The following is a 144179-nucleotide window of genomic DNA, read 5'->3' on the forward strand; positions in this document are numbered from 1 at the left end:
CTTTGATAGTACTTGCACCAATCTACTCTTTCTACCCTCAGAATTGTGTGGATGATATGTTTATGAAAGTCTGATAGTACACTACCAGTCACACACATTTTACATGCCAACTTCAATAGTTATTTGGTTGCCACTTCTGCTAATGATTTTAGAAATTCTGATGGAATGTTATCTATTCCTTCTTGATCCCAAGTCCTCCAGAGCTCTCTTAATTTCTGATTCTAATACTGGATCCCCTATCTCTTCCATACCAACTCCAAATTATTCTTCTAACACATCAGACAAGTCCTCTCCCTCATAGATGCCTTCACTGTACTCTTTCCATCCATACACACTCTCATCTAAACAGCAGAATTCCCATCACATACTTAATGTTGTCACCCTTACTTTTAAATTCACAAAGATTGTTTTGGCTTTTCTATATGCTTAGACAGTCCTCCAGACACTCTTTTTTTTTTTTTTTTTACCTTTCCTGCAGCCATTTCACATTGGCTGCTCTGCACTTGTTTTTTATTTCATTGCAAAGGGATTTTTGTTGCTGTATTCATCTTTCCCTGAACATTTTTATATTTCCTTCTTTCGTCGATGACTTGAAGTATTTTTTATGTTACCCACAGTCTATTCACAATTATCTATGTCTGCTTGTCCAGCACTGTGCTTGCCCAATAAACCTCAGTCTATTCTTCATCATTACCAAATTGTGATCAGAGTCTCTATCTGCACAGGTGTGCCTTACACTCCAGTATCTGATTTCAGAATCTATCTCTGATCATGATGTAATTGAGCTTGAATCTACCCTTGTCTTCGGGTCTTTTCAATTATACCTACTCCTCTTGTGATTCTTAAGCAGGGTACTCATTATTACCATCTGTAACTTATTGCAGACTTCAGTTAGTCCTATGTCTTTCCTATTCTTGGTGCAAAGCCCATATTCTTATGTAACATTTTCTTTTATTCTTTCCCTACAACTGCATTCCATTCACCAAAGATTATCAGATTTTCATATCCCTTCACATACTGAATCACCCATTCAGTATTCTGATATACTTTCTCTATCTCTTCACCTTCTGCTTTTGAAGTTGGTGTGTGTACCTGAACTATCATTGTCGATGTTGGTTTGCTGTTGAATCTGATGAGAACAACCTTATCACTGAACTGTTGCCACCTTCTGTCTCACCTTCCTAATCATAATGAATCCCACTTCAGTTATACCATTTTCTGCGGCTGTTATACCCTGTACTTTTCTGACCAGAAATCCTTAACTTCTTTCCATTTATTTTCTCTGGTCTCCACTATATCTGTCTTGAACATTTTTATTTCCCTTTTCAGATTTTCTAGCTTTTCTACTATGTTCTCACTTCTGATGTTCCATGCTCTAACTCGTAGACTGTTATTTCTTTGTTTGTTATTCCATCTTTTCCTTGTCGTCACCTCCCCCTTGTCAGTTCCCTCCAGGAGATCAGAATGGGGGACTAATCAGGAATCTTTTGCCAATGGAGATATCATCATGACATTTTTTCAATTACAGGCCATGTGTCCTGTTGAACCATATTCTGCATCTTTCATGCAGAGGTTTCCATTGCCTTCTGCATCTTCATGCCGTTGATCACTGCTGATTCTTCCACCTCATAGGGTATTTCCCATCCCAAGGACAAGTGACTGCCCTGAACCTTTGCCCTCTCCTCAATCCTCTTTGCCAAGGCCGTTGATATAATGAAGGTGACTTCTTATGCAGGAAGTCTTTGGGCACATATTCTGATGATTTTTATTTGAAATTTTAGCAGTGGCTGAGTTTGAATTGGGGCCCAGGATGTTTTGATTACTGCCTGAAGATGCCACCCCTAGATCAAGAGGGCCCTAATATGCGTCAGCCACCTAAGCAAGCACCATCACTGGACACTGCTAACCACCAATCGGGACACTGCTGGACATAGGCCTAGACTATCACCACACTGCATACAAGATTAATAAATTAATCTGTCTGCAACAGAAGCATTGCTGAAATTGCTTCTGTTCCCCAGTAGTGAACCTGCACTTTTGAGGTGAAGAGGTCAAAACGGCCACCCTGGCAAGCCCACAACTGCTCCTCCACCCAACAACCAGGACAATGCGGCACAAAACTGCCATTACAACTCACTACATTGGTAACTTGAATCTTTGTATCACGTGTTTCAAGTCAGCTTCATTCTTCTATGAGAGCACTCTACTCATTTCATTTCATCGATGATAACTCTCTTCCATTTTGACAGTGTAGAGCTAAAAGAAGGGAATTCATGCCTCGTGATTTCAAAATGGTTCAAATGGCTCTGAGCACTATGGGACTTAACATCTGAGGTCATCAGTCCCCTAGAACTTAGAACTACTTAAACCTAGTCAACCTAAGGATATCACACACATCCATGCCCGAGGCAGGATTCAAACCTGCGCTGTAGTGGTCGCGCGGTTCCAGACTGAAGCACCTAGAACTGCTCGGCCACACCGGCCAGCTCTCATGACTTCCTTATGCTTTAATGAGCATACCCCAATCTATTCTTATATTGCACTACTGTATTTGGAATTTATGAAAAATGTAGGACACAATCAGTAATCATCCAGCTTTCTTCACTGTCTGCCCTCACCTTTGGTCTTTTACATTCTTCATGTGTGATGTCCAATGGAATAAATGCACTGCTTGCTCAAGTTGATTTTATGTCCACCTTCCCCTTCTGATTTTGCCATAAAAAGTCTTATATGAAAAAATAAAACATATTTTAGAATGACATACTGAATGTACTTTCATTGGGATCTGAATACAGATGGCAAGTATTTTGTACTAAATATCGTTTGTTTAAGCTCTATGATCTCCCTTCTTTAAATGGACATAGTTCACATCACCCACAGATTTGTCTGTACCACCATCTTTTGAAAAACCAAAGTCACTGCCATCAAACTCATGAGATACCTCCAAGCAATGTAGACATTGATCAAACTGTCTCTCGTAAATGTAGATGCACATGGCAAAGAGATACTGATGTGAAGATCCAGTTAGAGAAAAAAATATACAAGCATCCTCAGCATGCACAGACATCTAGTGAACAATACTTGAACTACAGTTTCTATCGAGATGTGCAATTTCACAGGAAACACATGCAGGAATGAAGGGAAACATCATCAACAATATGTGCACATATTTTTAAAAGTCATCAGCCCCCAAACCTTAAGCGATGTAGGAAACTACAGAAAAACTAAATCTGGGTAGTCAGAAGAAGATTTTAGCTTGGATCTCCTGATTATGGGACTATGGCCCAGTGCATTAACCATAATGCCATCTTACTTGGTTGTGGGACAAGTCAGTATTTGCTAACATCAGTCAAGATGCCTCCAGTCAATATATTATGCTAGTAAGAAAACTGCTCTCCACTTTTTCAACAATATACACGCACACATTCTTGTTTATGTGCTGTCTACTACCCAGTACTTCGTCTGTGCGATAAGTGCCTTTCAAAACACATGGTGTGATTGAATTAATTAACTAATAAAAAAGGTAGGTGAAGAAACAGTTAGGTCCAGAAGCTAGTGATTCTGTGACAATCTGTTCTATTTTGTCTCTGCTGCTGTTTGCTTGGCAGACATTTGATCTGACATCATATATCCGTAGTTACATTTCACAGATTTTTCTCTAGACATACTTAATAAAATTGTATGGAAGTATTTAGGTAGTTATTTGCGATGCTCCATGGACCATTAATGCAACCTGACAAGAGTCGGTTTCACATTCGTAGTACTTATCAGTGGAAAATACAACAATATGCTGACCATTTGTATGATTTCACATTGTGTTTCAATTTAATATAATTACCCACCAAATTCTTCAGATAATTTGGCATGTAGCTAATGATTTCTATGGCTCAATCCCACTTCTTTCCGTGCTACACTGAGTCCAAGTGGTAGATGTGTAAGCTATTTCCGCTTTTAGTATTGTATTTATGAATGTTACTGTTGTTTTTAAACCGTAATTGATTTTTCTCAACAAACTTTATAAGAGAGTAAATGTACGGCATGACTTTTGTCACTAAGACCAACTGTTTAAAGAACTGTCTACAAGAGTTTCTAGAGCATACTGTGGCATCAACACTGTACTGCACTGAATGCCACACATATTGCTGCAAAAGACAAGATTTTAAATGCCCCACCAGGGTGCCGCAGTCAGGCCACACACTCTCCACAGCTTACCGTCTTCCGAAGGGTGGTACCACATTTGCCATGAGAGGACACCATCATCGCTTTGACTCACTGCAAGCAAATGTAGCCCCTGCATGTCTTTTTAAGATACCACACACCAAGCTGCATTCAAATCTCAGAAGAGTCACACAGAGAACAAAAGCATCTAGCATTACACTATTAATCTGATGATAATCATCAAGTTATTGAATAGTGTACTGACAGACAGTGATTCATATTACGATAGAATTGTGACATTGTGGAACAGTTACGTCCAAGGACAAAAATATCATGTATAAATTTAAGAATGTTGTAAGTGGTGTAAGTAAATATGTTGATGTTTTAGCTGTTAAATAAATGTTGAAGTGTCTGTGCCACCTCATTCACCTACAGACACAACCGGGATGGCTACTCAGACTTGGAAGAGCGGGGGCGGTGGCGGGGGCAGGGGAGGGGGGGGGGGGGGGGAATCCCTGAGAATTCCAGGTGTGAGGAGGGAGATGGTATCAAGATGCTCTTGATAAATTAATGGTGAGCGAAGAGGCAGCATACCACAGTAATGACTTTTCTTCCTCTCAGCTGAACTATATACCAACCATAAGTAGTAGTTATAACTGCAGTGTAAGGGTCTACGGGTTGTACGCAGCCGTACGGTATGTAACACGCGCTTGCCAGCCGGCCTATCTGGAACGCTGACAATTTGCTTGGTCAGTACATGTGTGTCCGGCCACAGTGCAACACAGAGCGAGTACGACACTGGCCGCTGTCCGCAGCGCGCATTATTAACTAGCGCGGCCTTGGGCACGAATATGTCTCTTTTCTTAGCTCACCATGGAGCCTTTCGATACAACCGTAATTAGCTGGTGTTAGGACGTCAGACACAGTGATGATGGGTGCACGTAGCGTGCATGTTTTATTATCAGCCTTTGTTAATAAAACTGTTTAAACTTACTTCTCGGTGTTTGTGTATTGCCATACCTCGAGGACCCATCGCTTACAAATCCTGACAAAATATTCATGTAATCATCATTTGTGGCAACAACACAAACAAACCCCCTTACAGAAATGGTGTCAGAATGGGGATAATTATGGAAAATCTACAGACCTGAAGAGATGCACCACAACGTGAACTTCGAGCAGCAGCAGCAGCATCAACATCTTCCAACCACGCGGGGACTTCCAACACTGGAATTCAGGTTGGTCTACTCCAGTTTGGCTACCACACGAAAGGCAGTGATGGATTTTTATTTTACATTCGAGTGACTCATTGGCGTTAAATTAGATGAAATGTCACAATCCAGTGAGAGTAATGTTGTCAATCTACAAAGTGTTATTAATGAACTGCAAGAAGAGATTTGGCAGTTAAAAGCAGAAAGAAGCAAGCGTAACATTCCGAAAGACTTGGCAAATGATAGTTCATCCAGTACAAGTACAACTACAATTAAGAATTTTTCATTATTGCCATCAGTACCAGTGTTTAGTGGGAAACCTGAAAATGATGTGAAGGTGTTTTTTCGTAAACTTGAAGGTGCCACCCTGTTAGGATTATGGACAGATTCCAATAAGCTAGTGGTTGCCAAATTAAGCATTCAGGGAGCTGCACAAGATTTCATTAGTGCAGAGCCTACTTGCGTGAAAACAGAAGATTACAATGAGTTTAGAACGATTGTTGTTCAGAGAATTTAAATGTAAAAATGCGATCAGATTTTACAGAGAGCAGCTTCACAGTTTGCAAATGCGACGAGACAAATCTATCGAGCAGTTTGCCAACAGAATTCGAAACATCAACGCTCAAACGTACGAGTTAGTAGAAGATGAAAATGAAAATAGCTTTCAGTTGTTCGAAGCTGACCAGAGAGCCTTGGACACATTCATTCACGGGTTGCACTGAGAGGAAGTAAGCAAAGCTGTTCGACTGGAGCGATGTAAAACATTTCAGGAAGCAGTAGAATCAGCTGTTGGTTTTGTTGAAGCACTAATACGACCGAATGAGATGCAGAAACAAGAACGCAGAGTTTTCAACACAACAGTACAATGCTACAGATGCAATAATCTGGGTCAGAAGCTTAAGGATTGTAAAGAGAACTGAATCTGCTATCATTGCGGGATGCAGGTTCATGTTTCGAGAAATTGTCGCAACTGGAAGAAAGGTAATGCGAACAACAGACAACCTGCCAGATCTTTAAACGAGTACGGGGACGTACGGGCCACCACTCCATCCGCCCCTTGCCAGATACAGTGATTCCTGTTAGTTCTAGTGAAAATCAGACCGAAAATGACTTCGTGATAGGTGCTGTATATCGTGGGAGAAACATCAAACTACTTATTGACACAGGAGCACAGACCTCATTAATGTGGTGTTGCATAGATAAACAGGATAAATTGAAACCGCCGCTATTAAAATTGCGAGGGTGAAACCACAGTTACTATGGAGAAGTTGACTTATAATTAATTCTTGGCCAAGGCCAAGATGAAGGTGAAAATAAAGATAAACACACAGAAAGGGTGCAAGTGGTTTCAAATAACAAAACGCATTATGACGGTGTACTTGGATTTGATTTCTTGTCCACTAATGAGGCAGAGATATTTGTCGCAGAAAGAAAGATCAAATGGGTTGTTGGTTTAGAGGTGGGAGAAGGGACCAAACTACGAGGTCATCGGTCCCTTGGTCCTAATAAAACAATGCCACAAGTGTGAGAATAAAATGGACGAAACATATAAAACAAAATGGAAAGAAAGGAAAAGCCACAAGAACAAAGGGAAGGAAACGAACACTAAAAGGAACAAAAGAGGACAAGAAAACAACGGAGAGATGCTAGAAACAGAAGAGAGTAAAACATGAAAGCAGATTACAGTGGCTGGTCAACCATGAGAATAAAAACGGAAAGCCAGCCACTCTGCAATACATTAAAACCTCCACCCTAAAAGCACTAGGGTGAAGGACACAGAGGGACATAGGACATGCACTAAAACCTACATAGAAGTATACTACTCTCATGGATAAAACGTAAAACTAAAGCTGCTGTGGAGGCATTGTCGCCCAACATCGAAGACAGGGTGCTGGAAAAATTAAAAGTCTGGCACAGAGAGGCTAAAAGAGGGCAGTCCAGCAAGAGGTGGACAACTGTCACTTGGGAGCCAAAGCGACACTGAGGTGGGTCCTCGCGATGGAGTAGGTAACCATGCATTATCCACGTATGGCCAATGCAGAGCCAGCAGAGGACAACTGATTCCCTGTGAGAATCCTGCATGGAAGACTTCCACACATTCATAGTCCTCTCAATGACACACAGTTTGTTGTGTGTGCTGTTATGCCATTCTGTCTCACAAAGCTGGAAAACCCTGTGGTGCAAGACAGAACGCAGGTCAGCTTCAGAGATGCCTATCTCCAGAAGCGGTTTCCGCATCGCATGTTTTGCCAGCCTGTCGCCAAGTTCGTTGCTGGGGATTCCGACATATCCTGGTTCCACACAAACACCACGGAACAGCGGGACTGTTGCAGGGCATAGATGGACTCCTGAATCGACGCTACCAGAGGGTGGCAAGGGTAGCACTGGTCGATAGCTTGTAGGTTGCTCAATGAGTCAGTAAACAGAAGAAATGACTCGCCAGAGCATAAGCGAATGTACTCAAGAGCACGAGATATGGCCGCCAGCTCTGCAGTGAAAACACTGCAGCCAACTGGCAAGGAGTGCTGCTCAATATGTCCTCCATGAACATATGCGAAGCCTATGTGACCATCAGCCATTGAGCTGACAGTGTAAACCTCCTCAGAGCCCTGGAACATGTCAAGAATCAAGAGGAAGTGACAGTGCAGAGTGGCAGGGTTAACGGGGTCCTTTGGGCCATGCAACAGATCCAGACAAAGTTACAGCCGAGGTGTACACAATGGAGGCATACGTGAATGGACCGCAAGTAGAGGCGGTAAAGGGAAGGATTCCAGTTCGGAGAGAAGGGACCCCACACGAACCGCAATCATTAGCCTCGATCTGGGCTGCCGATGCGGGAGATGGACTGCCACAAGCGGGAAAAGGAGACGGTAATTCGGATGCTCAGGGTTACTATGAATGTGTGCTGCATAACTGGAGAGTAGTTGCGCACATCTGATCTCCAATGGAGGGACACCAGCCTCCACCGTACGATGGTCACCGGACTCGTCCTAAAAGCTCCTGTCGCTAATTGAACCACACAGTGGTGCACAGGGCCGAGCAAATGCAATGCTGGAGGTGCTGCCGAACCATAAACCACACTCCCATAGTCAGTTTGATACTGGACAAGGGCTCTGTAGAGCTGTATCAGCGTAGAGCGATCTGCACCCCAATTGGTGTTGCTCAGGCAACGGAGAGCATTGAGGTGCTGCCAGCACTTCTGATTAAGCTAACAAAGATGAGGGAGCCAAGTCAATCAAGCATCGAAAACCTAGGAATTGATATGTCTCCACTACAGTGTGTGGATCATCATCAAAGTAAAGTGCGGGTTCCGGATGAACGGTATGACGCCGACAGAAGTGCATGACACACAACTTTGCGGCTGAAAACTGGAAGCTGTGGGCTAGAGCCTATGACTGCACCTTGTGGATGGTCCCCGGAGGCACCGCTCAGCAACCACAGTACTGGAGCAGCAGTACGAAATACAGAAGTCGTCTGCACACAGAGAAGGTGAGGCAGAGGGCCCGATAGCTGCTGCTAGACCGTTAATGGCCACTAAAAATAGAGACACTCAATACAGAGCCCTGTGGGACTCCATTCTCCTGGTTATGGATAGAACTATGGGAGTTACCAACTTGGACGCGGAAAGTACGGAGCAACAGGAAGTTTTGGATAAAAATCGGGAGTGGTCCCCAGAGACTCCACTCATACAATGTGGCAAGGATATGATGTAGCCAAGTCGTGTCGTATGCTTTATGTAAGTCAAGAAAGACAGCAACCAGGTGTTGCCATCTGGAAAAGACTGTTCGGATGGCAGACTCAATGGACACAAGATTATCAGTGGTAGAGCGAGCGTGGAAGAAGCTGCCCTGACATGGAGCCAGCAAGCCACGTGAGTCCAGGACCCAACGCAACCACCGACATACCATACGTTCCAGCAGCTTACAAAGGACATTGGTGAGGCTGATATGCCAATAGCTATCCTCATCAAGCGGGTTTTTACAGGGTTTGAGCACCGGAATGATGGTGCTCTCCCGCCATTGCGATGGAAAGATGCCATCGCACCAGATCCAGTTGAAGATGATGAGAAGATGTGACTTGTAGTCAGATGACAGATGTTGAATCATCTGGCTATGGAAGTGATCAGGCCCAGGAGCTGGGTTGGTTGGTTGGTTTTGGGGAAGGAGACCAGACAGCGTGGTCATCGGTCTCATCGGATTAGGGAAGGATGGGGAAGGAAGTCAGCCGTGCCCTTTCAGAGGAACCATCCCGGCATTTGTCTGGAGCGGTTTAGGGAAATCACGGAAAACCTAAATCAAGATGGCCGGACGCGGGATTGAACCGTCGTCCTCCCGAATGCGAGTCCAGTGTCTAACCACTGCGCCAGCCCGCTCGGTAGGCCCAGGAGCTGTATCAGGGCAATGTGCAAGGGCACTGAGGAGGTCCCACTCTGTAAATGGGGCGTTATAGGATTAACTACAGTGTGTAGTGAATGAGAGGATGTTCCCTTCCAGCTGCCGTTTGAGGGTGCAAAAGGCTGGGGGGTAATTCTCTGACACAGAGGCTTGAGCATAGTGCTCAGCAATCACTTTTGCATCGGTACATAACTTGCAATTTATGGTAACACTGGGGACAGCTGTTGGGGCCTGGTACCCGAAAAGACATTTCATCTTTGCCCAGACTTGGGAAGGTGCCGTGTGGCATTCAATGGTGGAGACGTATCTCTCCCGATACTCCTTTATCTGTTGTTTGATAAGGTAGCGAACACGGGCACGGAGCCATTTAAAGGCTATGAGGTGCTCCAGGGAAGGGCACTGCTTATGCCGCTGTAGAGCTCACCGACATTCCTCAAATGCTTCAGCGACTTCCAGCCACCTCCAAGGGACTGCCTTACGCCTCGGGCAACCTAAAGAGCGAGGGATCATGTTTTCTGCCACAGAAATAATTGTGCTAGTCACCTGCTCAACCATCACATTATGTTACCGTGTGGGGGGGATTCAGTGGTGACAGCAGAGGTGACAGTTCCCCAGCCCGCCTTTTTCAAAGCCCATCTGGGCAGGTGTACATGTGCCTGATGCTGGGGCAGTGACAGGAAGATGGGGAAGAGGTCACTGCCGCACAGGTCATCATGGGCTCTCCAGTGGATAGATGGGAGAAACCCGGGGCTGCAAATCGATAAATCAATGGCCGAGTAACTACCATGAGCCACAATGAAATGTGTGGCGGCCCCAGTATTTAAGAGGCAGAGGTCAAATTGTGACAGTAAAGTTTCGACATCTCTGCCTCAGCCAGTAAGCATGGTACCACCCCACAAGGGGTTATGGGCATTAAAATCTCCCAGAAGTAGGAAAGGTTTAGGGAGTTGATCAATCAGTGCAGCTAATAAATTCAGGGGTACTGCACCTTCTTTGGTAAGATATACATTGCAGACAGTTATTTCCTTTGTCATCCTTATTCTGACAGCCACAGCTTCAAGAGGGGTTTCAAGGGGCACATGTTCACTACAGACCGAGTTTAGGACAAACGCAAACTCCACCTGACACTCGATTATAGTCACTACGGTTCCTGTAATATCCCTTATAGCTGCGGAGGGCAGGGGTCCACATTGCTGGGAACCAGGTTTCCTGGAGGGCAATGCAGATAGCAGGTGTAAAGCTTAACAGTTGTCATAGCTCAGTCAGGTGGTGGAAAAAACCACCGCAATTCCACCAGAGGATGACATCGTGAGACTGGGAAGGCATGGAACATAAAATGAGGCAGTTTGCACCTCAGAGTCACCTTCTGCCACCGATTTATTGCCTGAGCAGACTATATCCTTTGTGTCTGAGGGTCTGGTGAGATCTAGGTCCGCAGTGGATGCCAAAATCTCCATCCCATCCTCAGCCGCAGAGCTTGTAGGTGGTGGTGCTGTGGGTTCCACTGCAATTTCCTTGGTCTTAGGGGTTTTCTTTTTGGATTTCTCTCGCCACTCCTTGGGTTTCCCTGGTTGGGAGGACTTTACTGGCTCAGTCTCCGGGACTGAGGATGAGCGTGAAGCCCTACGACCAGCTGCTATTTGGCTCTTCAGCCGCTGGCGGGTGTCATCTTTCCCACTAGAAGAAACCTGGGAAGAGAGTGACCCAAGGGACCCCTTCCTAGCAAGAGAAGTCAAAGAAGACTTACGCTTCTCCGGCTTAGAAGTGGGGATGGACATCCCTGAAGATTGGTGGGGTGTTGTTCCTGAAGTAGGTGGTGCAGGAGCAACAGGGAGGAAAATGCTCCCCACCATCATGGAGGCAGGTGTAGTCTTTCGGCTCTGATAGGTGACCTGGGTTGGTGGAGCTGATGATGCCAGAACTGTTGTAGCAGCAGCAGCGTAATACAATGCCATTTGCACAGAATGCAGGTGTTCAAATTTTCTCTTACCCTCAGTGTAGGTCATTCTGCCCAGGGTCTTGTACTCCATGATTTTCCTTTCTTTCTGGAGAATCCTGCAGTCAGGCGAGCAAGGCGAATGGTGCTCTCCGCAGTTGACAGAGATGGGAGGTGGGGCACATGGAATATTGGGATGTGATGGGTGTCCGCAATCTCGGCATGTGACGCTGGAAGTACAGTGGGAAGACATATGGCCAAACTTCCAGCACTTAAAGCACCGCATTGGGGGAGGGATATAGGGCTTTACATCACAGTGGTAGACCATCACCTTGACCTTCTTGGGCAATGTATCACCCTCAAAGGCCAAGATGAAGGCACCAGTGGCAACCTCATTATCCTTTGGACCCCAGTGGACACACCAGACAAAATGTACACCTCAGCGCTCTAAATTGGCACACAACTCATCATCGGACTGCAAAAGAAGGTCTCTGTGAAATATGATACCCTGGACCCTATTTAAGCTCTTATGGGCCGTGATGGTTACAGAAACATCCCCCAGCTTGTCACAAGCAAATAACTCCCATGACAGGGCAAAGGATGCTGTTTTGATCAAGACTGACCCAGATCTCATTTTGGACAAGCCCTCCGCCTCGACGAACTTATCCTCTAAATGCTCAACAAAAAACTGAGGCTTCATCGTCATGAAAGATTCCCCATCAGCTTTGAACATACAAGGTACCGGGGCAAAGAAGATCCACTGCCATCCTTAGCCTGACATTCCTCCCATGGTGTGGCCAGGGATGGGAACGATTTGGGGTCGTACTCTTCTGTGCATTGAATTGAGCTCGTGATCACTTAGAGACTGCTGGTGTTTCACCACCAGCAAGAGATGATGGACTACGCTTCATCGTGTGTCATCCAGCCTGATGCCACTACTCTGACCAGGGGCCCTCCCCACGGACGCCACCCAGCTGCAGCAAAGGCTACCTGGCAGGATGGCCACTGCCAGGAGTCCTGATGCCCCAGGGGGATGGCCATCTACCCCTTGGCATACGTGGAGTTAACAGCGCAGGCGTTAGCAGAGCGATCCCTGTGTGGTCAAGGGGCTACAAACAACAGGGTACATGGCGGCCCCACCATAACGGACTGGCTACCATGCTGGATATCAGGTGCAAAGAAGTCCATGGTCATTGTAGACGCAGAAATCGAAACTGCATAGTGCATGGTGGAAAACGCACCCAAGAAGGTGTCCTCTTTCAAGAGATGGAGAATGGGCAGGACTGCAATGCAATGACGAGAAAGTGGACTAAAGATATCAATGCACGATGGACACAATGCACCTTGTAAGGAGCCCTTCCCCAGATGGCTCGCTCTTTGGGAAAATTTTGAAGAATGGAGGTTAAATCATACACGAGACCATCACATAAAGGATAAAGGCCGAAACGTATGAAACTCCATTTAGTCGCCTCGTATGACAGGCAGGAATATCTCAGGCCCATTCTAACCCCCGGAAGTGCAGGAGGGGGGGAAAGGGGGGGGGGGGGGGAATCAGACTAGGCCGTAGCAACTACAACCTAGGAAATCATTCTTCAGATCATACTGAAAGGAGCAGCAATGCTGACATTGTGGGAATGGACCGCCCAAACGATGCATCAGTTCAAACTGTCTGAATCGATGTTAAAATTGATCAGCCTCAACAAATTCCCAAGGGAGCAGGAAAGACAATCTACGTTGAAGTTAAGTCACCCTGATGCAAGGAAGGAACTTTGTTATTAATTGAGCGATCCGAGAAAAGTGAGTTACTGGATACAATGCATTGTTATGTTGCTAGAAGTGTAGGTGTCGCTACAATGGTGAGACAGAATGTCACAAAAGCCCCGGTTACAATAGCAAATAAGAGCAATGAGGATGTTGTTTCGCTATGAGGAACGAAAGTTGCTGAAATGTCGAGCGTAATTAACAGTGACGTAATACAGATTCCAGATGAGGTAACAAATGCTGCAGTTATGAACAAACATTTTTATAACAGTACCGCAACTTTGTGGCCGAGCCACAAAGTTGACGTTTTCGAGTTTGTTTCACAATGTGATTGCTGTAACAGATGGAACAATGTAGGAAAAAGTAGAGCACCATTACAAGAACTGCCACAGACAAGCAAAGACATTTGAACAAGTATGACTAGATGTCGTAGGACTGTTGCCTAAGACTAAAGATGGAAACAAATACATATTGACAGTGTTAGATCATTTCTCTAGATACCTTCTCATGATACCAATACATGATCAAAGCACTGAGACTATAGCTAAAGTTTTTGTAAAAGAATGGATTCTTAAGTTTGGATCACCATTAAGTATAATTAGTGATCAAGGAACAAATTTTATGAATGAATTGCTTAAACAGACTTGTAATCTCTTGCAAATAACTCAGTTAAGGACTACACCAGCACACCCTGAAAGAAATGGAAGAGCTGAGCGAGTACACAGAACAATTATTAAAATGGTTAGCCATTATGTGAGCAGCAAACACGACAACTGGGACGTCTGTTTACCATACTTTGTAAGTTGTTACAATGGCAAAATGCACAGCTCTACTGGCCTAAGTCCATATGAGATCGTCTATGGAAGAATAACGCATTCACCCTTGGACTTTGCACAATCGACTGCCTGAATCAGTAATGAACACGTAAGGGATCAAGCACGCAAGCTAAAGGAAGCATGGAGGGGAGTGAAACAGTGAAATCATCAATCCTTTCTTCAGCAAGCAAGACAACACAACTGCCAAGCAGCATGGCCACAATATCGAGTTGGAGATCTTGTGTATCTGAGCAACGTGATGTTAAAGAAGAGTCATGTGAAAAAGTTTAAGAAGTTTTGGAAAGGACCATATCCAATCCTGGAGGTGTTGTCGCCAGTCACTCTTAAGCTCCAACTGCCCTTTCATTCCATTGTCGTTCATGTCAATCATGTAAAGCCATTTCTGGGTAGATTTCCTGTAGCATCGCAAGACGATGAGGACCGACTGAGAGGCATGCCTGCTGTTCTCAAACCCAGGAAGCGAGAATCGCGAGGTCACAGTCCAGACTTTGAGGCCAAGGCATCGCCACATTCCGAGCAATCCTGTTCCAGACACCCCTACAATCTGTGTAAACGTGTGTAGTGTGTGAGAGTGCTGTGTGTGTGTTTATTTCAGCCATGTGCTTATGTCAATGTGTTGTGAAAATTTAGTGTTGAAGCTATTGCACGAGTGCTCAAGTGAAACTAAACCTTTTATTCCATAGGTTACCACGAGAAACTCATTTATTTTATGTTCATTGTTAACTCTAGTATTTAGAACTAATTAACCATGTTCATTTTTATTCTAATGTTTGCTATGATAGTGTATTATACTAATGCTGTAGTAATAGTACCACAGAGTACAGATGTTTTATTTGAACCATGGTCAGACATGGTAGTTTCAACACTAATGCAAAACTTGTCCTCAAGTACAATCTGAGTGAAATCCAGCAACAGTTTAATTCTGTAAAGAAGCAAATTGATCTAATTCATTCTGTTAAGGGTAATGACACTATTTCGGAAGTGGGTACATCTTGGTATAATAACTGGATCACAGCCAAAATGCAGGTAGAGTCTACAATTGCTAATTATGAACAAGAGATTTTCTGTTTTTTAAAGCTTTTGCCACGCGAAACTTTAATTAGGAATAAACGTGCCTGGTTTAATTTTGGAGGGAGTATCCTTCGTACTGTATTTGGTACTTTAACTAGTCGTGGTCTACTGGAAGTTAAAGGCAAAATATTAGCTCTTGAACAACAGTCCAGTACAGATTCAACTAACCTCTCTAATGAAATTATCATTTTAAATAATATGCAAAGAACCTATTTAAAGACAAAGAGTTGGCCCAAACTTGTCTTTAAATTTGTCTTTAAATATGTCTGCTTGTGTGGATGGATATGTGTGTGTGTGTGTGCGAGTGTATACCTGTCCTTTTTTCCCCCTAAGGTAAGTCTTTCCGCTCCCGGGATTGGAATGACTCCTTACCCTCTCCCTTAAAACCCACATCCTTTCATCTTTCCCTCTCCTTCCCTCTTTCCTGATGAAGCAACCGTTGGTGGCGAAAGCTTGAATTTTGTATGTATGTTTGTGTGTCTATCGACCTGCCAACGCTTTCGTTTGGTAAGTCACATCATCTTTGTTTTTAGATATATATATATAAAAACAAAGATGCTGTGGAGCGGAAAGACTTACCTTAGGGGGAACCTTGTAACTGTCCCCGGTGTAAGACCTGTCCCATGCACCCTCCCACTACCAGCTACTCCAGTCCTGTAACCCGGAAGGTGTACACGATCAAAGGCAGAGCCACATGCGAAAGCACCCACGTGATTTACCAACTGACATGCCTACACTGTGAAGCCTTCTATGTGGGAATGACCAGCAGCAAACCGTCCATTCGCATGAACGGACACAGGCAGACAGTGTTTGTTGGTAATGAGGATCACCCTGTGGCTAAACATGCCTTGGTGCATGGCCAGCACATCTTGGCACAGTGTTACACCGTCCAGGTTATCTGGATACTTCCCACTGACACCAACGTATCAGAACTCAGGAGCTGGGAACTTGCCCTTCAATATATTCTCTCTTCCCGTTACCCCCCAGGCCTCAACCTCCGCTAATTTCAGGTTGCTGCCGCTCATACCTCACCTGTCATTCAACATCATCTTTGCCTCTGTACTTCTGCCTTGACTGACATCTCTGCCCAACCTCTTTATTTGCATTTACATATGTCTACTTGTGTCTGTATATGTACGGATGGATATGTGTGTGTGTGTGTGTGTGTGTGTGTGTGTGTGTGTGTGTGTTTACCCCTAAGGTAAGTCTTTCCACTCCTGGGACTGGAATAACTCCCTACCCTCTCCCTTAAAACTCACAACCTTTCATCTGTTCCTCTCCTTCCCTCTTTCCTGATGAAGCAACCTTGGGTTGTGAAAGCTTGAAATTTGTGTGTGTGTTTTTTATTGTCTCTATCAACATACCAACACTTTCTCGCTTGGTAAGTTACAGCATCTTTGTTTTTATATACATATTTTTCCCATTTGGAATGTTTCCCTCTATAACTTCTGCACAATTTCAGTGCAGTAATGTGTTCATTGTAAATAAGTTTGTGTGTGTGTGTGTGTGTGTGTGTGTGTGTGTGTGTGTGTGTGTGTGTTTATGTGTGTAAGTACAATCTAACTTCTGCACCATTTCAGTGCAGTAATGTGTTCATTGTAAATAAGTATTATAATAGTTGTATTACACGTTTATTACCTTATAAATAAATAAATAAAACTTTTTTTATTTTAAATTCAGTGCATTAGTATTTGTAAAATGACCTTTTCATAAAGTGTTCATTAAAAAATGACGATCATTCCACTTGGGACCCGTGGAATGGTACATTAGCTTATTTGTTTGAGTTATAAATATTTGTCATGTATTGTAGTTTTTCTGACATGTTCTACATCCTGGAGGACCTCTCACTACGGATCAATTGGAATGAAAGTAAATATAATCTAATCTAAACAGCTGTGAGAACGAACTGTTTATGAATCATCTCCCAAGAGATGATTGCCCAAGAATTTTAACGCTTCTTTATAATCCATTTCTTTAATGATGTTCTGAAGGTATAATTTTCTCATATAACTCCACCCTTGATGTCTCATTTACATGTAAAAATTATGATACACCTGAGCTATCCTTTACACTCAAATTGAATAACAGTGGATTAATCTTGAATGTTGCACATTGTGATTTATCATGTGAACTATTTGATATGTCTAGTGTATTGCCAACTACATTTCATGCAACTGGACATTTGCCATTAACGAGGATATTATCTGTTTATTACAATGATTCATACATATTAACATATGGAAAGCATTCCTTATCAAGTTTTTCTGAAGACAATAATTTAATTAAGGACATCCATGAAAATGTAATCTCTTCCAATAATGAGTTAAACTTCACTGAAGCAGCAAATAGAGTTAAGTCCTTCGATTCATCCAGTAATATTAATGCATACATGATTGTCAGTATTGTGTTTTTATTGCTTTTAGTAATTTGCCTTCTGTCAACAGCATTTGTCATGTATGAAATTGTCATCTTGAAGGCACGCTTCTCTGTACCGAACATTACTGCATCTGCAAATGAAATACATGTTGCAATGCCTTCTGATGCCACAAATGGCGAAATAGATTCATAACACCCAGGAGGTCATTTTGAGCCACCTATGGTTGCTCTTTTTCTCTGGTGAGAGTGATGTAAGGGTCTACAGGTTGTACGCAGCCATACGGTGTGTAACATGTACTCACCAGGCGGCCTATCTGGAATGCTGACAATTTGCTTGGTCAGTAAAAGTGGGTCTGACCGCAGTGCAACGCTGAGTGAGTACGCCACTGGCCGCCGTCTGCAGCGCGCAGTATTAACTAGCGTGGCCTTGGGCACGAATGTCTCTCTTCTTAGCACACCATGGAGCCTTTCGATACGACCGTAATTAGCCAGTGTTAGGATGTCAGACACAGTGATGATGGGTGCACGTAGCGTGCGTGTTTTATAATCAGCCTTTTTTAGTAAAACTGTTTAAACTTACTTTTTGGTGTTCGCGTATTGCCGTACCACAAGGACCCACTGCTTACAAATCCTTACAAAATCTTCGTATAATCTCATCTGGGGCAACAACACAAACCCCCTTATAGCAGTTTTTAATCGTAAGTAATTTATATGGAATAATATTCACACAATTAACACACTTTGAAATATTATGTAGCTATTTTAAAATCTGTGATTTATAAAACTCAATAAAATTAATTTTCAATGGTAGGTTAAGAACACAAGATTCTCTGAGATTTTATGAGATTTCTGAAATACCTTGAATTTCACTGATTTTTCCAGGTAAAATGTAATTCCCCAAAAGCTCCAGGTTTTCCAGAATTACCAACCTAAAAGCACACATGTTACATATTATCCTTATTATATGCTTCTGCACCACAAATACTCTTTCTTCAATGACTAGTTACCCCAGAATCTGCTCTCTTTATATATCAGTGACTGAAAATAAGAAAATTAGTAAACCTTTTGACATTTTCACCTACAGTATCTGATGCTATCAGTAATGCCAAAATTGCAGAGCTTAGATGTTCAACCCTAGCAGTACTAATTGAAAAGGGGAAGGTACTTTATGCTCATTTTTTATATGCATTATAATCTAGTTAAACACTATGAACAAAAAAACTGTTTATTGTTTTCAATGAATTCTTCTACCAGATTCCATAGTTGTTCTAAATGTTTAAAATCAAACTTAATCCAGAAATTTAAGTCTAACTGAGGGGGTCATTAAGTCACCTGCACCCCCCACCTCCTTCCCGGTAGTAGATACCACCTTTCACAATGGATGTATTTAAATTTTCAGTTGTTATTTACAAAAAAAAAACTATACAATGTCTGAACTAAAAGTTGTTTAGGATAGTTGGCTGACTGGAGGAACACTGAAGCTAACTGCAATGCTATGGTGTCTGAGATCTTATGAAGGCAAACAATCTCTAATCACTTTGCTTATATCTTTCTATAGCAATGTTTGACACCAGACAATTCATATGGTAATAACTAGAAGAAACCTGTTTGGTTTTATATAGCTTGTTTTATTAACAGAAAAAATGTACAACTGAATGTATAATGTACTCTTTTGTTTTTTAATACACTGACACTTTTGTCAAGAAAATTTATCTGTGAAATTGTAACTTGATATAACAAAGATCAGAACTTAATTCAGGAAAAAATGATATTATTTATGGCTTTGCGTGAATATTTAAAATGCAGTAAGCTGTCAACTGCTGTATTGTTATAAAAGAAACAAAATGCACTTATATTAGCTGAAACTCTGAACAAGAGAGTACCCCTTATGTCAGTTTTATCTTTTTCTTCTTGCCTTTCAATGGCAAGGGACCAGGACTCTTGAATACAGTGCTAAAAAAAAGCAGAATAAATTAGTGGCATGTCAACAAAATAAGTAGCTTGTATAATTCTGCTGCTGTTTTACTTACTGGCATGTTGTGCAAATGGGACTGAATTTGCAGAATACTGTAAAAAACAAAACACAATGCAGTTACCTTATTATACAAAGTTACAATTTCAACAAATTATTAATTTAACAATGATATTATGAAAATGACATATTGGTACTCACCACATAGAGCAGGAAACAAATTATGGACACGCAAAATGAAAAAACTGTTAATCTTTTGGCAAAATATGTTTTTTGGAAATAGCAAAAACACACACACTTTCTCACAAGCACAACTCATACAGCTACCAGGGATAGTTGTTGCGTGTGTATGAGTTGTGCTTGTGTGAACGTGTGTGTGTTTTCTACTTCAGAATACAGCCTTCTGGCTGAAAGCTTACATGTTTAGCAGTTTTTTTGTTGTGCCCATCTGTGGTTCAAGCACTCTTCTGCATGGTGAGTAGCAATCTATCCTTTTCATAATATTGTTTTTGGCCCACCCTGGACTTTCCATTGTTTGTTATTACTAATTTAAGACACTACCATGGCTTTTTTTAGTCAGTGAAAATCTAATACAAAACATTATCTGCAAAGAGAAAAATGCAGAGTGGCCAGTACTTACCTTTGTGTATGCTGGTACAAGTACAGGTAATTTTGATACTTAAGATAGGCCTAGAGTCTGGAACTACATGTTCTTATCTTCAGAACAAGAGTAATGAAACATAATGGAGGAGATACGAAATGTGCATTAGTCATTCAGGAGGGGGCTTGTAAGGAGACATGGGGCAAGCAGGAGGTGCAGGATGAGAGCTGCAGGTAGTTGAATAACTAAGTATGGGTAGAAAAGAACCGAAAGAAAGGTAAAGAGGTAGTGTGGGGCTTGGAAAACACATGGAATAAAAGATCAATGGAGACTGAGTGGAAAATTAAGCAGAAAGAGAACAGATGTAAACACTGATCTCAACAGAAGAAAAGAAGGAATAACGACCACTACAATTCATTTTGTTAAACATGGCGTGTCATGTGCACACTATGAAAGCAGGCATGAACCAACTCTTGAAGTGGTTACATAGGATGCTGAAGGGTACAAAATGCTCTCATCAGTGACAAAATATTTCACCTCTGAAGCTGAGTGCAAATTTGGTATCAGTACTAGAAGTGTGGTAGAGGAACCATCTCATACTGTACTCCCCCTCCCCTCACACACACAGACTTAGGGCAGTAACAGTACTGTGTGTGTGTGTGTGTGTGTGTGTGTGCGTGTGTGTGTGTGTTTTAGCTGTGAAGAAAACTCTTGTCTGAGAGCTTAGAAGTTTATCTTTTTCTATCTATCAGTCTGTATGTTGTTCAGCCTCCTCTACTTGGTGAATAGTGATCTATCTTCATATGTTGTTGTTGTTGTGGTCTTCAGTCCTGAGACTGGTTTGATGCAGCTCTCCATGCTACTCTATCCTGTGCAAGCTTTTTCATCTCCCAGTACCTACTGCAACCTACATCCTTCTGAATCTGCTTAGTGTATTCATCTCTTGGTCTCCCTCTACGATTTTTACCCTCCACGCTGCCCTCCAATACTAAATTGGTGATCCCTTGATGCCTCAGAACATGTCCTACCAACCGATCCCTTCTTCTGGTCAAGTTGTGCCACAAACTTCTCTTCTCCCCAATCCTATTCAATACTTCCTCATTAGTTATGTGATCTACCCATCTAATCTTTAGCATTCTTCTGTAGCACCACATTTCGAAAGCTTCTATTCTCTTCTTGTCCAAACTATTTATCGTCCATGTTTCACTTCCATACATGGCTACACTCCATACGAATACTTTCAGAAATGACTTCCTGACACTTAAATCAATACTGGATGTTAACAAATTTCTCTTCTTCAGAAACGCTTTCCTTGCCATTCTTCATATATCTTCATATATGCAATGAATATGACTCATTTACCAGTGATCCACAATACGATGCAAAATTAAACTATAGTAGAATATCAACTTACTGGAGAGACAAACAGAACACACAAAACCAATATCTATGAGTTCCCGGTGGCAGAAACATGCTGCACGATAATCCACTTTGACAGGTGGAGGGAGGACCAGCTTTCCTCGGATTGGAGGCTCAGGAAGGAACACCCACTACAACAGAAGGAAAACTGTGATTCAGTAATACTGCCATGACTTAAAATACCTACAGCTTCACATCCATATAGCACCAGGCACAAAGCAGCTGCTGAAATCAACTCTGTTGTCTTGATTTGGATGGTCTATAACTGAGAAATCTATGTTACTTTTGGTAGGGACCATTAATTCGAATGGACAGGGTATTCCCTTACAGAATTCTGTGCACAGTTATTAGTGCAGAATTCATATATTACATGTCTGCTCTCACAAATTCCTCAATCTACACTAGAGTAAGTGGTTCCAGTCGTGGTAGTGGTCAAAAAATTGATGCACAGGATAGGCCTTACAACAAAATCAATCACATGTGTGTGACATATGGATTGGATTTAGAACAGGAGCAGTATAAGATTAGATTCTTCAGTTTCTCCTAGCGTATTTCTTGCACAGACAGCCCATGGATCTACTGCCGGTCCGAGGGGAAGGGATTTAATACGGCCGCACACCCTCAGGAGCTCAGTTCATCAGCGCACCTGACGATGGCGACATGTCTGATCGCCGAAATATTGTGCCCGTTGGACACTATGGACCGGCAGTACACCCATGGACTGTTTGAGCAAGTATAAGATTAAATCAAACTTGGATGCACAACAGAATATGACTTTAGCAAACACAGGAATAATCACAAGAATAAAATAATTGTTGTTAGGAAAGAGAAATTTTTTTCTTATCTAACACTGTAGTAAAAAATTGGTACCATAAAAAGAGCCTTCTGTGACAGACTCAAATATGAACGTTAAATATCTGACGAAGTCTGAAAAAAGAGACAGTTAAAACTAATGCCCACCTTAATTTAAGACTGCCCATAGAACTCACTATACAACACTCATTCACCAGTAAAACTGAAATCTTTATTGAAGAAATTCAAACATCACTTTTTGTAGCAGCTGTTACCATGGAAGATAAAGCACAAGACACAAGGGTCAGGAAAAAGTAATGCCTCTGTGTCATACCAAAATTTTATAATGAACATATTACAGTGGAATCGGTACACATCATAGCCTGAACTGTCCTCTACATGGCACTATGGTTCAACATAGTCACCATGCACTTGTACACATTTGCACCATTGTTAAATCCAAGCTTCAAAATCAGTTTGGAAAATTTCAGAGTTCTGCTTCATGATCCCCAATTTTAAAGCCGTTTAACCTCATTCATGAGGAAAGTGTATGGAGATACTGTAATGGACATCAACAATGTGCAGTATTGGGTGAAGTAGTTTGGTAATCAAGGAACAGTCATTGCAGATAAGCTGCGCAATGGCTGACCGACAACTTCTGTCCCAGGTACTAATCGAGGAGATGCTGATGAAGTGATTCAAGGAGACAGACCCATTATTACACATCAGAATTTTGAATACACCAGTGCACAGATCTTTAGCTTAGGGGAAAAAAAGACTGAATTGCACTTCCTTTGGCATCAGAGTGGCACACGTTAATTTATAGGTGGTGTGTACTTGCAGCACTCACAGCAATTCATATCCAGCACACACTGCAGCACAACCTAGAATTAGGGATAGTCCCCTGGAAAGTGTTTATCTCTCCTGTGCATGGTCAGTGTCCAACATATGGAAGCTTCAATTTAAGAATTAAATATGTGAGCCAAATATATGCAAAGTCAGTTCTAGGGCTCAAAAATATTACACTACAAAAAACAATGCAGGAAAAGACAGATTACTATTCACAGTAAAGAAGACACGTCAAGTTGCAGGCAGGCACAATTAAAAGACACTCACATATAGCTTTCGATCACAGCCTTCATTATTAAAGACACACACACACACACACACACACACACACACACACACACACAAGCAAACATGCACATCTCCTGCACACATGACCACTATCTCCAGCACCTCGGGCCAGAATGCAATGTCACATGGAGCAACAGTAATCTCGAGGGGTTCGGGAAGGGGAGGGGGTAGTAGTGTAAGGGTGGGGAGAGAGACAAATGCTGCCTGGTGGAGTGTGCAGGGACTGGACTGCCAACAGGCACTACGTCAGGAGGCTGTGGGGGTAGGGAGGTGGGGAAAAAAGGAACAAACAAGAAGAGGAGTGGGGAAAGACAGGCAGATGCATTGTCAGAGGTCTGTAAATAAACAGGATGGGAGACGAAAATGGGGAGGAGATGACAGGACAGATGGATTGGAAACTGTTGGGTGGAGGGTGTGGAGACAGTATGTTACTGTAGGTTGAGGCCGGGATAATTACGGGAGCAGAGAATGTATTGTAAGGATAACTCCTATCTGCACAGTTCGGAAAATCTGGTGTTGGAGGGAAGGATCCAGATGGCTCGGGTGGCAAAGCAGCCTTTGAAATCAAGTGTGTGATGGTCAGCTGCATGTTGTGCCACAGGTGCGTGAGGAGTGCTTGATTGTTTGTGTGTGTGAATGTTGTGTGCGTCTCTCTTTACTGATGAAGGCTGTGGACAAAAGCTATATGTGAGTGTCTTTTAATCATGCCTGTCTGCAACTTGACGTATATCCTTTACGACAAGCAATGTGTCTTTTCCTACATTGTTGATATTCCTACTTGGAGTTTCCATTGTTTGAAATATTACACTACTACTGAATTCTGTAAATACTACCTTCTGTGTAATAATACATTGATCTTCTAAGCTGTTAGACTGCATAATATTCCGTTTCAAAATTCTAAAATACTCGATATTTCAATCCCTCTGCTGGCATCTTCTCCAGCATTATCCTGGTGACCTCAGATGGCTGAAAGCAATTGAAAAAGCCTTGTCATGTCCCCTTATAATAGACTTTTTCCTGCAATTTTTCAGGGAAGTGTGAAGATCTTCAGGCTGCCACTGGTGGGTCATTGCCGTTGTGTCAATACTACCACAGTAGATAGTGAAGGACAAGGAAGCACTAACCGTGAGTGACATTTATTTAAGAAGAAGTGTAAAGTCTGTGATAGTGAGTCATCATGAAGAATGTGACTGGGTAATTGACTTTAATAAAATACAAGTGCTAGCCAAAGAAAGTAATATTTATAGAAGGAAAGTTCAGGAAGCTGTTGCACTCTTGAAGAATCAGTGCTATTTAAATGGAGATGATGGCTACAGGCTCTAAGCACTGTGGCTATCTGCCATCAAGGAATTAATACTAAGCATGGTGCATGAGGAACATAAAAATTATCATGAAGCCACCACGACAGCATGACAAAAATAATATTTTGTAATAAATTAAGGACGGCTCCATCTTTTTGCAAGTACACAAATTATTGCTTTATCACCCAAACATGTTTCACCACAGTTGTGGCATCCTGAAATATTTTCATACAGGTTATTTTTAGATTAAGGAATATGATATATCAGATTTTGTTTCCACTTAAATTTTATGTCCACTTTCCTTCTATTTAACATGTGTGTGTCCTGTGGCTGCCATAAAAATTCTGCCACAGGTCTAAATTAGTATACCATGTCATCAGTTAAATGTTAGAAAATTGTCTGCATTTAATTTTTTGTTTATCAACCAACCTTTAAAATGTATGTTCTGGTAAAATTCATGGCGTATGCCTGATTTTAGTCTTAACATAATAGTATTTTGGTAGTTCTCAGCTGTGACAAGTTTGTTTTTATGTATGAAACATGTTTTTGGTTAGCTGAGCTGAACCTGTGGACATCAACAAAAGTTTTGTGAAAATTAGGTAAGGTGAACAATTTCATGTGGTTTGTTATTTATAAATTATGTTTTGTAGTTTGACAGTGTTTACTCATGTTTTCTCCTGCTTGTTTGTAAATACTGCATCCTGTTATGTTGCTGTGGCTTGGATACACATTTCACTGCATAAATTTGCGTCTCTGATAAACACAAGCTAAGTAAGGAGGCAATGCCATAGAGTACTCTCCGTATAAGTGAATTGGGATTACGTCTAGACTTGGCACTTATTTGTGTTCAACTTTTTCAGTTGCTCCTCAATACAAGAGTCAGTGAGTGTGATGGTCAAACAATGGTATGTCAGTACGATCTTCCTACGTGAATGATTTTTTAAACACAAAATTTAAAATTTAAGCTTTTGTTTTGCTGTCTTCTATTGCAACATCAGACTTGTCAATGAGAGACTGAACTGAATCATTTGACCGAGTCAGTGATTTTATGTAGGACCAGAAGTTTCTTGGGTTCTCAAACTGATACTTCACTAAGGTATAATGGTGAAAGTAGTTGTGAGATTTGTACATCATCTTTTTATAGACACATGAATTTCCGCTAACTTTTGTCTGTCAACATTTCCATGTTCTTTTCGGCTTAATCCACTTACATTGCACACATTTCTCCAGAGTACGATTTACAATTGGTTTGAACATTACTCACATTTCCTGTATGTCCATCACATTAGGACTAAATGATGTCCATTCATTCTCTTAGCAGGATGCTAAAGACTGCTTATCTGTTCTTTACAGCATAAAATCCTCCTTACTTTCTTGATGGATTTATTAACTTTAGTAATCCTCTCTGCTGTGATGACATTGTGATCACTAATCCCTGTCTCTACACTGACACTGTTGGTATGATCAGGTCTGTTTGCAGCTACAAGGTCTAAAGTATTTCCATTGTGTGTGGGTTGTTGAAGTAATTGCTCAAGACAGTTTCTGGAAAATTTGTCAGTACTACTCACAATTCTGTCTGTCGAACCACTGCAATGAATCTATAGATGTCCCAAACTATACTTGGTAGGTTAAAGTCACTTCCAACTAATAGTGTACGTTGGGGTACTTATGAACTACTGAACTTAGACTTCCTGTGAACAATTCTACAAATATTACAGTGAAATGAAGTGGCCAACAGAAACATCTGATGATTAACTTGAGTTTACTTGGATGCAATTGCTCGTGTCCTAATAACTTCACAGTTAGACTCAGTTTCAGCATCAACAGGTATAATCTTTTTGTAAACTGCAATGAACACTCCCCCTTCTATGGTGTCAAACCTGTCTTTTCATGACTTTTTAAATATTTTGGAGCTTTCTACTTCAGGTTTCATCTAGCTTTCAGTGTTGAGAATAATCTGAGTGTGACAACTTTCCCGGAGGGCAGTAAATTCAGGAAATCTGTTACAAATGCTTCGGCAATTTACTGCTAAAATTTTGACTGCCAAAGTTCCTTTATTTTGTATCAATCTGATTTTGTTCTCTGCATACTGACTGTTGATCTCAAACTAGCGCCTAGCCTAAACAGCCCCCATGTGCACTTCACAAGTACTCTGCCACCCAAGTAGCTGCTTCCTGTGTGCACCAAACCCCTGACCTATCAAGGGAAATCTACAATTCTCCAACCCATAATGCATGTCCAGAGATCTGCAGCTAAGAGTGTCACACAATCAGCAAAGCCTCTGGCTTAGTCCCTCAAAAAAAATGGCTCTGAGAACTATGGGACTTTACATCTGTGGTCATCAGTCCCCTAGAACTTAGAACTACTTAAACCTAACTAACCTAAGGACATCACACACATCCATGCCCGAGGCAGGATTCGAACCTGCGACCGTAGCAGTCGCGCGGCTCCGGACTGAGCGCCTAGAACCGCGAGACCACCACGGCCGGCGTTTAGTCCCTCCATTTAGCTTCAAATCAAAGGACCCATATCAATTCTGGGCAGGATTCTGTAAATTGCGGGCTCTGCTTGCACTCTGTGAGTGAGGATAGCAGCCACATCACTTCCAGCAGCTGCCCATACAAACTGAGAATGGCCTTAGAACCCAAGCAACCTGTTTCATTGGTGTCAACATGAGTCACAACCTGCAGATGACTGCACACTGCACCCGCAATAGCAACAGGCAGGGTCTCCCCCACATCTCAGATGATGCCTCCTGGTAGACATACCAAGTGCATATTGGATTCCTTTCCAGCCCTGGATACTATTTTCTTAAGGGGCTCCATAACTTGCCTACCACTGGAGCTCCCAATGACCACTGAAGGAGCAGCTACCTGCCCACTCACAGGGTAAACAAACAAGGTCAGATGGCCAGTCCCCACATTGACTCTCTGCCTCAAGCAACATGAAGGCATTACAGTCAATCACCGCACTGCAGTGAGGGTGGATCCCACATATACGGTGCACTTTAAGTTGCCTTGGTAGCAGAGGCAGAGGACAAAACAAGCGACATCTGAGGTGTTCCATATGAAGCGACAGATTCTCCACGACTACACGCTGAGGCAGCAGCCTGCAGATGGCTGATTGCAGCCAACACCGTCTTCAGATGTTCACGAATTGTGGCCAGCTTCTTCTGTGTATCTGCACGGCACGCACACATCTTATCCGTCCTACTTCTACTAATTTGCAAATTAAATGGCAAACACATATGGAACAAGCTAACTAAGTAATTTGATACTCCCCTGATGTATCACAACTGGCAGGTGCCGATTCGCCATTGTGTACTATTTAGCAACCATTTTTTGGCCTTCGACTGGGTCCTTGTGCTACCACAAGTTTTATCACTCAGTGGAAGTCAAAACACAGTTTATTACAAATACATCTTGTGCTCGACTGGAAAATGCCAAGTTGCAAATATGACACAAAAGAAATGAGACCAATAGTGCAATTCTGTGTATTTACGAGGACTACTCAGAAAATAACTTACATTTTGCCGCTCAGTGGTGAGAGATGGCTGTAGCGTCCTCATTTGGTGTCGGATCATCAGCTGAATCATTACTCAGATTGTGTTTATTTGCTGTGTGGTTTGCCTCTGCTGTTTTCACTGTTAATGTTTAAAACGTGAGTTGCAATAGAAAATTCTGCGAGTCGTGAAGTGCAGTTAGTGATTATGTTTCGTCTGCCAAAAAACTGAGACCAAATGAAGTTTATTAGGGACTTTTTCTTGTGTATGAAACAATGAAATGAGTGAAGCTGGAGTGAGACCACAGTGCATCATGTTTAACAGTGGCTGCACTAATGTTGACGAGGAAGGGCAAAGTTACCAGCCAAGCACTCAGTGCTGAACTGATGAAGAAAACTGATGAAAACTTTCATGAACTTGCTTGCTTCATGTTGTGATATAAAATCTAGGCTATCACAAGTTTTGTCCCAGACGAGTACCGAGGTTCTTGTCAGAAGACCATAAAAAGTACTGTATGGCAGTGTCTTTGACATTTCTCAAGGCCTAACAATGAGCATTGTGAATCACTTCTCACTCATTTCTCATTAGAAGAAGAGACATGGCTGCAGTTTGTGACTTGTGAGACAGAACAGAAGTCTTCAGAGCGTCTAAAAAAGCTGTTCATTAAAACTTGACAGAATGTGGATGATTTCAGATGGGAGCACACAGGGCTTTGACGATGACGAGCAATTGCGCACTGGTGTCCAAGCACGATTGAGGCCTCGGGCAGCAATATTCTATGACAATGGAATTAACATGCTGATGTACCACTGGGGTAAATGTCTTAATTTATATGGAGACTATGCTGAACAGTAGCCGAACAACATGCCCTTCAAATGAAGATAGTAAAAATGTTACCTTCCTTTTCTTATTTTTGTTATTGTACAACATATGTTACTTTCTGAATAGCTCTCATATTAAAAATTACTGGTGGGTGCCTTCAAAATAGAACCCATCTGATACTTTGCATTCCTCAGATGCTCTAAATATTTCTATGCATCATTTCAGTGAGGCCCTGCAGATGCTCTATCATTTTTGCCATTTGATGGATCCCAAAAACACGTATGTATTACACTGTTGTTTTCTTTACTGAGTTGGTAGATTTTTATATAAGTTGTCACAGTGTAAGGACATCGTACAAGCACACATCTTTGTAGTGGCATCACTTATACTGAAAATGAACATTCACAATTTGACCATCATCACACTCCTTCCTCAGTAATATCTCAAACAGAACACTAACAAAGAATGAGAAGAGATCAATACAAAATAATTTATTGACAAACCACTGTAAGTGTAATTGCATATCTCAAAACAAAAACAAAAAGCTCTTAAACTGAACATCTTTACATAATCTAGCAAAATCTCTTCCAACCCACCATCTTCAATTTGCTCAGCAGCCATGTTTAGTTTGAGACTAAGGAGCATGTTACATACGTAGTAGTTTTGAGAAACAATAACATTACGTTTGAGGTTGGCATTCCTGAACAATTGTTGTGAGTGGACCACACCTTCTATCAGCACATTGTGGGTAGCGAGTGTAGGCCGGAAAACTACTTTAACCTGTGTTGTTATCATAATGGTGCATTATTTCAATTTGCTTATTTAGTCTGCAGTTATCTAGTGGAATGATCTGAACAAAGGTGGATGATCGGGAATGATTGAAGAGGGTTGGATGGGTGGTGGGGACCCAAATGCATGGGTCACATGTATGTTATGTCTACCTGACTATGTACTGTGGGACTATACTACTTATTATTTCTACTTTTAGTCAAAATCATAAAAAGGATAGATTCTACTCACCATATAACTGAGATGCATAGTCACAGACAGGCAAAACAAGAAGACAGTCCTTTTATTGTGCCTATCCGCGACTCAGCATCTCTGCTATATGGCAAATAACAATCTATCCTTTTCATCATATTGTCATTATTCCATCCTTGATTTTCCAGTTTGATTTTACTTGTAGTCAAAAAAAGACTAACTTGTGTAGATTATGGCTGTGGCATGTTGGTTTATCAGCATCTGGCAAACGTGTACTGAAATACACCAAGATTTACCACATGTAATGTATTCACAGATGGGTTTCTTCTTTTTAATAACAATGAAGCAGAAAAGGGAATATATTGTTGTCATAGGTAAATTTTAGTAATTTTATTCAAACTAGAGCTCTGCTATATATATTAGCTGTTTAAGTCTTGTCAGATAACATTGTGATTGTTGCATATTGTGAAATATAGTAGTTGTAGTGCAAATTTTGTTTTCATTATTGTTCTTATGTTCTATAAATTATTACTGCTAAGATTAACCAAATTGAAATTCATTTATGTTTACTGTATCTGGAGTGACAGTTATCAAAAAATGGCAAAATACAGTTCTATAACTGTGTAATATTGGTTACTTTTCCTTTTGTGATTTACATGATATTAAAAATTATTGTTGCTGAAGCACAGAAACATACATTATCTGTAAAACTAAATAACTACCAAAGTAGAACATTCTGCCACTAACCTATAGGATACGCCGACATTTGCAGTTTTGATTTTTTTCAATTTCTTTATGTCACAATAGAGAGTTAAAATTTTTGTGTTGTGGTAGGTGATAGTCTCACCATGCATTTTTGTGAACTGAACATGAAACCAAGGGAACAAACCCTGTATTCAGATCTCTGACACAGATATAGAGAAAACAACTGTTGTTGTGTGTCATTCATAGAGCCGCATTTACACAGAGTATGAAAACATGCATCTGTGTACAACATTGCTTCAGCAAAGTCTGCAGCATGTTCGCAACAATGTGCATTGTTCGCATCCCCACTTGCATTAAGCAGGCAAAATTTCACACACACAATATTATGAAAAGGATAAATTGCCACACTCACCATGTAAAGGAGATGTTGAGTCACATCCAGGCACATCAAAAAGGCTGCTAAACGTGAGCTTTTGGCCAAAAGGACTTCTTCTAGAGTAGACAAAAAAACACACACACACACACACACACACACACACACACACACACACTCTCTCTCTCTCTCTCTCTCTCTCTCTCTCTCTCTCTCTCTCTCTCTCTCTGACCACAGTAGCCAGAGACAGTGGTCGTGGATTTTTTTAAGGCAAGGAACCAAGTACATAAGTGTTCAGAATATATATTTGAGGTTACTGATTCTCCCATTATTATGAAGTGACCCAAAAGAGTCCAAGAAGAACACTAGCAAATGAGCAAGAGACTCCAAGAAGAGCATCAGCAAATGAGAATATTAACATTTTCCCGGTGTATTGAGTACTCAATGATATTTGGGATTGCAGCTGGTCATTATTTTCGCCATGCCAATATCTCATTGACAGCCCACCTGAAGATTGGGGTGTATTTTTCCTTCTTTTCCTGCTGTTTATTTTGTAAGATTTGTGGTGGGTCTTATACCAGCACTAGCGGGAAGTTGGATCCCTGGCTGAAATAATGAGGCAGTACTTTGCCGACCCCAATACACCGCCACATGAAAGTAGTGTTACCTTTATCCTTTCTTCTCAAGGTAGCTTTTTGGTGGTCCGGATCCTTCCATGTGACCTCCCTGTCAATCCAACTGTGGTGAAGATTCCTGGTATGCTTCCGTAAGTTCACTCTACTGTGCTACTAAATAAATAGCCACATTTCTCACAAACAGGGGTATATTTTGCCCAACATTTTCACTATTACTTTTAACAACACAACTAACAATTTCTACAGTAATACCACTCTCTTGAGTACATTCAAAATGTCCGTACATGCGTACTGTAGGATCTGAGGGAGGGGGGGGGGGGGGGACAGCTAAACAACTACCACTTTTCAACTGTTCATTATACCATTGTTGGTGCATCGTTTACTCCATGGCTCTTGGATTCAGGTACTTGCTGCACCATGGCACAAATGACTCCCGGACAACCAGTGGTTGTTAAACCATTTTTACTGGTGCCCTTCTTGCCGGCTGCACGACTGCATACAAGAAAGGAAAAACACACAGTTTCCATTTCCCACTACATTTATCCTTATTCAACTTACTCACGAGCATCACTTCTCAACGGCTTTCCAATGGTGTGTTGGGATGTTTACAAATATCCCAAAACACTACAAGATTTGCGGCAGGTGTCCAGATGAAACATTGTGCATGATAGGAAACAACAACAACTGACTGCACTTCTGAAAGATCACTGAGTAACAATGCTTGCATGATGTACTACCTAGTGTAACTGAACAGTTAAACATGCCCATCCAGCTTATACAGTCAGATCTGAAAACTCAAGCCCTTTCAGTGATGTTTTTGTTCACCTTTACAACACATGGCAAAAATTTTACAGCACTGCAAACCACGATATGGTCATTCCACAATGGGTGGACAAACAGTCCCTACCTGATCATTTCCAATCTGAATAAAATTTTGCAATTAAGTTAAGCGAAAGAACATAACGGCCTTCAGAAGGGGGCTGCGAAGTGTCATGTGAGCTCTACAAAGGAATTTGGTCAAATTTAAGATTGATTAATACTGGCATCATCAATACTCTACACCTACTAATTTGCAAGCTACCTTGTGGTTTGGGTACCCATGTCAGTTTTCCCTTTTTCTTTTCCAGTCATGAATAGGTCACAGGAATCAGTCATGAATAGGTCACAGGAACTGCATACAACTTTCCATGTGAGATCCAATCTCTCAAATTTTACCTTCATCGTCTTTTCATGGGATGTACAGAGGAGGAAGCAACGTGCTCTTCCAGGAATGTATACCCTTGGAATTTTAACAGTAAAGCACACTGTGATGTAGAATAGCTCTCTTGCAGCATCTGCCACTGGTGTTGGTTGAACACCTCTGTGACACTTCTTCACTTATTAAATGAACCTTCTTTGGATCATCTCTATTGCCTCTATCAATCCTATCTTGTATGGATTCTAGACTAATGAGCAACATCCAAATATTGCTCAAACAAGAGCTTTGTAAGCTACCTCCTTTGTGGGTGGACTATGTTTCCAGTACATCTCAGTCTGTTAGGTGCTGTACCTTCAGTTAGTTTCATGTGGTCATTCTACTGTAAATCACTTTTTATGCATACTCCTGTATAGTTTATAGATGTGACTGCTTCCACTGATTGTTCTGCAATCATGTAGTCTTACAATAATGAGTATTTCTGCCTATTAATAGGCAGTATGTTATATTTGGTTATGTTCGATTGTCAATCCCTGCACCAAGCATTGAACCTCTGCAGTTCTTCTTGCATTTCTCTACAAATTTCTACAGTTGCGACATCTCTGCACATAATTAAAGAAGATGTCTGGGTCAGCTGCACAATGTTTTGTACACTTTAAACTATTAAAATTTCAAAGCAGTTTCATTCATTATTTTCATGTTGCACCAGATCAAAGTTGGAGAAAAATCAGTCATAAGCATTTTGTGGTATCTGGCTTCAACCACCAAGAAACTGCAACTTGCTTACAAATATGCCCATGACTTGACAAACTTGAGCTGACCCTGTCTATAATTTCCATTTGTACATCAGCATCGGAAGCTTTTGAGAAAGATAACATATTAGGAAGTTCCTTGCGAACAGGAAGATAACATAGTAGGAAGTTGCTTGCGAATCTAGTTTCTCACAAATTGGGTATGGTTTTTAGCATGGTAAAAATCCACATCTTGTGGGCTTTCTCAATACAAATGCTACTGCTTTATAAAGAGTATTTACATCAATTTAATGACGTTAGTTTTGGAAACCAAAATAGCATATGATCAAAAATATTTCTTTTATCTAGTGACCTGTTTCGATCATTATAATCATCAAGGATTCATTTAAAAAAGAATGTGCATAGATTATGAGTATTACAATAAGTTAATATTATAAGTAGTAGCATTAATTCACATTATCTGGAGAGTACCTTACAAAAAACATGCTTGTCTGCTTGAAGTTAGTTTTTTAAGAGGCAATTAAATTTATAGCCTAGTTGGCATCGTCATGTAGTATAAAAACATGATAGAATCATAGTAAAATAGAATTGTAGTAAACACTTGCAGTCCATTATAAATGGCTTTAGTTGACACACTGTGCTTCCACATACAGTACAAACAGTTGAGGGGGTGTGGTGGTTGCTAGGTGACACTGACCATAAGCAATGTTTACAATGGCATGTTAATAAGGTAGAGATTGATGTTTAACATTCTACACAAACCAAAACAGGATGAGTTAAAAACAAAAGTAACAAAAGTGCTAGAGATCAAAAATTGGTCCACAGCACAAAGTTAGTTAAAATTATAAATGCTAGCTTTCAAACAGACGTATGCACTGTATATATATAGTACATAATGAACTTAACTGAAAGCAGCATCTAAACACACAGGAAATTGTCACAGGCACAATGGGCTCGCAAAAACAGAGTCCTGTCGGCTAATCCTATTTCGGGTCATGTATAATGTTAAACTTCATATCCCTGGCTTTGTAACATGCCACTGTAAACAGCGCATATGATCAGCAACACATACCAGCCCCATCAGCTGTTTGTAATGCAGCTGTAAGCACAGTGTGTCAACAATGGCCCTATATCAGGGCTCATGAGTGCTTATTACAATTTTATCATGTTCCTATACTATGTGGCAATCCCAACCAGGACTATAAATTTTATTTGCCTCTTTTATTAACTTCAAAGAAGCAGGAATGTTGTTAGATACTTTTCAGCTAATGTGAATCAATGCTACAATTTATAATGTTGTTAACTTATCATTAGGCATTTATTCATAAATATGTATATTCCTTTTTCGATCAATCTGGCGACAATCAGATCAATCAAAACTAGTTACTGAATAAAACAAATATTTGCAACTGTGGGCTGTTCTGGTTTCCACAAATTGTCACACATTGGTTCACTGTCATCTTCGAGGTGACTGTGGCACTCCTCATCATTATTAGTTCTTTCAAAAAGGTCACAGCACTGCTTTTGCAAGAAGTCAATGTGAGTGAGTTCCAGACTTCATCACAGAAACATATCAAAGAATCTGCTTCAAGGTCATAATCAGAGTGTAGTTTCAACAGTCTTTGTCAATCAGGCAGGGATTTTTATGAAGTGTTATTCAGTGATTCAAGTCTTTTTTACAATTATTAAAAACAACCTGATGGTACTCTAAACTGTCCAAACCACCAATTGTATAAAAATCAGGCACAAAATATGGATTCATCTGTCCAACTAGACAAAATAATTTTAATGAGATATGTTGTGCTACAAGGCACATTTAGAAAGTAAGTTTTCCAATGTTGTTTCCTTTATAGTAGATATATTTAGCTGGGAAAAATGTGCATGCACAACATATCTATGACATGACAATCAAATGCCGGTCAGACAGGCCTCGCCAGATGTCATTGATGCGACAGCATGCCCCGAAATGGCGTCTCTTACTCATTCTTCCACAGCCTGCGAGGTTCAGTCAGTGATAACGTTCTTGAATGCACAAAACATAGCGCCCGTCAAAATTAACTGTCAAGTCTATGGGCAAAACATCATAAGCAAACAGGTGGTGCATCACTGGTGCAGGCTTTTTCCCAAAGGTCATCAAAGTGTCTGTAATGAAGAGCGCAGTGGCGACCATCCCTCATCAATGATCACCTGATTGAGCTGGTGCTGCAGCACATCCTGAAGAATTGTTGCTTCACAATTATGGAGCTCAGCAGCCATTTTCTGCACATATTATGATCCTTGTTACCTGAAACTGTCACTAAGCAAATGCCATTCAAGAAATTGTGTGCCAGGTGAGTGCCAGAAAACATGACACCCGAGCATAAAATTAAATGCTTTCGAGTAGTACTGACATTTCTACAGTGGTATCATTATGATGGCGAAGAGCTCCTTGACAGGATCATTACAGGTGATGAGACATGGATTTCCCACTTAACCCTGGAAACCCAATGGCAGTCAATGCATTGGCATTAAAACTGGGTAACTGGTCAAGACAAAATTCAAGCAGACTGTATTGGTGCAGAAAATGATGTGCACAGTGTTCTGGGACAGGAAGGGCTTTCTGCTCATTGACTTCCTGACCATAGGTGAAACAGTGAATGCTGATCGTTATTGTGAAACATTGTGGAAACTGCACTGTGCCATTCAGAACAATACAGAGGAGGAAGCAACATGCCCCCTGCAGTTGTTGTGCTGCTCCATGACAATGCTCATCCCCATACGGCTCGGCACACAGCAACCTTTTTGCAGAAGTTCGGCTGGAAGCTGTTTGATCATCCAGCATATAGTCCTGACCTTGCTCCTAGCGATTTCATCTTTTTTGCACCTCAAGAAATTCTTGTCCTCTGGGCAGCATTTTGACAAGGACAAAGAGATGGTAGACTTCTACGACACAAGAATAGAAAAGTTGGTCCCGTGATACGAAAAGTGTCTCAATTCTTTTGGTGACTATGTCAAAAAATAGCTCAAACACTGCTGTACCTGTTGCCAATAAAGTTTTTCATGTAACTGTGTTGTTTTTGTTTTTTTTTTTTTTAAATGGTAAAACTTACTTTCTGGATGCCTCTTGTGTAACACCTTTGAAACACCTGCTTGACAACTAGCTAACAACAGATTCCTCAATGTGTCCTTGGACTAATTTCTTGATTATAATTTAAAAGGAACAGGCTACCTATTTGTGATTGTACAAATGTACTTTCAAGTATTAGAGGCATCCACACATTTATTTCCACGCACATTCACAAATGGGTGCTGCTGTTTCAATGATGGTGTCAGCCACCAACAATTATAATGAGCAGGCTGCCAACAACAATTAAAATTCAGTACACATTAGCCATTGTGTACCTGCCAATGACTATGTATCAGTGTATAAAGTACTTTAACGACTATTATTTGCACAATCATAAATAGGGGAGTGGCAGCCTGTTTTTAGTTTTGAACAATTTCCATACTTCTGGCAGAAGTGAAGCTGTGAGACCGGGCGTGAGTCGTGCTTCGGTAGCTCAGATGGTAGAGCACTTGCCCGCAAAAGGCAAAGGTCCCGAGTTCGAGTCTCGGTCGGGCACACAGTTTTAATCTGCCAGGAAGTTTCAATTTCCATACTGGTTTCCGCTGTTGTAAAAAACTGAAGAGTAAGAGAGACCACTCACCAAATAGTGGAAGCATTTAGTCTTCAACAGGTGCACACATAAAAGAAAAGAAAAACTTAATAGTTTTTACTCCAAAAGCTAGCAAGTTCTCCTTTTCTTTTGTATGTGCTTGTCGACAACTCAATGCTTCTGGTATTCAGTGAGTAATTTTTATTAAATACAAATAAAAAAAATTATTAGCAAACCACACAAAACTGCAGCATCTAAAAACAATCATCAAAACATATCACCATTAAACATAACAAGTTTGCAAAACGAGAGTGTCTCCAAAATAAACAAAACTACTTCTTATGAAACAAAAATAAAGAAAATAGAATGTGGTAATACTTAGCAATAGGACATTAAAGTAAACACAAATAAGCTGAAAAGATTTTGATGATATGTTTACACATTAATAACTTCTGGCACTGCTGCTTGGTAGAACTGATAACAAGGAACCTCTCTGCAGAAATATTAAAGGATGACTAGCAAAATTTGTTTGCTCAAATTTATTGCAGCCACAAAAGACTGAAAAATTGTCACAACCTCTTTACGCCCAACTGAGGTTGAACTAGCACAAAAACTGTGAATGACACAGCACAGAAATTTTAACCACTGTGAAGAGCACAAAAAGTTGTGCATCCAACCCAGGTCTCTCCTTTGGATCATAACTAGTTTCAATTATACGCTATCTTAATTTTGGCCAAAACTGCTGAAGAGCTAGCACAACATTTGGCAACCATGCAGAGAGAGCCTCCCAAAACCTTGAATGTTTTGCTTCTTGCGCTCCAATTTTACAAAGCTTAGTTTTATTCTATAGGGAACATCAGTGCAAAATTTCATTCAAACATTCTGTCCAGGTATGTCTGTATGACGCAATATTTTCTTCATTGACAACAGTACAGGTCATCATCCAATGATGTTCACCCTTGTTGGAATCACTTTGTCCATTCATATGCACATGGAGTTATCCATCTACATGGCAGCAGGTGAAATACACTTGAACTGCAAGCAGCATTATATTACAACGCAATAACATGGGGAGTGACAGTCACAGTGAATACAATCTTTGCCTTACAGCTATGTATCACCCCTACACATGATCTTTAATTAGTCACATCTACCGTAGCTTACAGTGTAACAGGTGGAGGTTCATCATTTGTAGTATACAATATGTCTCTTTAATAAACATCCTGATACACTGTAATTTTGTTACATGAACATACAACCTCTGATAATAAAGTTCGATGAATGAAGTCAGAACTGTTGATTGGACAAAACGGGCGACTCACAACACTGCATTTGCGTAGCGGCCAGTATTGACAACCTGCACCCACTATAGTTCAGTTGAGTATTGTGTGCGTTCTGTGTTAGACCTGTTGGTGCGTTGTTTCTAAACTGAGAACAGGACAATGAACGAGCAAAGGATCAATTTAAAGTTTTGTTTTAAGCTTGACAAGATATCGAAATAAACGCATCCAATGCTGGTACGTGTTTATGGGGATCAAGCACTGTCCGTGAAGTGTGTGTATGAATGGTACACCCCTTTTCAAGGAGACTGGGAAAGTGTTTCTGACAATGCCCATAGCGGACAACCGACGACTGCTGTCAGTGTCGAAAACATTGAGAAAGTGAGGACATAAATCACGAATGACTGTCAATTAACTGTCTGCATTACAGCGGATGAACTGCAGATGAACCATGAATCTGTGCAACAAATCTTTACCCAGAAGTCACGGAAGAGGAAAATGTGTTGTCACCTTGTGCCACATTACTTGACTGATGACCAGAAGCAGGAACGTTTAGAGGCTTCACAGGATTTTGTTGAAATGGTGGATTCGACACCTGATTTCTTGAGCCGTATTGTCACTGAGGGTGAAACATGGTGTCTCTGGTACAACCCTGAAACGAAACGGCAAAGCACAGAATGACATTCTCCGACATCACCTCATCGGAAAATGGTCAGAGCTGAAAAATCCCACATCAAAATGATGATCATCACCTTTTTCAATAGTCAAGGCATTATCCTAAAGGAATTTCTACCTGAAGGAACCGTGTTGAATGCTGCACGGTATGTTCAAATTTCGACCCATTTCATGCAACGTCTACACAGGGTACGACCCCAGGATACACAACAAGGTTCCTGGTTTTTTGTTCACGACAACGCTTGCCCACACACAGCCAATATTTATCAAACAGTTCCTGGAAAAAAAAGGGGATGATGCAACTTGAACATCCACCATACTCGCTGGATCTCAATCCACCAGACTTCTTCCTATTCCATCGACTTGAACTCGCTTTGAAATGAAGGAGATTTGACAACATTCAATGAAATGTGACACACTTTTTGAAAACCATCCCAAAGGAAGGCTTTGTGCAAAGTTTCCAGGACATGTATTCCAGTGCATAGTTATGGGAGGTGACTATTTCGAAGGACAGTAAGGTAACTGTAGTCCCTAGTTCACCTACATTAATGTTACAGTACTATTCACCGAACTTTATTGTCAGAGGTTATATAATTATGTGTGGTCATGTCTTAATTTTCAGCTTATATCATTCACTGTGCAAGACAACTATGAATGATAATCAGTCCATGAAAGAAAGTAACTTAATAGAATCTTATATAATGACACAGTTGACTGTTCATAATTTTAAAAAAAATTTAATTTGCTAGAATGATAAAGATTTGGCATTAGAGTTGTGCTATTATGGGGAGGTGAAGTACGAATATATTTTAATGAAAACTTATACTTAAATATTAATAGTTAAATGAATTTACTGTACAAAATTTAGCATTGAAAAGCTTTGCAGCTGACAAACAGGTTAACTGAAAAAATGTTTATATTTTTTCCATGACCTTGATTGTCATATGTGAAATTATTTGTATTACGTTTTCCATTGTAATTTTTCATTGTAACAGAAATAATAAATTTTTAAAATCATAATATGACTGGATAGATAAATCTACTCGCCAGATCTCGGCAGGAGAAAACACATATAACAGTTCAGAAAATATGCAAGCTTTCAGAGCCACTGGGTCTTTCTTCTGGCAGAAGGGTTAAAGGAGCAGGAAGAGGATGAAGAAAAAGGACTGGGAAGGTTCAGGGAATGGAGAAAGTTACAGGAAAGTTGCCCAGAACCCTCGGTCAGGGTAGACTTACACGATGGGTTCAGAAGGAAAGTGATTGTTGGGTACTGCACCAGATGAAATTTGAAAACCTGAGAGATTAAAGGTGGAAGATAGGGTAATAAGCAAGGCAGAAATTACTGACAAAACATGCAACAGAGTTAATGAGAGTGGAAAGCTAAGTGCATTATATGCGGTACACACGCAAGATTGGGGGCGGGAATAGACAAGTCAGGAAATAAAAGATATAGAAGACTAAGAAGTAGCGAAGACAGGAGTAGTTAGTAAAAAGAAATGCTGAGACCAAATAAATTAACATACATTAAGGCCAAGTGGGTGCTGAGAACCAAGGATATGTGACACCAGTTCCCACCAGCAAAGTTCCGAGAAACTTGTGTCAAGGGAGAAAGCAAATGGCATGTTTGGTGAAACAGGCACTGAGACCATGACTGTCGTGTTGAAGATCATACTCTGCAACAGGATATTGTGTGTGCCAGTATGTCCCCTCTGTCTATACCCATTCACCCTAACTGATACCTTGATGTAACTGGCATAGACAGAAGATGTATACTGGCAACACACAGTATACTGTTGTATAGTGTGATCTACAACATGGCAATCATGATCTCAGTGTCTGCTACACCACACATGCCTTCTGTGCTCTCCCCCCAAAACAAGCTTCTCAGAACTCTGTCCTTTGTTCTTGCCATCCACCTAGCCTTAATTTACATAATTTCTTTGGTCTCAGCATTTGTTTTCAGTAACTACACCCTTCTTCACTCTCGCTTGGTTTTCTATATCTTTATCTTTTATTTTCTGACCCCCCACCCTCCACCACATATGTCCATCATGTATAATGCATTTAGCTTTCCGCACTTTTGCAATATGTATTGTCAGTAATCTCTGTCTTGCTTTTATTACCCTATCTTCCACCTTTAAGCTCCCAGGTTTTCTAATCTCATCTGGTGCAATCCCCAGCAATCTCTTTCCCTCTCAACCAATTCTGTAAGTCTCCTCAGGCCAAGGATTCTGGGCAACTTTTCTGTAACTTTTCCCATTTCCTAAACCTTGTCAGTCCTTTTCCTTCATCCCTCTTCCTTCTGCAGAAGAAGGAGCCTCTGGCTCTGAAAGCTTGCACATTTCCTAAACTTATATATGTTTTCTACTGCCATTACTTGGTGAGCAGATCTTTTATCTATTCAATTATATTTTTTCATTGTAATTTACATAAAACATTAATTTTAATGATATTAAAAATTATAGGATTCTATATAATGGCTGATTTTAGGCCACAGCAGTTAGTTCTCAGTCAGTTGTTGTTATCAAGAATATGTAAGTCAGTTCTATTTAGTTAGTTGTTATGATCTATTGATTGTCAATGGCAGAATTATAAAATCATCCAATGAAAAAGATGAATGTATAAGACCTACAAATAAATGAAAAATATTGCAGGATTATGGTTATGAGAAGTTCATTTACTACCACGTAAGAATGCAAAATGTTCCATACAGCACCCAAGGACATCTGCAGCAAATGAGAATGATTTTATGGTTCTGAGAAGTTCATTTACTACCACGTACGAGTGCAAAATGTTCCATACGGCACCCATGGACAACTGCCAGCAAATGAGAACAATTTTTAACTCCATCGACAAACATGGACATTCTCAGTTCATCAAGTTGTGTGTTAATATGTTATTTCCTTCTACAAAACTTTTTCTTGTCACCTGTAAGAAACTTATTACGGTAATAGAGTACAGTTCAATGTGTAAACCAAAGTACATAATTAATTTACATCATAAATAAAAAAAAGGAACATTTCAAGCTATTAGTCAGTAATAAATCAATTTACACTATATCCAATAACATGACTTTTGGCAACTAGATTCTCATTGCATTTATTACTCTTTGTACGTGTTTTACATCTCCAACTTCTCTGGAAATACACAAACATACCTGCCTGTATGTATTATTTATAGCTGGTCCAAGGAAAACAATTTAATTTACATAAATAGATGACTACATCTCTGAGTCAATGTCTGTGGTAAAGTTGACTGTCAATATATGAAGGGAAAAAGGCACACATAATAGTTTTGAGGGGTTAAAAATCAATTCAAGTTCTGCCAAAAGACTATCAAATACACTGACAGTACTGTGCTATGACCTGTGGTTTCCATGTCATGTAACCAGTACATACAGGACGACATATATTTTAGACTTTTATATAATGTAACAAACCTTATCTTTCTCGGGATGTATTTTCCTTTTCATTTCAGGGGTCACAGATATGTGTCTTCTCCTTTAAACTATTTTTTTACAACACTGTCTTTCTCAGTGATGTTATTTCTACAGAATATCAGAGAGGCCTCTGTGGGCAGCAAATTTATTTAAGATAAACATTGCAGATGAATTTTGTTCCATCACTAGTGAGTCAATCTGATTCTTACCAGTAAGTATTGCAGCAACCCTTGTAGCTGAGGAACTCTAAGATAAAGTCCACCAGTGATGTCACAGCCCTGCTGAAGGAGTCCAAGCTCCTTGTCCAAACTGCACACATCTAAGACAACATTCTGAAAGAGAGTCAGCAACATTAACATTTACTCACATTTAAAAGTGAGGAAAGAGCAAACATACCCCTGAGCAGCTTGTGGTACTGCGGAATTACAGTTACTGTTCTAAATAGGTTACCCACAAGTAAGAGGGAATGACTGAGCTACTAATTGCTTCAAATGGATTATTTGTTCCGTCAAAATAAGAAATTATTAAAAGACTAATCTAACTTAAGTATCAGATGTCCTATTAACTTCAGTCTTAGTGAGTCATATAGATAAACAATAATGGAGCCAATTCTACCTGTTTCTGAGCTGTAAAGAATACATTCATGAAGTTCATATACTGCGAGGCACTGTCACCACTACCGGTTACAACTAGGATACGAGAATTCATCTTCGTTCCTGTAGCTTTCTCTTGATCCAATCTAAAATAAAAGAACAAAAGAAGAACTTAGCTCTCTTTACACTTGAAGCATTGCTCTACAATCCCTGTAATAGGCAAAACAGCTCACCGATGGATATAGCAAAGTGCCATTGCAATAGCACCAGCAATGAGGGAATCTCCAGAGAGCTCTGCATTTCCAGCTTTTATTTTTTCAACATCACGGACCACCATCTGTTGCAGATTCTGCCGTAACGTTTTCTCAACATAAGTAAAGAGCTCATACTGCCCATCTAACTGACGAAGTGTTGGGACTTGCTGACCAGAGCTTCCATCAACTGGTGGGAACAGAAACTGCCTAAAAATACAATAAAATTCTGTAGAAAAAGAAAAATCATATTTTCCAGAACACGGCAGCTACACTACCCCATGTAACTTTTTTAACTTGAAGAGGTATCTCTAATCAAGTCTGACTGTGAAGCAGAAATATAATACACCTGAAAGAACATGGAACTTGGCCCTATCAGTTCTGGGGACTATACTGAAGACTATGAGCTTCAAAGGAACTCTTTAAGCAAGGCTGTTACGTCTACCCTCTCTGGCAGTCACCAAAAGATCCAAGTATGATCTTTAAGCTAATATGACATGTACTGTTTGTTTCAACATGCACCACAGTCTTAAGTTGATGGAACTTTGTTTCCTCAATAACATCCAAAGTAGTGTCTTCAACATGGATGAAACATCCATGCATAACACAGAGTACACATAGTGACCCTTCCCACCCTTTGCCGCAAATTCCTTAAGGGGTATCATTATTCACTGTATATATTAAAATGCTGCAGCCATACTTACAAGATCAAACACAATCAGTTACTCCCCTTTCATCTGTGAATAGCTAGTTATTGCTACAGTAATAATAATAATAATAATAATAATAATAATAATAATAATAATAATAATAAACTGCAATCCACTTAAAGTGCACATCAAGGGAATTTTTTAAAAATAGGTAGACATGATAAAATTAATGACTGCACAACAGATGGCTACAAGACTTACTGTGACTCACCATCTCCACTTTACTGTGAGTAGCATCCATCCTTTTCATTATACACTGAAAAGCCAAAGAAACTGCCATGCCTGCCCAATATTGTATAGACCCTGCAAGCACGCAGAAGTGCCGCAACAGGATGTGGCATGGACTTGATTAATGTCTGAAGTAGTGCTGGAGGGAACTGACACCATGAATCCTACAGGGCTGTCCATAAATCTGTAAGAGTTCAAGGGTATGAAGATCTCTTCTGAACAGTATGTTGCAACCCATCCCCAAATATGCACAATAATGTTCATGTGTGTGGAGTTTGGTGGCCAGCGGAAGTGTTTAGGCTCAGAAGAATGTTGCTGGAGCCACTCTGTAGCAATTATGGACGTGTGGGGTGTCACATTTTCCTGCTGGTATTGCCCAAGTGTTGGAATGCATAATAGACATGAATGGATGCAGGTGATCAGAAAGAATGTTCACATATGTGTCGCCTGTCAGCGGCATATCTAGATGTATCAGGTGCCCCGCATCACTCCAATTGCACATGTCCCACACCATTACAGAGCCTCCACCAGCTTGTACAGAACCCTGCTGACATGCAGGGTCCATGGATGCACGAGTTTGCTTCCATACTCGTACACGTCCATCCGCTCGATACAATTTGAAACGAGGCTCGTCCAACCAGACAACACATTTCCAGTCATCAACCGTCCAATGTCGATGTTGAGAGATCCAGGCGAGGTGTAAAGTTTTGTGTCGTGCCGTCATCAAGGGTACACGAGTGGGCCTTCAGTTCCAAAAGCCCATACCAATGATGTTTCATTGAAAGGTTCGCACAGTGACAATTGTTGATGGCCCAGCACTGAAATCTGCAGCAATTTGTGGAAGGGTTGCACTTTTGAAACATGAACGATTCTCTTCAGTCGTTGTTGGTCCCATTCTCGCAAAAGATTTTTCCAGCCGCAGCGATGTCTCAGATTTGATGTTTTACCAGACTGCTGATATTCACGGTACAATCATGAAATGATCGTACTGGAAAATCCCCACTTCATCACTACCTTGGAGATGCTGTTTCCTATTGCTCATGAGTTGACTACAGCAGCACACTCAAATTCACTTAAATCTTGATAGCTTGCCAGTGTAGCAGCAGTAACCAATCTAACAACTGTGCCAGACACTTGTCTTATACAGGTGCTGCCAGCTGCAGCACCATATTCTGCCAGTTTCCATATCTCTGTATTTGAATAAGCATTCCTGTACCAGTTTCTTTAGCGGCTCAATGTATTATTAATGACATACGGTAGTACAAGTATCCAACAATGTATATTGGTTGTTCTTTATTGAAGTCATATTCTATCATGGCTGCCACTTCCACCTTAGCAAAAGGGTTGTCTTTTCCTAGAATGGCCTAGGAAATAATTAACATAATATATATATTTCAAACAATAATTTTGGAAACCTAGAAAATAAAATTGCATCAGAGGTGATACAATGTGATGACTATCAGCTTCATGGGTAAATAAAATGAGTGTCCCTCCTCCCCAAACCCAAATTATACAAAGGAGTGTGTACATAAGAATAATCCTATTCTCACACACACACACACACACACACACACACACACACACACACAATTTTCTTCTCACTCCATATTTAATATTCTATTATTATGGAGCCTGTGATCTAGGGGTAACAAGTAACAAGGTGGCTTACTCTGAGCCATGCATCTACAAAAACATTAGCATGCTAAGCATAGAACAAGTTCCACTGTCATAAAATAGTGAAAGATCTTCTCGGAAATAGAAAATTCTGGTTCTCGAGAATCTAGAAAATTCTAGTGCTCAATAAAATTGCAAAGCATGTCAAAGACTCCAGTTCATTCACTCATTGAACAGTCTGCTGTAGCAATAGAAGATAATAAAAGAAAAGCTGACAATTTAAATTTCACATTTAAAATAATCAATTGTGCAGGACACACAAATTACAGTTACTTAAAACTTTTAAATATGTGGCATCGTGATGTGTTCTTTGACATCAATAAATGAAGTTGATGTGATTTTGAAAAAAAAAAAAAAAAAAACACAAGAAATGAGTTTTGCATACTTCCTATTTCATACAGGAAGGATACGCATCTTTATGACGGTTTGACCCATAGAATCCATATATTGAAAGAAGTATTTATACTGTGTACAGTATAAAAAGGAAACAAAACAATGATATTCTTGTTTTTGAAATAGATTTATGAGATTATTTAAACTGAATGATAATTGTTTCTCAGAGCAAGGCATGCTACTATTGGAACAAGAATTAAAACTACTTAACTTCATTTAAGTGAAAATAACTACAAAATTCATTAAAGTTGAAAATTTATCTCGGAATGAGAACAAATTCTAGAGATTCAATGTATTTAGATAAGTGCTATAATAAACACAATTGCTGGTAACTGAAGCAACACAGCAGTCAACAACTATGCAATGATAACTTTAATCCACAATTTTTTTAACATGAAGTTACCATTCTTCCTTGCCCCTATTCTATCTCAAGATAGATGAACCTGCAAACTAGTAAATATAAATAAGTGGTTACTACACCCAGCAGTAGATACCCAACAAAAAATTATAAAGCATAATCATTCACAACTAAGTACCATCCACTACGTGTAATATCACTACGAGTCATACCGCCACCCGATCTTCACACAGACTCTCATATGGAGGACTTCAAAATAGGCATCCCTAGTGTTAAGAAACTGAGAGAGCTGAAAACAAGTCACTCATCAAGTCCGGATGGAATCCATATTAGGTTTTAGAGAAAATACTCTTCAGCATTGGCCCCTTACTTAGCTTGCATTTATTGTAAAATCTCTTGCCCAAAGCAAATCCCAAACAACTGGAGAAAATGCATGCAACTCCTGTACATATATGAGGTGCTATCCAAAATTTTCAGGACTGGTACTGCCATCTGTTGAAAACCTTGCCTTTTGACTAATGGTCACCATCACCCGTGAAGTAGTTCCCATCCCCATGTACACACTGGTCCCAGTGCTTCTGCCACTGGTCAAACATTTTCTGGAAATCCTGTTCTTCAAGGGTGTTTATCACCACCAGTGATGCTTCTTGAATCCTCACTATAGATTGTCGAACCGACAGCCTTTCAACTTGAGTTTCAGTTTTGGGGACAGCATGATGTCGCAAGGTGCCAAATCTGGCGAGTATGGTGGGTCAGGTACAACCGCCACGTTGTTTTTTGCCAAAAAGGTCCTGGTGAGCAAGGACGTGTGACAGGGCGCATTGTCATGATGCAGCGGCCAGTTCCCTTGACGCCAAAGTTCGGGCCGTCGTGAGCTGTCACAAAATGTCACAGTAGTACACGGAATTCACTGTTTGGTTGAGTGGGACGAATTCTTTGTGCACAATTCCCTTGGTATCAAAAGAAATGATGATCATGCTCTTCACTTTTCTCTTCACCTGTCTCGCTTTTTTGGGTCTTGGAGAGTTCGGGCTCTTCCACTGGGACGATTGCCGGCCTTCTGATCGGCAGTCAAGACCATTGGCACAAATTTTGTGGCGACACAACGCATGCCTAATTCATCAGTCAACATACATTGACATGTCCCATAATCAATACCCACTTCATCCACAAGGTCTTGAATGGTTCGACATCGACCCGCACGAACCAATTGTTGAAGTTCAACAACAATGTCTGGTGTTGTGCGGCTATGCTCTGTCCCCCAAACACTCGTTGAATCCTTGCAAGGGTCTCTGTAGCACTTTTCCCAAGATTCGCAAAGAATTTGATACACATGCGCTGTTCTGTTCACGGATCCATCGTAAAATCACCATACACCAAACACAGAGTATAATGGAAATCACTGTGGACACGCAACAAGTCCTCCCAGCTGAATGCCACTCTGCACACTGACTAATCAGATACGCAGTTCTTGCCACCTAGCTGTGCAAAGGTCTACTACTCCTACTTTCCAGATGGCAGCACCAGTTCCGAAAATTTTGGATTCCACCTCGAATTAAGAGGAAAAGAATGGACCTGCAAAATTACATGTCAATATCCTTGACATTGGTTTGCTGCTGACTTCTTGAGCAGGAGACAGAAAAGCTTCTGTCCACAAATCAAAGAAAGCATAACTAAAAAAAAAGTGAGTTTGTCCTTTACTCACATGATATCCTGTGAACCATCTATGATGGGCAACAGGCAGATTCCTTATTCTTAGATTTCCGGAAAGCATTTGACATAGCGTCCCAATGCAGGGTGCTAATGATAATCAGAATATACGGAATAAGTTATCAGACATGCAAGTGTATAGGGGACTTCTTAAGTAATAAAATCCAGTATGCTGTCCAGGATGGCAAGTGTTCATAAAAGGTAGGGGTATTGTCAGGTGAACTCCAGGGGAGTGTGATAGGACTGCTCTTATTCTCTATATACATAAATGATCTGTTGGACAATGAGAGCAGCAATCTGCAATTCTTTGCTGATGATGCTGTTGTGTATGAGAAAGTGTCATGAGTGAGTGACTGCAGGATGACACAGAATGACTTACTCAGAATTTCTATTTCATTTGATGAATGACAGCTTGCTCTCAATGTGAGAAATTGTAAGTTAATGCATATGAGTAAGAAAACATTACTGTAATGTTCAAATAGAGTATAAGTGGTGTGCTGCTTGACATGGTCACATCAGCTAAATATCTAGATTCAATGTGGCAAAGCGATAAGAAATGGAATAGGCATGTGAGAGCAGCCAGAGGGTAGGTTAATGGTCAACTTCAGTTAATTGGGAAGATTTTAGGAAAATGTAGCTCATATATAAAGGAGACAGAATACAGAACCATTGGGTGATCTATTCTTGAATACTGAATTACCTTCGAGAGAACGGTCTCTTGACACACACAGTCACTACAGATTTAGAAAACATCATTTTTGTGAAACACAACTAGCTCTGTACACACGTGAAATGTTGAGTGTTATTGACAAGGGATTTCAAACTGACCCCATATTTCTACATTTCCAAAAGGCTTTTGACACTGTACCACACATGCAGCTTGTAGTGAAATTACATGCTTATGGGATATTGCATCAGTTACGTGACTGGATTTGTGATTTGCAGTCAGAGAGGTTACAGTTCGTAGTAATTGATGGAAATTCATCGAGTAAAACAGGTAGTGTTACAGGCCCTCTGCTGCTCCTTATCTAGATAAACAATTTAGGAAACAATCTGAGCAGCCACCTTAGGTTGTTTGCAGATCATACTGTCATTTATTGTCCAGTAAACTCATCAGAAGATCAAAACAAATTACGAAATGATTCAGAAAAGATATTTAAATGGTGCAAAAATTGGAAATTGACCATAAATAATGAAAAATGTAAGTTCATATACATCCATTAAACTTCGGTTACACAATAAATCAGTCTAATTTAAAGGCCGTAAACTCAACAAAACACAGAATAATTACAATGTAAATTGGAAAGAACACACAAGAAATGTTGTGGGGAAGGTAAACCAAAGACTGCGTTTTATTGGCAAAACACTTAGAAAATGTAACAGCTCTACTAAAGATACAGCCTACACTATGCTCGTCTGTTCTCCTTTGGAGCACCACTGGAATTCTTACCAGATAGGATTAACAGAGTACATAGAGAAGATTCGAAGAAGAGCAGCATGTTAGCATGTTTTGTATTATCACAAAACAGGGGAGAGACTCTCTCCTCTGCAAGCGAAGATATTTTATTGACATCGACCTATATAGGGAGAAACGATCATCATAATAAAATAAGGAAAATCAGAGCTTGCATGGGAAGATATAGGTGTTTGTTTTTTCCATGCACTGTTCAAGAGTGGAATAACAGAGAATTGTTGTAAAGGTGGTTCGATGAACCCTCTGCCAAGCACTTAAGTGTGATTTGCAGAGTATCCATGTAGATGTACTGCTCGAGTGTTTGGAATGCCCACCAGATCAGAGTAAAAAAGACATTGAAGTAATTCAGAGGCAGGCTGCTAGATTAATTATTGGTATGATCATTCAACAAGCAAATATTACAGAAATGTTTTCACGAAGGGAACACGATGTTCTTTGCATAGCACTATTGAGAAAGGCTAGAGAACTGGCATTTGTGACTGACTGCAAAATTATTCTACTGCCACCACTGTAAATCCTGTGGAAATACCATATCAGCCAATAGAAATTGGGGCTCAGTAGGAGGCACATACATACACTTTTTTCCTCTCACATGGAATATGAAAGGGAATGACTAGCAGCTGTACAAGGTGCCCTCTGCCGCGTATCATATAGTGGCTTGTGGAGTATTAATGTGAGTTGTTTTCAGCCACATCTGCAGTTTGAATCACTGCAAATTATCTTTTTTCCACAGTTTAAATTCTCATTAATATGGATACCTAAAATTTTTGCAGGTTTCACTCTGGTTATTATTTCATCATCACCAGCTACATTTATCATTGGTCTAGTGCCTCAAGATGTGCAGCATTGAACAAGCTGTGTCTTTTAGAAATTTAGAGTGACACCATTTGCAGAAAACCACTCAATAATAATTTGAAGAACATTATTTACCATTTCTTCCGTTGCTCTATGTATGTTGGGATTGATTACAATATTATTGTCATCTGCAAAAAGAACTGATTCTGCTTGTTGTACATTAGAGAGAACATCATTAATGTATATGGGAAATTACAGCTTTCTTTGCATAGTTACAGGAAGGGGAAACAAGCTAAACTGGAGAGGATCAGGGAACCTTATAAAAATATTTAGAAAGATACGATTGTAAGAAGAGTTGACACAGCACACAAGAAAGTTAAATGAAAGTTTGGAGAAGTGAAATGTAAGGTGCAGATGTAAAATCTCTGTAAAAACTGGAGAAAAGGCATACGGACGACAGGAATAACTTGAAGGCCTGTACAATAGACCAGAACTGTCCCAAAGTGCGACAGAAGAGGAGGAGGAAGCTGATCTAAAAAAAATAGCTGATCCAGTATTGGAGTCAAAATATGATAGAGCATGAGGTAGCAAGAGCTGATGATATACCTTAGGGGTTACTGAAACCTGTGGGTGGGTAGGAACTAGAAGGTTATTTGTTTTTGTGTCAATGCTCTATGAAATGTGTGATTTACTTGCAATCAGATTTCCAGGAAACCACTGTTATCGCTTTACCAAAGAAGACATTCATGGATAAATGTGGGAACTATTGAATGAATTGTGTAACAAATCAAGCTTATAAACTGCTGATTAGAATATACAAAAGAATGGACAGAAAACTTTAAGATAAAATAGAGGAAAATCAGTCTGGTTGCAGGAAGGGAATGCATTTCTGACACTATACTTGGTAATGAAAGGCACACCTTGACAGCATTTGTGCATCCGGAGAACATCTTTGACAATGTAATGTGGAATAAGATATTCGCAATCCTTAGAAGATTGTTGTTAAAGTAGAAACAGATGAAAACTCAACATAACCTAGAACAAACAAATGTCAGCAATACAACTGAACGGTCAGAAAAGGAAGGTTTACATCAGGAAGAGTAAAAAGTAGAGTTCCAGCTTATCACGACTGTTGTTTAACTTCTACACTGAGGAAGCAATAAAGAGGCAAAAGAAAATTTTATAAGAGGAATAAAAGTTGAAAGGAAGCAAAAATCAATGTTAAGATTTCGAACACAGCAAAACTGGAAATGACACAGTGGCAAAAGAGATCATATTTCAGAAGTAAGATTACACAGAAATGCTAAAGCAATGAAGACAGAAGAAGTAGGTTGTTTTAGGCAACAAAAGCTTTCTTCAATAAGAGAGCCCTCTTCTGGTATCACATATTCTGATGGAAATGAGAGATAAAGTTCCCAAAATTTTAATGAAATCCTTTTGGATTACTAGGCCACGAGATTATGAAACACTTAAACAACCACAAAACTGACATTTTGACTGTCACTGCAGCAGTCCACTTCAGGGTGTCCAAACTGCTCGGTTTTGAGGCTGGTCTTCTCTACATGTACCACCATATTTCAGTTGTTACAAGACAAATGACATCACAGTCTGGTATATACAAGCCAATTTTAAGTAAAGTAGGAAGAAACATTTCATCAGCAATTTAGGTCACCCTGAAGAGGACCACAGCAAAGGTGATCAAAACATGAGCTTTGTAGTTTCTTTGAGTGAGAGCTCAGTGTTGTATCAAAGTGAAACATAGACCATCTGAAATCAAGAGAAGAAGAAAATTGAGACATTTGCAATGTGGTGCTGTTAAAGAATATTAAAAATTATGTGGTCAAGAAGTATGAAGTGAAGAAGGTCGATAGTACTACAAAGAGTAGGAGAGAATGGAAGTCTACTGAAAACACTTAGCCTACCTAAAGCAGTGATAGAGCACTGGAATGTCTGCTACCATCCAATAATAGTTAATTCAGTGCTAGAAGAAACATCAGAGGCAAAAAATAGGAGAGACAGAACATGACTACAATATTCAAAACATATTACAGGGGATCTTGAGTATAATAGTGACTCAGAAATGAAATAATTAGCACAAGATAGGGAAAGGTGGAGGATAACTGCAATACAGTCAAAGACTTCTCATTATAAACACCCCTTTCATGAGGGTCTTACTATAGTCATAGGATGTTCATTCAAATTCTTGGTCTCATTGTTTTTTATATGAATTTATACAAATGTAAATTTCTTGTTATGTTCCTAAAAATAAAATGTCACCGACTATTTCAAAATGAAAGTGTGATGTGCAATCCCTTAAGAAATCTTGATGTAAAAGATTTACTCTCACAGATCAGTATGGCCGAATGCATGACTGTTTTACCACCTTCGACATTAGTTCTCGTTATAATCACACACTGACGTGTAGAGCAATTTATTTGATATATGTCCACATGTCCCGAGGGCATGCAGCTTTACTGTATGATTACATGATGATGGCGTCCTCTTGGGTAAAATATTCCGGAGGTAAAATAGTCCCCCATTCGGATCTCCGGGCGGGGACTACTCAAGAGGATGTCGTTATCAGGAGAAAGAAAACTGGCGTTCTATGGATCGGAGCGTGGAATGTCAGATCCCTTAATCGGGCAGGTAGGTTAGAAAATTTAAAAAGGGAAATGGATAGGTTGAAGTTAGATATAGTGGGAATTAGTGAAGTTCGGTGGCAGGAGGAACAAGACTTCTAGTCAGGTGACTACAGGGTTATAAACACAAAATCAAATAGGGGTAATGCAGGAGTAGGTTTAATAATGAATAGGAAAATAGGAATGCGGGTAAGCTACTACAAACAGCATAGTGAACGCATTATTGTGGCCAAGATAGATACGAAGCCCACGCCTACTACAGTAGTACAAGTTTATATGCCAACTAGCTCTGCAGATGACGAAGAAATTGAAGAAATGTATGATGAAATAAAAGAAATTATTCAGATTGTGAAGGGAGACGAAAATTTAATAGTCATGGGTGACTGGAATTCGAGTGTAGGAAAAGGGAGAGAAGGAAACATAGTAGGTGAATATGGATTGGGGGACAGAAATGAAAGAGGAAGCCGCCTGGTAGAATTTTGCACAGAGCACAACATAATCATAACTAACACTTGGTTTAAGAATCATGAAAGAAGGTTGTATACATGGAAGAACCCTGGAGATACTAAAAGGTATCAGATAGATTATATAATGGTAAGACAGAGATTTAGGAACCAGGTTTTAAATTGTAAGACATTTCCAGGGGCAGATGTGGACTCTGACCACAATCTATTGGTTATGACCTGTAGATTAAAACTGAAGAAACTGCAAAAAGGTGGGAATTTAAGGAGATGGGACCTGGATAAACTAAAAGAACCAAAGGTTGTACAGAGATTCAGGGAGAGCATAAGGGAGCAATTGACAGGAATGGGGGAAAGAAATACAGTAGAAGAAGAATGGGTAGCTTTGAGGGATGAAGTAGTGAAGGCAGCAGAGGATCAAGTAGGTAAAAAGACGAGGGCTAGTAGAAATCCTTGGGTAACAGAAGAAATATTGAATTTAATTGATGAAAGGAGAAAATATAAAAATGCAGTAAGTGAAGCAGGCAAAAAGGAATACAAACGTCTCAAAAATGAGATCGACAGGAAGTGCAAAATGGCTCAGCAGGGATGGCTAGAGGACAAATGTAAGGATGTAGAGGCTTATCTCACTAGGGGTAAGATAGATACCGCCTACAGGAAAATTAAAGAGACCTTTGGAGATAAGAGAACGACTTGTATGAATATCAAGAGCTCAGATGGAAACCCAGTTTTAAGCAAAGAAGGGAAAGCAGAAAGGTGGAAGGAGTATATAGAGGGTCTATACAAGGGTGATGTACTTGAGGACAATATTATGGAAATGGAAGAGGATGTAGATGCAATGGGAGATATGATACTGCATGAAGAGTTTGACAGAGCACTGAAAGACCTGAGTCGAAACAAGGCCCCCGGAGTAGACAATATTCCATTGGAACTACTGACGGCCGTGGGAGAGCCAGTCCTGACAAAACTCTATCATCTGGTGAGCAAGATGTATGAAACAGGCGAAATACCCTCAGACTTCAAGAAGAATATAATAATTCCAATCCCAAAGAAAGCAGGTGTTGACAGATGAGAAAATTACCGAACTATCAGCTTAATAAGTCACAGCTGCAAAATACTAACACGAATTCTTTACAGACGAATGGAAAAACTAGTAGAAGCCAACCTCGGGGAAGATCAGTTTGGATTCCGTAGAAACACTGGAACACGTGAGGCAATACTGACCTTACGACTTATCTTAGAAGAAAGACTAAGGAAAGGCAAACCTACGTTTTTAGCATTTGTAGACTTAGAGAAAGCTTTTGACAATGTTGACTGGAATACTCTCTTTCAAATTCTAAAGGTGGCAGGGGTAAAATACAGGGAGCGAAAGGCTATTTACAATTTGTACAGAAACCAGATGGCAGTTATAAGAGTCGAGGGGCATGAAAGGGAAGCAGTGGTTGGGAAGGGAGTAAGACAGGGTTGTAGCCTCTCCCCGATGTTGTTCAATCTGTATATTGAGCAAGCAGTAAAGGAAACAAAAGAAAAATTCGGAGTAGGTATTAAAATTCATGGAGAAGAAATAAAAACTTTGAGGTTCGCCGATGACATTGTAATTCTGTCAGAGACAGCAAAGGACTTGGAAGAGCAGTTGAATGGAATGGACAGTGTCTTGAAAGGAGGATATAAGATGAACATCAACAAAAGCAAAACAAGGATAATGGAATGTAGTCTAATTAAGTCGGGTGATGCTGAGGGAATTAGATTAGGAAATGAGGCACTTAAAGTAGTAAAGGAGTTTTGCTATTTGGGGAGCAAAATAACTGATGATGGTCGAAGTAGAGAGGATATAAAATGTAGGCTGGCAATGGCAAGGAAAGCGTTTCTGAAGAAGAGAAATTTGTTAACATCCAGTATTGATTTAAGTGTCAGGAAGTCATTTCTGAAAGTATTCGTATGGAGTGTAGCTATGTATGGAAGTGAAACATGGACGATAAATAGTTTGGACAAGAAGAGAATAGAAGCTTTCGAAATGTGGTGCTACAGAAGAATGCTGAAGATTAGATGGGTAGATCACATAACTAATGAGGAAGTATTGAATAGGATTGGGGAGAAGAGAAGTTTGTGGCACAACTTGACCAGAAGAAGGGATCGGTTGGTAGGACATGTTCTGAGGCATCAAGGGATCACCAATTTAGTATTGGAGGGCAGCGTGGAGGGTAAAAATCGTAGAGGGAGACCAAGAGATGAATACACTAAGCAGATTCAGAAGGATGTAGGTTGCAGTAGGTACTGGGAGATGAAAAAGCTTGCACAGGATAGAGTAGCATGGAGAGCTGCATCAAACCAGTCTCAGGACTGAAGACCACAACAACAACATGTCCACATGTACTGCTAAAGTACTATGAGTACTTTATTGTTACACAATAACTGCAAACATTAAAATCGCCAAGAATAATAGTTACTGTCATACTCGCTTTATGTTGTGGAAGCAAATGCAAATGACACTCACAAATTCTGTTGGTGGAAATTCTTTATACCAAATGGCGACAATTTGTTAACCAGACAATGGTCAATATGTAATTACAGAAAAGCAGATGGATAGATGACAAAGATGTGATGACTTCTGGAACTAAAAGCTCACAGCTAAACAGTAATAGCTGTGGTCACGGGAATCATAGAATAGAAATGCAAACATTGTCCTTTTACAGATAAAGTCTACAGTTATGAGAAATACCGTTATCAAGATCTACACAGGAAAATTTGATATGTTGTTCCTTTCTGATGCCTACCGATCTTCTGATGAAAATTTTATCATAGAAAAAAATACTGGAACAGCCTATATCTAGGGCTGCCACATCACTCAGAAATTATCCAAAGTTCCAGTGGATTTTCAATTTTGAGAATCGATCTGTACTGGTGTGCTCAAAAACTGTCAATAAACTCAGGAGCTCTTACAAAGAGAAACAATCTATAAGTACATCACATATGGTATTCAAACAATACATTCCTAGAAACAAATTTGGATCCTTTCATGGTACGATATCTTACATTTACTGAAAACACAAATAATTGTAGCAGCACAGAAGAAAAGAATAACAGAGGTGTATGAACTTATTACTGCACAACCTATAACCTTGTACTTAAAAAATATGCAGCACCAGCCCTTAAAAAAAAAAAAAAAACAAGAGACTGAATTTTAATAGAGACAGAAAACATATTAAAATTTCCAAACCCCAGTGTGATAATGAAATTTCACTCTGCAGCAGTGTGTGCACTGATTCCTGGCAGATTAAAACTCTGTGTTAGACCAGGTCTCTAAGCCTTTCATACGCAAGTGCTCTACCAGCTGAGCTACCGAACTATGACTCATGAAACCCTTCTCAGCTTTACTTCTGCCAGTACCTCATCTTATGTCTACCAGACTTCACAGAAGTTCTCCTCCAGGAGTACTACAATAGCTTGTTTCAATTACTTCCAGTCCCTCATAGCTTATCGAATAGTTTTATTACAGAAAAAAGCTATTCAAATCTTGTCACATAGATATATTTAGGACACACTGCAAACCCCTATTTAAAAAGTTGTGTTTGCCTACTGTACTCTCCTTTTACATATACAAGTGCAGGTTGACGAGAAGAGCTAGACATGCTGACCTGTGAACTAACTCCAATTAACACAGTTATAATACCTGCAACAGTGGGTCCCTCCATGTAAAACTACTCTCACACAAAAGACATGTGAGCCACATTGCTGTCATTTTTTACAGTACAATGCCATCATACATAAAGAGTTTTGGGGTGGAAATGGCTTTCAGGGGAGAATTAAAATAATATCTTGTTGAGAAGTGTTTGTACAATGGAAGTTCATATGTTAGGTTAAAGAATTACTAGGCCCTCATTTATTGCCGAGTTATTTTGATTCTGTTAACTGATGTACTATCAACACTGTGTGCATCTCTACAAAAGAATGTTGCTGTTTCCGCTGTTTCAGATGCTGTGCAATACATCTCCTCTCAGAAGGGATCTGGCGCATCCCTAGTTGTGATGAATACAAGTATTTGCATCTTATAGTTTTCAGCAGTGTTACATCATTTGCCAAATTTTTTTTCATTTTTTATTTACATCAGAATGTCCTGATTTCGTTATATCATTCATTTACTTACTGTGCATGTTGTACCTTCCAGCAATGCTATGTAATGCTTTCATGTGTTTACACTTTTCTGTGATGTTTTCGTTTTCATACTTTCATATTCTTGTTATACAACTGATTTACTTACTATGCATGTTGCAGTCAAGACTGTGCATTAGTGATTCCCCTTCCAATCATGTATCGAGTGAGAGGGCTATGCCAGGTTTAATGCACTCGACTCGCATTCAGGGTTTATTCCCTGTCCAGCCATCCTGACTTGATTTGGCCACGATTTCGCCAAGGTGCATTAGTGATTCCCCTTCCAATCATGTATCGAGTGAGAGGGCTATGCCAGGTTTAATGCACTCGACTCGCATTCAGGGTTTATTCCCTGTCCAGCCATCCTGACTTGATTTGGCCACGATTTCGCCAAGGTGCTAAGGCGAATGTTGGGATGATTCCTCTGATTAGGCCCTGGCAGACTTCCCACCCTATCCTCGCCTAATTCTAGGGCTCAAATGGCTCTAAGCACTATGGGACTTAACATCTATGGTCATCAGTCCCATAGAACTTAGAACTACTTAAACCTAACTAACCTAAGGACATCATACAACACCCAGTCATCACGATGCAGAGAAAATCCCTGACCCCGCCGGGAATCGAACCCGGGAACCCGGGCGCGGGAAGCGAGAACCTAATTCTATGTTAAATTATTGTTTCATGTATAAATATATTATTTCTACAATGTATGTGACATGTCCGATGATGTTAAACTAACGGCCTATAGACGAATAAATGAAAACGTAAAATAAAAAATAAATAAAGTAGCAGAAACTTGCCAACACTCAAAAGAAAACAAACGATCTGAAAGGTCACAACAGTGAAAAACAAAATTTTTTCAGAGCCCATCTACTATAACATATTCCGTGCAATCAGGACAGACTAGCACCTTCAAACTAAAGTAACAGAACCATACTATTACTCACCGGAATAATTAGCTTCTATCTGTAATTATTTTTCTAAAAAAAACAAAGGTGAAAAATACAGTGTGCCCAAATCGAGACGATAAAATATTTCTGACAACATATCACACTGTCTGCAACTTGAAATAAATTATACTCACGTGCTTCTCGCGTGGCACGCCAATACAGCCAGTCTGTTGGTCGATTTGAGCATCAAATGTGAATTTGCAAAGGCGATTACTGATTCCATACCCTGCGTCAAAACATGAACATCTTCCCTAATAATCCGCTGACTTGGATTAGTATCCAGGATAACTACCAGGAGACTCACTTCAATTTCTGAAATGAACGGTGAAGTAAACACATAGTTGGCTAAGTATTATTTTATATAGGCGCCACAAGACCTATTCTCCAAAAAAGACAATTAGAAAAGCATCAGTACCGTCACTCATGGTGTCGACGTTTCTTGCGCACAGCCTCTTATTTTATTCTTTTACGAATACATGACCCACCATACTCGCAACTGGCGCTGCAATTTAGTAAAAACTTACAAAAAAAATGTAGAATAAACAAGCACAACTTCTTTCCATTTTTCACCTTCCTTCAGAATGCTCACCACACCATAACATTATTGCTATTGCCCATATCTCTGTCACATGAATTCCTATCTACCTAACATAACAAAACCCGGTGTTTATTTACAATTTTGCACAGCACGCGGCTTTCAAATACATTCAAAGATAAGAAGCACAAAGATCTTACATAGCTCAACCGGTGTCCAAAGGTGTTATAAAGATAACTAGACACTCTACCACAGTCTAACATAACAGTCGCGACACTCACTGCTGTAAAAGCCATAAAAGTTGTTGCCGTTTGACAGATGGAGCGACACTAGCGCTTCAAGCGGCAGGTAAGGTGAACGTCAGACGCGTCGTAGCATAATGTGTGTTTGCATCCATTTCCTACGTAATTTCAGAACTATTCGAGTTAGTTTCTTGCCTCCAAGAGTTTGTGTAGTATCAGAAAGCATATATGTTTCTAAAAATGATTCTAAAATAAGCGCAAGTATGGACAAAAACCATGAATAGAGTGGCAAGCTACAACACATTCGTGAAGAAACACTTGCGACATTGGACAGAATTGCGGCTTACCACGTTGATATCAAAAGAATATAAACACAGAGATTCACATGTAAGAAGCACGGACATGTACCTCTACAAGCAAAAGCGATGGACAGCTCGTTTATCGTTCTGTAGGCCTACTGTGTTTGTCACTGTCGCCTGTCGCCACAAGTACGACCTTCATCTTTATATTATTCTAAGTGGGACTAGCAACTGAAAAATAGTGGGAGAAATATGCTGAAAACATTATAATGAGCTGATTACATTACATTTCACGAAAAACCAAATATTTGAATAATTTTCAAACAATCTGTCTGTAGGCACTTTCCTTGTCCCATAATAGTTTCGCTCGAAGTCTAGCAATCTGCACGTTCTGACACTTCACACGCTTTTGTAAGACACGAACAGCTGCATTTAATCTAACCACTTCATCGTCAAAGCAGGTCTGTGTTGATAATTCTCACGAATCTGGCACTAACACATGGAGAGTTGAACTGGCTGCTTCTGTGTCATAGGACTGTTTTACAGCTTTAGATTGACTGTCGAATCTTTGTGGCAGTTTCCTCTTCGTCAGTTGAGGTGGCTTATTTGGAATGTCAAACAGTGTGGGTACTGCATTCCACACGAGTTTTTATTGTCTGTTCAGAATGTAACAAACAAAACCTAATATTATTATACAGGTAAACCGGATCTTTCTTCATAAGGTCTTCTCGTCTGCTATTAACTAGCCATTGTTTTGCTCCTAAAACGAAACATTCATCATTTTTACACATACATTTGCAAATGAATCCTGACGATACAGTTTAGTAACATGATGATATATACCTCTCAGGATCCTTAGGAAACCTAAAAAAGACAGCTGTGGTGTCTTCTTCCTACTGCTGCTGCAATTTATTGCGCTACAAACGCTCCCGATGGTAAAAACCATTGTATAAATCAAAATAAACAATCACTATTCGCTTTCACGATCGCGCCGAACTCACAGTTCAACCTACCGGCCGCTTGGAGCGGTGTTGGCGCTGAAGGCAACAAAATCGAGGCGAAGTGTCGCGACTGTTATGTTAGACTGTGCTCTCTACAGTCGCGGGATACATTTGAATCATGGGCTGGACACTATTGTGGTGTTAAGAGTTTGTTAACCTATTCGTGGGCCGTGGGGAGATATACTTCCCACCAGATGTATTTTTGTAACGCGTTTAATGAAACGTGTTGCGACTTCTGTACGCTCCTGGCATGTTGTGGCTGTGCGCTGTACAGGCAGTGGTTTCTGTTTGTTGTGAAATATAGTCTGCAGCACTGTAGAAAGTATATATCTCACCAAACAACAGTGCTTTAAGCGTTATTGGGAAGTATGGCTACGACCAAAGTAGTTTCTGGAAGGGGCTTGGGAAGTATACTTAGCATAAAGTTAAATTGTCATTTGTGGTCCATAGGAACCATACATACCACCAACTTAGGGTTATCTAAAAGCTTTTGGGAATACGTCTTACCACCACTGTCTATGCCTGACATCTTATGGCAGTACACTGCACCAGATGTATGAAAACTGCTATAGCAAATCAGTTTCTGTTTGTTGTGGGATCACTACTGTTGTTGGAACACATCGCTTCTGTAACTTGCATTATTATGACTTGTATCAGCTCATACCTTTACTGTGTGATAAAGTTTCAAGGACTGTTTTCACATTGTGGTAAGTAAACTTTAATACCAGTAACAAATACACCCAACAACATAAGTTTTTCATCACCTTGGTTCCGAGAGTTCCGGAATCTGTACAGAAAATTGGAATAGAGATCAACATAAACATCATTTTCTCCCTTTTTATTGCCCAAGAAAACCACAAACTGCATGTTCTACCACCATACAGCGAGACCTTCAGAGATCTCTAATTCCCTGTAACACGTCCTCTTGCATTGATGCTTGCCTGTATTCGTCGTCGCATACTATCCACAAGTTCATCAAGGCTCTGTTGGTCCATATTGTCCTACTCCTCAACGACAATTCGGCGTAGATCTCTCAGAGTGTTTGGTGGGTCACACCGTCCATAAACAGCCCTTTTCAGACTGTCCCAGGCATGTTCGACAGGGTTCATGTCTGGATAATGTGCTAGCCACTCTAGTCTAGCGATGTCGTTATCCTGAAGGAGGTCATTCACAAGATGTGCACGATAGGGGCGCGAATTGCTGTCCATGAAGACGAATGCACCGCCAATATGCTGCCGATACGGCTGCACTATCGGTCGGAGGATGGCATTCACGTATCGTACAGCCGCTATGGTGCCTTCCATGATCACCATCGGCGTATGTCGGCCCTACATAATGCCACCCCAAACAGCAGGGAACCTCCACCTTGCTGGACTCGCTGGACAGTGTGTCTAAGGCGTTCAGCCTGACCGGGTTATCTACAAACACGTCTCCAACGATTGTCTGGTTGAAAGCATATGCAACACTCACTGGTGAAGAGAAAGTGATGCCAATCCTGAGCAGTCCATTCAGCATGTTGTTGGGCCCATGCTACATGGTGTCGTGGTTGCAAAGATGAACCTCGCCATGGAAGTCGGGAGTGAAGTTGCACATCATGCAGCTTATTGCACACAGTTTGAGCCGTAACACGACGTGCTGTGCCTACACGAAACGCATTATTCAACATGGTGGCGTTGCTGTTAGGGTTCTTTCGAGCCATAATCCGTAGGTAGCGGTCATTCACCGTAGTAGTAGCCCTTGGGCTACCTGAGCGAGGCATGCCAACAATAGTTCCTGTCTCTCTGTATCTCCTCCATGTCCGATCAACATCACTGTGGTTCACTCCGAGATGCCTGGACACTTTCCTTGTTGAGAGCCCTTCCTGGTATAAAGTAACAATGCAGACGCGATCGAACGGCGGTATTGACCGTCTAGGCACAGTTGAATTACAGGCAACATGAGCCATATACCTCCTTCCTGGTGGAATGACTGGAACTGATCGGCTGTCAGACCCCCTCCGTCTAATAGGCGCTGCTCATGCATGGTTGTTTACATCTTTGGGTGGGTTTAGTGACATCTCTGAACAGTTACAGGGACTGTGTCTCCCTCCATCCAATAGGTGCTGCTCGTGCATGGTTGTTTACATCTTTGGGTGGGTTTAGTGACATCTATGAACAGTTAAAGGGACTGTGTCTGTGACACAATATCCACAGTCGACGTCTATATTCAGCAGTTCTGGGAACTGGGGTGAAGCAAAACTTTTTTTGATGTGTGTATTTTTTAAATAAAGTAAAAGAAAAAATAAAATAAAAGCAGAAACACAGCTTATTATTTTTTTACATGTAATGACAACACATAACAGAACCAAAAGGGAAGTGGCAAATTCATTTACCACTGCAGTTGTAATACCCCACAAAGGTGCCATGATGGTATATGTATCACCATAGCTTTTGGTCCTAAATCACAAAAACAAAATTATCAAAAAATAAATATAGTCAGTTGATAACAGATCTAATAGGATAGCAAAAAATTATCTCCGCTGAGTTGCCACAAAAATTCACCCGGGAAAGGGTTAAGTGGAAGTGTATCGTGACTTTTAAGTGGACAGATCGAAAATTATGTGTTTATTGGGGGATATATGCAGTATTTGTAAGCAGCATTTGCGCTGTCTACATATTCCAGTTTATACGAGAGTAGTGGTGAAGAGTTGTGCAGCATTTAATTACACAAATAAATTGTATAAAGGAGTCAATATTAAATTTCATACTTACATGATTATTTTGAGATGTTTTGTATGTAAAAGCATTTGTTTGATAAATGTGTTTACAACATGATAATATAGTGAAAATGCATTAACATGCAGGTTTCTTTTTTCAAAACCACAGTTTTAGAAAAATGGTTGTATGCTGTCAGAAGGCAAGGTTTCTGAACGACAGAAAATCTTTTTTTTTCTCAGAACATTCCGAGGGAAGTTGTTTCTTGCGAACTAACAAAATTGTAGAAGGCTGATGCTACTCCATCTGTCTTTCGTTTTCCTAACCATATACTGCAGACTGTAAATTATTTTTGTAAATCATATGGCCTATCATATTTTATTTTAACTATAGAACTTTAATCGAGAGATTTCACATGTAAGTTTACCACAAAAGTGGCCACTACTCACTGTGTCTGCTGATCACTGTAGACCACTTATGGGATTGTGGGATGTAGACTATCACTCAACTTGCACTTTAAATTGGCTGGTTAATACCTACACACAACGAAACGTCTGCGCAGACCTGTCTGTGAATGCAATACATCGCTGCAAACCTCATGTGTCCATGCGATACAATTTCACTCTACGGCTGGCCAGTCATTTGTCGCCCAAGAAAAAAACTTTCAGCGGCAGGTGGCTACCCTCTAGCAAAGGACGTTTCAGAATAGAACAATAACCTGTAATTCAGGAAATTCTATTGTCATCTGTGTTCGCAAGTGCCCATGGGAAGTGTTAAAGGTCCTTAAATTTTTATGTAATGATTTACTTGGCAAGTTACCTGAAGACTGGCGAAATTACTTGCGAATGGACATGAAGGTATATGAATATCTATTGAAGCTCGTAATTCCTCATATAACACGGCAAAATGGTGCTAAGAGGAGACAATTGCATGACATAAACGGCTAAAGAACAATTCACACTGGCCATCATGTGAAATCACGTGACTATCATTCCATAATTCGTTTCAAAATCACAGCATTCACATCGCTCTTCAGTAGACCATCACCTCCTTCACATTAAGTCAAGGTTTCACGGGAAGAAAGGTTTTAACGGCGGCGTTGTATGCTAACATCGGAAATTAATCAATTTTCGCCGCGATCACACACAATTAAAATAGTCGATTTTGTGCCTTTTGGCTTCGTAATTTTTATTTTACAATTGTGTTTTATTTTGTGGCAAATTGCGAATGTTCTATGATCACTTGATTTTTTTCCATTGAGTGTTCTTCCACAAACAAGTTCAGATATCTGAAATCGAAAAATTATTTAGGTTTTTTTATGATAACAAAACAGGATTGATATCCACACTGTATATTAAACAAGAAGATGTGGTAATAAACTAATTTTAATTGACTGAAAACGGCAGCTCTAATGACAGAGAAGAATATAGTTGTGTGAGATGTTATTAGTTATATAAAGGAAAAATTTATAAGACAAAAACGCTCTTTTCACATGTAAATATTGTTTGATGTGTTTGTATGTACATATTTTCGCTATCAAATATATGTCGATGTTCTGAGATGTTGTTTCACTTCTCAGGACTTTACCACACAAAATTGCTTTCGCAGTTAATAAACTTTATTATTGTTAGTAGACTGGAAAGTTCCACAGGTCACATCAATATTCAAGAATGGTAGTAGGAGTAATATAGGCTCATATCACTAATGTCAGTATGCGGCAGGATTTTGGAACATATATTGTGTTCGAACATTATGAATTACCTCCAAGAGAACAGTCTATCGACACCCAATCAACACGGATTTAGAAAACATCGTTCTTGCGAACACAACCAAAACTTTACACACACGAAGTGTTGAGTGCTATTCACAAGGGATTTCAAATTAGTTCCATATTTCTAGATTTCCAAAAGGCTTTGACGCTGTAGCACACATACGGCTTGTAGTCAAATTGCATGATTATGGAATATCGTCTCACCTATGTGACTGCATTCGTGATTTCCTGTCAGAGAGGTCACAATTTGTAGTAATTGGCTGAAAGTCAACAAGTAAAACAAAGTTATTTCTGTCATTCCCCAAGGTGGCGTTGTAGGTCCTCTGCTGTTCATTATTTATATAAACGATTTAGGGGACCATATGAACAGCTGCATCACGTTGTTTGCAGATGAAGCAGTCGCTTATCGTCTAGTAAACTCATCAGAAGATCAAAACAAATTACAAAACGATTTAGAAAACATATCTGAATGGTGCATAAATTGGCAGTTGACCATAAGTAATGAAAAGTGTGAGGTCATCCACTTGAGTGCAAAGAGGAATCTATTCAACTTCCGTTATGCGATAAATCAGGCTCTAAATCTAATCTAATCTAAATCTAATCTAAAGGCTCTAAATCCCAATAAATACCTAGGAATTACAATTATAAACAATTTAAATTGGAAAGAACACATAGAAAATGTTTGGGGAAGGCAAATCATAGACTGCATTTTATTGTCAGAACATTTAGAAAATATAACAGGTGTATTAAATAGACTGCCTGCACTGTATTTGTCCATCCTGTTTTGGAGTGCTGCTGTACAGTCTGGGTTCTTTACCAGATTGGGTTAACAGAGTACATCGAGAAAGTTCAGAGAACAGCAACACATTTTGTATTATTGCGAAATAGGTGAGAGAGTGTCATGGACATGATAGAGGATTTGGGATGGACACCATTAAAACAAAAGCGTTTTTCGATGTAGCAGAATCTTCTCACGAAATTTCAATCTCGAACTTTCTCCTTCAAATGAGAAAATATTTTGTTGGCGCTGACCTATGTAGAGAGCACCCATCATCATAATAAAATAAAGGAAGAAGTGAGCTTGCATGGAAATATATAGGCGTTCGGTTTCTCTGTACACTGTTCAAAAGTGGAATAATAGAGAATTATTGTGAAGGTGGTTCGGTGAACCAGCCATTTTAATGTGATTTGCAGTGTATCCACGTAGATGTATGTAATCAAACAACTATATTTTCAGCAAATCTGCTAGCAGTTCACATGAAGAAAACAGAAACCTTGTTCAATAGATACATCTACATTTGAGTGAGTATTTCATATATTTCGGAAATCGGTAGGTATGATTTTCACTATAACATCATGAAACTAAAATATGGAGAGAAAGTAGATCTTTGCTTTATGGACAGTGGTTCCTTTATATATGATGTAAGAACTAAAGATTTCTATGACGTATATGAAGGCAATGTTGACCGAGTTCGATATAAGAAATTATCCCAAAAGTAATGAATATAATATTCCTCAAATTAAAAAGAAATTTCTACGAAAAATGAAAGATGAAAACTGTGGCAAGATTATGTGAGGATATTTTACTTTGAGATCAAAAATATATTAATATAGAGAAGATAATAAAGAATATAAGAAATCTCAATTGGTAAAGAAATCTGTAGTTAAGAATGAAGTTACTTTTGATCATTATGAAGAAATGTTTGGATGATAAAGTGAATCAATATAGAACACTGAATTTGATCATATACAAACATGAGTACAATAAAACTGTTTTAAGTGGAGATTATGATAAAAGATATATACTAAAAAAAGGAATTCACACATTAGCTTGAGGACACTACACTTTCATAAAACAAAAAATATTATAAACTTGTAGAATTTTTCATGACACTGTCATTATAGATGATCTCTTAAATTAACTCTATAAATGATCCTACCAAAAAAACATTCTACTTTTTTCCTAAATATTTTGATTTATATTTTCATAATAAATTTTGGAACATTTTTTTTACAAATATATTTTTAGCACATTCTGAACCTTTTGTTTCTTTTGTATACTGTCTTTCTTTTGGAGGCTTATAACCACATTTGTGATTTTGTAAATTATTGCACTTAACTACCTTTTAACAAACTGGGCAAACAAATGGCCTTTTCCTCCACTCATCAATGAGTTTCTTTAGGCATTTTAAATTATTTTCTCTATCCACTCTTTTCACTCGTTTTTTCGTTTCTTTTCGAAGGTAAATTCTTTTTTTGTAATGTTCATCTCTATGTGAATTTCTTTCTCTTGTTCACACACTGGGCATATAACTGCAGAAATTTTATCTAGTTATACAGAATAAAAATTTAGTAAAGAAAGACAAATTTTACCTAATTAAAAATTTGTACTAATTAGAGACATTATCAACAATAAATATTATTTAGATTTACAATGGAATCTCTAAAGTAGTTACAACTGGTAAGAAAAAATCCAAGCAAATATAAATTAAGACCACATCATTATATTATTGAAGAAAGATAAACCAGAAAACGATTTGAGAAGGAAATTGGAAAAATTGAGGAGGTTATGTATTAATTAATCATTAAGACAAAATTAAGTTACACAAAAAAGACATTAAATTTTGAGATAAAGAGAATCAGAATTATCTTTGTTATGATAAAACTGATTGTTCTTTAGCAGGATATTTTCTAACTGGAGCAATTTTGAGTGAAATGCAAGAAAGATTAAATGATTTATATAACTCTCAATGTTAACTTACTCTCACGACCCATCCTCTCAGGTTTACTTCCACCAGTACCTCATCTCCTACCTTCAAAGTTTACAGAAGTTTTCCTGTGAAATTTGCAGCGTTAGCACTACTGGAAGAAAGTATATTGTTGTAGAGTGAGAATTTTATTCTGAATACATTCTCCACACTGTGGATGAGCCATGTCTCTGCAATCTTCTTTCTTCCAGGAGTGCTAGTCTTGCAAGATCTGCAGGAGAAATTCTGTGAAATTTGGAAGGTAGGAGACAAGGAACTGGTGGGAATAGAGCTTTGAGGACAGGTCCTGCATCATACTTTTGTAGTTCCGTTGGTAGAACACTGGTCTGCAAAAGGTAAAAGTTCCGAGTTCAAGACTCGATATGACACACAGATTTAGTCTGGCAGGAAGTTTCATACAGTTTCCTTGTTTGCCAAAGGGTCAAGTGTTTTTTCAATAAACTCAACAATGAATCCCCCAATGTACCCAAACTTATCGACCCTTTTAGAATTCAATGTTTATGCAGAGATGAGAAACACTAGGCTGAACGAACCACTGACCGAAATACATTGTGACACAAAGCACAGTTTTTCTGCGCAGATTTGATTTGCTCCCACAGATCTGAGCAAGTTTGCTCAAACCTCCGAATCCAACTTTCCTCACTGCTCTTATCTGCATGAATCTCCAATCCAAATGATTTGTAATGGTACAAGAGAATCACCACCATGCATGTAATGCTTGCTTATGGAATATACATGTAGATGTAGTGAATTGAAGATTAACTGTGCAGTTCATTACCACAGTACTAAAACTAAAACTTACATATAAACTATGAACCCCTATCTAATGTTCAGACTGGAGTTTTATACACACACACAAAAATCTATAAGAGCAACCTACAGGGTTGATTTGAGAACATTTTTCCTCTACAAGCTACTTATCATCTCCTCCATCCCCACCCCCCGCCATTTACATATGTAGATGCTCATCCTTGTCAGTTTTCACTACTAATTCTAATACACAATGTATACGAATCCTGCAGCTGGCAATCCCTGGCGACATTCTCAGTTTTTACCACAAGTGGCCATTATTAATTGTGATAGTTCCTGTAAAAAAATCTAATAATATTTGGGGTGCCCTAAGTAGCAGCTTGTGTCACTTGAGTTTACAGGTAGACACAGCAGTGGTAGTTCTATTCATACATAGATTATTTTTAGAAGGACGCTGGACATGTTGTGGTACTACAGTTTGAAAACAATAAAAGTAACATATTACACACACACACATGTGTACTTCCTTATATGTCTTTTCTTACAAGTGTTGTACATTTAGTTTGCCATGTCCTTGAAGTGGGTATTATCCTGACATTTACCTAAGTAATTTACAGAAACATAAGAAAACCTAAATCAAACAAAGGAATTGAAAATCATCAGCTACTCAGTTAAAAAGAAAGAGATGTCTTACTTCTTTGTTTTTACAATTTTTTTAGAGTGTATAGAGTTCAAAACATGTATAAGATTTTGTGAAAATATTATCCGTAATTTCTTGCACACAATTGATACAGTACATGTCTGAGGTACTTTACTTGCCAACATGAAATTATTCTTCATGTCAGTGTACATATCTTCAGACATGTCAGATATAATTTCTTTCAGTTCATGTTTGGACATTGCTGTCGACAATTCTAAGTGGATGTAGCTTCTTCTTGTTGTCAGGTATTGCAACACTGGTATTAAGGTCAGTTCATACAGACTGCCAAATCACACAATGTCATAGTACCATCACATCTAGGAGTATGCACACTGTTCGTCATGTCATGACATGTCAATTTGTGTAGCACAGTACCAAACGGTGAAAGTAAGGTTATGAGTTACAGCCATCACACAAAAGTCTTCTGGATATAAAGCTGATTTTGTTACATAGAGAAAGCATTTTTGATCATCACTTTTAGCGTTTATTACAGCGTTCTTATCCTTGATTTTTATATAGATCAATATATGAAGATCCAAAAATAGGGTCATGCTTATTAACATTCATTTCCAAATTGTTTATTGCAATAAAGACCACCCAGATTGTTTCTCTGAAAATTTTGCATTTCAGTTTGTATTTTTCTTTGGAATTGCGGTAATATTCTTCTAAATTTGTTGATCCTAATATCACTAAGTCCTCTGTTTTAAAATTAAATTCTTGTGTTTATTCTTGTCTTATGAAAAAGAAGTAAAATGTGATATTGACTTTCACTGATCTTTAGGTATCAGAAGAGTTTTGATTTTTTGAATTGCAGAATCTTTAACTTGATTGGCTGGTTCTACATTATTATCAATATTATTGATTTCAAATGTTTGGATTCTATTTTTGAACACTGTAGCTTTACTCTAAATATTTATAGTTTTGTAATGGAAACCATAATCCTCAAACATCTTTTATAAATTATTTATGCGCTGTTCTAGCTACTCTTGATTCTAATTTTTGAAGGTCATAATCTTTAAAAATCTTTATGAAAACATTTCCATCATATTTTATAAGTTGGATTAATTGAGATTTCATAAGTTTAGAATAACCTTTGATGCCTCTATTCTTACAAATATTTTTAAGTTCTTTTACATTAATGTGGTAGATGGTAGTTCTGGTAGCACATTATTATTGTTGCTGAGAATACCAATGAGCTGAGACTTATGAAGTTTGTAATATCATCGAATTCCCAAACTTTTTGCTCCAGCTCTGAGCTAGATTACTTTTAGAATTCTGAAGTTGTCCATTTATACAGAACAAAAATTGATGTGTGAAAAATGAATTTCAAGAGAAGATTTAAGAGGATTTTGTCATCTTCTTTCCTGACCTCACCGAGAAATTATTCACTTTAAGAGAATGAATTTATTTTTTATCTTATTAAAAAAATTCTAAACAAATGGACGTAGTACTTAAGAAGATTAATAATGGAAGCAACTAATTCGTGAGCTAAAAGTAAATGTTTTGTATAGTATAACTGGTTGTGGAAGAAAATTTATATTGAGCCCAATAAGTTTAAAATTATTTTGCCAGAGAGATTGTGGCAGTGATATTTTTCATGTCTGGTGCAAAGTGGTATCAAAAGTGCGCAAGAGTTTTTTTTTGGTCATGTGTTGCTTTTCATCTTTGCCATAAGACTATAGAATCTCCTAGTTTTTGTTCCTTCTCTGTTGTTTTTTTAGTTTCTTCTAATTGTGAGTTTTCACAAATAAATATTTTTTCGTTAACTCGTTATACTGGACGGCTATGCAATTATTTGTTGTATGCAAGTCGCCTACAAGATGTTTGAAACTGATCAATTTTTTGAAGATGGAAAGTGTAAATTGAGATACATGAGAATGAAGACGCTTCGAAATAACGATAATGAGTTTCATGATTTGGAGTTTTTAGTATGAATGCAATTGGTGGTGAATTCCATTAAAAATTTTACCTTAGTTACTTTGCTTACCCTATTTTTTATTACTAATAGTAATTCATGCTTTATTTATTATATCTCAGTGTGTTTGAGCATCCACTCTAGAATTATTAAATACATAATTTTATTAAATGTTTACAAAATTTCTTATGAAATCTTGAGGGATGGTCAAATTATTTTTTAAAAAACGAAAAATACGAAAAATTATGTATATACACAAATGATTTCATTTCTTAATTCACTCAGGAAAATCTTAGGGAAATAAAAGAAAAAAGTAAATGAATAAAAACTGCTCAAAAATGATCACTGTCATTTGGTTATTTTTATAGTCGGTACAATACAGTGATTAAGGGTAAGTTCTTCAAAAAAATTACGTTGTTTTTGTGTCCCTTATGATTAGTTTAGTGGCATAATTTTAGAAATGAATTTCGGTCTTGTGCCCAGATGACACCATCTGTGATCTACTCAATGCCAGACTTCTCACTGTTTACCTACTCTGGCACACAAGCCTCATAGGTTCACATCAGCACATACTACTCTGCAGAGCGAAAATTTAATTAAGGAAACTGTAATTCTAAAAAAAATAAGTCCAGACTAAACCAAAATTATTAGTCTTCATTACTTTGTTTAGAAATCTCTGTCATTTTGACCTGAATAAGGTACTGTTGTTATACCATCTCACAATAATAGACATAGGATTTCTCATACCCATGTGTCAATTCATTTACTTACTTTGGAATATGTGATTCATCATAAAATTCAAGAATTCAGTATCACAACAATGTTAAAACTTGTCGTATAGACTAAGAATCCCTATCTACAGTTCAAATAGAGTCTTATACTCAGGTGAAAATGTGTACCACATGTTGGTTTTAGAGTTCAGGCAGGGAATTAAAAATCCCCAGATCTTCAGAAACAAAGTAAAAGATACCTCATTAACTGCTCCTACAATCTATTAAAATTTATGGCACTCAAAATTGTCTAAAAGTGTAAGAATATTATCCATAACTTTTCACAGTTGCTATAATACATGATTGAGATGCTTCACTTGAATTCATGAACCCCTTCATCAGGACAGTTATATAGCATCACATATGTCAGTAATTGATTTCCTCAATGTTTGTTTTTCCATTTCTGTCGAAAATTCTAAATCTTTGTAACTTATTCCTGTTTCCACATACTTAAATGTCACAATCAGTCCTTCATGTGTTGAAGTTACTCTTGAAGTATTTTACTGACTTATTGGATTTATAGTTATTATATATCCCACATCCTTTCACAAGCAATTTCATCAGTGATCATCAGTAAGTTGACATATTTTCATTCAATAATGCCACATGGAATAATATTCTGGAGTAACGTATCTTTAAGAAAGAAAGTCTGCATTGCTCAAAAACATGCTGTAAGAACAATATGTGTTTCACAGCAGTGATAATCTTATAGACATCTGTTTAAGGAGTTGGGCATTCTGACGACTGCTTCACAGTATATTCATTCCCTCAGTTAGTTTGTTGTAAATAATTCACTACAGTTCAAGAGGAACAATGGTGTATGTAATTATAATATTGGAAGGAGCAATGACATTCATTACTGCATATTTAGGCTGCCTTTGGCACACAAAGAGAAGCACAGTGCTTAAACAAACATTTTTGATCACTTACCCATTTATATAAAATGTCTGACAAACAACAAAGTACAATTTTAATACATCCTGAAGAATCTTCTCCTTGATAAGTCTTTCCATCTCATAGAAAAATTTCTTTTAATGTAGTGTACAAAAGGGGGTGGACGGGTATTACTATCTCATAGCTGCATAAATGTAAAAAAACTTACAGATGTACAGTGTGTGTCCATATTTAAAAATTAATATGCAGTGTGGATGCAAAATGACTCATTCCACATTATTGCGTTTATCATGCAAAATTATCCATGGGCCATCTGTTTAACTAAATCACTAACTGTGTGTCTTGTGAAGTAAATTAATATGTACTATATGTGAAGATTGCCATCAGTTATGGAGCCACTTATTAACTACTTAGCTCTTTTTCTGCGTCTGACACTTTATTAGTATTCTATCCTAGTAGCTTTACCTGCATTATCAATAGTGTCCTGAACTAATGACATATCTTTTCCATCTAGGTAAACTCTTGCCACTGAAAATTATTCCCTAATCTGACTGATTGTGTTGCAGCTGTATACTGAAACTGTGTAGAGTAAGTGCAAAAGATTTTTGGTGATTTATTGCATGGACGTAAATTTATGCAGATACCTGCATGGCCAGATAATTCTGTGTGGTCCAACCATTAAGCTACTGTGCCCTTTTTTATATTGTGTTTTATAATTAGTTGTGTTTAATCTCGTATATACTCACTTATTCACTCACTCTCTCACACATGCACATTATATTATTTAGACACTCAGAGATTCTTCTGTGTAGGAGAAATAGTATTCATGCAGATATTATTTCATTTTACATTTGAAGTTTATTTTATTATCTATTAGAGTCTTCGCATCACTGGGTAAATGGGCAAACGTGTCGACATGATAGCAGTTAGAAGTGAAATGTTTCTTAGATCACCCGATCTTAGGTGGTGAGAGGCAAGAAAATTGTGTGTAGGGAATGCAATAATCCATTTCATTTTAGATATGCAAAACTTGATTCGCCACTGAAAGAAACCAATGAATTTGTAATAAGCTAGAACAGTAGTTGATACTGCATTGAAAAGTCAGGATGAATAACAAATGGAAAAAACTTTCAGTTAAGAGTAAGTTATCAACATTAGTTGAGGCTTTAATAAGTTAAAATCTGTGTCTGAAGGCTGAAGATACTTTACTAAAAAATGACTGGAACTGATCAACATCGACTGCTGAATAACGTTAGACCTAAATCAGAAAACACAGAAAGATTTCTGGCTATTATTACTCAAGTCAGGTATCAGATTCTTGATGAGATATTGAAAGATATAGTGCTTAAATCTGTGCAGACCATAAACAACCTTTTCAAGTGCAAAAAAAACTGGCAGTGATGTGTTAAAAAAAAGCCAAATATTTATCTTGTTTGCTAAGCTAGTAAGTGAATCTACACAAAATTATCAAGAAAACGATAGTCAAATCTGTTAATTACATCATCAATGCCTGATTAAGAAATATATATATATATATATATATATATATATATATATATATATATATATATATATATATAGTTGAAGGTTGCAATTCAAATCTCTCACATTAAATGTCTCTGTTTATGTTGTAATTAGTCTGATCTTGTCCTTCTGATCTCCATGGGTGTGATGTGTAGGTGGTTGTAGTATATTTCTAGAGTCAGCAGTAAAAGCCAGTTCCTGAAAATTTGTAAGCAAGCTTTCTGAGGACAGTTTACATCATTCTTCAAGAACCTGCCAGTTCAGTACTTTCAACATCTCTGTAAAAATAATTATTTCCCCAGATGGCAACTCTGTGATATTATTTTTTATTCTGTTGTTGTGGTTGTCAAGTGTTACATTTGCTTGTGATTTTTCAGAAGTCAATATTATATCAGAAGTTCATCACATACATCATTATTGTTACAAGACTTATATTTTGTGTGCCTGAGGAATGCCCACAGCTCTCTTAATTTATCAGTTTATGGGCTCAGCACTGAGCTGATTTACAGGACACATAAGTTGCTCGCATAACACAATAGACATGATCTCACTATAGATAAAGTTGATGATGCAGAGAAATATGAAATTCCACTGTTTGATGAGAGCAATTTAAGTAATTCAAAATTTCTCACTGAAATTAGATGTTTGAATTTATTCAAATGAAACAATGTGAAATGGGTGTATTTGAAGAGAATGATACAGCAGTAGCAAACAAAAGTTACATGTGCAATTAGGAACTCTGAAGGAATGTGACATCAAATGTAGGTCTAAAATCATATACAAAATTGCTGATACTTATTTGGAGTATGCCAAAGGCAAAGCTGCCTTGTTTGAACTGCAGATGTCGCTGTTTTCGAGAAAAGGCGAGTGGTAAGTCAATTGTTAATTCAGAAAACTTTGCTAATAATGAAATTTAACTCAACAAATAATTTGCTTACTGATAAATTCGTGATTTCCGTACATCTGGAGCAAGATTAGAAGAATCCGATGTTGTTTGCCACCTGTTGTTGACGATGTCTCCAGATCATGAAAATCTAGCCACAGTGCTATGATAATTCCAGATTTCGAAAGAACTGACTTTTGGATGAAGAGGTAAATAGGAAAGATGTTGTCAAGAAAGAACACATTAAGTGATCTACAGTTGTTTTGTCAGAATCAGGGCAGAAACCAAATTCAGCTAAGAATATTAAATCAGAAAACAAAGGTACTAATCGTTTTACTTCTCAGCATTATAACTGTGAGTTGAAAGGACTCAAATACCAGAATGTTAGAAACAAAAAAAAGAAACATAGTAACCAAAACAAAATTTTGTAAGGGTACCCTCTAATGATCAAGATGGAAAAGAGAGTAACTATTGTCTCCCTGCAGCTAGTGATGAAAGATCGGCAACATTAACTGAAATGAAATGGTATTTCGATTCCGAAGCTACAGAGTATATAATAAATAGTAATTTATAGTTGAAAAACGTGAAAACCTTGCCAGAACCAATTATAATTAATGTTATTAAGTATTGAGCATTTTTATATGTTAAATATGTTGGTGAAATTCAGTTTATAACTTATGCGATTGGCAAGAAAATTCTGATTTTCATTACAGATGTTCTGTCAGTGCCAGAAATCATCTATAAACCTGTCAGTATGTTACAAGACTCAAAAGCAGTGCTAGTAGTTTTTGTGAACTTTAAAGGTGTTATGTAAAACGCCAATGCACCTCTGGATGTTGCACAGAGAAGTGAGTCATATATGTACATACTAAATTTTATACACAAGGAACTTCAGTGTTATGTAGGTTCACCAATAGAGACGATTGAATTACATAATGAAAGGCTGGCCCACCACAGTTACGATAGCGTCTGTAAGTTGCAGACGTAAGCTGATGGAATAAACCTCAAATATAGCAAGTCAGACTGCAATATCTGCCAGACGTATATTGAAGGGAAACAACTAGATCACTGCAATGTATTCATAGTGATCTAACTGGGCCAATTACTCCAGGTTCACATGATAATGAAAGGTATGTTAGACTGAAACAGCAAATGAAAATTTGTACAAAGGCTGGGATTCGAATGCTGGTCTTTTGCTCACTAGACGGATGGACTTATCACTATACCACCTTGGCACAGTGGCTTTTCACAGCTGTATGGACTACTGTAGCATTCCTCCCTCTGTATCCCAAATTTCCCTTCACACCTCAGCCCACTTGATCTTTCCCCTAATCTTGAACAGCATTACAGAGGCTCTTCAATGGTATTGAAATAGTACCTCAGTATCAAACGAAAGGGGCTATCTTGCCTTAAACCCAGGAAAACGTACTTCAATCAAATGAAACTATAATTCCAGAGACTTGTCAAGTCTCAAATACGTGTGATGTATATATGTAGACTGAAGGAATATATGAAAAATTGTGCAAAAGCCAGGATTCAAACCCAGATCTTTTGCTCACTAGGTAGATGTACTAACCACTTTGCCACCCTGGCCAAATGGCTTTGCACAACTGTGTGATCTACCATAGCATGCCTCCCTCCTCTGCCCAAATTCCCGTTCATTCCCTAGCTCACTTGGTATTTCCCCTAAACTCAAAGAGCATTGCAGAGGATCTGCAGTTGTACTGGAATAACACCTCAGCATCGTTCAAATGGGGGTCCAGCCTGAGCCACCTGTATGCATGCTATAATCCAATGAAACTTTATGTTTCCAGAGACCTTTTCAGTTCTCAAACATCTAAAAAAAACTAAACTCATCTCGAACAGGCAGTGTAGGCACAGCAGAACTGACCAGCCGCCGTGTAATCCTCAGCCCACAGGCGTCTCTGGATGTGGATATGGAGGGGCATGTGGCCAGCACACCGCTCTCCCAGCCATATTTCAGTTTCTGAGACCAAATCGCAAATACCTACAAGGTATATATGCAGACTGAAATGACGAATGACAGTTTGTACCAAGGTGAGCATTAGAACCCAGGTCTACTGCTTACTAGGCAAATGTGCTAACCACAGTGCCACCCTGGCACAGTGGCTTTGCACGACTTCACAGACTATCCTAGCACATCTCCCTCTCAATCGAAATTCCTAGTCATACAACATCCCACTTTAGAGGGAATACCAACTGGGCAGAGGTGTGAATGGGAGTTTGGATTAAGGAGCGAAGCATGCTGGGCTCGCATTAGTGCCAGGGTGGCTTTGTGGTTAACACATCTGCCTAGTGAGCAGGTGACCTAGGTCTGAATTGCAGCCTTGGCACAAATTTTCATTCGTTACTTCAGTCTGCAGATATATGTCCAATGTCAAGAGTGCCAAAGTTTTTCAAAATTTTAGAGCAATGTGTACAGTTCATTTAAATTTGGCAATAAGTAGTCTGCATTGTGATAATATGTAAGAGTATGTATCGAATTAACTGAAGAGTTTCTGTGGGAACGTGGGCATTAAAATGGAATTCACAATGCGATATAAACTGCAGCGGAGTGGGATTTCTGAACGTCAGAATAACACTGTTTTGGTTAAAGCACTTTGTTTGCATCTCAAAACAAAACTTGTCAAGAGTTGCTGGACAGAGGCAGTGTTGGCCATATTACAAATTGGAGTCTAGCTACAGCAATTGAAGGAAAAGTACAAGTGGCTCTATGGCATGGAAGAGAACCCACCTTAGAGAATTTTAACATTTTTGGTAATGTAGCTTTTTCAAAAATTCCAAAGGAACTTTTATTAAGAAACTTAGATTCTTGTTTAGTTACGTGCATTTTAATTGACTATTGTCCAAATAAAAACAGTTTTAGGTGCACAGGGCCGAAGAAAGTAATTTCTGGAAAGGATGCAATTTTTGTTGAAACGAAGTTCACTTTCGACGGGACAACTCGTGAACAGTGGCTTTCAGGAGAGGAAGAAAGCAGGACAGGTAGATGCAAGACAGGCATGTACAAGAAATACGAAAAGAAGACAGAAAATTCAAGTGCATTGGTCAAGACACCCGAGGAGGCGCAGACTCCACGGTGAACCAACAGGGAATGAAGGATGTCTGTGTGATCTGACGATTCTGGAGTACTGGCCTTGCATAGTGAATCATTTGTCGATGGTGTTCCTGAATGCTATGAAGATGCACAAGGGAGACATGATGAACACGAAAGAAGGCAAGTGATCGATGAAGAAATAAAGCCACTGGAATTAAATGAGACATGGGAGTTGACTGCGTGCTGCCCACAGAAGAAACAAATTGATAGATATTGGGTCTCCAAAATTAAATGTAATAAAGAAGGGGAAGGTGGGGTCTGTAATCGAAGACTGTGCTCAAATGAAAGGTTATGATTATGATGACACATACATACCTGTTGATCATTTGGCTATTTTGAGAACACTGGTGTCAGTCGTCAATGAGGAGGATCTATATATCTGCCAAATGGTGAACTACCTGAAGATGGCTACATGAAGATCTCTCAAGGTATCACAATCGAAAGAATCAAATCTTCAAATCGAAAAGGTTTTGGACAGATTGAAGAAGGTTCCTCATATGTGGAATGCTACATTTGATAGTCTTGTCAAAGGTATTGAACTATGACTGCCAGACACTGACACACAGTTGTATATGGTCAATTTGGATGATAGTTGCTATTGTATGTAGATGATATTACAATAGCTACAAATAATTCTGATATGATGAACAAGATTAAAAAGATTTCGGAAAATTAATTTTTTATTAGAAGTATGGGAGAACTTAAATAATTTCTGGCATTGATTTCAAAAGGCGATGGAATGATTATCAGTCAACCTGTATACTCGTGAAAACTACTAGAACACTTTGACATGTACAAATGTAACCTAGTTAAGACACCAGAGGAGATCAAACCCACAAAGGAAAGCAGGCCAGACCTGAATAATGATCAAGATCACACACACATGTTTCGTTGGTTAATGGGGTGTTTTACTTATGCTATGCTTATAACATGATTGGACCTGAGTATAGCAGTAAATTATTTCAGCAGATACCAAAGTCAACCAGTGGAGTGCCAAAAGAGACATTAAAGGAGAGCTGGATTTTCATTTGCACTATGGCAGACAAGCAGAGATGGTTCTCTTCTATGTGAATGCAGATTTTGGCAGAGGAGAAGACAGGGAGTCTACACAAGGATTCCTATTTTAATGATGTACTTCATGGTGTTGTGACGAATTACTGTTTCCATTTTATCTACAATATTTCGAAGACTGACCCAGCTATCTTCTTCAGGTGCCATGAGTTTTGCTGTTACGTGTACATGGAGCCTAGACCCCAACAGCACTTTCTGATTGGAGTCCAGGCAGAAAGTGCACATAACCGTATTGTCCGACTAGAGTCCACACTGAGAGGACACGTAACAGGAAAACCTCGCAGCATGTGAAGAAGATGGCTGGGCTGGTCTTCCAAATATAATGCATAAAAAGGAAACAACAACTTGTCACAATAATCCTACCAACACCAACACATTTTCAAAAATAAATAAATAAACAAAATTCTTTAACTGTTGTTAACTTGTATTAACAACATACATTTTAAAAAGGTACTGATGTATAACTAGGATAGAGAATTCGAAAATATCTTTTAGCACACTGTTATCAATATCAGCGCACTTGCAGTAATGTGTACTAATAATGGAGAGGATATGTTACACCTGACCTTAGAAAAATCTAAAAATTCAAATTTCGTTAAGTGTTGTTGACTTTTACTCATGACACAATCTTTAAAGGTATATTGATGTTTAATTAGGGTCCTGGACCTGAAAGTATTGAATATAACATTCACTGGGACAGTGACATCTACTAACAACAATAGTTTTCATGATGAAATTGAATTGTACATAGGCAATCAATTAGTAGAAAAAGGGTTTTGTGAAAAGTTCCTTGGCTTAACAATTTAAAGCAATCTAAAATGGGACACAGATGTTGACACTCTGGCATGTAAGCTGTCAAAGAATACATCTGCAGTTGATATGATTTGCAAGTTCTGCAAAGATATTGTTGTCCTAAAAGCTGCATACCATACTTTATTTTCCTCTCACCTGAATTATGGAATAGAAATTTGTGGAGCAACAACCAAAGCAAATCTAAATAAGCTATTGCTACTTCAAAAAAGGGCTACAAAAATCATCTGTGGAGCAAAATATAAGGAATCATGCTGTGGCTTGTTTCCAAAACATAGTATGTTAACTGCAGTAAACATGTACATTCTAAAAGCCATATTACTCTTTAAAAGACTGCAAGCCTGATTTGCATCAGGACAATACCAGAAATAAAGAAAAAATTTACGTCTGCAGCCACAGAACAGTACTCTGAGAAAAGGGTCAACGATATGCAGGTTTAAAGCTAGGCAATGCACTGCCCAGTAAAATTATGGCCTACCCACAATTAAGTTTAAATTTCAGCTAAGGAAATTCCTGTTACAAAATCCGTTTTACACATTAGACGAATACTATACTTACATGCAAAATAAGAAGTATTTTGAATAAATATATAAATAGGGTTAAGTAAATCATCTTACTTGTAATTTAATCATTTTTTAACCAATGACATATTCAGAGGACTTTGTTATCATGTTATGTATCAAGAATAGTAACCTGTTTTTATACATATGTAATGAATCATTTGATGTTGAATAAATTATTATTATTATTATTATTATTGTTACTACTACTACTACTACTACTACTACACTATTACTACTGCTAAGACTTAAATTTTTCTATTAAGCTTACCTGAAAAATTTAAAAAATGGAATCTGGTAGTAGATTTCATTAACAACAATAAACACTTTTTTTTAAATTGTTAAATATAGAGTGACTGTTCTAAATTACAAGATTTTCAAAAGGTGAACATAAAATACTGGCTACGGTGAGGGTTAACTAGTCATGCGTGAGACATCACAGCAAATACCTGTCTGGAGACGTTACAGTCTCCTATCTTCGAGGTCTCTGTGGCATAATGCTTCAGGAAGACAACATAAGACTGCTTGATGCCTGCACTGTTCTGACCAGCCGCAGTACAAAGGCTGTTATCGAAATAAGCACTTTTTCCATATGTCTCAGCCACTGAAAACAGCTGGTTATGGGTTGCCGAGATGAATGGTACTCCACCAGTTGTCAGTCACTACAACTGACGAGCTCTTGGAGAATCTGCATGACATTACGTGTCTGTGTCTATTATACAAGCTCAGTTCGATCGGTACACAGAGATGTTAGCGTCAGTGATGTTGCCAGAGGTGTCAGTTGTGTGCATTTAACATCACACTCGCCTATACTTCCAAAATCAACCACAATTTTAATTCGTATTAATCTGTAAAGTTAGGGGAAGTTTACAAGGGACTTCTGCAACCGATGTTTATGTATAGCTTGGCAGGGAAGGGGGAAGAAGGCTGTTAAATATGCCTCGTGGCGGCAGTGTGCAGGAGGTCGAGACGTCAGGATTTGATAGTGGGCATTCAGGACTGCCGTTAAATGACAAAACAGGAAATTAAGTACAATGAACAGGATATATTTCAGTATACAGAATACAAAGGGTGCGCCTAGGGTCGGAAGTTAGCAGGTTTAGGCCAGTCTAGGAGGTCGGATAATTAATTAAAATGGGCAACGGAGGGGGAAGCGGTTCATGTTAACTTATGTTTGTGGCCGGTCGCGAAAGGCAGAGCCGGAGGCTCTGCCTTCCAAGAACATGTCTATTCTGCTCGAGGTCTGGATTCCAAGAGAGAGAAACAAGTGCGTTCTGCTTCGCAGGACGCGCAGGCGTCCACACACGTGATCGGTATCCCGAGCACGCTATTGTCTAAAATCAAAGGCGTGGATTCGCTAGCAGTTGCAGCAGAGGGCTCAGGGCGTCTCCTGTCAGTCGCTTTAACTGGACAGAACCGCCTCGGTTTTGAACGGCAAGCAACTTGTGTCACGTAGACATGGGGTGAATTACTCTGGGAGAAAACTTGTAAAGATTTCACTGGGCCTTTGAAATAAATTTCTTAAACCAATTCCCTAAAATATTCCTTGACTGGCTGCCATCCTGTACATTCCTTCCCCCTTCCAGAGAAGTGGTGAAAAACATTGTTTACAAAAGGGCGTCCATCACTCCCCGGAAAGACGGTTTGCCGTAATAGGGGCCTTAATGCTAAGGGAGGGATCTGTTACAATATTTCGTTTAGTGTATGTAAATTGGAGGGGATTTACATGCAATCAAGTTTATCAAATTTCATGAGTACGAAAATAGTAAAATATTAACTTGTTCAAATTACAATACGATATCTCCTGTAATAGTTGAAATCTTCACTGTCCATATGATCAAGTCTTAAGACAAACAAAGTTAAATGCCATAACGCTTCACAAAATAGTTATGAATTATCATGGTTTCTGTTATTTGAGGAGAAAATCTGATGTTATAACAAAATACTTAATTCTATGGTAATCAAAATATTTGGGAAAAAAGATAATAAATTGACTTACTGCAGATCATTAACATCTAGCTTGGGTTACAACTGGGTTAAGTACATTTAAAGAAGAGTAATAACAAATGTAAAATCTTAGTACATCCTCCATGTATGGTAATCGTTATATAAAGTTCCACAGGCTACAACATATACTGACAAAACACTGAAATCAAGGATGAAATGAGGGGACTGTCACATGACATAAAATAAGCTTGTAAAACAAAGTTATAGGCGTGGAGAACACACAGGCAAAACTCTAGAAAAGGTAATTAAAAGTGTGTCCATAGTGACAAAACAGTTAACAATAAACTTCACATAAAGGAAGGGAAAGAATGCAATGAGTTTATAATCACTTCACAAAATACGGAAAGGTTCACATCTAGAGAATGGTTCTGAGTGACAGAAACGCACGCAATGTTTGTAAACAAACTTTGACTGACGGGAGATGAGCACGTGGCTTGGCCGGCTGGGAAGTGTGACGTCGACAGGCTTTAATGGCCGTTCTCTCTAGCAGTGGGACGGAGGGGGTATCATCTGTGGCGTAACGCACGTGTTGCAGGAGGGGAAAAAGCGGGGAGGTAAGCGCAAGGGATGAGCAGTTGTTATGAGGGGGCGAAGGGGAAGTGCCTGTCAGTGGCACTTTTAGCACGCAGCGTAACTGGCGGCACGTACCTGTGGAATTTAGTGGCTTCATTGAGTGATTCGCTCAATCGGAAGCTTTAGTACTGGATGTTGGGGCTTAGGAAGAAAAGGGATTTGACCAATGGGAAAAATCACGTTGTATATGACGCAGGGTTTGTTCTGAGTATAGTCGTGGACAGCCGTCTGCAATCGCAACGCCAGGGTAGCCCGACATATTGACCATTTATGCTGAGCGGCACACTCGTGGCGAACCGGAAGGGTGCTCACATTAAAGGATAAGGAATTGGGTATAATCGGGAACAAGTTCAGGTAGTCAAGCAACTCAGAGCAATGGTAGTAACCCAATGCGATGCATGGGCGAGGAAGACATACGGCGATTACATTTCGTGGGGGTTAACACTACGAAATTACCAAAATCCCTGAAGTAACAGGGTGAGCTACGAAAAACAGGGGGGCGCGAACTACTGCGACATTGTACAATGAAACTTTTTATTCATTTGGGTGTAAGTCTCTTGCTAACTAAATTATCAACAAAATAACGCGTTACTGCGCTTGGGCGATGACGTCACGTCATGGGTGCTAAACATCAACAAATTAGTGCTTATTTCAGCGGGAGCTTCAATCTTGTAACAACAGGGGTGTGATTGAATAAACAAAAGGGTGTCTCTCATTTCCTACACACACGGCACGGCACTGTAACCAAATGGTAGCAGTGTCAATTTCAGTGCTCGCTCGTAGCATCCTCACTTCATCAATAAATTGCTTTCTAAGAAGTAGGGTGAATAATAACGAAACTTGTGTTCGTCTGGGCGAACTCTCTATCTCGCTTACCGGTCTACAGCGAGAGGGTAGCGCACTTGTTCTCAGCTTCAGGGACACGTTCAACTCTTCTCTATTGAGTAGATAACTCGGGTGCTTCATTTAGCAAGGATTTCCACGAAAATGCATATCGTAGCGGGCATGTTAAGCCGAAAGGTAAAGGTCCCGAGTTCGAGTCTCGGTCGGGCACACAGTTTTAATCTGCCAGGAAGTTTCATATCAGCGCACACTCCGCTGCAGAGTGAAAATCTCATTCTGGAAACATCCCCCAGGCTGTGGCTAAGCCATGTCTCCGCAATATCTTTTCTTTCAGGAGTGCTAGTTCTGCTAGGTTCGCAGGAGAGCTTCTGTAAAGTTTGGAAGGTAGGAGACGAGATACTGGCAGAAGTAAAGCTGTGAGGACCGGGCGTGAGTCGTGCTTCGGTAGCTTAGATGGTAGAGCACTTGCCTGTGAAAGGCAAAGGTCCCGAGTTCGAGTCTCGGTCGGGCACACAGTTTAATCTGCCAGGAAGTTTCATACCAGCGCACACTCCGCTGCAGAGTGAAAATCTCATTTTGGAATTAGTCCATGCTATCTCCTCCCAAAACATGGAAACTAAAGAGTTCACAATACAAGAGATTTGTCTCGCTCTGTCGAAAATGAAGTGCTTATAGCTTTTAGCTTGTGTTCACCACACTTTTTTGCTTCGAATGATTGTACCTGTCATATCCCTGAATACTAGCCATTCCTCCTGGGATACCTGTAGACAAACCATACCAGTTCTTGCGTAAAATATACATTGTGGTGTGAAACAGTCTGAAAAACTTGTAAGGGTAGGTTGTGCTAGGAAATAACCGTTAAGGAAAAAGTTGAATACGTAGTGCTGTTTCCGAGTTAATTAGCATTGGAGTTGGACAATCAGACCGTTGTGCCCATAGTTTCAAGCGGGCCGGCAGATACAATTCAGTTGTTTCATAGCGTAAATGTTAGCGCACGGCACTGCTCAACCCTTGGCTCGGATTCGATCCTTACTACCCTTGGCTCGGATTCGATCTTTACTATCATTCCACGTCAATTTTTTGTATTACTCTCTTGTTCGGCTTTAGGAAAAAAAAGAGAACACCGTCTCTGTCGGGCCACTTGAATTTACGAGCAGAACGGCCTGTTGATTAACTTCAATGATAATTAACTCGGAAACGGCGCAACGTATCAGATTTTTTACTCAACAATTATTTATTAGCACAAGCTATCTTGTAACACCCTTACTAGCTTTTTAGTCTGTTTCTGACCGCTCTGTATTCCCTATATTGTATTTTTTCAAACATGTCTCACATACATTAAGATCTCCTTGCTTTGGTTATAAATCTAATCTAATTCAGCGCAGTCTGCTTGTCACACTCATGAGAGTACAAAGAGAGTCTAATAAGTACAGCCACGACACACTCTGGAGCGAAAATTGTTACCGTTTGACAGCTGGAGCAACACTAGCGCCCCAAGCGATGAGAAAGCACTCACGTGTGTCGTATGGATAATATTAATTTTTAAACATTTTGTAGTTAATTAACGGAACAGTTGTTATATTTTTGTGTTCCATGCGTTAGCAAGTTACCAAGAGACATGAATTATCGTGAAATAATATAAAAATAGACGAATCATACTGATTCAGTGATAAAAGCTACAGCTCATTCATGAATAAATACTTTCGAATATTTCTATATTTGTAGCTTATTCCGCTGAAAGCAAAAAAATATAACCACATTTCATGCATGAGAAGCATATGTTTCTGTTGTTGTCTGTTGTTATTATCATAGGGACTTTCCTTGACACTTTAAAATTTTTATGGACCCCAATGTTTTGCCATTTCTTACGTTTCACTCGACTTTCTAATACACGAATATTTTTGTAAATGTGATTACTTTTGCTTGATGACTCCTGCCGTTTGTGGCTCAGATTAAGCAACAACTGTGGAATTGGTTTCTCCTGTATTTGGGAACAGTTTTATTGCTTTTGACGCTTTATTAACAAGTGTGTGTGGTTTTCCCTTAAGCTACACTTGTGATGGCTTATTTAATGATGATTTTATGATTTATTTGATTTTATGATTTTTTATGATTTATTAAATAATATAGATATTACATTTCATATGTTTCCTATGTTCCACATTCAATGATTTGGCTGAAAGTGTAGTGAAAAAAACTCTACTTTGTGGGGAGAGAAGTACGACGTCTTTCTGTAAAAGGTCAACTCTACATCTACATCTACATGGTTACTCTGTAAATCAGACTTAAGTGCCTGGCAGAGGGTTCATTGAACCACCTTCACAATTCTCTATTATTCCAATCTCGTATAGCGCGGAAAGAACGAACACCTATATCTTTCCGTACGAGATCTGATTTCCCTTTTTTTCTTATCATGGTGATCGTTCCTCCGTATGTAGGTCAGTGTCAACAAAATATTTTCGCATTCGGAGGAGAAAGATGGTGATTGGAATTTTGGGAGAATACTCCGTCGCAACGAAAAACGCCTTTGTTTTAATGATGTCCACACCAAATCCTATATCATTTCACTTACACTCTCTCCCTTATTTCGCAATAATACAAAGCGTGCTGCCCTTCTTTGAACTTTTTCGATGTATTCCGTCAATCATATCTGGTAAGAATCCCACATTGCGCAGTAGTATTCTAAAAGAGCATGGACGAGCGTAGTGTAGGCAGTCTCCTAATTGTCCTACCAATAAAACGCCGTCTTTGGTTAGCATTCCCCACAACATTATCTATGTGTTCCTTCCAATTTAAGTTGTCCGTAATTGTAATTCCTAGGTATTTAGTTGAATTTAGGGCCTTCGGATTTGACTGATTTATTGTGTAACCGAAGTTTAACGGATTCCTTTTAGCACTCATATGGATGACCTCACACTTTTCGTTTATTTTGATCTTCTGGTGACTTTACTACACGATAAACGACAGCATCATCTGCAAACAACCTAAGACGGGTGCTCAGATTGTCTCCCAAATCAGTTATATGGATAAGGAACAGCAAAGCGCCTGTAACACTACCTTGGGGAACGCCAGAAATCACTTCTGTTTTATTCGATGACTTTCCGTCAATTACTACGAACTGTGACCTCTCCGACAGGAAATCACGAATCCAGCTACATAATTGAGACGATATTCAGTAAGTACGCCATTTCACTACACGCCGCTAGTGTGGTACAGTGTCAAAAGCCTTCTGGAAATCCAGAAATACGAAATCAATCTGAAATCCCTTGTCAACAGCAGTCAACACTTCGTGCGAATAAAGAGCTAGTTGTGTTTCACAAGAACAATGTTTTCTAAATCCATGTTCACTGTGTGTCAATAGACCGTTTTCTTTGAGGTAATTCATAATGTTCGAACACAATATATGTTCCAGAATCCTGCTGCATATCGACGTTAATGATATGGGCCCGTGATTTAGTAGATTACTCCTACTACCTTCCTTGAATATTGGTGTGACCTGTGCAACTTCCCAGTCTATGGATACGGATCTTTCGTCGAGCGAACGGATGTATATGATTGTTAAATATGCAGCTAATGCATCACCATACTCTGAAAGGAACCTAAATGGTATTCAGTCTGGACCAGAAGACTTGCTTTTATTAAGTGATTCAAGTTGCTTCACTACTCCGAGGATATTTACTTCTAAGTTACTAATGTTGGCAGCTGTTCGTAATTCGAATTCTAGAATATTTACTTCGTCTTGTTTGTGAAGGCATTTCGGAAGACCGTGTTTAGTAACTTTATTGTTATCGCGTAGCGTAGGAATTGATTGTCTCTTACCGCTAGCATACTTCACACACGACCAGAATATCTTTGGATTTTCTGCCAGGTTTCGAGACAAAGTTTCGTTGTGGAAACTATTATAAGCAGATCGCATTGAAGCCCTCGCTAAATTTCGAGTTTCTGTAAAAGATCTCTAATCTTGGGGATTTTGCGTGTGTTTATATTTGGAATGTTTGTTTCGTTGTTTCTGCAACAGTGTTCTGACTCGTTTTGTGTACCAAGGAAGATCAGCTCCGTCATTTCTTAATTTATTTGGTATAAATCTCTCAGTTGCTGCCGATACTATTTCTTTGAATTCAAGCCACTTCTGGTGTACACTTATATTGTTAATTTGGAAAGTGTGGAGATTGTCTCTCAGGAAGGTGGCAAGTGAATTTTTATTGGTTTTTTGAATAGGTATATTTTTCGTTTATTTTTGTAGGATTTGGGGGTTGCAATATTCAGTCTCGCTACGACAACCCTGTATCTACATCTTCATCTACATCCATACTCCGCAAGAAACCTGACGGTGTGTGGAGGAGGGTACCTTGATTACCTCTATCGGTTCTCCCTTCTATTCCAGTCTCGTATTGTTCGTGGAAAGAAAGATTGTCGGTATGCCTCTGTGTGGGTTCTAATCTCTCTGATTTTATCCTCATGGTCTCTTCGCGAGATATACATAGGAGGGAGCAATAAACTGCATGACTCCTCGGTGAAGGTATGTTCTCGCAACTTCAACAAAAGCCCGTACCGAGCTACTGAGCGTCTCTCTTGCAGAGTCTCCCACTGGAGTTTATCTATCATCTCTGTAACGCTTTCGCGATTACTAAATGAACCTGTAACGAAGCACGCTGCTCTCCGTTGGATCTTCTCTATCTCTTCTATCAACCCTATGTGGTACGGATCGCACACTGCTGAGCAGTATTCAAGCAGTGGGCGAACGAGTGTACTGTAACCTACTTCCTTTGTTTTCGGACTGAATTTTCTTAGGATTCTTCCAATGAATCTCAGTCTGGCATCTGCTTTACCGACGTTTAATTTTATATGGTCATTCCATTTTAAATCACTCCTAATGCCTACTCCCAGATAATTTATGGAATTAACTGCTTCCAGTTGCTGACCTGCTATATTGTAGCTAGATTATAAAGGATCTTTCTTTCTATGTATTCACAGCACATTACATTGAGATTCAATTGCCATTCCCTGCACCATGCGTCAATTCGTTGCAGATCCTCCTGCATTTCAGTACAATTTTCTATTGTTACAACCTCTCCATATACTACAGTATCAACCGCAAAAAGCATCAGTGAACTTCCGATGTTATCCACAAGGTCATTTATGTATATTGTCAATAGCAACAGTCATACGACACTCCCCTGCGGCACACCTGAAATCACTCTTACTTCGGAAGACTTCTCTCCATTGCGAATGACATACTGCGTTCTGTTATCTGGGAACTGTTCAATCCAATCACACAATTGATCTGATAGTCCATATGCTCTTATTTTGTTCATCAAACGACTGTGGGGAACTGTATCAAACGCCTTGCGGAGGTCAAGAAACACGGCATCTACCTGGGAACCCGTGTCTACCGCCCTCTGAGTTCAAAATGGTTCAAATGGCTCTGAGCACTATGCGACTTAACTTCTGAGGTCATCAGTCGCCTAGAACTTAGAACTAATTAAACCTAACCAACCCAAGGACATGACACACATCCATGCCTGAGGCGGGACTCGAACCTGCGACCGCAGCGGTCGCTCGGCTCCAGACTGTAGCGCCTAGAACCGCACGGCCACTCCGGCCGGCACCCTCTGAATCTCGTGGACGAACAGCGCGAACTGGGTTTCACACGATCGTCTTTTTCGAAACCCACGCTGATTCCTACAGAGTATTAACTCAGGATTATTTGTTGCTAAGAGGTCAAGTGTGTTTTCCCAACAGTTTACTATTCGCATGGGCTCATGAACTAACTCTTCGAAATAATTTTCGGAGAATGCGTTTAGCACAATTTCGGATGACGTTTTATGCGTACCTCCGGAATTAAACATGTATCTTCGTCAACATATCGAGAGTAAATTAAAGTCACCACCAACTATAATCGTATCAGTCGGGTACGTGTATGAAATCGAACTCAAGTTTTCTTTGAACCTGTATCATCCGGATAGTGAGGTCGGTAAAAGGATTCAATTATTATTTTATTCCGGTTGCCAACCATGACCTCTGCCCATACTAACTCACAGCAACTATCTACTTCAATTTTACGACAATATAAATTACTTCTAACAGCAACAAACGCTACCGCCACCCGTGTTTAGCCTATCCTTTCGGAACAACGTTAGGTTCTTCGCAAAAATTTCGGCTGAGCTTATCTCCGGCTTTTCTAGTGTTTACTAGCTATTTTTTGTTATTAAAGGAAAACGACGTTATTCAGTAAATGTGTGTACATTGCAAGGGATTCGAAGATAAACTGCCCTGTAACATACCACTGGTATCTCTCAGGATCCTTAGGAAACTAAATAATCACAAGTGTATAGCAATTTTTTAGCTATTGTCGATTTTTATGCCACTACATCCGCTCCACGTTGTAACAACTGTGTTACAAATCAGTATAAACGTTAGTATTCGCACTCATTCGATATCGTATTCAGAAGTGTCGTTTGGTGGTCGCTTGGAATGTTGATACCGCTAGGGGTGACAAAAAGGAGACGGAGTGTCGCAACTGTTATGTTAGATTGGTACAATTTTCAAATTCAACCTAAGATTAACTTAAGCCAAAGAATTATCTCCAAAGATAACACACGATATCGATTAACATTTATTTTATTTCTAGCTCAGTTTACTGTTATGCATAGGGCTTATACCTTGCACTCGTATTGATTATCTATGTTTTCTTTTTTCTGTTAGCAGGATTTTTGCCTGATTGTGAATATTTAGAGCAATGACTGTTACTTATACAGTTTTTTGAACCTTTATTAACACCGCCGAAAAATATACGATAGATCCTTTTCTTCCTTTCTCATAGGTGTAGTATGTGAGGCGTGAGCAACTGTGTAAGTGTACGTCAAGTGGTTATGATTTTTTAGTTGACAGGCTTTACAGGTAAGTAGTAGCAAAGTGCCTGGGTCTTACTTTAATTTTATGTTGCTTGGGTATTATCAATTTTACTTTTCCTGACTGTGATACACCAAAGCAATCTTGTATCACGATTACATGGGAGCAGTCCACGTGAAAAATGGCTGAGCTTGTGGTACAATGGGGTGGTGATATGGGCATACTACGCCGAGTCACCAGTCTTCATTGATATTAATTTTTTTTAATTTGAGGCAATCAGTTTTATAAGAACATATATTTCACACAAAACAACATGGTTCTTCTCTGAGGTTCCTTGCCAATTAGAAGAAAGAAAATGGAAAGTTCTTCAGTGACCCGTACCGAAACCTCAAGCCACATAAATTTTATCAGTTTAGATCAGTGAAGTTAGAGACAAACCATGTTTTCTACGAATCACTACTGAGTTAGAATAATGTTTTCCGTTATTAACCTCACCATAAGACTCATTTCCACTGATAAACTGGTATAGCATCTTACGTATTTATTTCAGGTGTGGAAAAGAAACACGGATGGAAAATTTTGACGACCTCAGAAATGAATTACAACGAGTACACGAGCAACTGACATTACAGCAGTCAAAGATCAGCACCACAGAAAAAGAGCTGAGAAAAATTAAAGAAGAAAAGGTGAAAGTCGTTTCCCAATTGAAGAAACAACGGCATAAAAACTCCAGTTTGAAAAGTAAGACATCTATACGATTCAAAGTTCTCTCGCAAATGCGGCTGTAATATGTGTAGCAGCAAATGAACTAAACACATATGTACTGTTAGATCCATAATTCTGAAACGCAAATCACTATTCACAATCTGTAGCGGCACCAATGGTCCAAAATATTAGTTTGATTTCTAAATGCAATGACTACATTAATGTTAGTTTTTCTCGTCTTCTGCATATCGTCCTGTACACATTTGCAGTAATTTTAGTGAAATATGTTTGAAGCGATGCTAAATACTATTGTACGTTCTGACGACAACCTTCACAGTCCACTTTAGCATTGAATCCAGGAAAAGTCGTTTAGATCATATCAGAGACGTAACGTAGATGCAAATAGTATTAATTTAACGAGCTATCACATCCATGGATGTAGGTATTTCTCACCCTGATACGGACATATTAGTTTGTGCGTTGCTGAGTCCTTCTGTTCTCGAGCATGATATCATAAAGTAAGGCGATCGTAGTTCCTTACTCTCGATTATAACAAACATTATGTATTTTCTTTTAGTCAATGCAGCGCTGTAGGTAAATTCTGATAAAGCCTTCGTCAACAGTGCAGCATCTTGCACTGTTCGTTACAGTAAACTTCGACAGTTCTAGATCTACATTTGAAGACACGAGCGGAAAAACGGACTAACCCTCAAATGTAAAAGCTTAGAGATAAGTATCACTTAAGGGTGAGACCAATGTCAATTTTGATATTTCCCGTACCCAGCAACAGATTGCAACACTTACCTCTAAGCTTTTACATTTGAGGGTTAGCCGGTTTTTCCGCGCATGTCTTCATTTGTACTCGTCAGTAGAATTAAAATCCATGTGGAACGAAACCACTAATAAGACGCGCTAATGACGTTGCTGTCCTTTACGGCAGTGAGAAAGTATTGTAGGGCCTGGTAAATACAGTGAGTCAACTGCCCACAGAATATGGATCGGAGTAAACAAAAGAAAGATGAACATAATGAGGAGCATTAGATTAATGGTTCAAATGGCTCTGAGCACTATGGGACTTAACATCTGAGGTCATCATTCCCCTAGATCTTAGAACTACTGAAACCTAACTAACCTAAGGACATCACATACATCCATGCCAGAGGCAGGATTCGAACCTGCGACCTAGTGGTCGCGCGGTTCCGGACTGAAGCGCTTAGAACCACTCGGCCACTGTGGCCGGCAGGAGCATCAGAAATCAGATTGGCGACAGACATTCCAGAACTTGAGAACCACATAGTAGATGGAAAACCATAAAAGAAGAGTATTGAAGCATCCGAGATGTGGTGTTTGAAGAAGGATTATGCTGAAATTGGACTGATAAAACAAGAAATTAGATTTTCCACAGAACTGGCCTGGAAATGAATATGTGGAAAACACTACCAAGAGGTAGGGACGTAATGATTTGATATGTGTTAAGACGTCAGGGACTGGCTTCCTTGGTATTAGAGAGAGAAGTAGATGGCAAAAATTGTAGAGGAAGACAGACTAGAATATGTACTTGAAAATGAGGACGTTCTGTGTAAGTACTACATTGACGTAAAGGGACTGGCTCATGAGAGAAGAATGTGATGTGCCATGGGAGACCACGCTAAAAATATGGCCGCCGGCCATCTTAGTCAATGTGGGAGAGGTTATGTAAGGCACCAATAATATGAGGTTTTACTTTATAGGAAAGAAATATACGCACAGACTTCAGACTGTCTTACTTTCCTTCTGTTCAATATCCATATTTCACAGATATACAAAGACACTTACAACCATGGACAAAAAAAGAAGGGAGTTGTCATTAGGTCACAAACTTGAAACCGACGTCCGCCATCTTACTTAGCCCAAAACTTTATATTCACCGAATTTATACCTCCCTGGTTCACCGTATGATACTTCCCCACGATGTCACCCTGACTTGCCTATGCCCAGTTTCGACTGTTGGGGTTATCTATCGACTAAAAAGCAACTCGTGCTTTTATGTCTCAACACGTAGTTGCTTCATGGGAAATACAAGCTAATCGAATGGATTGTAATCTAAAGTTTAAAGGAATCACATTTCATTTGTAATTGGAGCCGTTCAAGCTACATTTTCTTTTGTATGCATGAATTATGGTTGCCTCTTACTTTTATTCTTTCCTGTGTTTGCCATTGCCGTCCAAAACGCAAACGCTCCGATATCCGAGTGACATTGTTTTAACGGTCTCGTCCCACTCAACACATGGCTAAGTAACCACGCTAATTGTTGGTGCAGCATCTCATGCCCTAAATTACTCCCGCTGATAATTATTCATTGTTCACATTTCTTCACTCTTAAATAAAGATTTTGGCTACAGCAGTCGAAGACAGCGGTCGTGTGTGTGTGTGATTGTACGAATGTGTGTGTGCACTTTGCTTCCTTTCTGAAGAAGGATTTGGCCAAAAATTCTTTTCGTTGTGCCTCCCTACTGCTCGATGTGCGACTAGCAATTTATCCGCTTCATAGTATATTTATTGCTATATAAAGTTTGTTGTAAATAATCAACTGCATGTCAACAGGAACAACGATATTCATAATTACAATGCAGAAAGAAGACTTTTCATTATGCACGAATAAGGTTGTCTGTAGCACAAACAGGGGTTAACAGTGCTGCAACCAAAAGCTTTGATCACTAACTCAGTGATATAAAATGCCCGACAGACAGCAAAGTAAAATTTGTTACCCTCTTATTCCACAGAAGACAATCTATAACTGTGAAGTGCAAACAGTGATGGGTAGGAATTACTGAGACCACCTGTCTTTAATTAAAGAACAAAACAACTAATAAATGATCAGCATGGAGGCATTTCAAATAAGTACCCCACTCATACAATTATAGTCGGTGGTGACTTCAATCCACCCTCGATATGCTGGAAAAATTATACGTTTAAAGCCTGCGGCAGGCGTAAAACGACATCAGAAATTGTACTGAATGCTTTCTCAGAAAATTATTTTGAACAGTTAGTTCATGAGCCAATTCGAAGCGTAAATGGTTGCGAACGTAAATGGTTGCGAAAGCATACTTGACCTTTTAGCAACAAATAATCCTGGACAAATAGTGAGTACTGTGACGAATACAGGGAATAGCGACCACAAGGTTGAATACCGTAACACCTACAACCATAAAAAAGAAAAGCAAAGTATATCTATTTAAAAAAGATGACAAAAATGCCATTAACGCCTTTTTAAGAGACAGTCTTCACTCCTTCCGATCTGATCATGTAAGTGTAGAAAAGCTGTGGAATGTTTTCAAAGAGAGAGTATCAACAGCAATTGAGAGACATATACCACATAAATTAATAAGTGATGGTACTGATCCCCCATGGTACACAAAACGGGTCAGATCGTTGTTGCAGAAGCAACGATAAAAGCATGCCAAATTTATAAGAACGCAGAATCCGCAAGATTGGCAAAGTTTTACAGAAGTTCGAAATATAGTGCGTACTTCAATGCGAAATTCTGTCTCTAAATCTGGCAGAAAACCCAAAGAGCTTCTGGTCATACATACACCAGTGGCAAGACGCAATCAATACCTTCACTGCGCGTTAACAACGGTGAAGTCACTGATGACAGGGCCACTAAAGCAGAGTTATTAAACACGGTTTTCCGAAACTCCTTCACCAAAGAAGATGAAGTAAATATTCCTGAATTCTAGTCAACAACAACTGCCAAGATGAGAAACATAGAAGTAGATTTCCTCGGTGTGACAAAGTAGCTTATATCACTTAATAAAGGCAAAGCCTCCGGTCCAGATTGTATACCAGTCAGGTTCATCTCAGAGTATACTGATAAAATAGCTCCATATTTCGCAATTATATACAACCACTATCTCACAGAAAGGGAAGTAGGAGTAATCCGCTGAATTACAGGCCTATATCACTAACGTCGATGTGCAGAAGGGTTTTGGAACACATAATGTATTCAAACATTATGAAGTACCTCGAGGGAAACGATTTATTGGCACATAGCACGGATTCAGAAAATATCGTTCTTGTGAAACACAACTAGCTCTTTATACTCATGAAGTAATAAGTGCTATCGACAGAGGATGTTAAATTGATTCCATATTTTTAGATTTCTAGAAGGCTTTCGACACCGTCCTCACAAGCGTCTTTTAACCAAACTGGGTGCCTACAGAGTATCGCCTCAGTTGTGCGACTGGATTCGTGATTTCCTGTCAGAAAGGTCACAGTTCGTAGTAATAGGCGGAAGTCATCGAGTAAAACAGAAGTAAAATCCGGCGTTCCCCAAGGAAATGTTATAGGCCCACTATGGTTCCTGATCTATATTAACGACGTAGGAGACAATCTTAGTAGCCGTTTTAGATTGTTGGCAGAAGATGCTGTCATTTACCGCCTTGTAAAGTCATCAGATGATCAAAAGGTCTTGCAAAATGATTTAGATAAGATATCTGTATGGTGCGAAAAGTGGCAATTGACCCTGAATAAAGAAAAGTGTGAAATTATTCACATGAGTACTAAAAGAAATCACCTAAATTTCGATTACGCGATAAGTCACACAAATCTGAAGCCTGTAAATTCAGCTAAATACTTTGGGATTACGATTACAAATAACCTAAATTGGAACGATCGCCAGCCGTTGTCACCGAGAGGTTCTAGGCGCTTCAGTCCGGAACAGCGCGACTGCTACGGTAGCAGTTTCGAATCCTGCCTCGGGCATCGATGTGTGTGATGTCCTTAGGTTAGTTAGGTTTAAGTAGTCCTGAGTTATAGGGTACTGATGACCTCAGATGTTAAGTCCCATAGTGCTCAGAGCCATTTTTTTGGAACGATCACATAGATAATATTGTGGGTAGAGCAAACCAAAGACTACGATTCATTGGCAGAACACTTAGAAGGTGCAACAGGTCTACCAAAGAGACTGCTTACACCACACTTGTCTGCCCTATTCTGGAGTATTGCTGTGTGGTGTGGGATCCGCATCAGGTGGGACTGAAGATGACATCGAAAAAGTACAAAGAAGGGCAGCTCGTTTTGTATTATCGCGAAATAGGGGAGATAGTGTCACAGACATGATACGTGAATTGGAGTGGCAATCATTAAAACAAATACATTTTTCGTTGCCTCGGGATCTTCTCATGAAATTTCATTCACCAGTTTTTCTCCTCCAATTGCGAAAACATTCTGTTGGCCCCACCTACATGGTGAGAAATGATCATCACGGAAAATAAGAGAAATCAGGACACGCACAGATAAATTTAAGTGCTCGTTTTTCGTGCGTGCCGTTCGGGAGTGGAACGGTAAAGAGACAGAGAACTTTTTGACAGGCATTTTATTATGCATAGCAGAGTAATCACGTAGATGTAGATGTAGATATTTACCAAAAATGATGTTACCGGTAATATAAAATGATTCATCCACATCAATATGATTTATTGTGCAGATGATACATGAAACATTTAACTAACTAACCAGCTAATTAACCAACTAGCTATTGGTTCACCACAAAACATGACACACCCTTTTGAAAACCTCAGAATAAAACTCAGAAGTAAAATGAAGCTGATAATCAAAGTAGACTTACATTCCAAATGTGATACGTTTGGTTATTCCTGAAAATTGTCCGCTACTGGAGAGAAGTATCCCAGAGGACGAAGCAGATAGGCTACCATTGGAAAAGTAGGCCTATATTTTACACAGGTTAGTCTCAGGATCTCCGGGTGGGGACTACTCAAGAGGATGTCGTTGTCAGGGGAAAGAAAACTGGCGTTCTACAGATCGGAACGTGGAATGTCAGATCCCTTAATCGGGCAGGTAGGTTAGAAAATTTAAAAAGGGAAATGGATAGGTTAAAGTTAGATATAGTGGGAATTAGTGAAGTTTGGTGGCAGGAGGAACAAGACTTCTGGTCAGATGACTACAGGGTTATAAACACAAAGTCAAATAGGGGTAATGCAGGAGTAGGTTTAATAATGAATAGGAAAACAGGAATGCGGGTAAGCTACTACAAACAGCATAGTGAACGCATTATTGTGGCCAAGATAGACACGAAGCCTATGCCTACTACAGTAGTACAAGTTTATATGCCAACTAGCTCTGCAGATGATGAAGAAATTGAAGAAATGTATGATGAAATAAAAGAAATTATTCAGATTGTGAAGGGAGACGAAAATTTAATAGTCATGGGTGACTGGAATTCGAGTGTAGGAAAAGGGAGAGAAGGAAACGTAGTAGGTGAATATGGATTGGGGCTAAGAAATGAAAGAGGAAGCCACCTGGTAGAATTTTGCACAGAGCACAACTTAATCATTGGTTTAAGAATCATGATAGAAGGTTGTATACATGGAAGAACCCTGGAGATACTAAAAGGTATCAGATAGATTATATAATGGTAAGACAGAGATTTAGGAACCAGGTTTTAAATTGTAAGACATTTCCAGGGGCAGATGTGGACTCTGACCACAGTCTATTGGTTATGACCTGTAGATTAAAACTGAAGAAACTGCAAAAAGGTGGGAATTTAAGGAGATGGGACCTGGATAAACTGAAAGAACCAGAGGTTGTACAGAGTTTCAGGGAGAGCATAAGGGAGCAATTGACAGGAATGGGGGAAAGAAATACAGTAGAAGAAGAATGGGTAGCTTTGAGGGATGAAGTAGTGAAGGCAGCAGAGGATCAAGTAGGTAAAAAGACGAGGGCTAGTAGAAATCCTTGGGTAACAGAAGAAATATTGAATTTAATTGATGAAAGGAGAAAATATAAAAATGCAGTAAATGAAGCAGGCAAAAAGGAGTACAAACATCTCAAAAATAAGATCGACAGGAAGTGCAAAATGGCTAAGCAGCGATGGCTAGAGGACAAATGTAAGGATGTAGAGGCTTATCTCACTAGGGGTAAGATAGATACTGCTGCCTACAGGAAAATTAAAGAGACCTTTGGAGATAAGAGAACGACTTGTATGAACATCAAGAGCTCAGATGGAAACCCAGTTCTAAGCAAAGAAGGGAAAGCAGAAAGGTGGAAGGAGTATATAGAGGGTCTATACAAGGGCGATGCACTTGAGGACAATATTATGGAAATGGAAGAGGATGTAGATGAAGATGAAATGGGAGATACGATACTGCGTGAAGAGTTTGACAGAGCACTGAAAGACCTGTTATATCCTAGCCAGTAATGCCAACCGAGCCCGCTGCCAAAAGGTTGGCAGCATCAAAGTCCGGACGCCGTCCGCATAAGCAGCGCCAGCGATACAGGAAATCGCCGCAAGTCTGCGCGCGCCACCGCTGGCTTCTGGCTTCTTAAGCGCTGGAGTCGCGAGCGCTAGGACAGTTCTGTATTCGCCGCTCAGTTGTGTACTCGCCACCGAATTGTGTACTTGCTAGTCAGTTGTGTGTTCATCGCAGCAGAGTTGTTGTTTGTAGTCAGCCGACGCTGACCTAGCCGCTCCGACTCGAACTAGACAGATTTCTGTATCTTCGTTAATAAAGCTAAGTACCGACTTTTATTTAATCAGAGTGTTTGGGTTTTCATCTTTCTGTTCACTGTTCCAGCGGACCGGTCGGCCCGCTATTAAAAGTGTGGCGGTGATTTCGTAAGCCGTTTCTACAGCGAATTGTTTGTCGCTACGAACACCGCCACAAAAAGACCTGAGTCGAAACAAGGCCCCCGGAGTAGACAACATTCCATTGGAACTACTGACGGCCTTGGGAGAGCCAGTCCTGACAAAACTCTACCATCTGGTGAGCAAGATGTACGAAACAGGCGAAATACCTTCAGACTTCAAGAAGAATATAATAATTCCAATCCCAAAGAAAGCAGGTGTTGACAGATGTGAAAATTACCGAACAATCAGTTTAATAAGACACAGCTGCAAAATACTAACTCGAGTTCTTTACAGACGAATGGAAAAACTAGTAGAAGCCGACCTTGGTGAAGATCAGTTTGGATTCCGTAGAAATACAGGAACACGTGAGGCAATACTGACCTTACGACTTATCTTAGAAGAAAGATTAAGGAAAGGCAAACCTACGTTTCTAGCATTTGTAGACTTAGAGAAAGCTTTTGACAACGTTGACTGGAATACTCTCTTTCAAATTCTAAAGGTGGCAGGGGTAAAATACAGGGAGCGAAAGGCTATTTACAATTTGTACAGAAACCAGATGGCAGTTATAAGAGTCGAGCGACAAGAAAGGGAAGCAGTGGTTGGGAAGGGAGTAAGACAGGGTTGTAGCCTCTCCCCGATGTTATTCAATCTGTATATTGAGCAAGCAGTAAAGGAAACAAAAGAAAAATTCGGAGTAGGTATTAAAATCCATGGAGAAGAAATAAAAATGTTGAGGTTCGCCGATGACATTGTAATTCTGTCAGAGACAGCAAAGGACTTGGAAGAGCAGTTGAACGGAATGGATGGTGTCTTGAAGGGAGGATATAAGATGAACATCACCAAAAGCAAAACGAGGATAATGGAATGTAGTCGAATTAAGTCGGGTGATGTTGAGGGTATTAGATTAGGAAATGAGACACTTAAAGTAGTAAAGGAGTTTTTCTATTTGGGGAGCAAAGTAACTGATGATGGTCGAAGTAGAGAGGATATCAAAGGTAGACTGGCAATGGCAAGGAAAGCGTTTCTGAAGAAGAGAAATTTGTTAACATCGAGTATAGATTTAAGTGTCAGGAAGTCATTTCTGAAAGTATTTGTATGGAGTGTAGCCATGTATGGAAGTGAAACATGGACGGTAAATAGTTTGGACAAGAAGAGAATAGAAGCTTTCGAAATGTGGTGCTACAGAAGAATGCTGAAGATTAGATGGGTAGATCACATAACTAATGAGGAAGTATTGAATAAGATTGGGGAGAAGAGAAGTTTGTGGTACAACTTGACCGGAAGAAGGGATCGGTTGGTAGGACATGTTCTGAGACATCAAGGGATCACCAATTTAGTATTGGAGGGCAGCATGGAGGGTAAAAATCGTAGGGGGAGACCAAGAGATGAATACACTAAGCAGATTCAGAAGGATGTAGGTTGCAGTAGGTACTGGGAGATGAAGAAGCTTGCACAGGATAGAGTAGCATGGAGAGCTGCATCAAACCAGTCTCAGGACTGAAGACCACAACAACAACATAGTCTACCATTACTAAAAGACGTGTTAAAGCATAATATCCATTTTATGGGGTGTAAATGTTTGATACAATTTCCTTAATCACATTTATAGTACCACACAATGCTGGAACATGTTTAAAAATTATATTGTTTTTTATCCTGTAAATTGCTGTTATTGGTCATACACTGAATGATGCATCATAGATAGGATTTCAGAATGAGAAGATGTAGGAACTACAGTGAATTTATTGCACTGACAGTCTAATAAACTCTATTCTGCATGGAGGTATACCTCTAAGCAATTTTGTTTCTTTGACACTTCAATAATCGTTCACTTTTTTCACATACACAAGATACTATAGCACACTTTGCTTCTTTCCTCATTGCACACTTTTATGGGCTAGCAAAGAATGCATAGGTAAATTTACTGGAAACGTGAATATTAAAAATGTTGAATGTACCAGTTGAAAGCTGAAAATGTAACGAGTAAGAAACAGTACCAGTAAGCAAACAAGCATTCATTGGTTTAGAAGTTCCAGCTCATTTGCTGTTGATACAAATACAGTAAAAGTGAAATTAAATGGATTACAAAAGCATGCTTTTCACATTACTTCCTTCTTTTCTTGGTTTTTGGAAATATATCCACAGAAAACAATTACTTTGTCGACTCCAAATGTGTCGTATAACTAAAGCAAATACGCTTTCAAGAAAAGAATACGTTCCAGATTGCCTCACTGACACGATGTTATTCATGTAAGCATTATAATTTTTAGTATTTAAAACAGCTGTTGCATGCACCTCGACAGAAATAATGAACAAGAAGCAATCGTAAACAGTAGTCGGCTAATGTTTTGGGCTATTTAAGATGGCGGTAGGCCCCGGCCCCTCTGACTTTAAAACAACGTACAGCGTAAGTCTGTAACGCCACCTCCCTTTTTTTGTTACCTCCATGCTTACAACAGGACATGGTTTCAGTGTCTTTGTTACTTTAGCAGAGAAATACAGTAGATTGACACACACAGCAACCAATGGAATCTATATATATTCGTGTATCTAAGTTTGTGTACAAATCAACTAAATAAGTTTCATAATAGTAGTAAAAGTTAGATTTGTCGTAGTTTATTTAAATGAAATTTCTAGTTTACATGAATTTTCTAATATCTCATAAATCTGTAGCGTTGATTCACAAAATGAACATGATACAATCCTAAATGTTACACATATGTCTATCACTGACACAAAAGACAAACGTAGAGCAAGTTCCATTTCATGTTGGACCGAACTTTGCATGTATCAGACCACTATGTTTATGATGCTTGTGTAACACGTTCTACAGCCAGACTCACGAGAAAGAAGAAATCATGTGAGTAGCTAGAGTAAACGTCAGGATCCTTATTCCTTTTACGCAGTGAAGGCATTTGAAACCAATCAAGAGATAGAAAATTAATTTTTATGTTTAAACAATCATTGGTTGCTGCAAATTCTGTCGAAGTTACATAACTCGTAGCAAAGAGATATATCAATCTATTACACAGAAAATCGCTTTTTTAAATTGCTGTCTATTTTAAAAATGTATTGAACAAACTCTCCAGAAATAATACATTTATTCAGGACTATTTAAACCATGATGATAGGTGGTGGCAGTCAACGGAGCAGACGTTATGACTCCATGAACAGCAGTTGACATTCGTGGAGTCATGACACCTGCTCCATTTACCGCCACCGCCTACCATCATGGTATAAATGATCTGAAGATGGTCATTTTGACAGAAACCGATAATCATTGTTAATAAATGTTTTATTGCGCCGAGACGCTTTGTAATCCATTTTAAGGTATTTTTAGCCAGGCCGCTGTTCCCCCACAAGAAATATTCTCGAAAGTTAGCTATCTGTTTTCTTTTTATCATGCTTTTTTGTCTCTGTCATCAGCGGAAGTGTTAGTACCACAGAGGAAACGCTGTGTGTCTAGGTGTGCAGCGAGGCGACATTCTTTTGCGTTATCATAGTAGTATTATGCTGGAATCTACACGTAGTATGGATAATTGTTCTTAACCGCGTCTCTTGTCACTTATAAAGCCAGCTCGGTTGTTGGAAAAGTTTTGCCAATTTTGTTCTGGAGGGCTTTTCCTAGATATTTTCCTTTTGTCACCGTTTCCTGTGAAAATGGACAAGTCGCAGTACGATCTTAGTCATCTACATTTATCTCTTTAAAAAATATTCTTGTCATTGCATTGCTCCCTAGTACATGAAAAATTACGTTATGTGTATATGGAACAAACACCTTTGGCTGCTGTTTATGGTTATTTTACAACTGATCATCATTGCAACACGTAACGCGGCATCTCCTACTGGATGTGTTTCTCAAGCAAGTAGCAAGGAGAGGATAAGATAAAGTAGCGCGATGGAAACTTGAAGACAGGGCGCATACCACAAACGCTCTTGTGAACACCAGACAGCAATTGATGGTTCTACATGACAAGTATTTTTTGAGAAATATTAACATTGCTCAAAAACGTACTGTAAGAATAATGTGTGGTGCTCACCCAAGGTCGTGGAGTTAGGCATTTCGATTACAGCTTCACATCAATATTATTCAGCTGTTACGTTTGTAGCAGAAGGGAAAAAAAGCATTCATTATTCCATGTTAATGTTGACTTCAGCACAAAACGGGAGCAAAATGCTGCCACCAAAATGTCTGCTCATATAGACAGTGATATAATAATGTTACTTAAAATCCGTCTTGATTGCAATTTTTTTATTCATATGACCAGTGTCGGTTCACTCAGAACCATCTTCAGATCTGATATTTCAGTTACAGGAGTAACCCGTCCAAATCCAGCAACTTTCACATGCATTTTTTTAATGTGATGTAGCATGTGAAAGTTGCTGGATTTGGTCGGGTTACTCCTGTAACTGAAATATCAGATCTGAAGACGGTTCTGAATGAACAGAAACCGGTCATATGAATAAAAAAATTTGCAATCAAGACGGATTTTAAGTAACATTATAAAATCACTGATTGCTGTTATCGTTCCACATCATTACGAATGATTGTAGAACTGATCCATAGAACAGAAAGGTAACTACTTAACTTAATTTTGGCCTCTTAGTAGTAGTGTATGCAAACCAAAAAGTATTATTTTTACCTCAGTTGGTCAGACAGTTCGATAGACAATAATAAAATCGTCCCATCACGAAGAAGAATTCTTTACGCATGTTACAGTTATGAACTAAAATGATTGTCCAGGTTAATTACAAACAGTAATGACATAGAAAAAATTCCATTCAGGTGAATTTCAGGTTCATTTTTACTGATAGGCTGCAAGCTTTGGAAAATAAAGTGAATTCTTATGTTGAATTTTCATGTAAATACGGATTCCTGGCTGCAAATGGAAGAAAAAAGTCCACAAACATGTGCCTGGAAATAGACTCTGTGCATGCGAGTAATGGAACAAAGAGAGCACCACTCCACATTACATAGTTGCCAAATTTATTCAAGATGGTGGATCCAAGATGGGGATGGTAGATATGGCAACGTCGCAATGACATCATGCCAGAAAGTTCAGATTTTGGCGGGAAGATAGGTCAATTGGGCTACCTCCATTAACCGAACCCCCTCCCCTCCCCCAGAAAATGGCGGGAAATACATATTCCAGCAGGACAATGCAACACACCATGGCCACCTCCACTAACCCAAGAAAATGGCGGGAAAACAGGTCACTTGGGCTACTTCCACTAACATAAGTCATCCGACCACCATCTCTTCCTAGGAATTGGCGGGAAAAGAACTCAGCCTGTGCTGGATAGGATGGACATAAGTCTTTATTTTGCAAGTAGTCTTTATTTAAACAATTTGAGGCAATACCACCATCCCATGTGTTCACCATGAGGTCCGGAGTTCAGCTGACCTAGTACACAGTACCGCCACCAGAGGACACTGTCTTCCCTCCCATAATGTAATCCAAGATGGACACGCGATCTGCTCCCAACACATTGAATGCTGCTCATGGTCCTAAACAACAGCAGGATGGAGGACAGTACTGGTTGCCAACATACGACTCATCCCTGTGCTAGTGCAGGCACAGAGTGCAGATGCTGTGGATAACAAGGCATCGAGTGTAGCCATGCTTTTCAGTTCTACATACAATTTAACTCCCAATGGAATGAAACGTGTAAATGTTGGTATAGAAGCATATCATTTCTGGCGCTTGCATGTGAGAACAGAAATTGAAAATGCATCAAAGGGTGTTAAAGTGCCAATTTCTGAGTTCGACTGGGACGAAATATGCCATGCAGACCTCTACATCAGTCAGCAGATGACTACAGAGTATTGTCCAACTCGTTCTACCCCAGACATTCACCTTACTGGTGTGACACTATCTATTACAACAGTGTATGATGACTGTGCGCTACGTGTGAAATCGGGTGACAACTGTGTTTACCTAAGGCACACCTCAGTTATGAACTAATAAGATCTCAATATTGTGCTACATCTTGCATTGGAGAGATTGAACTGTTGGTTACTGAGCATAGACTCTTCATACAATGATGTTGTAAACTTCCTCTGTGTGAACAGTGTACATCTTTGTTGGTACATGAACGCTGAACTGAAAGAGAAACAGTTTAAATGTGCATGAGATAAACCTGAGTACTGTGAGGCATCCATTGGCTTGAGGGAGATACGTGCTAAACTTATTGCATGTCAAAAAGCTTTGTTTGGGAAATACTGTACAGGTGCGAAGAAAAAGGTAAAGAAAGAGTCTTATGATAAATACTGCATCCTACGTATGATATTTAAATAAATAAATTATATACATATACCCAAACCATGTTTGTTTTTTATGTCATACCTCTCTCATTATAGTGAATGTATTATGCTTATTAATATCATTATTTTTTCAATGCTATACCTATAATGATGCCGCAGCAGACAATTACCCCAAACATCGTCTCACCAGTCATTGACAAAATAAATGATCAAGTTACTCTTCGTGGTTAAAATATATATACAGCTGATTTCTCTGTGTAGCCAATATAACTCAGTCTGTTAAGTGATAGAACTATAGTGGCTACACATACTATTACCGTCTCTTCAAGTGTATTTTTCTATGTACGTCAACTATTTTTCAGTACCTGGAGTAGTTAATATCATGGCAGGGTGGGTGAAACATCCTCATCACAAGGACTTTGTTGTCGGTAACCTTTGTTGTTGGTAACTGGCCCTGTGAAGATGCAAAAGAAAACCTGAAGAAGAAGAAGAAGAATAAGAATGGATTTCTCCTTCCTGTTAATATACGAGCAGTTATTGTAGGTCCATCCAACTGTGGCAAGACTAATGTCCTCATGACACTGCTAACACATGTAGACGGAGTCCGAGTTGAATATGTTGGTGTATTCTCAAAAACACTGTTTCAACCCAAGTATCAGCTATTACAAGAGATATTGTGCGGTGTAGATGGTGTTACATACACAATATTCAGTGAAAGCGGTGTTATCCCTCCACCTGAAAAAGCAAAGCCAAACACTGTCTTCATATTTGACGATGTTGCTGTGGAAAACCAAGACCAAATTCGAATATATTTCTGTTTCGGTCGTCATATGAGTGCCGATGTATTTTATCTAAGCCAAACATATTCCAGGATCCCGAAACAGTTGGTTAGGGATAATGCAAACCTCATTATAACCTTTAAACATGACAATCTTAATTTAAAACACATTTACCAGGCACATGTAGGAACTGACATGTCATTCAATGATTTTGTGAAGATATGTGCTGATTGCTGGAATCATTCACAGTATGGGTTTCTCGTTATTGATAAAACAAGAAAACTGATTAATAGTAGGTACAGGTGAAACTTGCAAGAGTTTCTGCATATATAGCACAGTAAGAGAGGTTAGTACACCAGTATACGCTGCACCATGGACAAATTCGCAAGCATGTCTAGCTCTCAACCCGAAATGATGGGTGTGTGTACACAGACAGAACATTCCTCTGTACATGGATGCGAAAATTCAGGCTATTGTGCATAAAGTTGGAGGTTGGAGGTACGCACAGGGAACCAGAGACTTATGATCAGACTCTTCTGCGTTAAATGAGTTGGTTAATGAAGTCGGTAAGAAGGTAACTGACTTAACTGAAAAGGTCGAGGTTCAAATGGTTCAAATGGCTCTGAGCACTATGGGACTTAACTTCTGTGGTCATCAGTCCCCTAGAACTTAGAACTACTTAAACCTAACTAACCTAAGGACGTCACACACATCCATGCCCGAGGCAGGATTCGAACCTGCGACCGTAGCAGTCGCGCGGTTCCGGACTGAGCGCCTTAACCGCGAGGCTCCTTAACCGCGAGACCACCGCGGCCGGCTAAAAGGTCGAGGCTATTGAGGGGAAAATAGATGTAGAGTTGCTTGTTGTTGAGAAGAGGGAGCAGGAACATAGTAAGAGGAAGAAGAAGAGCGGATAAACAAAGCCTCACTTTGCTGAGATTTCCGATTAGTATACACCGAGATGTCAACTAAGCAGAAAGTGATTCAAGCGCGGAAAGCAGTTCGATAGAAATTACGGTTGTTGAGGTTAGGGCATATGGATCGACAGCAAACACTAAGAGAAGACTAGTAAGCCGGTTACTGAATCTCCCAGACAGCTCTCAGCAAAAACAAAAACACGCGATAATGATGGTGTTGCCATTGGCGAATTCATTATCCGTCACAGCCCTGGTCAGATAGATAGAATATTCGGCGTTAGCAGGGGAAGACCTTACATGTTGGCCCTGCATCCTATAACTGTAACTGCTGACACAATACAGATTGGTGATAGGCGGTTTGAGAGAACACCTGGCTTAATGAATCTTATTTTCCTAACACCTACCAAAAACCCCGTAGATTATTCAGTTAATGATAGGGAAACGTACCGAGAAATACTGCACTTGACTGGTGTACACAAGATCACGAAAAGCCTGAGCAACAAAAAATATAAAACCATTATAAAACCAATACTTGATGGCGAAAACAACAACAGCAGCAGCAGCGGTGATGGTATTGACATTGAGCATAAAGCAGTGAACAATCGAATTCCTCAGTATGTATATTATGACGACCCCAACGAGCTAATACATCTACTGTGGCTGCTCATGGCATCAGCTGCTGCAGGTAATACAGCTCATTCGAATGAGTCTGTTTCAATAATCTCTGAGCTTAGAGAGAGAGGTATCATCGAATAAATATGGAGACAGTAGTTTGAGAACAGCACAAACCAGAAAGCGAAACATACCCTCGTAGGCATGTTATGATTAAAGGTTTGGATGACTTATGGCAAGCTGATCTTTTATATATGAGGGAATATTCACATGAGAATAATGGATTCAAATATATTTTAATGGTTATTGATACATACTCCAAATTTACCAGGCCATTGCCTGTTAAAACAAAAACGGGTAGAAATGTCGTGGATGTTTTTGAGCGTTTGCTACAGGCCGGGACGAATCGATGCCCAGACAACCTCCAAACCGATCACAGCAGGGAGTTTTACAATAGATATTTCAAGTTTGTGATGCAACAGTACGGAATACATTACTATTCAACATTCACTCACCTGAAGGCAAGTATTGTGGAGCGTTTGAACTGAACAATAGAAGGTCTAATGTGGATGTATTTTAACCTTCGCGGCTCAAACAAATGGACAGATATCCTCCCAGAAATAATTTCTCAGTTTAATCGAACCAAACATACCACAATAAAAATGAGACCAATCAACGTTAGTGATAATGGGCTAATGGATACGGTGTACTATCGCCTTAAAATGCTGGATCGACAGAGACAGAAATTTAATGTAGGTGATTTGGTACGTATCTCAAAACACAAGGCGGAATTTGAGAAATCATACTTACTAAACTGGTCAACTGAGATATTTACAGTTTCAAAGGTGCAAAGGACGAATCCTAGAACTTACATATTGAAGGACAGTAAAGGTGAAGAAATTGCAGGCTGCTTCTACACTGAGGAGTTGCAGAAAAATTCAGAACCGGATGCGTTTCTCGCGGAGAGAGTCATAAGACGTCGGGTAAATAAAGCACTAATCAAATGGCTTGGTTTTCCTGCTGCACAAAACAGCTGGATTGATGCCAACGATTTGCTATATAGTGGCGGCGCACAGTCCACAACCATTTCAGTTGCATAACGTGTGCTAGGAGACACATTAGAGTAGGTGGTGGTATTCTAGACAAACTGCCACTGGAATTATACATCCCTGGGTAAAACTACTGTGGACCTAGGACAAAGCTTCAGAAACACTTGGCATGAGGTGATACGGGGGTTAATCTGCTCGCTGAAGCGTGTATGCAACATGACATTGCATACGCTGCAAATAAAGGTCTATCAAGTCGTCTCAATGCAGGTAGGATTTTAGCTGATATGGCTAAGGTGATACGGAGATGAAAGGATATTGGTATAGGTCAACGTGTTGCAGCATTTGCTTTTGATAAAACCATGTGAGGAAAAATTAAGTTGGGTTTAGGAGTGATGAATTTCAAGCGAGTTATGAAAGCTACCCGTTGTACACTAAACAAGAAGAAGGACAACGGCGGGCAGCAGAGCTATTTGAAGAACTCTATCTCGACAGCTATGTGTGCAGCTAGAGACGCACTGAAGCAGAAAGGTGTGGGAAGAAGAAGAAGAGGATCGGTTGAAGCACCTTGAGTTCTAACAATACCCAAGACATCTGGCGGTTTTCTTCCATTTCTCATCCCGGCCCTCTCCACGCTCTCGGCTGTGGGGTCCCTCTCTGGTGGTGCTGCAGGTATTGCTGGAATGGTCAAGAACGTGCAAAACTCCCAAATGCAGTTAGAAGAGGCAAGAAGACATAACCACATGATGGACGCCACAGTCATCGGAAAAGAACTATAATTGAAACTGTGCAGGAAAGGGCTTGGTCTATTCATAAAATAAAAAAGCGCATTAGCGGTCCTACCAGATCGACCAATCACAAATACTGATCTTCTTAAGTTTGTTAGAAAGAAATTCAACATTCGAATGTGGTGTGTTTATGCAGGATACATTACCAAAGACCATGTGTAAAACTGGTGAATGTGGCATTGTGAATTTAGATGTTGCTGGAGGCCCCGGCACCCACTGGGTATCATATGTTATGAAAAATGCGGATACCATCTACTATTTCGACTTATTTGCTGACCTGCAACCGCTAGAAGAATTACAGCGATACTTCACTCACAGAAGACGTGTGTTCTACAATTATCGGCGCTATCAAAACTTAAATACATACCTCAGTGGACATGTATCTTGCCGTTTACAAAGAAGAACAAGCATGCTGTATAAGGAGGAGTTTTAAACATTCTTTCATCAGTTAAGGTTCAGATGCAATGTTGTACACTTTGACGTTAAAAGGACGATTATCTATATTGCGTGCAAATTACTTCGCGCCAATTGATCTGAGCATTGCCCGCCCCTGGAAGCTGAGTGGTCAGCATGACCGAACGTCATATCTAACGGCCCAGGTTCGATTCCCGGCTGGGTCGGAGACTTTCTCCACTCAGGGGCTGGGTGTTGTATTGTCCTTATCTTCGTCATTTCATCCCCATCGACACGTAAGTCGCCGAAGTGGCGTCAGCTCGAAAGACTTGCAGGAGGCGAACAGTCTACCTGAAGGGAGGCCCTAACCACATGGCATTTCCATTTTCCATTTGAGCATTGGTGAATGGAGTATTGCGTTGATTGGACTGAAGAAGGTACAACAGCATCCCAAATATCACTGAGACTAACAAGAAACTGCATCTGGATATTAATGGTAAAAAAGACATTGTGGAAATAGAACCGTGTTCATACGATATTGATGATTTAAACGAAGTCTTAAAACAGTCTTGAAAAGGTATTGAGCTACGTGCAAACACCAATACACTTAAATCTGAAATAAGGATTGGGTTTCACAAATGGACAGGTTTTGAAGAAGGATCCAGCTACTGTAAATTTTACAAGTCAGATAAGACTGTGGACATACTTTCCATCAACACAATCCGAGTCATGTGTAACATTGCAACGATCTCCTATCTCAACGACAGTCTGATTCATACTATTTACGAATTCTTCCCCTCAATTTCAGCGGGGTATAAAATTATTGAGACCCTTGTCAGTGGAATACACCTTCCAGTGACATCTCAGACATTGGACTATTTGGAGCTGCGTATTGTGGTCCAGAATAATCAACTTGTTGACTTTCGTGGTGAGGAAATCATTGTACGATTACATCTAAGGCAGGACGGGCATACGTTATAAAACGAGTGCACGCAATCCACAGCATGTCACGTCGCTACTAAACCGCAAAGTGCTAACACGTGCAAACTACGAGTTTCTTAAATCAGTTGGCTTGAAACCTTGCAGTGACGCCCTCACTCAATATAACCAGTCCAGTGGAGTATGGTGAGAGAATTATATGTCAGGAATAGTTATCTCATAAACCTTCCGCTTCAACCACATTTAACAAGAACGGTGAAATTAGGGTTGTCATCCAGCACCAACACGCACTGACGCTTCCATGCAAGACTTTCATATATCTAGAGGGGTCATTCAAGAAAACTGACAGCGGCGATACCGTAGGCTCCAAGCTTACAAATAATGCTTTAACATTCCTGTTCCAAGAGCTATGCTACGAACTCAGTGGGTCTGAGATCGACCGTACACACAATGTCAGCATAACGTCAATCCTTAAAACATATGTCTCTGCATCACTCGCGGATTTGTATAGTTTAGAAAATGCAGGGTGGTTCGTAGACGATCTGGTGTGTAGAACAGTTGCAGAGTACAAGCGATTTACGGCTTGCATACCTCTAACAATGTTTATGGACTACTTTGATGACATGAGACAAATTATTATGAATGCTAATCAATAACTCATTCTGGTACAGAGTGTGATGGATAATAATACATACATTCAAGGAGCTCAAGAAGAGAATGTGATCACAACCAGCAAGATAATATGGAAAATGCCTCACATCAGTGTATCAGACGAGGAGCGTTTGAAGCTTTTAAAAGTCCTGAATCCTGGCACATTTCTATCACTGACATTTCGCTCGTGAGAAGTTTTCAAGTAACCAGTGTTACTGACTGCGAGCAGACAAACATGGACTATTAAAACTTCCTCGCAGCTAGAGGCACCTAGATTCATCATACTTGTGTTTCAGACTGATAGAAGAGGTATTATAGCAAATGATTCCACCATGTTCGACAACTGCAAGTTAACTAATGACAAAGTCTACCTGAATTCAGAATTCTACCCATATGACTATTTACATCTGCAGTGGAATGAAAATGTATACAGTCTAGCATATGACATGTATGCAAGGTTTTGTGTTTCTTACTATGAAATTGCTGAAGGAAGGGGAGGAGGGCGTCTACTCAGCCCATGGTAGTTCAAGGAGCTTTCACTGATCATTGTTATAGACTGCTCGAAACAGAACGAGATAATTAAGTCTGGACCTATAGACGTGCGAATGTATTTGAATCTTCGCCAAATTTCCCAGAACACACTGCCACGTATGTTCTAGTTCTACATGACTATGTGGTCAACTACTGCCCGCTCACTGGTGTTGTGCAACGAGCTGTATAAATGGACAGGTAACTGCACGATACCTAGAGCATTTCACAATGGCATCTCAAGGATTGAACATCATTGCAGATGCTCAGGGTTTTTATGATGATGAGCGTAGACAGTTCATATTTTAAGATGCTGCATTTGTAGCGTACACACAAGATGCAGGAATAATAGAGATATTCTCAGCAAACATTGCATCACTAAGGTCTTTCAAATATTTGAAGTGTGCTAAGACATGGAAGAGTGCAAAGTGGTTAACACATTTCTACCATGGAATTCGCTGGGATGATCCTGGCATACCCTGTAAGGATATGGTGACTGCACTTAAATTATTCTATCACACGGATACCATCATCTACCTGAAGGGGAAGGAGTACTCATGGATGCATCGAATCTATAAGTTTGCTGCTATTCAAGACTTGTAATTCTACGTGGGTTCATCTCTCCATCGACTCAACAAGAAGAAGCTGTGTGAAAAAGGTGTTACTGTGTCTGCTTATGAAAATTTAAAATTACTTTTAAGTTGGATAAATAATAAATAAATTTTTACCTCACAACCTTGGTGATTTTTTTTCTTTTTTTTTTCAACCCTGTTCCCACTTTGCCAGTGTGCAGTTTCAACCACATGCTATGTGTGTGTTTTTCTTCAAGCACAGTAGATATAATTTCAGACATGCCTGCTATATATCTTTGGAAGTGGACATGGTCACATGCCTCCTGCTCCCACAAACCAATTCATGCTGCATGATAGGCGTAATTGCATGCAACCATTCTATATATTTTGTTATCTTCCATCTTAAACTTCACCTCTTTAATAGAACTCATCTTCAGCAAAACTACTGTCGTTTGAGACAGGAACAGCCTTTATATACATATACATACATATGCAATAGGGGATAGGGTTTTTTGTAAATAACAACAACATGGTGACAAATTTTTTTCTTCATTTATTCAGTTCACACAAATACAATGTAGTTCTTGAGGTACAATATAATTTGTGAGGTACAATGTAGTTTTTGAGGTGGAATATAGTATTGTTGAGGTGTAAATTGTCTCTGCTATTCCAGTGCAGAAATACTTTTAACTTACTCACTACAGCAGTAACACAGCTAGGAAACTGTTTGTTTTTTATAAAAATATGCTAAAAACCAATGCAGAGATACTTTCTTTACTACAACTAAATTCCTCAGCCCAGTAGCACAGCTTTTTACAATAATTCTGATGGACTATGCATGCTTAGAATCTAATTTCTGCAATAACTATTCTGATGGACTGTAAGTTTTTCACCTGCCGCCAGCCATCCAAGTCAGAATAGCTTTTAAGTGTGTGTGTGTGTATATATATATATATATATATATATATATATATATATATATATATACAGGGTGTTTCAAAAATGACCGGTATATTTGAAACGGCAATAAAAACTAAACGAGCAGCGATAGAAATACACCGTTTGTTGCAATATGCTTGGGACAACAGTACATTTTCAGGCAGACAAGCTTTCGAAATTACAGTAGTTACAATTTTCAATGGAAAAAAGAACACATTGATACCGGTGTGTCAGACCCACCATACTTGCTCCGGACACTGCGAGAGGGCTGTACAAACAATGATCATACGCACGGCACAGCGGACACACCAGGAACCGCGGTGTTGGCCGTCGAATGGCGCTAGCTGCGCAGCATTTGTGCACCGCCGCCGTCAGTGTCAGCCAGTTTGCCATGGCATACAGAGCTCCATCGCAGTCTTTAACACTGGTAGCATGCCGCGACAGCGTGGACGTGAACCGTATGTGCAGTTGACGGACTTTGAGCGAGGGCGTATAGTGGGCATGCGGGAGGCCGGGTGGACGTACCGCCGAATTGCTCAACACGTGGGGCGTGAGGTCTCCACAGTACATCGATGTTGTCGCCAGAGGTCGGCGGAAGGTGCACGTGCCCGTCGACCTGGGACCGGACCGCAGCGACGCACGGATGCACGCCAAGACCGTAGGATCCTACGCAGTGCCGTAGGGGACCGCACCGCCACTTCCCAGCAAATTAGGGACACTGTTGCTCCTGGGGTATTGGCGAGGACCATTCGCAACCGTCTCCATGAAGCTGGGCTACGGTCCCACACACCGTTAGGCCGTCTTCCGCTCACGCCCCGACATCGTGCAGCCCGCCTCCAGTGGTGTCGCGACAGGCGTGAATGGAGGGACGAATGGAGACGTGTCGTCTTCAGCGATGAGAGTCGCTTCTGCCTTGGTGCCAATGATGGTCGTATGCGTGTTTGGCGCCGTGCAGGTGAGCGCCACAATCAGGACTGCATACGACCGAGGCACACAGGGCCAACACCCGGCATCATGGTGTGGGGAGCGATCTCCTACACTGGCCGTACACCACTGGTGATCGTCGAGGGGACACTGAATAGTGCACGGTACATCCAAACCGTCATCGAACCCATCGTTCTACCATTCCTAGACCGGCAAGGGAACTTGCTGTTCCAACAGGACAATGCACGTCCGCATGTATCCCGTGCCACACAACGTGCTCTAGAAGGTGTAAGTCAACTACCCTGGCCAGCAAGATCTCCGGATCTGTCCCCCATTGAGCATGTTTGGGACTGGATGAAGCGTCGTCTCACGCGGTCTGCACGTCCAGCACGAACGCTGGTCCAACTGAGGCGCCAGGTGGAAATGGCATGGCAAGCCGTTCCACAGGACTACATCCAGCATCTCTACGATCGTCTCCATGGGAGAATAGCAGCCTGCATTGCTGCGAAAGGTGGATATACACTGTACTAGTGCCGACATTGTGCATGCTCTGTTGCCTGTGTCTATGTGCCTGTGGTTCTGTCAGTGTGATAATGTGATGTATCTGACCCCAGGAATGTGTCAATAAAGTTTCCCCTTCCTGGGACAATGAATTCACGGTGTTCTTATTTCAATTTCCAGGAGTGTATAAATATAAATTTTGTTCTTTTTCTTTTTTTATCCTTTCTTTTCCACACATCCTCTCTATGTATGTATATACATATTGACATAGTACACAAAAATATTTACATGACACACGCACACACACACACAAAATTACTTACACTGTGATAAAAGGGTCATACTACTACTCTGCAGATTCTCTCTCTCTCTCTCTCTCTCTCTCATTCTCTTTCTCACTATCACTCAGAGTCCCCCACCCCTTCTCTCGCTACAAGTGAGTAGTGTGAGTGCAGGAGAGTTTCAATCCCGTCATCACAAATGACCCTTTTATCATCATGAGGCGACAGACCGATTTTAGGCTGCAGTACAGTATACACCTCTTGTCCTCTCGATCGAATATTGGTCTGCTGTACTATATGCGGTGGCTGCAGTCCCTCGTCCTTCATAAGACTGATAACCTTCTTATTCTGTGGAATAATACCATAAGGATTATCGGCCGTATATGAGGATGTATCGAATTCATTACTGTGGCACCTCATTACTTCATATGGATTGCAGTTCTTCACCCAACAGATAAAGCTATCTGTATTCATATAAAGTAATTTAGGATCTGCGAAATGAGTTTTCGCAAACTCATAATGAAAGCGGTACATGTGGAGTTTGGACAGGTCTAGTATGCACATACGCACATACATAGGTTTCGTAAACTCTACTGCAGTCTTCGCCATTCTACAGCAACAAAGTTCTTATTGAATATGGCGATCGGCTTAAAATTTGGTCTGGCAAAGCATTTTCTTACTCTATAACGCGCATCCCATTCGGTTCTAATAAAAATCTCACGTCGTTCCCTCAAATTCTCCATTGTTTTACCGAAAATTGAATTATTCATTAATTTATAAAAATTTTCTCGAAGTCACACATCGCAGAAGCTCTCTGTGTTGTATTCAAATCAATATCCTCCTTCAACACGGGGACTGCTTGAAGGAGATAGCTCAGGTGATTCTAACCAGCTCCATACCCAAGCTGAGGCACTGCTGTAGATTACGATAATGAATAATTATCTCCGCCTATCCTCCAGCGTTGTCATCAGGTTTGGCATGGAGCGTCCTCGCAGAACTACGAGTAGTTGTCTGGACACAGTTGCAAATCGGCGTGTGCATCATGCAACTAACAGGGTATGTGAGAATGAGATTTTCACTCTGCAGCGGAGTGTGCGCTGATATGAAACTTCCTGGCGGATTAAAACTGTGTGCCCGACCGTGACTCGAACTCGGGACCTTTGCCTTTCGCGGGCAAGTGCTCTACCATCTGAGCTACCAAAGCACGACTCACGCCCGGTCCTCACAGCTTTACTTCTGCCAGTATCTCGTCTACTACCTTCCAAACTTTACAGAAGTTCTCCTGCGAACCTTGCAGAACTAGCACTCCTGAAAGAAAGGATATGCTGAGATATGGCTTAGCCACAGCCTGGGGGATGTTTCCAGAATGAGATTTTCACTCTGCAAGGTTCGCAGGAGAGCATTATTGAACTTTATGGATTTGTTTTAATCAGTAGGCATAATAACATGTTCCAGGTCCTTGGAAGCACAGTCTACTAGATGCGTCTTTAGTAACTTGTCTGAGGAGAAGGCATTGAGATACCTTAAGCAAATATGCTGCTTACCATTATAATTACTCAGTTGAGTGGAAAGGAGTCGGGACATGTCTTTGATCCAAACATAGTGATAATTATCACCTTCATAGAAGAGCAGCATGTTTACATGCAGCACATGCTCACCAGCGAATTTTGAGAAATGGAGGGGGTCAACAACAGTATGCTTGTCTTGCTCCTCTGACTTGCTTTTCTTCTCCAGGCCATAAACATAAACTGATATACCGGTAATGTGCGCCTCAAATTTAGGTATGTCTTCGATTTTAACAGGGAACTCGATACAACCAGAGTTATAACACAAACGAATATTATCACCCACATGATATGTACTGGGATGTTCAGGATGATCTCTGTAATTTTAATTTCTTTCACAAGTCAAGATAGACCATGCAAAACAAACCTCATCCTTTCTATTTTCGACATTAATACATGCCTGCTTATTAGCTATATCTTTAGGGAGCTTGATATAGCTAGACCCTACATTTACCGGAATGTAGACATGTGTCTCTCTGATCTCCATCTCAGAACACTGGGCCACTATAATACTCAAGGTGGATTTACAAAACCACTTGGCGATTGAAGTGCTCCATGTTATCACGCCATTTCCCCCCTGCAGATAATGAAGTGTTGTCTCTTCAACACCAGACTCTACTTTGAGGGGGGCGGGGGGGTTGTGCGGTAATTCGATACATAGCAAAGCACTGCATTTAAAGGCGGGATACTGCAGATCATTGACTACTTGAGGAGCTCCATTTCCACAACAGGATGGCACGCCATTAAAAAACCAACAGGGTCGCGATATACTCCTGCCGGGTTCTCGATCCTCGTGAACGAGATTCGCTCCTCAAAAGCGTCTGCACTCAACGAGTATTCTAACTGTGGTATGGTATCACTGACCTGATGTCTTTCACTAAAAGGACAGGAGCGAGAATGGGCACTAACCACAGGATCATCTGTATTAGTATTAATACTATTTTGAGTCCACGCCGTCGATGATCGTGTTGGGGAGGGCAAGTCGGTATGCGGTGAGGTACACATGCCTTGCACTTATGCCGATTCCGACAAGGCTCATATGATGATGATGATGATGATGATGATGATGATGATGATGACGGAGAAGGATGTTGTGGTGTTACTGGGTCAGACTGATGGGAACAGCCAGGCTGTGGCTGTGGTTCCCAATGCTGTTGTAGACCTGACCCGGTAACTTCTACGTCTACATCTACATCTACATCCATACTCCGCAAGCCACCTGACGGTGTGTGGCGGACGGTACCTTGAGTACCTCTATCGGTTCTCCCTTCTATTCCATTCTCGTATTGTTCGTGGAAAGAAGGATTGTCGGTATGCCTCTGTGTGGGCTCTAATCTCTCTGATTTTATCCTCATGGTCTCTTCGCGAGATATACGTAGGAGGGAGCAATATACTGCTGGACTCTTCGGTGAAGGTATGTTCTCGAAACTTTGACAAAAGCCCGTACCGAGCTACTGAGCGTCTCTCCTGCAGAGTCTTCCACTGGAGTTTATCTATCATCTCCGTAACGCTTTCGCGATTACTAAATGATCCTGTAACGAAGCGCGCTGCTCTCCGTTGGATCTTCTCTATATCTTCTATCAACCCTATCTGGTACGGATCCCACACTGCTGAGCAGTATTCAAGCAGTGGGCGAACAAGCGTACTGTAACCTACTTCCTTTGTTTTCGGATTGCATTTCCTTAGGGTTCTTCCAATGAATCTCAGTCTGGCACCTGCTTTACCGACGATCAACATTATATGATCATTCCATTTTAAATCACTCCTAATGCGTACTTGAAGGGTGGTGGTTCATTGCTCGGCCCACGGACGCCAGAGCGGCGGTGCCGCGGCGGTGGTGGCGGCGGCCTTCAAGTACGCATTAGGAGTAGCGGCGCCGTTATAGACGAGTCGTGCTTTACCGGGCACCACTTTAGTGACGAAGACAGTTTAACCGCCACCAGTATGCGCGCCACACCGTGTTGAGCTTGCTCAGACACGACCACTGTAGAAGTAGAGATAAAATAAATATTAATTAAGTACATTGCTTACCACTGCTGGCGTGGTGAAAGAAAGAATTCTGATAATCACATGGTTATAAGCAGAGTGAGTAATCACCCTTTTCGCTCTGGCTCCAGGGCATTAACACTTGATCGGGCAACTCCACTGCACCCTCAAAAAGGTCATCATCATTATCATCTAAGGGGGCCACATCAGAACGCCTTTTTCTGTCCTCATCAGAATCTGGCAATTGGTCTGTCTCGCCTAAAACAACAACAACAACAAAGAAGATAGATAAACCGAATCGTTACAGAAAAAAGCTTCCTATACTACTAGAGGCATGTACAAACGTAATCTTTTTTTAAAAAAAACTTACAAGTATGCAGCTTGGGCATCTCATTATTTTCTGGAGGCTGTTCCTGCATCTGTTGAACAGCCTCCAGCTGTCTGTCCAACAAATCGAACTCCTCTAGAGCTGTTCCTGTAATAGGACGAGACATAATTTTATTTATTTTGAATGTCGAGTTACACAGGAAGGTCACACTGTTGGTTAGCCGCAGCTGGAGGCTATTCCACGTAGTGCTGCTGCTCGTGTCATGGATAGTTGTTTTCAGCCCCCAGCTCTGCCTGCCGGCCGGGGTGGCCAAGCGGTTCTAGGCGCTACAGTCTGGAACTGCACTACCGCTACGCTCGGAGGTTCGAATTCTGCCTCGGGCATGGATGTGTGTGATGTCCTTAGGTTAGTTCGGTTTAAGTAGTTCTAAGTTCTAGGGGACTGATGACCTCAAAGTTAAGTCCCATAGTGCTCAGAGCCATTTGAACCATTTTGAACCAGCTCTGCCTCCAGCTCAGTTTGTATTCGCTTCAAGTGAGCTAGAGGAACAAAAAAAGTATGAAATAAGAAAATTTTGAATCGCTACTATACAAGAACAAATTACAATGAATATTATACTCACAACACGATTCTGGCTGTGAACCCAACACATGAGGCTGGACTTGATGAGTCTGTCACGGTCCAGCTCCCTTCTGTGTCTCCTCACACTGCAAGACAAAATCCTGCAGTTGTTCTATAACAAGAAGACGGAATTAATAAGGCGAATTTAACATACACACACGAAAATTTACGCTCAAAATAGAAATTATTTACTCACTTGGTAATCCTGTCTCCAGAACTCTAAGCCTGTTGCCGGGACACACTGAAGAGTTGCTGCAGCTACCTCTCTTCATATTGTGAAAAGAAAAGAACAAGCAAACACACAGACATGGCGGAACGAACAAGGCTGACAGCAGCGGACTGAGGACGATGGATGTTGGTTGTGGGTTTATATATAGACAGAGGCGACCAATGAGGGAGCTTCATTTGAATGTATAGCCAGTAGGAAGCTTTTGTGGAACATCACTATTTCTGGAAGGGCTTGTTGCGACCATCGTCTCTCTCTCTCTCTCTCTCTCTCTCTCCAAGTAACAAGAATTCTTTTATGATTAAAGGTGTTTTCGCAAAAGTGCACATACATAATGAAGGCTTTTAGCAGTGAGAAGTTTAGCGTTTCTTAGATGTATGTTGAAAGCAGGATATTACGATTACCGAGAAGGGTAACATGTAATGCCTTGTTAGGACCATCAGGAAGAATGTAATCGGTGTTACCTGGGCTATTTTCGTTAACAGGTCCTGTTAGGACAAGAATTTCCATGTAGACAAGCTGAGGTGTCACGAATGCTACAACAAAAGTGACGGTTAACTATTTCTGTGACACTTTACCAATTCCAAGAAGGGGTTGATAAGTAATGGACAGGCTGTCCCGTTAGGATCGCAAGGGAAAAAGCAATCAATGTTATTCTGGGAAGCAATGGAACAGATTTCTATAGCGCGACCTGTGATGTCAGTACCCATAGGTAGAGAGGTTTCTCACCAGCAATAGTAAACATGTATGCAGGCAGCCCAGAGGGTGACATGGTTCCCATTTACGTAGCCATGTGACATCAGTATAAATTTCAGACCTTTTAGATGGAGAGTCGACATGCGAGCATTTTGCAGTGATGTGTCAGCCACAGTAAACACGTGCACTGCTGACGCAGCTTTTATGACCCCTTAGGACAGCGAGAGAGAAAGCAGTCAATGTTATTCTGGAACAGATTTCTATAGCACAACCTGTGATATCACTATCGAAAGGTTGAGAGATATCATGGCAGCAACGGTAAACATGTGCACGCGGCCCAGAGGGTGACTTGTCTCTTATTCACCTAGCCCTGTGACGTCAGTATAACACTCAAAGAATTCTAACTCTAGATGCGACTTTCACCTGCCATCAGCAGCGGCGTGAGAGTGATGGCTCATGCTCCGGCGCTGGCTTGCGTCCGACTGGCACCTGAAAATTTCGTGCGTGCATGCGTTGGAACAGTTCGCTGATACATCACGTTTTTTACGAGCAATGATGTTTCTTCACCCCATTATTTTCGGCTTTTTAAGCGTTGTGAGCATGTTTGCATAGCGTTACACGTGCATTATTTCAATGACTTACGAGTAGTTTGCGTGTCTGTTCTATGAGTAGTTTGGCGGTCTGTAGACTATTTACTGCGACCTCAAGCATGTCAAGGTGAGAGTTTGGTATCAGTGTAATAAACATATTATCTCAAATCTGTCCCTAAATAAACTGTTTCAAAATAAATACACTCCTTCCTCTCTCCATCAGCCCAGAACAGGCCGAGTCCTGTTCCTGTAATTTTTCCCCTCCAGACCGCCATCTTGAATTACGTCACGAGAGGGACGACAGTGCCCTCTGGTGGCAGTACTGTGCACTAGGTCATTTGGACTCCAGACCTCCTGGTGAACACTCTGGATGGAGCTACTGCCTCAAATTGTTTAAATAAAGACTGCCTGCAAAATAAAGACTTATGTCCATCCTATCCAGCATAGGCTGAGTCCTTTTCCCGCCAATTCCTAGAAAGAGGTGGTGGTCTGGTGACTTATGTTAGTGGAAGTAACCCAAGTGACCTATTTTCCCACCAATTTCTTAGGTTAGTGGAAGTAGCCATGGTGTGTTGCATTGTCCTGCTGGAATTTGAACTTCCTGTAATTTCTGGAGGAGGGGAGGTGAGGGGGTTAGGTTAGTGGAGATAGTCCAATTGACCTATCTTCCCGTCAAAATTTGAACTTCCCGCCATGATGTCATTGCGACATTTCCATATCTATTGCCGCCATCTTGGATCCACCATCTTGGATAAGTTTCGCAACAATACAATGTGGGGTGGTGCTCTCTTCGTTATACTACTCATGCAATGACAGAAAACCGTCCCAGAACACGTTACAGAACTGCATCGCATCCACATCACAGCAAATATTAAACACTTTAAACATTTGCTGTAATGTGGATGCGATGCAGCTCTGGGATTGCAGGTGATAGATATAGTACTGGCTGTCATGCAGAAGCTGGCCACAGTGGCCGAGCGGTTTTAAGCGCTTCAGTCCAGAACCGCGCGACTGCTACGGTTGCAGGTTCGAATCCTGCCTTGGGCATGGATGTGTGTGATGTCCTAAAGTTAGTTAGGTTTAAGTAGGTCTAAGTTCTAGGGGACTGATGATCTCAGAAGTTAAGTCCCATAGTGCGCAGAGCCATTTGAACCATTTTTTTGTCATGCAGGATGCAAGTAATCATACTCTGACTTACACCATGTTTGCGGGCCACTTGCCTGGAGCTTGTACTAGGGTTCATCTCAATGTCCCACAGAACCCAGTCCTCTGATCTGGTGTATACACAGTCTGCCGCCTCCCTGTGCATTCGTCTGTCTGAAAGGATCCTTGATCAGACAGACGCCCAAAAAGGGCTTGAAATGTTGTGTGATGTGTTTGGTTTCTGTGAGGGTACTTGTTTTGGTATAACCGTCCTCCCTCTCGACCGTTTCCATCAGCTTGGTCATACATAAACACCATCTCGGCTTGTTCCCGGCATGAAAGCCGAACCATTCTGCTGCTTACTGTATGCTGTGTCAATCATTCAGCCTGCAACACACAATGAACATACAGTATGTGGTTAGAGGAACTGTTAATCATCAGCACCATCTATCGTGACAATGATTCATTTCTGAATGTAAGTTCATAGGACCTTTTTTTCTCCAGTTGCAGGAATCCGTCGCTGCAGTTTGTCAGTTTAATTGACTTTTGTTATCTATATAACGACCATGATCATGTGTCACAGACACAGATGTTCTATTGAACAATAAACTCTTAAAATACTTGTGCTCGTCAAATTTATTGATTTATCAGGCATCAGCCTAAAATATGTGACAGTATATGCAAAGAGAAACACGGCTACTCAGGTTGCAAGGTGACTTCAAAAGGTAAGATACACAATGTCATTGTAGGCCAAGTAACTTTTATTGAAAGCTGCACAACAATTCAAAATGAAAAAGATGCACATCATTATTTTTTAACATAGACAACAACTCTCTGTGAACAACTGTCTGAACGAACAGCTGTGTGGACGTCCTCATCATTGGAAAATCTCCCACCCCCCCCCCATATGCTCTTGCAGTTGCCGAAAAATGGATATTGGGTAGTGCACGAACTTCCTTTCTTCCCGACCACCATCATCCACGTCTGTGCAGCCTTGATCAAATTGTTGGCACCATTCCCCTATGGCTGAACGCGACACTGCATTTTTTGGTGCACACACTGCCAAGAACTTCACAGTGTAACTGTGTACAATTTAGACATTTTGATCGCAGGAATCGTACTGTAAATTATACTTCAACTTTGGGGTACGTTTTAATTTGCCCGCACTGTGTTGCACTGGTTATCCGTACCACAGCAGAACCGTCTACACAACACACAAAACTCTGCTTTGTACTGACAATGCGCCACTCTTGTTGTGCAATGGTCTTAGCGTGGGACGACATGTGTGAGTTACTTTCTGCAGTGCCAATGTATAACAGTGCATTAATACTTCGCAATTACAAAGCTAAGAAATAACACTGTACATGTAGTATCTCTGTTTAGCTAATAGCCACATATAACATTTGTGATCTAAAGTATCCGGACACCTGGCTGAAAATTACTTACTAGTTCGTGGAGTCCTCCATCGGTAATGCTGGAATTCAGTATGGTGTTGGCCCACCCTTAACCTTGATGACAGCTTCCACTCTCACAGGCAAACATTCAATCAGGTGCTGGAAGATTTCTTGGGAAACGGCAGCGCATTCGTGACAGAGTGCTGCACTGAGGAGAGGTATCGATATCGGTCGGTGGGCCTGGCACGAAGTCGGCGTTCCAAAACATCCCAAAGGAGTTGTATAGGATTCAGGTTAGGACTCTGTGCAACCCAGTCCATTACAGGGATGTTATTGTCGTGTAACCACTCCGCCACAGGCCATGCATTATGAACAGATGCTCGATCGTGTTGAAAGATGCAATCACCATCTCCGACTTGCTCTTCAACAGTGGGAAGCAAGAAGGTGTTTAAAACATCAATGTAGGCCTGTGCTGTGATAGTGTCACGCAAAACAACAAGGGCTTCAAGCCCTCTCCATGAAAAACACCACCACACCATAACACCAGCGCCTCCTAATTTTACTATTGGAACTACACATGCTGGCAGATGATGTTCACCGGACATTCGCCATACCCACACCCTGCCATCGGATCGCCACATTGTGTACCGTTATTCGTGACTCCACACAACGTTTTTCCACTGTTCAATGGTCCAATGTTTACACTCCTTACACCAAGCGAGACGTCGTTTGGTGTTTAGCGGCGGGATGTGTGGCTTATTAGCACCCGCTCGACCATGAAATCCAAGTTTCTCACCTCCCGCCTCACTGTCATAGTTCTTGCGATGGATCCTGATGCAGTTTGGAATTTCTGTGTGATGGTCTGGATAGATGTCTGCCTATTACACATTACGACCCTCTTCAACTGTCGGCGGTGTCTGTCGGTCAGCAGACGTGGTCGGCTTATACGCTTTTGTCCTGTATGTGTCCCTCCACGTTCCCACTTCACTATCACATCGGAAACAGTAAATCTAGGGATGTTTAGGAGTGTGGAAATCTCGCGTACAGACGTATGACACAAGTGACACCCAATCACCGTGAGTTCTCCGGAGTACCCCATTCTGCTCTCTCACGATGTTTAATGACTACTGATGTCGCTGATACAGAGCACCTGGCAGTAGGTGGCAGCACAATACACCTAACATAAAAAACCTATGTTTTTGGGACTGTCCAGATACCTTTGATCACATAGTGTATTTTAAATTTTTTAATATATTTGAAGCCATGTGGATACACTACAAAACATCATCTCAACTTTATGCTTTCCTTAGATCAACTGAGTGAGGAAAGAGAATTTTATTTGGAGCAGAAGCAGTTATACTGTAAGGAAATGAATGAATGTAAGGCAGAACGAATTCGACGTTCAAAATCCATGGGTGATAGTCCCCTTCAACGTAAATTTAGCGAAAGAGAAGTAAGTACGCTTTTCTTCTATTTGTTTCTAATAACATCAACATACAGGATGCTAGTCATTACGTATTGCTTTAAAAATTTGAAGTAATTACTATTAACTCGATCTGTATGTGTGCATGGGTAAAAGTGTTAAATAGGTTCTCTAACTAGAAGGGTTAAACAGTTTCTCTAACTTAGTGAGACGTTTCTCTAATATCATTAATCGCCTCACATCTAAGCTTCAATAATAAAAACAATTGTGTATGTTCGAAATTTTGTCATAGTGTTGCATATTGTTTTCTGTTTAAGCTTCGCAGGCTTCAGTCAGAAAATTCCCGCCTAAAAATCGCTCTGAAACATAAAGACCACACAATATACAATCTGTGTCAGAAATTTCTGCGGATGAAGAGAACAAAGGACCACATGCTAGAACGCCTGCAGACCGCTGAGCGAGAGTACATTCAGGTAAATCGCAGCGAAAGATCTCTGATCGCTCGTAATTTCCAACCAGTCGAATAAACTGTCCCATTGGAAATATTGCTGAATGGCTGTGACCTGTGAGTCTATATACACTCTAAGAAAAAAAATAATAATAAAAATAAAAAATAAATAAAAACAAGAAGGAACTATCTGAATGGAACAGAAATCGGTGAATGTGATGTACATGTAACAAACAAACGATTGCAGTTTCAGAAAAAATGATGATTTGTTCAAGTGAAAGAGCTTTACAAATTGAGCAACAAACCATTGGTGCACCCAAGGCCCTTACGCAAGCAGTTATTCGGCTTGGCATTGATTGATAGAGTCATTGGGTGTCCTCCTGAGGGATATCGTGCCATCTGCCCAGTTGGTGCTATAGATCGTCAAAATCCTGAAATGGTTGAAGGGCCCTGCCCATAATGCTTCAAACGTTCTCAGTTGGGGAGAGATCCGGCAACCTCGCTGGTCAAGGTAGGGTTTGGCAAAGCGAAGACAAGCAGGTAGAAACACTCGCCGTGTTCGGGTTCGGGTGAGCGTTATCTTGCTGAAATATGAGCCCGAGATGACTTAGCATGAAGGGCACCACAACTGGGTGTAGAATATTGTCGACGTACCGCTGTGCAGTAAGTGTGCCACAGATAACAACAAAAGGGATTCTGCTATGAAATGTCCCAGGTGTGTCTAGTCACATCTTTGCTGATCACCAGGGCTCAGTTCGAAGTGGGACTCATCACTGAAGACAATTCTACTCCAGTCATTGTAGGTCCAGGCTGAAGACGTGTCTGGAAATGGCTCGGACTCTGTGTAATACCACCCTGACTATCGCTCGCTGTACAGCCTGACAACGAGGAGTGATTGTCTGGGCTGCCAATCATTTTCATAGCATGACCCAATTGGTCGTCATCCAAGGCATCTGTACAGCTCTGCGGTACGCCGACGATATTCTATGCCCTGTTTTGCCTTCATAGCAAGCCTTCTTGGGGTTATATTTCAGAAAGATAATGCCCGCCTGCACACGTCGAGAGTTTCTACTGCTTGTATTCGCACTTGCCAAATCCCTTCTTCGCCAATAATGTCGCCAGATCTGTCCCTAATTGAGAACGTTGGAGTATAATGGGCAGGATCCTCCAACCATCTCCGGATTTTGACGATATATTTGCTCAATTTGACATTATTTGGCGCGACATACCTCAGGAAGACATCCAAAAGCCTTTGTCAATCAGTACCAAGCCGAATAACTGCTTGCATAAAGTTCAGAGGTGGACCGACGCGCTATTGACAAAAAGTTTTCTGGGCATGGTACCCAGAGGCGGGCGGACTGGCAGCAGCGTAATATGCTACTCTACAGCCCACAGAAAAGTTGAAAAACATAATGAGAATATAAAAAAAAAAACAAGAAAAACAGCTAATAAAACGGTGACATTTTAAAAAAACTGCCAAATGGCGGAAAGTTGTGGAATTTAAAATATAAAAACACTGCAGTAACGATGCGGATGAAGCTACACAACAAGAAGACAGGCACAATTAATAAACATGGCGACAGTCTGGTATTTGTTCACACGAGATAAAAAACACAACTAACGACAGTATGGTGGCTGTTCACAACACTGACAGGGAACACACAACTCCGAACACTCACTCATAACAGCACTATGTAGGTGACACGACTGCAGATGGGGGGGGGGGGGGAAGGGAGGGGAGGACCCGGACCTATGAAGGGGGAAAGGGAGAAGGAGAGGAAAAGAAAAAAAGGTGGAACCGATGGAGGGAGGGGTCATAGAAAGGGGGGGGGGGCTGGGCAGATGCGAGAAGGAGTGCGAAAGACAGTGGAGGGGAGAGCAAAAAGGGCTTGGAGGGAGAGAAGGGAGGCAGAGAGAGGGTAGGTGGGGAAAAAACAGAATGGAAGGGGGGGAGAGGGAGCCCAGGGAAAGGACAGAGGAAGGGAGAGGGAGGTGAGGATCAGTGTTGATAGGAGGGATAAATGGAGGGAGAGAGGGCATCATCCGGGAGAGGGAGTTGACAGAAGCCACCTTGGGAAAGGAGATGAAGGGTGTAGAGGTGAAGGGTAGGAGGAACACAATGGTGAAGGCACAGCAGAGGTCAGGGGTTGGAGAGGAGAGGAACAACCAGGGTATGAGGGGTGGTGGCAGGTGTAGAGGATGTGGGTATGTTCGACGAAAAGGAACAGATGAGGGAAAGGAATCAGGTCATAGAGGATCTGCGTGGAGGGCGGGAGGGGTATATGGAAGGCGAGGCAGAGTGCATGGTGCTGAGTATCTGGAGGGAGGCAGATATCCAGGCGGGACTGGCATAACAGAGGATGGGACAGATTAAGGATTTGTAGGTGTGGAGGATGGTAGAGGGGTTGAACCCTCATATCTGGCCAGAGAGGATTTTGAGGAGTTGGAGGCAGTTGTGGGCTTTGGATTGGATAGAGCGGAAATGAGGGATCCAGTGAGGTGAAGGTCAATTGTGAGGCCAATGTAGGTGAGGGTGGGGGAGAAGCAGACAGAACAAGTGCAGATGGTAAGGGAGAAATCAAGGAGCCAGAAGGAGCTAGTGGTGTGACATATGATGACTGCCTGGTTCATGGAAGGATTGATTTTCAGAAGCCACTGGTTACACCATGCGACAAAAAGGTCAAGGTGATTCTGAAGAAGGCGTTGGGACCATTGAAGGGTAGGATCAAGGGCAAGGAAGGCAGTGTCATCAACATACTGCAGGAGGTGTACTGGAGAGGGGGGTTGGGGCATATCGGCCGTGTACAGGAGGTAGAGGAGAGGGGAGAAGACAAAGCCCTGGGGCACACCCACAGAGGGGTAGAAGGTGTGGGAATCAGCATTATTAATGGTAACATAGGAGGGGTGGCAGGAGAGGAAGGAGGCAATCAGATGGACATAGTTGATAGGAAGGGTGTAAGTCTGGAGTTTAAACAGGAGACCGGGATGCCAGACATGGTTGTAGGCCTTTTCTAGGTCGAGGGAGACAAAAATGACGGAGCGACCGGAGTTAAGCTGGAGGGAGAGGAGATGTGTGAGGTGTAGGAGTTGGTCATCAGCAGAGAAGGAAGGTTTAAGGTCGCATTGGGTGTTGGGGAGGAGGTGGTGTCAGTGGAGGTGCTGATGGATGCGCTGGGTAGGGATGGATTCAAGGAGCTTGCTGAACACTGAGGTGAGACATATAGGGCGATAGGGAGAGGCACCAGATGGAGGCTGTTGGGTTTGGAGAACATCAGGATACGGGAGGTTTTCCACAGGTTGGGGCAGAAGCCAGTGTCAAGGATTACGTTGTAGAGGATGGCAAGGACTGCAAGGAACGAGGGAGGGCAGTGTTTGAGGTGGCGGTAGGTAATGTGGTCGTGGCCGGGACCAGTGTTGCGTTTAGTGGGGAGCTTGAGGCTGATGTCCTGTGTAGTGATGTGAGTGTTAAGTTGAGACGGTTGTGTGTTGCCCAAGTACTGGAAACTAGGAGCAAGGGGAGGAACAGAGGTATCCGCACGGTCGATGGCGTCAGGACAGAAGGAATAATCAAATTGGGGATTATCTGGAATGGGAAAAACATCAGATAAGTGAGAGGCAAAGTGGTTGGCCTTACTGAGGTTGTCAGGAAAGAGACGTTCATCAAGGAGGAGAGAGTACTAAGAGGTAGGGCAGTTCCCAGTAAGGTGGTGGAAAGCAGGCCAATACTTGGAAGAGTTTATTGGGAGCGTGGTGTTGAGTTGTGTACATGTCTGTCACCAAGCACGGCGTTTCTTCGCAGTAAGCATGTTGTGGATGTGCTGTTGTAATTGCCAGTGGCAGGTGAGTACTTCAAATGGCAAGGAAAACACTACGAGCAGACAGACGGCATAGCAATGAGGTGTCCCCTATCTCCACTGGCAGCTGACATATTCATGAAAGCCTTTGGAGCAACGGCTCTTGGTTCAGCTCCTTTATGCCCACATTGCTGGTTCAGATACGTGGACGACACATTCGCTATATGGCCTCATGGTGAAACGGAGCTACACAAGTTTCACGAATATTTGAACAACTTGCACGGAAAGATACCGTTCACGCTCTAAGTAGAGAAGAATGGTTCCATTCTATTTCTAGACGTCGAAGTATACAGGACAACGGAGGGCACACTGGGGCACAGAGTATATCACAAGCCTACACATACAAACAGGTATCTGCACGCCAAATCCTACCACCACCCAGCACAGAAGAACTCGGTCATCTGTTCTTTGGCAATCCATATGCAGTGCCGAAGTGATACTCAAAACCTAACACCTGAGCTTAAAAGGCTACGCACAATGTTTCTAGCCAATGGCTGCAACCATAAGTCGATCCACACAGCATTGTCGACTAACACAAGTTAGCAAGATAAGCAAGAAATAGACAAACTGCAGCCAACAGTGCACTTACCTTATGTGAAAAATGTTACTGACCAAATAGACAAACACCTTCGCCGGGTTAGGGTGCAGCCTGTCTTCTATAGTGGTCACAGGATCCAGGATCCAGGCTGGTTTGGTTGGTTTGTGGGGGTTGAAGGGACCAGACTACAAAGGCCATACTAGGCTCCACTAAGGACAAAGTGGATGCATCGCACACTGCAGTCGTGTACAAGGTGGAATGAGAATGTGGAGAGGCATACATTGGCGAGACTGGCAGGCCAATAGCAACACGCATTCGGTAACACGAGCGCTATATTCGTCTAGGGCAACACAACAAATCTGCAGTGGCAGAACACCAGCAAGACTACGGAAAAGAAATAAAATTCAGCGAAGCTTGTGTGTTGGCCAAGCAGCCGGTTATGACGAGACGCAAAATCAGAGAGGCCATCGAAATGCTTAAACAACCCAATAACATGAATAGAGAGGATGGACTCAGGCTTGCCCCATCTTGGCTGCCAGCGATCAGAGCCCAACAGACCGCACTGTCAACATGAGGCTCGAGCACTAACGGCGAGTAACTACCGCCGCGCGGCCGACGTCCAGCATTTGGTAAACAGCAGCCAACTTCTCATTCGACGGTGACCACCAATCATGGCACATGACACATATAGAGCCAATAGACAACAGAGGTTACGCTCTCCCTCCACTGCAATAACCTATTAAAATAAACCTCCCTCTCCTTCTTCCTTAAGTGACCAATGAAACGAACTATCTTTTTAAAATTATGATGTAATGACATGCGCAGTGAACAGTTGCAACAAAATATAAGGGACACTGCATAGCAAGAACACACCAGTAGATCCAGAAGGAGGCAGCTGCAAGCATGACCGAAACGTTGCTTTCTCCAGCAGCAATAATTTTATACATTATGACACGGTACCATACCCAGAAAACTTTCATGTCGACTGACTCTGGCCACGGAGGCCTTTGCAGTTATACAACACGCTATGGACTAGCTCAATTTATGAACCTCATTCTCTTGAATAAATCATGCAGTTCTTCTGAAATTTTAATCCTTTTTTTGTGTATACATGTGCACCACACATACTCGTTTCCGTCCGATTCGGATAATACCTTTGTGGTGCGACATTTTTTGTCGTAGAGTGTGCTAACCATTCCCACATGTTCACATGGGGTAAAGGCTTTAGTAGAGGAATAAGGGCGGCTCTGCACTACTTTGATATGAAATTGATACTAAATTAATTAATCAATTAAATTTATTAGTTAATAACCCTCCTCCCCACATGGGATATCCCTAGCCCATTGGAGGGTTCTGCCCCCTCCCTATGGATAATCTCCAACCCTCCTCATTCCCCCTTGATCTCTCCCTCCCCTCGCCCCTGGAAAAAAAATTGGTGGGCTAAATCGCTAAGTCTGTGCTGATCTGTTGGACAGGAAGGATCTCCCGACATGAAACTGAAATCAATGTCAGTTACATTGCAGGGGATATATTGTTTATATATAAAATTCAATTTACGTCTTCTTTATTTAATCAGTTTGGTGGAGATGGTGCTGTGGAGATGGTGCTGTGGATCTCCTTATTCGGCAGGAAGTACTGCTCATTATCTGTAGTTTGTATAATTTTGGAAGGTCCAAGCGTTATAAAATACTTCAAAAAATTATTGGCCAGTCAAAAAATAATTAAATATGCTAATAGGTTGATTTTTTCCGATTACAAGGGCAATACAGCTACGAGATTCCCATCATCTAGGTAAACAGTCAGTGCATGTAATTACACTGCTACAGGTCGCAATCGTAGCATTAAATATAATCAGTTCCGACATATATGGTAAAACAGAGGTCTTTTTGACGGAAAATCATACGTATCACGAAAAAATGATAGTTAAAAACATCATTACAGGTAAAACTGGACTGACACCACTTTACACTGACCATGTGCATGGAAATTGACGGTAAATCATGCATATCACGAAAACACTGTAGTTAAAAACATCGCAATATACAGTGCTAAAGATCGCGGAAGAAAAAACGTAATTATACGCATTGTGGTACAGTGGCATCTTTCATGGGAGCGGAGTGTTCCCTGTGTGTTGTAAAACACGCGCCGAACTCGAAGGTTGTGTGGAAGTGCCGAACGCTATTCGCTGCCACCCTATGCCTGCTTGATGTGCAGTGTGGTAGGAGTTAGCGAGAATGCTTTATTCTTGACAAACTATGTGAAGCTGGAGTGATGGAGATAAAACCATCCATTTACGTTGTGGTGGAAGGTTGAAATACTCTCATGAAACGAATAACCCATGGGTTGAACAAGATGTGCGGTTTCCCAAGTGCAAGTTTGTGCTTCTTGCAAGGGGTAGGGATTTTGTGGATAATATCTTTGAGGAGAGAGATGTATGAATTATTGCAAAGGTTGTACTTAACGAACTGTGAGAACTTCTGACAGTGCTCACCTGTGGAAAATCTGCTACCAGGAATAAGTGGGAGTACTATTCTTTTCCTGCAGACATATTGCTAGTAGTAGTAGTAGTAGTAGTAGTAGTAGTAGCTTCATTCATCCGTAGATCTCTGTGACAAGGATATAGGACATGTCAAAGTATTTACAAGTTTAGACCAATTCAAAATAAGCTAATTCGTATACACATGTATTTACAGACTTCTAGTTAGAGACAGTCATTACATTTACTCCTGTTATACAATACTTTTTTTACAGATAAATTATTAAATAATATAATGCCACACTGTTCACTCATATCTCTCTATCAGTCACTGCACACACTATATGCACATTGTTTCATAACACAGTAATGAATTATGGCTGAGGTAACCGAGGAACGAATACCGCACACACACATATACACACACACACACACACACAAACACACACACTGGTGATATCTGGGCGCTTTTCTGTACCGCAACTTCCCGTTTGCTATCCTAAAAAGCTGAGTCAGCATCCCTCCATAATGAGTGAGATGTTGAGCTCAGAAAGTGGAAGAGGTGTTAGTATTGTGCTATGCATAGCTTGGGGTTAAGTATTTCTAGAAAGGAAAGAAGAAGGGAAAAAACATAAAGTGGAGGTGTTATGTGGAATTCATTCCTAGAAATTTTGCATTTGTTACACAGTCTATAGAGGTGCCATCTACATTTAATTTAAGATTGTCATTTTTTCTCTTCAAACTGAAATTCATGGCATTAGTTTTCTTTTGTTCAATGTCACTTTATTGCTTATTGAGCAATCATAAACTTCCTTGACAGTTTCATTTGCTTTCTCAGCAAGGAGTTCTCTTGTTTTCTCAGTGACTATAATATTGCTGTCATCAAGGAAGATAATTTTTTTACCCTGAGTAACACTACTGGGAAAGTCATTGATATATATCAGGAATAGTGGAGGAGGGGGATATTAGTGTTTAACGTCCCGGCGACAATGAGGTCATTAGAGAGGGAGTGCAAGCTCGGGTGAGGGAAGGATGGGGAAGGAAATCGGCCGTGCCCTTTCAAAGGAACCATCCTGGCATTTGCCTGAAGCGATTTAGGGAAATCACGGAAAAACTAAATCAGGATGGCCGGAGACGGGATTGAACCGTCGTCCTCCCGAATGCGAGTCCAGTGTGCTAACCATTGCGCCACCTCGCTCGGTCCAGGAATAGTGTTTGTTCTAATGTGCTACCTTGCGGAACCCCTATATTAATGTATTTTGATTCTGATAAGTGTTTTAGTAAATGTTTAGATCTATTTGAAGTATATGTTATCTCTACTTTTTGTACCCGATCTACTAGGTATGATCGGAACCAGTCATTAGCTACCCCTCTTATTCCTAATGCTTCTAATTTAATGAATAAAATCTTGTAGTCAGCTTTATCCAAGACCTTAGAAAGATCCAAAAATATGCCTGTGACACATTTGTCTTTATCAAGAGCATCAAGTACAACTTTTGTGAATTCTACTGTGGCTGACTCCATATTTTTCCTACTTCAGAAACCAAACTGTGATTTGCTTAAAAGTTTGTATTTATTCAGGTAATTCATTAATCTGTCTTTTATAATTGCTTCTATTATTTTTGAGAAAGGTGACAGCAGGAAAATGGGCTGGTAATTTTCTGTCTTCTGCATTACCTTTCTCAAGCAAAGGTACAACTCTTGCCTGTTTTAACTGCTCTGGAAATGTCCCTGATATGAAGGATTCATTTATTATATTTGTTAAGGGCCTTGTATAATCCCTATGCATTGTTTCAGTACACACACTGGTACTTGTTCTAAAGCTACTGATTTTTTAGTTTTTGAACAGTTTTGTTGACTTCATTCTCTGTGGTTGGAAGTAACATCATTGTATTTAGTGCAACATTATTTACAGGTGTTATATTTGTTTTGGGTAATTTTTGCTGTAACTTCTCTGCAGTACTTGAAAAATGCTCATTTACATAGTTTGCTAAGTGTTGTGGATCATTTATTACCTTATCCCCCTCCTTTAGCAGTATGTTATTCTGCATTTGTTTGCCTCTCCCCGTTTCCTTTTTTATAACATCCCAGAATGCTTTGCTTTTATTCTCTGCATTATATATTATTTTGTCATTAAGTGACTTTTTTGCAGAAATCAGCACCTTCCTATAGATGTCTTTGTATCTATGATAGAAATTTAAGAATTCTGGAACATTGTGAATTCTTTTCATGGAACTGAAGTGTTGAAGTGTTTGGGAGGACTTCTTAATACCTGCTGTTATACATCTGTTTTTGTGAGATGTTGATACAGACATGCATACTTTTGGAAATGCCTTTTCAAAGTTCAATTTAAACAATGTGGAAAATGTAGAGAGTTTCATATTCACATTGGTTTCCTTATACACTTCATCCCAGCTTTGTTTTTCTAGTTCTTTTGAAAAATCTTTTATTTTCATTTCTGATAGATGTCGTTTGATGGCTTGTAGTATAGGGAATGATTGTATGCCTGATTTTACTGTTGTTATTTGACAGACGTGGTCTGATAGTCCGTGATCTTTTACAGCTAAATCACATTTTTCCCTGTCCATATTTGTGGCCACATATTCAATTACTAATGCAGTCATTGTAGTAACCCTTGTTGCACTATTGACCAATAGGGACATTCCAAAACTTTGAAGGATGTTTATGAAGGTGCTGTTGCATTCATTTATGATATTAGTGTTGTGTTAATGTCCCCACACAGAATTATGTTGACCTTTGTACTTGAGACTTAATCTAGAACTTCTGTTAATTTATTGAAAAAAGTGTCTACAATACCGCTGGGAGGTCTATACGCACACAAAATCTTTAATTTCTTGGTGATATCAAGCCCTGTTAATTCAATAGCTGATATTTCAAAGTGCTTGTCTTCACTTACTGCACTGATGTCATGTCTTGATTTGAACTGTGTTCCTTTTCTGAAATAAATGTATGATCCTCCACCTCTTGAAATAGTTCTGCAGTAAGAGTTTGCCCTTTCATATAATGATAATACTACATGTTGGATTTCTGTGTCTCTACACCAATGCTCAGTAATACAAACTACTGTGCAGTGAAAAGATTGGCGCTCAACTTCTAATAGTTGTATTTTATTTTTTATTGATTGCATGTTTTGATGGAGGATTGTTAAGTCTGTGAAATGCCCCATGTTACTCTTTCCAATGGTTCGTTTTTCTTTGTGACATCTGATATGTGTGATACTTGAAGTGTTAAAATCTGTCTTGTGAGTGATTGTCTCAGTGTTTTTTAAACTGCTGGAGATACTCGTTAGGCAGGGGAAAATGTTGTCTGGACTGATCCTAAAAAGGACCTACTTTTCCTACCTATGACAACAGGTATTTGATCATGTGTGGCCCAAGATCCATCCCCCATACTTTCACGAATCAGCTGTACCAATCTTCCCTTCCCAGTCCTGTTTAGGTGTAGGCCATGCCTAGTGAAACCCCATCTGTCGATAGTCCTGACGGGCACCAGAGAAACATGGGCAAAGTTGGTTGTCCTCAGAGCCATCCCTAACCCCACATTGATTCACCTCACAGCTCCATCAAGGTGTGGTCGACCATGACGCCTGAACAACTCAACAAAGTGTACATTGGTGCCATGAGTTAGGGAAGCCGTCTTGTCCAGGTCACCACCTATGTCGTATGCCCCATCCCTGTCCAAACTGTTTCCCACCCTACCCACTATCACTACATGGTCCTCTTTTGTAAAGTCCGTACATAAACACTCTAGGTCCTCTATCACATGACTTAGCCCTGCATTTGGCTTGAAGATACTGGTGGCCTGATACACTGCCCCTAAACTTTCCTGTAACAGAGGGCCTACACCTCGCCCATGGCTACTATCTAGCAGCAGCACTTTCTTCTTCTTAACACTTCTTGGCTTCAGTTGAAGTGTGCTGCACATTTCTTGCTCTTTGTTCTACATGAGGTTCTTCTCCACTTAACTCTGGCAGTGGTAGATACCTTTTTTGGTGTTGATGATAAAAATGTCAGATCGCGTTCTCTTTCTTCCTATCCTCCTACCAGCTGCCAGTTCCCAACCACCCCCCCCCCCCCCCCCTATCTCCCTTGATCCTTATGAGTTCCTTCCTTGCTTCCTCCAACTGTGCCCGAAGGGCACAGATTTTCCTTTCCTGTTTCCCAATCAAAATGCTCCTACTGCATACTCTGCAGTTCCAGGAGAGAGCCTCTTCTGTTCTCCCAAAATTCTCCCCACTGCATCCCCCCACCCCCCCAGTGAAAATATTTCCTACAAGATTGGCAACAAATCCTTCTACTCACTACCCTATAACAGCTCACATATTTCTCACTCATGGTCAGATTCTAAAGAATAATTAAGTTTTAAGAATGTTTTAAATTTGTTAAGGACGCGAGATTGCCTGTGTGTAAACAAAAAACGACACAAAGTTCTTATGTGCGGTGATTGTTGTTTTTGTACTGATTTGGAGACACAATGACAGAAGAATGAATTTGCCCATTGGACACTGTAGACCGGCAGTACACCCGTGGATATTTTGATTGATTTGTAATTACTTTGCTTTTAGAGAATTTACGTTATCAGACGTGTTTGGTCAGGTTTTTAAACGTTTATAACTCGGAAAATTTAGACCTATATCGCGGCTATCTAACTAGTAAACAATACGAAATGTGTTAGTTAAATACGATTTAGAAATGTTTAATTACACTGTTATTGCGACAGTAGACACTGATGAAACTAGTAGCTGTCTTTATTAAACGAATTTAGCACTATCAAGAAAACGTGAATAGAATTTTTTCTGTTTATGTCACGCAAAATTTCGGGTTATGTCGAGATTATCGGGACGTCAACTAAAGAACAAGTTTTTTTCAAGAACAAGCTCTGTTGGGACGCTAATATTCAGTTGTGTGACAAGAATGGACACAACAGAAAGCATACAAAACAAAGAAAAATTAAATTTGACACTGTTTCCTCTTAAATAAGTTCTTTTAGCGGACGAAGAAAATACCTGTGATCTCATTCGGCGGTCATCTTGGTGCAACCCCTCTTGCTTGAATTAAATGCATACCTACCCTTTCCTCATGTGTTGAATGTCAGTGACCTATTTTAGCTACAGTAAGAGCATTTTTAATGAAACCAACGATGTTGTAAGATATACTATTATTTCATGGTGTAGTTTTTGTACTTTTTTAATACACATTATGAAGAAGAATGCACAATCGTTAAAAAGCGTTATTTTCTTGTTTTTTCCTACGTTAATCACTCTTCGGTCTGCTATTAATATGATAACTATAATTACATTGTGATATTAGTATCTCCTGACTTGTGTTGAAGAATCGTAATTTTTTTAGTGTCGAAGTGTGGAATTGACATAGGTCTCCATAGTGTCAACGCATGCAATCTTCTGGGGGTTAAGAAAAGCATCGTTTCGGCCCAAGCAAAAGCAGCGTGTGGATGCTGCTAGCGTCGTATAGGTTGACGTACTTGACTCGAATACATAACAGGAAAAAAATCTCTGAGAGGGACGACTTATTTTCGCCGGAAGCATAAGGGTGGATTAGGGTAGGTGTGGAAGTATGTAAGAGAATTTTTTTTTTTTTTTTTTTTTTTTACTCGATCAGCACATGAGAGTGGGGTAGGACAGTCAATAATATGGTGCGATGTATCCTCCACCACGCACTATACTGCGACTTCTGGCGTATTGGTTTTGTATGTAGGATGTTTGCTGGTAATGGAATTGTCAGCAAGTAGGTGGAAAGACCTATAGTGAGTCTGGTAGTTGACCTGAACGCAACTAAATCTACTGAACGTTAAAAGAACTAGAAATCCTGTACACTGTCGTCAGAAGCGTTATCTGCCATAAAATGCTTAGCAATATGCACCTGGAGCGAACTGGAGTAGAATGCATATGTTGGGCTGTTATTCATTTGCTGCCATCTTAAGGGATGTGTCACTGACAGGCAACTTTAAGCATTTAGTTGTGGTGAATTGTGGAACTTGTACTCTGCAACATGGATCGCTATGGAGAGATTGTCTATGGGTGATATATCTTAACCATTCTTCAGTTATGTTGTCACACGAACTATTATAACCCATTTTCCTGTAATTTTCGAGTATTCCTGAACTTGGATTCTGAAGTCATAGAATCTTTCTCGGTATCTCAAGTCTGGTCCAGTATACCACGATTCTACACTGTTATATATAGCCCAACAGCTCTGACTTGGAGTGAGATGGCCGGCCGGGGTGGCCGAGCGGTTCTAGGACTACAGTCTGGACCCGCGCGACTGCCACAGTCGCAGGTTCGAATCCTGCCTCGGGCATGGATGTGTGTGATGTCCTTAGGTTAGTTAGGTTTAAGTAGTTCTAAGTTCTAGGGGACTGATGAACTCAGAAGTTAAGTCCCATAGTGCTCCAACTCAACCTCTCTTTTGATCGCAGAAGTTTTCAACAAACAAACATTCATTCCATCATTCATTTCCCTTTCACAACATAAATCCTTATCGAATTTCTCTACACGTTTTACAGTACTTCCATTTTCACCATTTGTGGCTTCTTTGCCGAATTTTCGTCACCAACAGACTTTTTCCTCTGTTCAAATTATTGGTACTATTGCTATGATAATTGTTTTGGTCATTGTGTGATTTCCGTTCTGATACTCATTTCACTGTCTACTGTTCGCATTATCTGGTTAGAATTTCAACGCCTGTTCAAGTTTCTCAAAAAACATAAAAATTCAACGATGGAATTTGTCGGGCTGTGGACAAGATGTCACTGTAAAACTTAGTGAGCGTTTCTTGGGCGTTGCGATCTCCATCAACACTCCCACTAGACGAATAATTACCATCAACATCGCACCGAGTCACTACCGTGTTTGAAACTGGCTGCTTTAGGAAGTCATTCTGAAGTCGCGTTTGATTCGCTCCACTCCAGAATTTGATCAGGGAACACTGTTGAAACACTCCAAAGGTAGTGAATCAAGCACTAATTAAATCCGCCCATGAAATCAAATGTTCAGATGGCACTGCTCGTCGGAAGGCCCCATCTGGGGAAGTTCGGCCGCCGAGTGCGAATTTTATTTTAGTCGAATCCACATTGGGCGACTCGCGCGCTGGTAACGAGGATGAAATGATGATGAGGACAACACAACACCCAGTACGCGAGGGGAGAAAATCGCCAACCCGGCCTGAAATCAAACCCGGGCCTGCTGCATGGAAGGCAAGCACGTTACCATCAAGGTAATCAGGCGGACTGCTCATGATTGTGCATTACCCTCAAGATGTCTTTTCTCGAATTTAAATCTTGCCTATTCTGACATTCCTCAAACAACGTAATCCATTCACGCAGCAAGTGGAGCACTGCAAGGTATCTTCCATCACTCGCAAAGTAGTTTGTCGTTTTTGAAGTAACCCATGGAACAACTACCACAGTAGTAGTGTGATTTGCTGCTAAAGAATTTAATTCTGCCCTGCTGTTCATACTGCCCAGCTTCTTTGATTAATACGAATTCAAAATGTTCTCGGTCTAAGGCGCTGCAGTCATGGACTGTGCGGCTGTTCCCATCGGAGGTTCGAGTCCTCCCTCGGGCATGGGTGTGTGTGTTTGTCCTTAGGATAATTTAGATTAAGTAGTGTGTAAGCTTAGGGCTGATGACCTTAGCAGTTAAGTCCCATAAGATTTCACACACATTACATTACAAAATGTTCTCTGTTCTTAAGCATCTCTTTCTCACATTCTACTGCTGTAGCTGACAAATTGTTAACCGATTAATGATCACTCCCTCAAGCCTATTTTGCCTCAACACATCGTTCTTAACGTTACCACCCAGCTCTTCCCGTATCTTTTCCAACTTTTACCTGAAATCTTTTTCCGTTATAGATTTCTGTTTTGAATCAATCTTCCCTGTAATATCAGACTTAATTTTTTCCGTCTCAGATTTTGCACTGTCTGCAATAATTGTCTGTCTACATCTTTGTCTCTATTGAACCTAGATCTGTTTTTACAGAACTTATCTCTGTTTTTACTGAATGTAGCTCAGTACCCAGCCAATGTCCTTGCCGCAGTGGTTACACCGGTTCCCCTCAGATAACCGAACTGACATACGGCCAGGAGGGCGGTATGCTGATCACATGCCCCTCCGTATCCACACCCAGTGATGCCTTTGGTATGAGGATGACACGGCGGCCGGTCGGTACCGTTGGGCCTTCATGGCCTGTTCGTGCGGAGTTTAGTTTCCTTTAGCTCAGTATCCAACGCCCCCATATTAAAATTGCATTGCTCCCCTACTAGACAGCATTTCCCCAATATTAGAGCTCAAGTTTCACAAAACTTGCTTTAACCACACCGTTGAATCAGTCACAGTTACATCAACTGTATTTGATTTCGGACAATTTGCCCCACTAATATCGTCCTTGGTGCAGGGAGTGGCAACTGACCCTTAACATAGACAAATGTAATGTATTGCTCAAAATGGCTCAAAGGGCTCTGAGCATATCTTAGGTCTGAGGTCATCAGTCACCTAGAACTTAGAACTCATCATCATCATCAGTTGTCTGCTATATTAGAAGGTCCTTTGCCTCTCCATTTTCTGCGATCCATTGCTTCCTTCTTAAGGCTTCTGTATGTTGTACCGTCCATCATGTCATCCAGTATCTGGAATCTCTTCCTTCCTCTCTTCCTTTTCCCTTCTACATAACCTTCTAAAACTGTTTTTATCAGTCCGAACTTATAACTACTTAAACCTAACTAACCTAAGGACATCACACACACCCATGCCCGAGGCAGGATTCGAACCTGCGACCGTAGAGGTCGCGCGGTTCCAGACTGAAGCGCCTAGAACCGCTCGGCCACATCGGCCGGCTAATGTATTGCGAATACATAGAAAGAAGGATAGCGGAACAAACACTGGTAGCAGTTACTTCCGTAAAATATCTGGGAGTATGAGTGCGGAACGATTTGAAGTGGAATGATCATATAAAATTAATTGTTGGTAAGGCGGGTGCCAGGTTGAGATTCATTGGGAGAGTCCTTAGAAAATGTAGTCCATCAACAAAGGAGGTGGCTTACAAAGCACTCGTTCGACCTATGCTTGAGTATTGCTCATCAGTGTGGGATCCGTACCAGGTCGGATTGACAGAGGAGATAGAGAAGATTCGAAGAAGAGCGGCGCGTTTCGTCACATGGTTATTTGGTAAGCGTGATAGCGTTACGGAGATGTTTAGCAAACTCAAGTGGCAGACTCTGCAAGAGAGGCGCTCTGCATCGCGGTGTAGCTTGCTGTCCAGGTTTCGAGAGTTTCGAGAAGGCGCTTTTCTGCATGAGGTATCGAATATATTGCTTCCCCCTACTTATACCTCCCGAGGAGATCACGAATGTAAAATTAGAGAGATTCGAGCCCGCACGGAGGCCTTCCGGCAGTCGTTCTTCCCGCCAACCATACGCGACTGGAACAGGAAAGGGAGGCAATGACAGTGGCACGTAAAGTGCCCTCCGCCACACACCGTTGGGTGGCTTGCGGAGTATAAATGTAGATGTAGATCGCTACTACCATGTTCAGATTTTTTAACTGGTCCACTAGCATTATCTGAGCCACACAGAAGACTGTGTGATCGCTTAATCCTTGGAAGCTCAGTCACTGACAATGGCCTCGGAGATTCATACCTAGTAACACTGTCGGCACAAGAACTTAACTTGTCTGTCATGCTTGCTGCTTCTGCCGTACTGCTGTCGCAAAGACTGTAGATGCTGCTGAAGCCGATGCTGATGAACTGGAAGTCGCCACCGATGGGCGGCACTGCCATGTCCAGCGCTGCTGTTCGTGCCCGCCGGGAGTCACTGCACATGGCTCTTCTTCTCTCTTTAAGTTCTGCGCCCAACTTCCTCACACCTAATTATTGCTACCAGTTCTCACACACGCACATGCTGCAAAATCTTATGCTCGGGTCCCCCACACAATCGGCCTATTATGCAGTAGATTTGGGACCTGGATTACACAGTGCTGTTGTATTATAATTACAGTTGCAATTCTGAAGGAATTAGGTTCATATTCCAGACGAGAAAACCTCAAATGAGACGTTACCTAACTGTTATCTGATGCTGCGTAGTTGCTCTCTAAACAAATCCCATTCGAACAAACCAGTTGCTCCTTTCCTGATGTTATCCCCACCTCAGGTAATCAGGTAATGCATGGCACCGTTTAAAAAGAGTAGCTATAACGTCGTACGATCGAGCTTCACACATCTGCTCTCGGATAACTTACGGCTGTGGTCCTGCAGTAGAATTATCTATGAACTGCCTAGAATGAAATAAACAGATATATAATGAAATAAACAATTAATGAAATAAACAGATATACAAAATAAAAGATAAATGGGTAATTAATAAACAGAGTTCTACTTTAGTGTTTGTGATTGATGATCTATGACGAAGAATTAAGCTGAATGACGTTTGTTCAAGAAAGTAAAACTCAGATAAACGGAAAGTAGTG

The 144179-nt window shown here is 40.4% G+C and overlaps 1 protein-coding gene across 3 annotated transcripts; it reads right to left on the minus strand.

Moving 5' to 3' along the window:
* Positions 1-19350: 19350 nt before the first annotated feature.
* LOC126474074 (general transcription factor IIH subunit 3) lies at positions 19351-60098 on the minus strand. 3 transcript variants are annotated; one of them, XM_050101484.1, is made up of 9 exons: positions 59934-60065; positions 59760-59846; positions 59479-59656; positions 43786-44013; positions 43575-43698; positions 43169-43291; positions 21731-21866; positions 19774-19810; positions 19351-19696 (listed from the first exon to the last, which is right to left on the minus strand). In XM_050101484.1, the coding sequence occupies exons 2-9, from the start codon at positions 59767-59769 to the stop codon at positions 19630-19632; spliced, it is 903 nt and encodes a 300-aa protein (XP_049957441.1). In that variant the 5' UTR covers positions 59770-59846; positions 59934-60065; the 3' UTR covers positions 19351-19629. The 3 variants fall into 3 exon arrangements, with proteins under 3 accessions (XP_049957441.1, XP_049957440.1, XP_049957442.1); XM_050101483.1 differs by having other exon boundaries at positions 59760-60083; XM_050101485.1 differs by lacking the exon at positions 21731-21866 and having other exon boundaries at positions 59760-60098.
* Positions 60099-144179: the final 84081 nt, after the last annotated feature.

The sequence above is a fragment of the Schistocerca serialis genome, chromosome 4 (assembly GCF_023864345.2).
Source record: "Schistocerca serialis cubense isolate TAMUIC-IGC-003099 chromosome 4, iqSchSeri2.2, whole genome shotgun sequence".
NCBI classification, from domain to species: Eukaryota; Metazoa; Arthropoda; class Insecta; order Orthoptera; family Acrididae; genus Schistocerca; species Schistocerca serialis.

What these genes read in the sequence shown, in the direction of transcription:
- LOC126474074 (XM_050101483.1), bottom strand. An exon ending in GCGTGCCACGCGAGAAGCAC is followed by an intron (nt 44,014 to 59,478) that starts GTGAGTATAATT and finishes TTGTATTTTTAG; the next exon opens with GCAGTTTCTGTTCCCACCAG. An exon ending in GGTTGCTGCAATACTTACTG is followed by an intron (nt 21,867 to 43,168) that starts GTAAGAATCAGA and finishes CTTCTGTTGTAG; the next exon opens with TGGGTGTTCCTTCCTGAGCC.